Source organism: Strigops habroptila, chromosome 2 (assembly GCF_004027225.2).
Source record: "Strigops habroptila isolate Jane chromosome 2, bStrHab1.2.pri, whole genome shotgun sequence".
Taxonomy (NCBI): domain Eukaryota; kingdom Metazoa; phylum Chordata; class Aves; order Psittaciformes; family Psittacidae; genus Strigops; species Strigops habroptila.
Genome location: NC_044278.2, coordinates 15,952,600 through 16,096,778, shown reverse-complemented (window position 1 = coordinate 16,096,778; position 144,179 = coordinate 15,952,600). Strand labels below are relative to the sequence as shown.

At 42.0% G+C, this 144,179-nt stretch overlaps 2 protein-coding genes across 6 annotated transcripts; both read left to right on the top strand.

Moving 5' to 3' along the window:
• Positions 1–32,719: 32,719 nt before the first annotated feature.
• Positions 32,720–104,926, top strand: CD96 (CD96 molecule). Of its 5 annotated transcripts, XM_030471696.1 has the most exons (21): positions 32,720–32,809; positions 33,119–33,183; positions 33,422–33,530; positions 33,892–33,977; positions 39,669–39,746; positions 71,094–71,250; positions 73,034–73,234; positions 75,955–76,072; positions 78,959–79,384; positions 82,882–82,991; positions 84,430–84,652; positions 89,206–89,261; positions 90,985–91,075; positions 91,440–91,616; positions 92,858–92,911; positions 95,615–95,689; positions 98,406–98,483; positions 100,747–100,827; positions 101,559–101,648; positions 102,777–102,900; positions 103,963–104,926. In XM_030471696.1, exons 8-21 carry the CDS (start codon positions 76,015–76,017, stop codon positions 104,069–104,071), a joined length of 1,752 nt encoding a protein of 583 aa, XP_030327556.1. In that variant the 5' UTR covers positions 32,720–32,809; positions 33,119–33,183; positions 33,422–33,530; positions 33,892–33,977; positions 39,669–39,746; positions 71,094–71,250; positions 73,034–73,234; positions 75,955–76,014; the 3' UTR covers positions 104,072–104,926. The 5 variants fall into 5 exon arrangements, with proteins under 5 accessions (XP_030327556.1, XP_030327557.1, XP_030327558.1 ...); XM_030471697.1 differs by lacking the exons at positions 32,720–32,809; positions 33,119–33,183 and having other exon boundaries at positions 33,226–33,530; XM_030471698.1 differs by lacking the exons at positions 32,720–32,809; positions 33,119–33,183; positions 33,422–33,530; positions 33,892–33,977; positions 39,669–39,746 and adding an exon at positions 43,913–43,973.
• An 8,722-nt stretch (positions 104,927–113,648) lies between these two features.
• On the top strand, positions 113,649–136,853 carry PLCXD2 (phosphatidylinositol specific phospholipase C X domain containing 2). The gene is made up of 4 exons (XM_030471864.1): positions 113,649–113,924; positions 125,927–126,387; positions 128,168–128,409; positions 131,100–136,853. The coding sequence occupies exons 1-4, from the start codon at positions 113,780–113,782 to the stop codon at positions 131,260–131,262; spliced, it is 1,011 nt and encodes a 336-aa protein (XP_030327724.1). The 5' UTR covers positions 113,649–113,779; the 3' UTR covers positions 131,263–136,853.
• Positions 136,854–144,179: the final 7,326 nt, after the last annotated feature.

Here is a 144,179-nt window from a genome sequence, read left to right as displayed (position 1 = left end):
CAGCTGACGAGCAGTGTGTCGCCTCTAAAAGAAGATTGAGTTTCCGGGTAACCTGAGTTCAGAGTGTGCCCAAAGCTGGAGGCTGCTGCCTCTCCCCAGATGTCACAGCTTCCACCAGTGTAGTGTGTCGCTCCAGTCTTCTCACAGGCTGTGTTGGGCAGATGCGCCAGAGGCAGCAAAGTCCAGAGGTTGCTTTAATTGGTCTCTGTTGTGAAGCTGTATCAAGGACAAATTGCAGCTTAGGAGAACTTACCAAAATCGCAAGTCTTGGAGCTCATATATGTTGTTGCGTGTGTGGTTGCAAAGTCAAATAGATCTGGACACCTAAAGAAATCACTTAGAGAACTGTTGCCCAGGCTGGGATGAATTTTCCTGTTAAACTTTAAAATTACTTTGTGGGGGGAAAGGTAAGCTTTTCAGTTAGTGTAAATAATTATATTAGAAATCATAACAGGTTATTCCAGTGTCCAGGCAGGTGTTTATATAGAGATATAAAATATCAAGAAAATATAAAGGGATGAATCACTGTGTCTGGCTTCTTAAAAACTATTGTATTAATACTCAGTATGTATTGACATAATCTCCAGGAAGTTTTCCAGCAGTGTTTTATCTCTAGCATTTCTGGATCAATAACACAAAATTAGAAATGATAAAACTTTTTTCTCTAATGGCAACTGCTGACTGGCTCAAAAAGGATTCCAGTCAACTAATTTTATTTAGAAGCCTTTGTCTCTAACTGTCAGATGCTGATTAGTTATAATAACAAGCTGCCGACAATTGATGAGTCATGCCAATAGTTAGATCAAGAGGATTGAACAGCAAATCTAAATATAAAGGTACAAACATATTGGAGATCTGAAGTCTATTACCAAGGGCATTGCTAGCACAGCTGCTGGAATAGCTGGGGGAATATAATATGAATTGTTTTCAATATAAAAATCTCGGTAAACCCTTGTTGTTGCTTCTTGCAGTGATTGATCTGGCAAATAACTTGGAAACTTCTTATTCTAGCATGCTTTTACCTGTGCAATGCACACCAGTGCCAGGGTGCTTATTGCATGTGAAGCTTTATTTTTGCTGCAGAAGGTCAGATTGGATTCTTAAATATCTGCTGTCATCTCCCCCTTTTCATTTTTTCCATTAGTAGAATAGGGCATAAAGGCTCCTTCCTGAGATTTTTCAACCTCAGAGCATATATCATGATGTCTGGTGTAGAGCCATGAGCAGTTTGTAGGAGAACTTGCTGGCTTTGGTATAGTTTAGCTATTAAAAAGGGGCACTGCCTCTGGACAGCAGCTCTCTAAAGTGACAGAGGGACAAGGCCTAGGTATACAGATGTTTTACCTAGCTGTTGTCACAGTCAGATGGCAGAGGCTGCTGATGGATCTGTCGTACACTGCCTGATAGCCTCCAGCTATAAAGGAATAAAGAAGCACCAGCTGCAAAAGTTCAAGCAAGAAGCCTGGAAGAAACCGAATCCAAATATATGTTGGTTTAGAGAGGAGGAGCAGCTGAGCTGCTAGGCCATCTGGTAAATATGGGAGAAGGGTAAAGTCTGGAAGGACTGTGGTGGTAGTGGCATACTTGTGTGTGCAAGAGGCTGGAACATAAGGTGAATCAATATATGTAAAAGTGCTTTATCTTTCGTGATGATGCCTTTGGTGCCAATTCTTTCATATGTTTTGCAGAAAAGCTAAGGTCTTCATATGAAAATCTTTTTCTTGAAACTCGGAGTGAATAAACGGACCCTAAAGTTAATTGCACAGTTCCTTCGGATGTTATTATTGCCTCTCAACCTCCAGCATCATTGCAATAGATACAATGCTCTAGGTGGTATATGGAGAGTAAGAGAAATCTCGTTTTCAGGAGTTCTTATTTCTTTTCAAGAGAAAATCTGTTTCTGATTTGTTTGCTGATTTACCAACCTTCAATATGTGTGTTTTCTGTGATTTTTGTACCCTGCTTTTTGAAAATAATAATCAAAAAATCACAACTGCTCAAACAGTAATGTGTGCTTTATTGGATTCATCTGAGTGTGCACCTTCTACAAGTTATTCCATCTTGTTGTTTTGATTCACTAGGAATCCCCTTGAGATTCTTATCTACAAAGGATGTCAAATGGTTTACAGCTCTGTTCTGGAGTCATGCCTTCAGCTTTCAAGTTCTCTCCTTTCTCACTGTGCAAGCTATTCTGCTGATAGTTGTTTAAGTGTTATAGTGGGAGGAGGGGAAGAATCAGGTATGCCCTGAGTGCCCTGCAGCTGTAGCAAATTTCACAAGGTACACAGCCATGCAAAACTTCTGTTTCAAGTTCAGGAAGGAGTTGCATGTATCTAACAAACAGCTTTGTTAATGACAATAAAGAAAGAAGGTTAGTTTCCAAATAAATTTAGAGCTTTAAAAAGTATGTGAGAAGTGCAGGAGAGAATATATTAAAAACTTTGCAAAATATGATGATGTTCCTTGTAAAAATCGATATCTAAAACTGTCTTGGCAAGTAAAAATGTTGCCAAACAGTAGCTTCACACTTTTGCTTATATGGCTGCAAGAGAAATATGTGGCTGTGGAAAAACTTTGCTGTGAGCATGTGTTAGCTCAGGTTATCTAGCATGGGTTTATGCAGCCTGTCTCAGAGAGGGCTCAGAGAATCCCTTCTGCTTCAAGAAAATATGCCAAAATAAGTGTTTGAACAATGATTCTTTTAGCTGCAGAAAAAAGGGTTGCATCCCTCTAAGCTTTATTTAGAGAATGGGACTTGCCTGAATTTGTGCCTCCAATTTATTGCTCGAGGGTGATATTTCCATGCCTCTCCTCCCTCAGCTATTGTAGCTGACCAATTTGGGCAGGATCACAGATGAATCAGAAGCCTGAAGTGAGGCCATCTCCAGAAAGAGTGTGTTTCTGTGCCCTGACTGCTGCACAGGAGCCTGGCTCAGCAGTGTGCATGTGAGTGCTCTGGAGGATACCATGGAGTACAGTTAGCTGACTGGTGCTCAGAAGTTGCCCCTCTCCTGAAAGGCAGATTCGCTGAAGAACTTGTGGCTCCCAGTATAGATGGTGACTGATGTCCTGAAAAATGTTATTGAAGCAGGTCCCAGGCACTAAAGCAATGGAGGCTTCCTTGCTCAGCCCACTGGTTACATGCCAAGTGGTCCATGGCTCATTGTAGCTATTTCATGGCATGTTGTTCAAATGACTGGGTTATACAGGGGAGATGAGAAATGATGACAGCTTCTACCAAATTGTTTTTGATCATGAAGGAATTACTTCAGATGTCATATGAAGTTAAAGGTTCAAAGGACTTGTGAGTGGAAAGTGTGATAATTTCAACAGAGCTCTGCTGAAGGGAGAGAAAACATGTTTACTGGCTAGCCATGTGCCTCGGTAGGTCAGAAATATATTTGTTTGATGTAGATGATGTTTAGCTTTGTAGATAGAAGGAAAAAAAATAGTACTAAAATATTTTCTTTGATGTTACATTCAGTACACGTCGCCTTGTATAAAGAAAAAAGCAAGATGTTAAGGCAATAAGACACATGTTAATCATAATTTTCTTTCTTAGATCACTGTTAAGCAGCTGTCTTATTCATTGCTTCATTTCCACTAGGGGCCAATATATTGGAATTACAGTACTTTTATAGCTGCATCTGCCTGAGCCCACTTTGGAAATATTAGCTCATTAGCAGGAAGCCACTCTAAAATGCTCCACCTTGCTTCTCTCTGGCTCAGCACAATCAGTATGCAGAGAAAGTACAGCTTTTTCTCTCAGATAAACTGAAAAAAGGACTGCTGTTGAGTTTCGTGCACATGGGTCCTGCAGCGTGGACTTGGGACCTCGTGGCACGTGGTGGATTGCAGCTTGGCTGCATGATGTCCTGGAGGGTGAGTACTGTCTGTGTGTGGGAGGATCCATGTAGCTCAACTGGAAACTTAAGATCAAACTATTTCATAATGTGCCTGTTGTTTGTTTTTTCCAGCTGATCTGTTTACACTAAGATCTCTTTTGTAGTATTGCAACATGTGTGTTTCCCTCATCACTTTCCTCTCTTCTACCTCTGTGAATCAGCAAAGACTTGTACAAAAATGAAAAGAGAATTAACTTGGCAAGTACTCAAAGGCTCTGAAAGTTGAAGGAGGGATGGAAGCGTATGTTCAAATGTGAGTAATCCTGCTTTTTGTCCTTTGTCAGGAATGGGTGTTGTCAGCCTGGTATTGCCTCTGAGTCTGAAGCATGGGAAATAAGCATAGTGTAGGCATAAGGCCATACCAGCCAGGGAAGCTTTGGGTTGAAATGTAGCTCCTTGAGGGTTTCCAAGTCGAGGTTCAACGTGGTTTCAGTTGCTATTGGAAATTTCAAGACATGTTCTCAGCTTGTGAATCAAGAGGTTGAATTACTGCACGCAAACCGAGCATGCAGACAGGCAAGTGTTCTCAGACTCACTGGAAATAGCATTTTATACAGAAGACTGTGGGAACAGTATATCAGATCCAAGGGAGGCTTAGCCAGTTGGTTGTGCTGAAAAACTTTCCAACTGCTCCCTGCCATTCTTTGGAGGAAAATAAACAACACAAAATACCTTGAGGACAATCAATGACAGTCTACTTGCTATTCTAGCCATCTTGTGCTATTGACCCTACTTGAACAGGGGGTGGACTAGCTGATCTCTAGAGTCTCCTTCCCACCTTGACAACTCTGTGAAAACAGAGTTGATTTCTGTCTGACATGGAAGCTTGAATGAGAAGGACTTCAATCAAGTACAGTTTGGATTAAGGTGAATAGGTTTAGCTCAAAACAGAGCAACTGTTCTGGTTTTGTGAATTTGTGTAACAGTAGAGGATATACTTACAATTTTCAGTCTTCTACAAGATGCACTCTGTGTGGTGCTTGGTATAATGAGGATGTAGCATCGCAGACCCTGCTGAGTATAGAAGGGTATGTTCTTCAATGCCTTTTCTCCTTCTTTGGAGGTCTCAAAAGATAGCTGTAGGCAATTACTTGCTTTCACAAATTGGACTTTTCCGGATTGCATGAAATATTCCACTGTGCAGGCACTTCAATATGTATTAAGGGGCTGTTTTGCCTGAAAATGTGGTTTTTTTCTCTGCCAGAAGGTGGTAACATCTGCTTCTTCAAACTACATTATACTTAGAAAAAAGACGATTTCATTTGGTTTATGCTGTCAGGACTTGACTGACTTTTTCACAGCCTAGTAGATTAAGATCCACTATATTTAGTCTCTGTGAAAGCCAGTAAGTCTAGGCAAAAGAGAAAAATTTGCAAGTACTTTTCTGACATCAGATATTCTCTATGAAGCACTGTATTCAGGGGAAGAAAGTGGACCAGCAGCCTCCCCTCCCACTCACACTTGGAGACAGACATTGAGGAGATGCTTGAAAAGTGGCATAGGCTAGTTTTGTGCTCTGCTAAAGCTGCAATTCTTTCTTTTTTTTTTTTTTTTCCATTTTTTCATGGTGTGTTTCAGCAGAACCTGTGACAATGTTGACTGAAATTTGGCTGCAAACTTGTGTAAAGTGAGGCCACAACAAGGTGGTAAAACTTACATAGACAAAACCTTGTCAAAATGAGCACAAATGATAAATAACTTGATAAACTTTCAATATCTTGAATCCAGCCATCAGCAGAAAACAAGACAAACAAACCAAACCCTGTTATTGGCTGACTAACAAGCATCATGTGCGCAGCCGGAAACAGCATACATCTGACTGACTTGTACTTGGTGTTTCTAGAATACCTACTTTTGTGGAGTTTCACAATTTCCCCATTTCCAGTTGCTGAACTCACAATTTCCATCACTTTCAGTCTAACCTACATTTGTAGAAACAAAACCAAACCCAATGATTCTCTGGAGCAAAGGTTGTTAATTAAAGAATGTGGTACATCCTCATCCATTTATAGCTGGATCTGGAGTGGCTGTTTTGGGGATTTTTTTCCTAAATCATCCTTTAACTGTCTCCCAAGCATTTACTTGAGTTAGGAAGGGATGTAATTTGCCCTATGGGACTGGAAACAACCCTGAGAAGTGCACGCTACTTTTCAATGGCTGCAACTGTGCACAAAACTTGATGATGCTGAGACTTGAGTTTTGATGCTTACTTTGTAAGCTTAATCACTTTGTAAGGCCTTAGGACTGATTCTTATTAGACTTTGCCTGATTTTGTCTTAGCCACCCTTCAGTTCTGTTTAGCTGCAAAAACGTTTTTTTTTTTAATGGCAAGGAGTCTACTGCCTTATTTGTTTTGCTCTTGCTTCATTTGATATAATCATGTGGCATTTTATATATATAATATATAAATTATATATTTATATATAATTTTATATAGGCAATTGTAACAAGTAGCTATTAGAATGAAACCTTGATGGCCATAGCGTAACACAACATGGAGTAATGTAGGTGTGGCATGACAGTAGAGGCCACCAACAGAGTCACAGGATGTGGTGTAGAGTAGAGGCACAGCATGATAATGGAAGGGGCAAAGGATAATACTGGAGGCCTTAGGGCTATCAGCAACTCAGCCATGCTCAGTTAAAGAACTGCAGAGCTGGACAAAACCACTTTTAGTGGTAACGAAGAGAAAAGGAACAGGTATCTGACTTACAGAGAGAGAATTTCTTATGTATAGCAAATCTGGATGTAATATGAAGTTGCACATGAGTGAAGAAAGATTTAATTGTAGAATTGTGCTAGAAAATGTATAAAGACACTCAAATGTGGGTCCTGGAGAGAAAAGGAAGAAACTATTGAGAGCACACTCCTGTGCAAACAAGAGGAAGAAATCCCATCATGAACATGATGCTCTTTCTAGCAAAGGGTGCTCACCACTTGTTGCAACCTTCTCCTTCCTCTCCCAGCTGATTTTTGGGACAGACTTACTGTCACACTTGAGTGCCAGAGGGGCAGGGTAAAGGAGAGTGTAATACAAGAGAATGCTTTTGTATAGTAATCTTTGACTGTATTACTGAGCTGTGCATTGTATTGTTTAGATAATTGGGACTCCAAAGGTTAGTATCATTGTAACTGCACTGTAATAAGTTTATTGTGTTTTATTTAGGCTGTTAAGATTTTAATTAGTCTAACAATAAATTGGCTTCTCAAATGAAGTGTTTCCCCTTTTGCCTATAATAAGGCTTTGAGTGTTATAGCTTGTCACATAGGTACTACAAGGATTGAAGAATGACGAGTTTGTTCACAGAGAACAAACAAAGGACTGTACTGATGCACAAAAGAAATTACAGAGAGAAAGAGACAAAGCCAGAATGATCTTCATCCTGATGACTAATGATAGAATACTTGCACTGTATTACTTACGTTATTTTAGCAATCTCCCGAGAAACCCAGTGGGAAGTGTTCCTGGTGATGTATGAAAGAAGCGAAAAAAACCCAAACCAGCTGTCTGAAAGAATTTTCTTGCATTAGGTAAAGCAGGGGTATGATGAGGGGAAAAAAGTGTTCAGTTGAGATAACCTGCATAATTCATGCCAATTTCTACTCTTAGTTTAGTTCACAGTTGATTTGCTTCATAGCATTTGCAGTGAGGCGAAGCACTAAAGGCCTGATTCTTTAATGTTCCCAGTGTATTTTTGGTAAGTGCTGAGGTTTTTTATTGGAGGTTTTTTTGGTTGGAGGTTTTTTTGGTTTTTTTTTTCTTTCCAGCTGGATTATTTCAGCAATGTGATGGAATTGGGAAATTGCCATGAATTTGGCATCAACTAGAGCCAGCCACAGATTTAATCAAAACCAACTGTCAAATTAGGTACAGCACTGTAATAAGACAGTAAGGAGATGTGAAGGACACTCCATGCTGTTTCTGACCTCCTTGAGAAGTACTCCAACTCTAGACCATACATCTTTCTCATGAAAGCACTACTGTAAACAGCTTCCAGTAGCTGTGATATTTAAAGACTGTTTAGGTCATGCACATCTGTCTTTACCTGGTGCTGGCACCTGAAATTACTGAGTAAACAGTTATGTCAAACAATTTATAGCTACATATTGTGGCAATTCCTAAGGAACAATCAAAGCCTGTTGTATTACTTGGGCATAATACAATTCCTTAAACTTCTCAGAGAAGCTAGTTTTATGCTTTGAAGATTTACTCATTTTCACTTAACAGTTAACGGAAACTGAAGACTGTTACTTAAGGCTGAAAGATCACTTTGGAAATACTTGGAGACTAATTATTCCTTATATTCTCAATATCTGATCTTGAATTTGGGGTGTTTTATCCATAGGGGAAAAAAAAAAAAGAAACCCAGACCCAACCACCAACAACAAAAGCACACACACAAAAAAACCCCTAAACAAACAAAAAATAAAACCCCAACAAAACCAACAAAAAAACCCCAACAAACCAGCCAACCTGATAAACAAAAAAATCACAACAAAAAAAACCCAAACCAAACAAAAAAAAAAAAAAAAAACAAAAAAACCCAAACCTAAACAGAAACCCAAGTGCGGCAAAAGTAAATAACTGAATACTAATGAGAATGTATTTGCTGGTAAGTGAAAAAGATGAATTTGGGACTGTAAGTTGCACGAACAGTTGGACACTTTCTTGCTGCTTGTAATTAAATGAAATATTTCATATTGTTTCTAAAAGTCTTAACGTTTTAAAAAATATTAAACTACAATTAAGATATTTGTTTTTCTTCCTCATGGAGGAAAAAAGCTTTTTTTGTGTGTGCAATAATTTTAGTTTCTTTAGAAAAAAATTTTAGGGGAATAATTTGTTAAATTGATTTGCTCAAATCTTCATTTTCTCTGTTCCTCCAGGAAAATACTGTCCGTGTTACCAGCAGCAGAAACCACCCAGCAGTGCAGTAGTGTTCACAGCTTCAACCTTTCCATAAAGGTTAGCAACACTAGAGGCGTAACAGCAAGCTGTGACCTAGCTGCCAAGCAAGAAGAGAAATGAAGTTGGAAACACCACAGAAAACTCCCGTGGTTCTTCCTCAGCATGCCAGTACAGAGGGAACAAGTTTTGACCATGTTCTCCATGAGCATTGCTTCAGACCTTCCCTTGGTGCTGGTCTGGGAGGCTCATGCTTGGGACATCAGTGGTCAACTTCTCAAGCAGTACATGAAGTGCCCAGCTGCTGCTGTGGGACGAGCTAGAGTGTGTTTGGCAGGATGAGGTGGACATGCTGCAGGCAGTGTCCCTGGGCCTTTCCCATGGTATTGACCCAGGAGCCTTTAGCACAGGGGAAGGACAAGATGTGGAAGGAGGGCATCCTAATGTTCTGAATGCTGAGCATGCAAAAGGGAGTGACTCTGGATCAAATACAACATTTGCATTGCTGAGGCATATGGGAATAATGATGACAAGTACGAAAACCTGGTGAAGACCTTTGTGTTGCCATAGAGCTCTGTGTCATGCAGCACCCAGCACCCTGCATGCTGGAGTGACCTGAACTCCACAGACAATGGAGACAAGACTTCAGGCTCTGTTCTTGGAGCAGGAGGGCTGTTAGGAGGTAAAATTTTTCTCTTTGCCTACAAAGCAGGCATTTACCTGAGGCACGAAGGAATTGATCTGATCTAGCAGCAGGAGCTAGTAATTCCTTGTGCTGCACAGCAAAAATCTTTGTTCGGTGTGTGTGGAACAGATGCAGACAGACCTGCCTCACTGTCTGGAAACAAAACAGAAAATACCGATTTCCTTTTACCTTATACTGAGCTCCACAACACGAGTGGTTGTATTTTTTGCTTGTTTGTTTTTTTCCTCTAATGCAGGGATGGATTCAAGTTGAAGCTGAGAGGTAAGTGGATGCTGCTCTTCTATGAAATGAAGCGCAGACCTCAGAGTCTGGGGGGAGATGACCAGCAGAGTGACCTCCTCATGAATTTTCTTTAATCTAGAAAAGAACTTTTGCCTTCCAGTGATGCATCTCTGTTGCTTTCCAAAGTTGACAGCCACACTGATCGAGTGTGTTATTTGGTACTGCAGGAACGAAGTTTAAGAGAAAAGAGAGCTTATAAATGGTAATTAATCCCTTGGCATCCACAGGTGCAGGTAGGTGGTAATTCGGTCTCCTCTACTGCATGAATTATTCACAGATTTGTTAGAATTTATAGGTAGACATTGAATGATTGTTATGTACCCAAATGAGACGAATGATTGAAATAAACATAAAACCCAAGAAACAAAACCACATGCTTCTGCTCCAAAGCGAAAAGTCAGTACATTGTGTCATAAGAATTTGGGTCGTCATAATCTGTCTGGTGAATTTGAGAAAGGGAAAGGGGTTTAACACGATGGAGAAACTCTAATGAAAAATATACAAGAAAATTTAACAGCCATAAATGAGCTCAGTACTACTTGGAGGCTGGTCTGACAAAGGTATATATTCCTCTTGCAGACAGTTTCTTGGAGAGAGTCTCTTTTAGAGGGAGCTGGTTAGGCATAAAGTATAGCATTAAGACTTCATCTTTGGAAGTATTGATTTACTTGGCAATTATGACTGATTATGTTCTAATGATGTTTTGGAAGACATGAAATGAAGTGCATTTCACTACATGGATGACCCTTGGCTTTAAATTCCAGCAGATGACAGTTACTGGGCACTTGAGCAAAGGGAGAGAGGGAAACTGGCACACTGTGCCAGTGTGATCACTGTGAAGCTGTGTCATCTGTTTGAGTTCAGTAGCAGATTCTGCAAGAAGCCAGAGGAAGCTGTAACTAAGGGGTGGGTGGGAATAGATCAACCGAAATGCCTTCATCAGTCTTTTTAGAAGTAGCTTTGATATTTTTAAACCTCCTGGTCTTTTGCTGAGAACCTGGATCATGTGAGATATCTGTTCTGCTTTTATCCATTTTCTGTGATTCACTTCTTCTGGTCTGTGACACATGGGTAGTTTGGTTATCCACAGTTCAGTTGCTGTGCCTCCTGCTAAGACTGTTGTGTTCCTGTAAGAGAATTCGCTTTGCTTAGCAGCTCTGTGGCTGCTCCTCTTTCCCACCTTGGTTTCTGAAGATAAAGATGTCAAATAAGCAATAGTCATAGTTCTTGGAGACATCTGGACATTTATTACATAGGAGATATGCTTGAAGACATGGATTTCCTTTCAAAACAGTTGTAGAACACAGTATTAAAATATCAGACGTACATCTTATAACTTTTACTGTGAGATCTGATTTCAGGTTATGCAGATCTGTTGTGTCTTCACTTGCACTAATTGCAACAAAGGTGTAGTACTCCATAATGTAATCAGAAGTATTATCTATAAAGATGTTTGATGTTAGCTCATCTTTCCACTTACTCTGCAACAAGATTACTATATCCATATTTGAACAGCACACTTTCGGAAAGAGAAGGATCAGTCAGATCTTGGAGACTTGAGGAGGAAAATGAGAGGACAAGGTCTGGAAAACTTGTGGTCACCCACAAGCACCTCAAAGAAGAGACTGACAGGAAATGTAATAGCAGTCTTCAAATACGTAAAAGAATATCACAATATAAATAAATACATATCTTTTTTCTTCATGTCCTTGGTGGATAAGTGGGAACACATCCTGCAACACAGGATGGACTTCAGTAAAGCTTGCTAAGAGTAAAGACAGCAAAGCCTCATCACAAGTGGCATACAGTGGCACAGCTGTGGAGTCTACATTCATGAAAGTTAAAAAAAAAGCCAGGAAGGAGTCTGCCTGGAATAGCTGTAATTAATAGGTGAGGTTAAATCTGTCTTGCTGCCTTCAGTCCCTTCTTAATATTTGGTATGATATTTCTGTGGTTTATATAAAGTATTTTTCTGTTAGAACATTGTTAGTAGATTGTGTGTGTTCAATTACTGTCATTTGTCAGTAAATTACCCTTCCATGTTCTGTTAGTAATAGTATTATGCAGCTCTAATATGTGAAGTTCATAATGCATACAGGCTATAAAAGCCTGTAGGAAGTCCTCATGCTTACAAGCCTACAGCCTGAATAATAACCAGGTGAAAAGTGTGAGACGGAGTACAATAATTTTTGAAGAAGGCCATGTTTTCCTCACAATGATGTGACCTGAAAGATGTCTTTTGACTCCAGGTATCAATTTGTTGTTTATGAGCAGAAGGAACTTTCAGTAAGGCTGGAGATGGCAAATTTTACCGGGTTTCTTTCTGCTTAGTGACAGATTATAGATAAATGCCTTGGCAAATTTGAGCTCAGAAATTATCTGTTGAGAGAGATGAGAGAAAGGGGGGTTTGCTTCTATCCTGTGAGAAAGAGAACAATGCAGCTCAGCCATATGGGCTTTGTGCTTACACGTGGTTTGGCTCTTTGGGGACATCATTCTGCAGCATGTCAAAGCTCAGCATACAGCAAAAATTCTCTTGTAACTGATATTCTTTTTATGAGCAATCATTTGTCTGGTGCCCAAGCCTTTAAACCTGGCCAACAGGAGAATCCTCTATTAAGAGTTGACTGACAGACAAACAGAACTGGAGTTTTAAGTATTTCTGTTATATCTGAAGTATTTGGGTTTCCTTTAGAATACCTTAATTATAAAATCTATGCTTTTAGGACTGCTCTTAATTAAATAACTCGTTTAGCTTCTTCCTGGCATGTGTATTTCCCAATTCCAGCCAACACTGGCTAGCCAGACGAGTTCTCTACAGACTGAAAATCATTTAGATAGTTTATTTTACTGTGTGCTTAACTCTTTGCATATCAGTGCATGTAACAGCTCATTGGTTTCAATCTATCAAATGGAGATATCAAATGCAGTTAGACTTGGTGATCCTTATGAGTCCTTTCCAACTCAAGATATTATATGATTTTCTTTTATATAGATAGGTCAATTACAAAGATGACACTTAAAAGCTGGGCTCCCAGCTCCTCTTAAATGCTCTTTCACTGCTTGGGATTCCACTTTGGAAAGATGGGAAGAGGAATTAGGACAACCTTTTACAGGAAGTATCTGCCTAATTTGCAAGCCCTTACAGTGCTGCTGAAACAGGAGGGTAAAGAAATGCAGCCTGTGCTTGAGACAAACACTGCAGCTAGAATCAATTGCTTATGGTGTCTTCCCTTGGCACAGCTTCCCCTGTGCTGGCACAAGCATCTTATCAACAAGTGTCTCTAATCCCAGGGGCGAAATTTCCATCCCATCTGGTGCAGCTCCAAAACCTTAAGTGTGAAACAAGGGCGTAAAGGTTGCTGAGCAGGAGTGATTTGCCCATGGAGCTTTCTTGTTACTCAACTTATTCATCTTGTTACACCTTCAGCAAAGGCTAACCTCTAAAACACATTTTTACCAAGCCCTCTATGGAGGAATAAAAAAAATGTGGCTTTGAACAAATGTCTTGTCCTAAGATGGAGAGTCATGTCTGCTTCTTGTTTTGATCTCACCTTCTGACCAGTTTGAGGGTTGTGTGCAGTTCTGATGAATATGCTGCTTTAAGTCCATCTTAGCAGGGTAAATATAGCTTTGTCTACTCATCAATATATTGTCAGTGGAAGAAGCATTTGTCTTTCATGGTTGGGCGTGCATGCTGAAGCCTTGGCTGAAAGCCTTTTGTTCTTGTTTTAAACGTGGGAAAGGGAACAGAAGATGGGAAAAATAAAGTAGGTTTGATTGAAGCAGAGTTGTGTGTTTTTATTGCTTTGCTTTTTCCCACAAATTGATCAAAATGGAAATGAAAAATTACTGTTGTTTTCTAATGTAACCAGTAACCTAAAAGAAGTTTTCTGAAGTTTCAAATTTTGGGTAATGAATGCACATAGAAGCCTTGGAGTCAGTCATTCTCGTGTGATATTTTCTCTCTCCAATTTGCAATGAAAAATAGTAATAAAAAAAATAAAAATCTAGAATTCAGTGCTGCTTCAGAGGCTTTTCCTTTAGCTCTGAATAGGGTACTAATTGCAGAGATTTGACAGCTCTTAGACATTCATCACTTGTACTTGCTCTTACTTTAGATGTTTCATTTAGTTGCAAAATAATTCTTCTTGAACTTGTTATTGTAATAATTGCCATTAATAACCCAGCAAGGTAGTTGTCCGTTGGCATTACATTACAGAGCAAAAATGATAGAAAGATAGCTCTTGTCTGAAGATTTAGAAATCTAGTATAATGAGGTGGCTGAGGGCAGATGAGGGGGGATGGTGAGGAAGAGGAATACCAGAAACAAGATGTCATGACAGGCATCTTTGGATGTTTGCAGTTGAGATTTATGCAAAAGGCTTATGCAATATGGTTGTGCTTATTTATAAAGGAAGATGACAAGGAGTTGGATGCAAAAGAAATAATGAGGATAAGGAAGATGAAGGCAGAAGAGTGTGAAATTGCAGGTGGTTGGGAATATTTGGAAGCAGAAAAAAGCCATGTGCTGAGACTGGTATCGGTATCAGTGACTCATCTGACAACAGAGCAAAAAGTGTTTTTCCATTTGTAGTCTGCCCATTTCAGCTAGGTGAATAAGTTATCTCTGTTAAGGTGTGATGCTCCAGACACTGAAACATTCTTCCTGAAGCAGTAAATCTCAAAGCTGCTGTCTCCCTTTCCACCAATGGTCTGCTTCTGATGCAGTGACATGGTGGAAAGCACAGAAAGCAGCTGTGACCTTGCTTCAGTGGCCCCAAGGTGATGCTCAGGGAGCCTGGTCAGGGCAGCAGGGTCTGGGTCTAGGCTTTATCATCCATGTGGCAGGCCTTGGGGTCTGGCCAAGCCAAAACCATGTCCTGGGGCCTGAAAAGAGCACGGGACTGGAGAGATGAGGGGAGCCAAGGTAGGGAGAAAAGTAGGTAGTCACAGAAATCGATGCTTGTCAGTGCCTCTGGGACCTGACAGGATTTGACCCTACCTTATGTTAGGAATAGTTAAAAGAGGCTGAGACTTTTAGCAGTAAATCTGAACCATAGTTACCTAATATGTTGTCTTCCTCTTTTTCCTGAGGCTAGCTCTTCCTCTGCTTTTCCCCTGGTGCTGTCTAAATTGCAAGTGGTTCCATGAAGCCAAATGCAGGATGTGGCTATGAATAAAAGAATATAGGGAGAGCGTGTGTGCCAAAGACAGATGCTACTGTGCCAGACAACTGCTGCAGCAGGGCTGCCTATGCTGCAGCTGGATATGAATGTAGGTGAGCTGTAGAGATTGGAGCTGTAGGTCAGCACATCACTGGGCCAGTGAGCTCTCAGGAGTTTCTTGCTCATAGTTGTGTCTCTGCCAGTCTTACACCTTGCGGTTAAAGCACAGCCAGCAACTAAGCACCAGGCAGCTGCTTGCTCACTCCCCACAGTGGGATGGGGAGGAGAACTGCAAAAGAAGGTAAAAACCTGTGGATTGAGATAAGAACAGTTTAATAATTAAGATAAAAGTAAAATATAATACTACATCAATAATAATAATATGAAATAGAAAGGAATAAACCTCACCCCAAAAAAACCCCAAGTGATGCACAATACAACTGCACACCACCTGCTGATCGATACCCAGCCCTACCTGAGCAACGATCAATCTCCTCTGCATAACTCCCCCCAGTTTATACACTGTGCATGATGTGCTGTAGTATGGAATATCCCTTTGGCTAGTTTGGGCCAAAGGGATATTGGCCACCCCGGCTTCTTGTACCCCTCCTCACTGGCACAGCGTGGGAAACTGAAAAGTCCTTGATCAGTTTTTGCTACTTGGCAACAACTAAACCATCAGTGTGTTATCGGCATTATTCTCACACTAAATTCAAAACACAGCACTGCACCAGCTACTAGCAAGAAAATTAATGCTATTCCAGCTGAAACCAGGGCAGCCTTCTCAGGCACAGATTGACTGTCATGGCCTTTGAGTCAGCAGATACTCTTTCTGGTTTGGGACACCTGTGTGTTGTGGTTTTGTTTTAAACAAGGATCAAGATTGCTTTCCTCTCCTTCCCTTCTTGCTTGTCTTGTGTGCTGGTTAAAAAAGCAGACTGAATACAGAGATGAGGGGCACAAGGGTCCATTGCATACACTTATTTTGCTGGTTCTCACTACAAACTTAGGATGTGTGTTGTGTGAGAGGTGAATAGAGTACAGCCTTGGTAGACTGGCACTGCAAGTTAAACCTTACCCACAGCTAAGCCTTTCCCTGACCACCCCTGACAAGCGGTAGCTGGGGCTGCAGGTGGTGGAGGAGGGCTGCACAGCACCTTGGACATGCTGGTGGTGGAGGAGGGCTGCACAGCACCTTGGACATGCTGGCATCTCAGAGTAACTGCTATCTCTAAAGTAGAATGGGGAAGCGTCTTTACTCACTTCTCAGTGGAACTGGAAAAGTATCTAATATTTTATTCTTCCTGAGAGCAGACTTTAAACTCTATTCTATTATTTAAAACTAGAGTCTGCATCTCATTCATAGAAATTAAAACCTTCCTTATTCACTCAGTGAGGAAAAAATCAACTCTGCCTATCTAGAGCTGTCAAAGCATGCAAAAGCAGAATATAGAGATTATAGGTACCATTAGAAAGCATTGGTGTCTAACTGCTTCAACATGGACCACAAGGGAAGATGAAAGTTATCTGTTCCCGGTGCTGTTATTGATTCATTTGAGCTCTTGGCACTCATTTTGGCTGTGAAGAAGTAGGATTGATTAGTAAATGTGTGTTTCATTGTAGACAGTTGCAAAATTTTGGAGTATTTTTGCAGCAAATTCTTACTGGGGAGTCTCAACCCCCTTTTTTTCTTACTAATGCAAGTAGATCAAAAAACGTATTTCTATACTCCTTATTTTCAATACCTGGGCTGCTAAAGCCTCTGTATATCTTTATCATAACAGTCATTTGATTATGTGACTTCCAAGATCTGTACGTAAGTTGCAGCTTAAAAGGAACTATGGTGATCCAAGGGACTGGCAAGACTGGACTATGTATAGTACAAATGAGTGCAAATTATTCACTGGCTTTTAAATCCAAACTGATGGCCTCCATTTTGCTGTGTAGTTTGTGAACAATGGAAAGTCAATGGTTTTGATTCAAAAAGGATGCAACACCATGACAAAACACGGCAATGCACCATTCTTGACCTTGTGGAACACGGTAAGTGTTTAGCATGATTTTCTTCCACCTGAACATGGTCTTGGACACATGTAAATTGATTCTGTGTAATTTCTCTTTCTCTGCTTCTACCCTCTTCTCCTACATGTCAAGCATCCGTGGGTCAAAAGGGGTAGTTATTGAAACAAGAACCTGATCAGGAACATAATTCCTTAAAGAATAAGACTTTGTGTTATAGGAACACATCAAAGCAATGGCCTGTGTAAGCGCTAAGTCAATCAAGCCATGAATCAGAAAGCAAAGGCTTTGATTTCTACTGTTCCCATTTGCAAGTGTGCAATGGGCTGTCATTGCCCTACTGCTTCAGCTCCTATCCTTAAAACCTCTTGAGCTGCCTTTCTGCTGGCAATTCCTACTTTTAGAAATAAACTTGCAGTAAAAGCATTAATAATATGTATTTTGAAATAACACGCATTAAACCATTATTCAGATAAAGAAGCAAAGTTTTAAAGGAACAAAGCTTTCTTTCCTGGACATCTGACAAAAGACACCTTGTGTGTCTTTGTAGGCTTTGATATTTAATCATTAGAAGAGGTACATTTGTTTTCATTATTTTTCCCCCACCAAGACAGTCAATCTTATCAGTTGATTACTCTAGGTTATCAGGGACATATTTAGATAGAGGGCAGTTTTTGAAGGAAATCTACATATAAAATGTGTTGCTAGTGGCTGATCTTTGACATTCAGATAAAGATAGTTAACAGGATCTATCTTCACCTTCAGAGTGATCCCTTTCACACCATTTTTTATTTATTTATTTTCAGTTCTTGTGAAAGGAAAAGGTGACAAGTTTGTCAGTGATCCAAAACTAGCTCAAGCCAGCAGAAAAAGACAGAAATTACTGTTTGACTCCTGTGATCGGTCTTAGCCCCAGCTAAATTTTTAAGGAGTGATGTAAAAAGTCATTATCATCATCACTTTTTGTGATAGTAAGCCTACTCCTGAGCAATCTCACAGAGTAGACAAAGACTTCTTAGTGACTACTGAAGTAAACAGTCACATTGATGACTTGGCAGTTTATTGCCCCAAGACCTGGGAAGGGATAGCGTTACAGATCTATTTGATTCACTCTCTGAGAAGAAATTGAGGTTTTTGGCTGTCAGTCTCAGACCTTTCTAAACAAACTGGGAGGAAAAGGGTACTTTGATTTCCTGCTTTTTCAAGAGATGAGGAGGGACTCACCGCAGTTCGAATGACCTTTGGAAGCTGTAGATGTCCACTGTTTGGATCAGAGTCACTGGACTAAGGCAGGCAGCCTGCAACAGCGCTGCCACATGGATATGGTTTTGCCCATTTCACAAAATCACACAAGGAAAGGTTGATGTTGGAAGAGTCCTCTGGAGACCATTTAATCCACTCCACTGCTCAAGCATGGTCAGCTCAAGCAGGTTGTCCAGAACTGTGATTCCAAGGGTAGAAACTCCACAGCTTCTCCAGGCAACATGCTCTAGTGTTTGACCACCCTCACAGTAAGGCAATTTTATTTCTTCTGTTCGAGTGTAATCTCCTGTGTTTCAACTCATCTTCACTGGCTCTTGTTGACAAATCTTGACAAACTTCTTACATGTTTTGTTGTGTCTGCTGAGACTCATTCTAGGTCCAATTTTTTTTTTTCCCCCTACTTACACTCCTAATCTTTTATTTGATTGCTGAGTTTGCTCATGCCACTTGTTCTTTGAGGCTGCAGTCTTGTAGCTTTACATTTCCTTTGTTTTGCTGGGAATTTCTTGCCCTGTGAGGTGAAGGCCATAAGGCCATAGGGTAATGGAAACTGTAAACCATACTTTTTCCATTTACAAGCAGCAGAACTCGAAGGCCTGGGGGCTGCATAGAAGTTGGTACCATGTAGGAAATAGCCGTCCTGGTTAAATTCATCAAAGCTCATTCTTTGCCAACGTGTTGCTGCTTGCCCTGTATGTTTAACTTTTTTTTCCTTTAGTATTTGTCTCTCTGTCCCCGCTATGGTTTGATCTTTGTGTATGACTATTCAATTCTTTTCCTCAGACTAGAGTATATTTTTATTCTCACTAGCACTGTGGAGTACACCTTTAAATTTTCCATGTGTGGCTATATATGTTTTGAGAAGACTTTTAAGAATGCATAGATCACCTTGAAGACCGAGTATTCCAAGGAACTTACTCTTATGTTAAAATAAACAAACAAAACAACCCTCTCCCAAAAAAAATCCCCCACCCAACCCCCCCAAAAAACCCCTAAAACACCCCCAAAACAAACAAAAAAAACCCCTAACCAAACCAATAAACCTAAACCCCAAACCCCCCACACAGTTTAAAAAAGTACCTGGAAAAATCCTACTTTTGCTGTTGAGAACTTTTGGAAAACAGTTATCCATTTTTGGAATGGTGGGGAAAAAAAAAATCTTACTTAGATTTTTAGATTTCATCAGAGTGATTCTGCAATGTGCTAAATATTTCTAGCAAAGCAGGAACAGGTTCAGCCCTTATTCTAGGAATTACCTCATATTGAATAAATGTAAAAGTGTATATTGATTAAAAAAAAGAAAGTAATTATCCTTGCAGAAGGCAGATGGATTGCTGCCTTGACTTTACATCCTTTAAAATCCTAATTACGAATTTGATCCACCACTCCATGTAGATTTTAAAAAAAGTACTAACCAGTTAGCTTGGAACTACCTTTGTGTTTTCTAGAAATGCTGTTTCTTTTTGCAGAAAAAAGCAGTTTGTGTGTGTGTGTGTGGTTTAACTGATATTTCCCCATCTGTGCTTTGCTTATGCACTGCCTTTGTGGGAAAACTGAAGTCACAACCCATGCGCCTGGCAACAGAAGCAATGGGTTTGATATTTATATTAGAGCTGTAGCACACGGACATCTGTTCTCTCTACCCTTTAAAAGATATTGCTTCCAAAGACTAATATTTGGCTTGTTCAGCTGTGGGCTGTTGCTGTTAGATGAGGTTCATGGGAGCCTGGGAAAGGACTCTGCTGTAGCCCATGGTGTGGCCCCTGCCCAGCCAGATGCCCCAGGACAGATGAACAGGCAGAGGTGTGTCTGTCCAGCCCCAGGGCTGAGGCAGCGCTGGGTTGGCCTCCTGGTCAGTGCTAGGGTAGAGCCGAGTGACTCAGAGCCCTCTTTCAAGTTTGCTGCTGATTTGCTGAGAGATCTTGAGAGAATCATTCCTTCTGCCTCTGTTTCCTTATACATAAAATAAGAATATTGAAACCAATCAAATTTGATCACATATTTTGAGCTCTACTCAAGGAAATGTGCTGATGGAAGAGCTATCAACACACACGCATATAAAAACAGAGGACCAAAGTAATTTTGAGAGTACAGAACAATAACAATAGGGGGATGCATTAAACCAGAGACTAGTACTCACCCTTACTATGTGTGTTTGATCAAGATAATTATTTTCTTCCCAATTTAGGGTGAGATTTTTGAGGTAGTCAGTATTCTGTTCAAAACCAGTTTTGAATGAACAGGTCAGGTGGCATGCCTGCATTTTGCATTTTCCTTTGGGAGCTTACTGTCTGTTATCACAAAATGTCAGTACCCTGGTTAAAAGTCTTCACAGAAGTTAAGTCTCCCTGATGCTGGATTCAACTCCTAAACACACACATTCGTATTACAGAGAGTTGCAGATGTAGATGTTGTGCTATTTCTTTTCTTCTTCCTTCTTAAACCTACTTTAAAGGCTTGAACCCTGAGCCATGACGATCAAAATGCCTCACAGCTGATGGCAGGATGAGATGGAAATATCTGATGGCTACTACTGAAATTCTGTTTCCTGCCCTTACAGCAAATGCAGCAGAGATAAGCCTGTTCTCTTGCTAAAGAGGTGTTGGATGGTTTACATATACCTAGTCCTGCCTGCATTTTTATGCTGGGTAACAGGTTTAATTACCCAGATGCAAACCAAAAGTAGTTAGATGAACCTGTGCATAGACTGCTGATAAGTCATGAAAGCCAGGCTGAGCCCAAACAGTGGGCTTGGTTTCTGCCTTGCCACAGGCTGCAGATTGATTTTTGGCTTCCGGAAGCTGCTTTGTGGCATTTTGGCTTAGATAAGGGCAGCTTTCAAGGCATAAGCTGAGGGGTAAAAGGTAGCACAAGGAAAATGAGAATTTTTCACCCTGTTTTTTACCCACAATTATTTTATTTCACTTTTAAAAGCCATCTAAGACAGCATTAAGGATTGTGGTGCCAGAATATTTGTCTAGCAGGGCTTAGCTTGTACTGCCTGTATTCCTTCCCTCCTAACTACAGCAGTGTACACTTCCATCATCTCTGCAATATTTCCTGCCTAAAAATGGAAAACTGTCAGTCTTGAATGAGCTGTATTTTAATGCACTAAGCATGGGGATGAGAGGAGGCAGAATTATTTCTATGCACTGAGAGATGGGAAAGTTAAACTATTCCTGTATTGTAAGGCTTGCTTGCAATGTTCAGGCAACAACACAAACAACAGTAGGAAAGAAAAAATCTGCATGAAGTGAGACAAGGCATTTCACAATGACTATGGTTCAATTATAACCTTGAGCTGAAAGGTTTGGGAACTGACTCATGGATCTGTGACTCTTAAATCACTGGACAAATAAAAAAGTTAGAGATCCAGGGTGTTCTGTTCTTGAGAGCCTTGGTGTGCTGCTTTTTACATTGGAAAATCTTCCTCTTCTCCCCTGTACACACCTATGCCAGCTGGTAATAATTGCCTGAGCTGGAGACGTGCCATAGCCTGTCACCGCAGTACTTCCTCCAGTTCAGAGGTTATTCGTCCCTTAAATGAGTGTCCTGGAAATTAGAGCAAACAATGCAACAAAGCACTGGGGTAGCAAAGAGGAGGCAGTGCCAGTGAACCAGGGTGCTGTAATCGTCTGCTGAGATTGACAGCTCTAGCTAAGGCTCCTTGTCAAGGGGAGACCTCAATTCACATACTTTTCAGCATGCAGCAAAAGGACTGCCATGTTTCCCACTGAGTCCTCTATAACCTGACTGGAGAGGGGAGAAAGGGCATTAGGCATCCATCTCTTCCCTTTCCTTTCTTTGCTGAATTTGATTGCACCGTATGGGTTAAAATCATCAATATAGAAAAAGAACAGTTTATTTCAGTGCAAAAAAACCTGTTTGTCTTCTTTTTTTTAAAAAAAAAAAAAAAGACTAAACAATAATCGGGAAAAAAAATCTTTTTTCTTAAGTTAGCAACCAATCTGAAAAATCAAGTAGTTTTGTAGCCTATTTCATACCGTCACTACAGTTGGTGCCGAGCTATTTTAGCTCAATTTCATTAGTGCAGTGTATAATCTTAGCCACATTAGTCTTGAGCTTGCTGATTTTTCAGCCTCTTCTGTAACTGGCAAAAGTCAGAGGAAAAAGTCTACGATGGAAACTTGCCATAAATGTAATTGGTTGCAGACAGCTAAACAAATCTCTGTCTGCAACAGGTAAGGCTTGTGATAGTAAATAAATTTTACAATGGTGACTGGGAGCTGTACATTGGCTAGTTTGGCAGATGATCAATGTAATGAAACAGTTAATTTTAAACTCTGTCCACAAAGGCTTGGACTAAAACTATCATAGCAAATCTGCATGCACTGATGGTGTTGGTGAAATGAATTTTCTTGCTTTGTAGAATTGCTTATGTGATGAAGACAATAAATTCAAACGATACAGTTTACTTGGGTTTCTCTGGGACATTTGGCTGTACATGCCATATAGCATGATTTTTGTCTTTGAACAAAAACTCCAAAACAAAAATAACCTGCTTAGATCATATAAGGTGTTACCAGAAAATGGATAAAATCAGAACTGATCTGCTTACTGGCATACTTTAGCATACTTGTCAATGGGAGGAAGTTTGTGAGTTCGTAGTGATGAATATTTTCCTGATTCAGCATTGCTGAATATTTCTGACATTTTGCCAATGATTTGGAATCTGAGGCAATATATAACTTGCAAACAACAGGCCAAGTAGCAAACATTAAAGATGAGATTACTGATCATCACTGGAAGAAGATGAGAGGTCTGATGTTACAGTGCAACAAAAATCCAGTGGCTGAAGGTCCCTTCATTTCATGGCTCCAAGTGAAGCAGAATTTTATATATTTCCCTTGGGAATGATTTTACTTATTGAATCACTTCATTAAAGCGTAAGGGTCAGGTCTTCCAGGATCAGGGTTTCAAACGTTTACCTTCAGGAGCTAATTCCCCAATGTAAACCTTCTCCTGAAACACTGCATTGGCTGTGGCTGGAAATGGGATGCTGTAGAGAAAAATATTGGCTTTAAATGTCCGAGCATCCTTTCCCTTCAGTTCTGTGGCTGTATCTCTGCTCAGAGATGCCACGTCAGACCAAGTGACTGGAGCTATGACGGGATTTCCTGCTAGGATGCCCTGACAGTGAGCTTTGGGGTTATTGATTTCTTCTGCAGCGTGGCACGTATCCTGCTTTGGGATCAGGTGGGTGTATTTGGTTTACTCATCTTTCTGTCATCATTGGCCCTGTGCAGTGTCCTGCCTTGGCCTCCGACCTCCAACAGTTTAGGGACTGACTGAAGGCTTTGGTTTTCTATTCCCTTCCTCGTATGGAAAAATGTTCTGGAGCGCTTAACTGTGTTTGCTCATCAAAATGACTCTATTATATGGGTGTTTGTTGGAGGATGTAGAGAGCATATAAGGGTTGCAAATTTCCGTTCTAGGCAACCTTTTGGAGTATCTTGGCATTGTTCTTCCAGCACTCATTTGGTTTACAAATAACATGTCAGCTTTGTGGGAAGAATTCCTTCTGTACCTTGCTTGTGACATCCAAGATCTGAACTCTGCCATCTTCACTTCCAAAGCCCATGCATATGCCTAAGCTGAAGGAAAATTCTTACATTTCTGCAAGCAGCAGACTTTGTAGGCAGCCTAGAGGTAGAACTAAAAAAGATGCTGTAGCTTTGTCTAAAAAGCGTGATAATTTGGGGATTTTTCATTGCTGTCTTGTCTCCTTCCCTTCCAGTGATAAGAAACAAATGTTTCATAAAATAGGCTGATGACTGGTGATTGAAAGGACATCAGGCAAACCTAAGACTGTTTCTTTTAAGAAGCAGATTTCTAGCCACTAGAACACTTATCTGAAGTTGCAGCTGTACACCTTTCTACCTCTTTATTTCAGCAGCTTGTGTAGTTAGGTTATTTTAGTGAATCATTTGCTAATTTTCTACAGTACAATTGTGACTTGCTTGATAGAAAATATTTTTTAGAGGGATATGAACTCTTTGAAGCTGGCAACTGCAGCTTAGGACCAGTCTGTTGCTGTGATGCATGAAATACATCCTAGTCCATTAAGATCAAATGAATTGGGCACTTGCTCGCAGAGGCAGTGTCGGCAGCCAAAAGTATTTATACTGATTAACCACTTTTTTAGAACCCTTTACTTGAATTGCTAACCTTCGAATAAGTCACCCCTTGGGAGATCATTGATGACACAGCCACTTGTCTCAAAATTCAGCTGCTTGATCTTCATTGAACTTGATGAGCAAACATTTAAATGATAATTGAGACACTAATTAAATGCTGTGCCTGGACTCCTGGTTCAGGATTGAAAGGACAGACTAAATTATTTAATGACAATTTGGGGAATTACAGGTCCAAATCTTAAGCAGACTTGTAGGAAAGAAGGCTTTGTTCAGATGTTTGAACTCTGTCTGCTGCTGCCTTCTCTCAATATCTCAGTTGATCCCCTGGCTTTAAAAGGCATCAGTAAGATCGCACTCAACTGAGTTTCTTAATGAGTGTCAGGACATTATATTTGCTCTGGTTAGTGAAATGGAAGTGGGGGACATTGGTTTTAGACTGTGCTTTCTTGTCAATCTCTGTGCAATCTTGATACTCTTAATCCATGTCTGCATTTGTAGGTCCACCTACCTTTGAAAAACATGATCTGGCTCCTGACTATGATCTAGTTGTTTTAATTTTATATTTCAGATTCTTCCCTATCATTTCCTTCATTTCCATTCCTAATAAATTAGTCGCTTCTTCCTACATTTCCCACCCTACTCTTTATCCCTGTTCATGTATATCCCTATATTTCTGCTCTTTTTCTCTACAGACTGTACTTATGGCATCTGTTAAGGTAGTTAGGGTATTACATCTTATCAAACTTCTCAAGCTTTTTAGTAAGTCACGTATAACTCTATTCTCAAATGACAGTAGATGACAATTTCTCCCAACTTAGTCACATATCATTGCTACCCTGTCCAGGAACCGGAGAAGTGAGAATCATGCTTGGCACTTCTACACAGGGATCTCAGAGGTAGGCAAAAATTCCATCATTGCCGGTGATTTGTGCCCTGTGCAGAACAGATTTGTTCAACAGGGCCTACACAATACTTAGGAGCTTGGTAGAATGCCAGTTTTGCTTCCTCCTTTCCTATCCTTTCAGACAGCGTGCAGCAGATCAATTTCCTTCGCTGGGGGGAGTCAGGAACTGCTTCAGGAACAGATGCTAGGGAAGCAGATGGGGCAAGAGTTGATTTGGAGCAGTGACAACTCCATAACCTTTCAGCGTCAGCCTGAGATTGCAACTTTCCACGTATTCCCTAGCAGAAGGCAAGTCCAGGCACAGGCAAAAGTACAGGCCTAGCTCTGCACTCGAGCAGTGGCAGGTGGCAGCTGGGCTTCTCAAGTGCAGCATGTTGGCCCTGAAAAGGCAGTTCATGATGGAAAAGGGCTTTTTCTGTCTTATGTCGTATAGCAGCCTTTATTGCAGAGAGTACCTCAGGCGCTTTAAAGAGTTTATCCTGGCAGGGCTTAACAGCCCTGCAGCGATGTAAACTCTCATTTTACATATGCTGAAGCAGAGACTGAACTGATCAAAAGTTCCTTCTCTAGGAAGGGACACCAGCTCCTCCACTGTTCTGAAAGCTTGAGTGAGGTATGTGTGTCCCAGGCCACCCAGAATTTCAGGGGCAGAGCAAAGCGTGAAATGGAGATGCACAGCCTTCCAGCCACATCAGAGAGAGGCAGCTCCCCATGAGGAATATAACTGGGCTCTTCTCCATTTCCACAGGGGCAAAGGCAGCCAAGGGTTTCCTTACCATTTGTCTTTTGCTAGAGTGCAGGGGGGTGTTTGGTGTTTGTGTTTGTGCATTTTGGAGTAAAAAGAAAAGAATTATCTGTTTCTCCACTGAGGTTTATCTGGATGGTTCACAGTATAGTGAAGAAATTCAAAAGTCTTACCTGCCTGACAAAAAATTCAATCTCATGCAGCATTTTAAGTGCTCTTCTGAAACCTCCATTGCCACAACTTGCGAATGTGTACTGTACATGGTATAGAGGAGTCACAAAACTGGTCTAAGGAAGTAAGTCTTTAGTAGCTGATTTAAATTTACTCTTTCAGCTGGGTAAAGTTCCATTTAAATGTACTCAATTGAAAATGCAGGCTTAAAACATTTAATAAGGCTACAGGGATTTCCTTCTTTCACAGTATGTATCCCAAATTCCCTGAGTGGTTTCTTTAGGATGCTCTACAGAAGTATAATTATGGCAAACTACAGGGTTAAGGCTGAATAAATGCTCTCAGAATATCACAGATTTATTCTTTCTGGTGATTGATAAACAAGAAGATTGTGAAATTTGAGAGGTCCCCTGCCTTTTATTTAGAAATGTACTGCAGACCTGGCCAAGTGACCATCAAAATAATTGTTATTTTTCAACCCAAGCTTTACCTTGAAGTATGTTTTAGGTAATGGAATTTCCTATTCTGAAGTTAAATGACTATTAACATGGAATCTGACTCCAAAGCTGCCTTTCTATGCATGATTTATTTAGCTGGGAGCCAATAATAACGTATTAGCACGTACTTGAAGATGCTTGGTCCCATTGTGATGAGAAGCCTTGAGAACAATGGCACGGATGTGATGGGACTCGAAATAAAATGAAGCATAATTGTACATTTAGTGCTCTTGTTCACAGAGCTCCCAGATATTTTCTTTATTTAGCGACTGTCACTTGAGAAGCAGCAGAAAAGCAAAAACAGATTATTTTGTAAGGCAGATCTTGATTTGCTGTATTACTTTTCAGCATAAGATTTTTACCTTGTGTCTCAGAACCACATGAATGGTAGAGAAGGGAAGCTGACAGTTTCCTAATACTCTTCCTAATAGTCTTCTTACACTCTTCTTACATGTGCCTATCGCCTTTTCCCTCCATTCATCCAAAACCCAACATTAAACTAAAGAAAAACACAATCAGGTACTTTGATGAAATGCCTTTCTTTATAAGTATTTAGACCTAAACCAGAGACTTTTCCTAGGGTGCTGTGCATTGGGCAACTTGGAATAAAAATGCTATCCGGCTGATGGCTTGTGCTGGTGGCACCTGTAGTCTGTATCAAACTATAGGTTTTTCATGGTGCTAGGTGGAAGGTGAATGCAAAATGTGTCTGCATGTGTTACCAGCTGTCAAGCTGAATTTGAGAAGCATGATTAAGGTATCTCACTGCAGGAAGACGTTCTGTCAGCTGGGATACAGGTTGGGGATGCTGTGGTGACAGAGGCCAGGCTCCTCTGAGGAGATGTGGCCAGAGCAGAGCTTTGCAGCTCACTGCAGTGGTCAAGGTCCCTAACATGATACTTGTCACGAGCTGACTCAAACACAGTCTCCAAGATGGGAGAGCCATTTGGAGAATTATTACAATTTTACAATGTATAGGACTGTCACATGTGTACTGTTGATTTACATCTTACAAGAAAATTTTTATTGTTTGAGGAGATGGCTGATAGCAGCTGATAAAGATGATCTGTGTCGTTATGAGAAGTCCAGTTTCATCCAGAAAAAAATGGAGAGGAGCAGGGAGGTCAGCAGCTGGCTGTTCAGAGAAGAGATATCACAACCTGTGAATATGCTTTCTTATATCATGAGTACAGCGAGACAAAGATGAAAACCAGCTGATAGATTAAAGGCAATCTTTACAGAGGAAATGCTGGTTGTCAGAAGAGGGGAGGGAAGCAATGCCAAGGTCCAGAGACACCTTTGGGTGCTGCAACCACCTGAAACCTCCTGCAAGCACTCACCCCTGCTCAAACTGTTTTTAAGAAGCAGGTAACTAAAATTCAAGCACTTCCTTTATAATGCCTTTTGATTTCAGAAAACTAAATAGCTGTACAAAATTTACTGAGGGTGTATTCTTCGAGGATTTCTTCACTCCTTTGCGAAGATGCTTGGTGAGCAGCTCAGCATGCTGGCAGGCTGTATCAACCAGGCATTTACTCCTACAAGTGCCACCTGCTCTGTTACAATCCTTGCCTCGCTGAAGTCGCCAGCATCCGTCTGCTTTATTTGCGGGGTAGCTCCCTCGTGTTGAACTTGGCTGCTTCCTTACGAGAGCAGTGGTTTGACGAGCTAAGTAGCACTTGGCAACTTCAGGTTAGCAATGCATTCAGCTGGGCAGTGAGCACACATACGTTCGAGGGGTGCTGCTGTGTGCCCTATCATGCGGCATTACTTCATGCCCTGCATGTGCCTCCAGGGCCTTTGCTGTGCAGTTGACACAGCCCTTGGGCATTAAGCAGCTGGAGCAGTTGCCACAAAAGGTTTAGCAAGGAATCATGTAATAGCCAAAGTCACAGGCTGAATTGAGATATGGTGGGTGAGGCAACTATTATGTTCCCGCTCTTTTTAAAAGCCATTCTGAGGTTTGTAAGGTATTGTGTTGTGCATGTTGCTGAATTTAAGACTGACTGCCAGGCAGTGAAGGTCACTTTGTGCCTTCCTCTTTAAGGCAAGTTGCCGCTGTTAATATTAACAAGGGAGCAGCAGCGCTGGCTAACTCCTGGCTTGTTAACCCACATCTCTCCCGGGGAATAGGTCTCCGATGGACTCCCCTAGGACCTGTATGCAAGTTGGAGAGTTGAATATCATGTAGATGTCAAGCCCAATCAGAGTTTCCTTGTCAGGAAGCGTTAGGGCAGCTGTCTGCAATTTGTGTGGCAGTGTGCATCCCTGCCAATAAACTACTTTTGCTCTCCGTTGTGCTGTGTCTGCCGTCTGCAGCACTGCTGGGAAAGCTGCCAGCGACAGAGAGAGCAACTGCATGCACAAAGGTGGCTGGGTGGCACCTCTTGTAATCTGTGTTCTGCACGGTGTATTGATCGGCTTTGTGGGTGGATCCCAAGGGGTGAACACGAACATCGTGTACTGGAACATGACATTTTAATCAGAGACAGGTTTAACTATTGGGAGCAGCTGGCGTAATGTCTACTCAAAAAAAAAAAAAAAAAAAGAGAGAAAACTGCACCCAAGAAAACCCCGTATGCTGTTTATTGCTTAGGAACTGTATGTAGTTAAATGTAGGACATAAACGAGTAGCTTGTGACAGGACTGACATTGCTTTGAAGCAAAGCTCTTGTAAGCGCAGATCAGTGATACAAGTTAGACACTGAAATCAGCTTCTTGCACATGCATGTGCACACACCATTTCTAAGCAGTGGAGCCTGCTCAGTGCAGCACCATTCCTACCTGCCAGATCTTGGTTCACAGGATAGAAAGGTGTTCATGCTGCAGGAGATGGGGCTGGCAAGGAGCAAGAGATATCTAAAAGGAGAAGGTGGCTGGAGTTTTGTCTGTATTTGCAATGATACGGAGTCATGAGAATGATGGAGCTTTAAGATTAAGCTTGCCCCACCAACATCTTGAGTAAGGGTTGAAAAATGACCGTCCAGAAATACCAGGGAAGGTTATCCTTCTTCTCAGCCTGTAACGTGCTGTGTAGCAGAGGAGTTCAGCCTTCTAAGGTAAAAGCTCAAGAAGAGCTCTGTTAACCTTGAAAGTCTGCGTAGTAGGTTACTTTCTACCTGCAAAGTAGAAAGCACTACTTATTCGCAGGCATGAATGACACTGCGTCTGGTCCAGAGGTAGACTTGAAAGGACATTCATCTGCTGTTTGTGGGAATTTAACTGAGCAGAAGCTTCTGAAATGCCAAAGCAGAGAGAATAGCAAGATTATTCCCAAAGCACTGCCTGCCTTCTAATTGCTGGCCATCTTCTTTCATGAAAAGAGGTAAGAGAAGCAGTTCACACAAGCGCAAGTGCTTGCAGACTGCTCTTCTGGGGAAAACAGCCGTCTTTCTTCTCTTGCTTTCGGATACTTAAAATGAGGAAAGCAATATATAGAAGTTGAGAGTGAGGAAAACTGGTTGATGTTACCTTCGTATCTGATGATCAAAGGTATGCGCCTTCTGCTGTGCCCTGAGAGGGGCAGCAACTCTTTCCCCAGTGAACAGCGCTTAGTTCAGAGCTGGAAATGCCCCTTTTCTCCCCATGTGCCCACATAGACCAGGGGCTGCCTGCCTGCCTTTAGAGAGCGGGGTATTAAGCTTTTCTCAGTAGAAACAGGGCAGCTTAACCAGTTATCCTCTGCCAGTAAAAAGCAGCAAAGAGATAAGTCTTGGAGAATGATTATTCCCTGGGTAGTGGCATGGCTGACATGCATTTTCTTGTGAAAAGCCACAGCGGGCTACAGCTATTAAGTAGCACTAATTTATGAAATTCATGGCCAACTTTACCATTCAGCTTCCTTTCATCAATTTAAAAGTCTGTGATTTCTGTTCTGAGTGGTATTCTTTAAACACAGAAAATAAGAGAAGCTAAGAGAAAAACAGTTGGTTCTTTGTATTCAGTCACCGTTTTACTGTGTGCATGTTAACACTCAAAAGGTACTGGCTGTTGCTTGGCATTTCCATCATGTTGGAGTGCTGTATTCCTCTCATGTCTCTAATGTGGCACAAAGTATAGACACCATAAATGACACAAAAAAGGCTACAGTTTTTTTAATGACCAAAATCATATATATTTTAAAGCTCTAGCCTAAGGTTATTGCACAACAAAGCAGGTAAAGCTGTTTCATCTGCGCTTTACTTGGGAACTAGGACCAAATTTCTGTCTGCCAGGTGACAGAAAACAATGGTCCCCAGTACAAAAGCAAAGACCCACTCATGCACTATCCAGCACCACATAGCCAATGTGAATTATTTTGCAAGAATCCAGTGATACGTTCCTTTGAACGAGTAAAACAGGCAAGGGCAGGACAGTCAAAAAGCCAGTGAGACAAAAGAAAATGAAAATGAAGGAAAATTTAAAATGACCCAATACTACAAAGCTATTAGAGGAGGGTGTTACAATATCTGATGTGAGAGACCTTGATTGGAGGACACTTAAAATTTTCCTCTACCACACTAGACACAGGGTTGCACTGATGTTGCCATCAGAAATTATGAACAACAGCTCTTCTAAGTTCTTAATATACATCACACCTTTTGTATGAATTTTTGCTGGAACTCTAGGGCAATTTTCTGAGATGAGAATTATTTTTCACCACCTACAGATTGCACTTTTGTGAGATGTACTGAGGAAAAGACAGGCGAGATGCTGGATGCTGGCTCTCCGATACTGCATAGCTGAAAAATGAGATTTCTGAGGAGAGGTGTAGAGAAAAAAAAAGGAAAGAACAAAGTTCAATTCCTAGTGATTCTAACAGACCAGTGAAATTGCAGGCTGTCATTGGGAAAATCCTGTTTCTCAGATATAAATGGACAGGGGACACTGACATGAAAATGGCAGCAGAAGTCAGTCTCTGAATTATGTTGTTAGGTGTAAATGGTTTTACTCAGGTCTTGGCAAAGGGTTGGGAATAGGCTTTTTAGCAAGCTGAAGTTATTGCTTGCATTACAGTAGCATTCAGAGGCATGCTCAGGAACTGTTATACCAACTGCAGTTTTCACAAGCAGTATACATCAGAGGTATTGCATATGTATGCATATATACACGCATATGTGGTAAGATCCTCAGAGAACCATAAAACCCATTCAAAGAGATGAATGTTGAGAAAGGGAATAAAAAGAAATAGCTCATTTTCCATTTGGGGAGTTACACTTGAGAAAAATGAAACATTTAAGCTCCAGGGAAAGTGTGACAAAAGCCAGGAAAGGTTTCTCATCCCTTGCCCTCATGTCCTGCACTTTTTACCAGCAGGTGTTATTGGAAACTTTTAGTGGCAAACGGTCCGTGCAGTTTTCAGGCTTTCTCTTGTGCTTTCCTGTGCACAGCAGACTTTCTGTATGATGATGGAGTAAGAGCAGCCCAACGGCCTTTCGTTTTGTCTGGACATGCGGTGTTGGCACGTGAAATTATTCCTCTGGCTTGAACTTCTATTAAGTCAACTCACACTGGAGTAGTAAAAATGTAACAAAATTGAATTTGGGGAAAGTGAAACTGATAAGAGATTTGCTGCTACTGGGAGTGTGAATCAGACCTTTCTGAGGTAGTTAGAAATGTTGCCTGAATGTTGAGTGAACTGACAGCACTGATCACAGAGCCGGTGAACTTTCCTGCTTTGTTGCAGCTTTGATCTGATAGTGGGGAGTTCCTATTTGGTTTTGTACTTAAGCAATTGTCTGTGAAGTAGCAACAAAATGAACTATCCAAGATACTTTTTATAAGTTTCAAGCAGGACAACATAACCAGCAATGCAGCTATAGATATATGCTCTGGTATTAAGCAGTGCTTTATGAGATGGTGTGGTGAATTTCATTTATATTTAAGTAATGCTTTGGACTATCATTTCTGAGATATTTTCATGTCTGCCTTTGATCTGATATGTGTTAATCTAATGAGTGGGTAGAGGAAATTAGTTACTATGGGAACAACGTCTTCCTCTAACTTACTGCCCCGTTTGGCTGCTCTAGCAATCGAAGCACGTCGCAAAATGGAGCGAGGCCACTAGAGACAAACGTGCATTTCAATCTTAGAGGGAACTTTTGAGGTCAGGTTTGGGGTACAGAAGATAAAAGCAGACCTCTGGGAGCTGTACTGTGCTTAAATCAAAATAAGGGAGAAAAGGGGGGAGCTGCGGTATGACCATGATAAGGAAAAACTCCAACAAAGTGAAAGTCGTCTGGTGGGAAGGAGACAAAGGCTTTGCTGCTGTGTTTCTTGGGGTGTGTAATTGATAAATGATTAAGGACAGCTGTTAAAACTCGAAGCTTTTAAATCTGTTCTGGTGATCATTAATAAGGTACTTCATCATTAAACAGCATTTTGAGCTGCATCTGCTTCCTGTTTTCTGATGCAGACTCACAGAAGAAGCCATCGATACTGAAAACACGGGTGTGTCTTCCTCTGACCTGGAGAACAATGGTACCTGCCCTTGTGTCTAGTGACCTCTGGGGATGTGCTGCTGATTGGGAAGCAGCACCCTGTATTGGTATTGTTTCCTCTGTTTGAATCTTCCTAAAAACTGCTACAAAATGTAATGTGTGGAGAGGAGAAAGCCAAATTCTTTATTATTGCTCATATAATTACGGGGAGAACTTTTCTCTGAGTGGGGATTTTTTAGTCCTCTCTTATTTGATTCCTGTGTTTGGCCTATCGCCAGGGCTACACAAAGGGAAAAACACGTGGCCATCCTACCTCCCTTTGGCTCACCAGCTCTCAGAAGCATGTGAGCATCGGGTGGGTGCTCAGCCCAATTTCAACACCTACAGGTAAGCAGGAAATTTTTCCTCTGGGCAATTTGTTTCTCTCATTCCTCACTGTGTAATACTTGTCATTTATTTTGTCTACTATGTCAGGGAAAAAGCTGTACAATTTATGAGTTTAAATCAAATCAGGATCAAAATAGTTTGATTTACATTTTTTAAAAGTGAAAAGTAATTAAAGAACAATCAGTGCAATCCATGTTCAGGATCAATATAAGAAAAATAAACCACAATACTAGGCATTAACAAATGCCTGTGACTTTCTGAATTTCTAACTGGGTTTTGATTACCACTCTGCTACCACTCTCCTACTCCAATGTCTCTCAGCACAGTCACAAATTTTTGTACCTTTTCATTTCTTTTCAAGCTGACTCCTGCTCTCGAAGTCTCTTGGTAGTCCCTTGCTTGCTGCATAATCCAGCTGATGGTCAGCCTAAGGAAGCATCATCATTGGTAATTTCCTCCCAGCACTACCAGGTTTTGGACAGATGCCCTCTCAGACAGCTGCAGGTCTTATACTGACGCCTGGGTTACACCAAGGTTGCTCTCCTGTGGGCTGCTGTTGTCCAAGCAGCATCACTGGGGGGCTGTGTTGCTCCCACACAGCTGCCCTCAGAATGGTGCGGGCCCCATTTTCATCACCGAAATGAAAATACAATGTCTGCCTCCTGCAGCCCTGGCACCCAGATTTATTGCATTTCTGAGTTTTCACTCAGCACCCCTAGAACTTGAGCTTCATTTCTCTGATGCTGTTTCTGAAGTTTAATGTTCTGCATATTACTCGACTCGTTTATTTTCTAATTTTATGTGTGTGCCTTTCTATTGGAAACCTCAGGGATTTGCTTAGCTTTCATCTCACCTGCCCATGAGTGCCTAGTTGGGGTGGGCTAGACTGCTTTTTCACACGTATATGTGACAAGGGAGGCTTTTCTGACTGTCTTTTGTGCCAGAGTCACATCCCAAAGCTACGTAGGGTCACACTGTGCCTAAATGTTTGGAAGTAAGGATTTAAAACATCTGAGCCTGCCCTTCTTCATGTCTGAACCTCACTGATGAAAACAACAGCAATAACTAAAGCACCCTGAGCTTGGCATGTTGTGATACCTGTTTTCCCAGTCCCCACAAGTATGACAGCAGAGTGACTACCTGCCTTTGGCAACTCTGACTCTCCACCTCCAGCATGTTCCCAAGCTCTTCTCCAGAGAGCTTTCAATGGTGCAAAGATGGCAATAATACAAATAATTGATGTCAAGTGGCTGTCAATAACTTCTAGGTCTAAAAACATAACACATGTAAACCCATATTAATTAATTGCAACCCACTCTGAAATTTGAATAGCAAGCAAATTAGGAGGGATGGTATTGTGATAATGATCAGTGTTTTTTTTTTCCAGGAAATTGTTGAGAAACAGAGCAGCTTTGGCACAGAGAAGTCCTTATTGGAGATTATCTCTCACCTTCTTCTGAAAATTGGCTTTTAAAATATTTTATAGTTAAGTGTATAATACTTTACTGAAAATAGAGGTATGCAATCATGATATTAAAAAATCTTTTATTTTTTGAATATAAAAAGAGGAATTATTTAGAAAAGCAGTAAATGAGAAATTATATTTTATCTCAACACACAAACAAGTTTTTCATGTGACCTGATCCACATCCTTGCAATGTATTGTTCATACTTAGTCCAATCCAATCTTCTGCTCTCTGAAGCATTTCAGCATCTTCTGAATGAGGTGGAGGGGCAGGGACCTCATCCTGGCACACACAGACCTTGAAGGGTGTTATAGTAAACAAGGCATGTCAGACCGAATCTTCAGCACCGCCATGCCAAAAAGAGCCCATGTGAAAGGTCTCTTTCATGCAGACATATTGGCCAAGGTGGATGAGGTTCTGGGCAAGCTGATCTAGTGGAAGGTGTCCCTGCTCATTGCAGCGGGGTCGGTCTGGATGACCCTTGAAGGTCCCTTCCAGCCCAAACTATTCCATGATTCTGTGATTCTTTGATAAGTGGGGTAGGAGTTGGCGGGATTTTATTTCCTCTGATATTTGTAAGGCAAGTATCTGATAGCGTCAATTTGTTTTCTATGTTTCAATATTTTTTTCACAAATAGGAGGGTGCAGGAAAGACCTAGAGACATAAAACCAAAAGCTTTAGAAAGGTCTTGATTTTTAATACGTAATATAATCTTAGGTGCATGACCTGAAGCTCTTCCTTTATCTAACAGCAAACATAGAATCATAGAATAGTTAGGGTTGGAAAGGACCTTAAGATCATTTAGTTTCAACCCCCCTGCCCTGGGCAGGGACACCTCGCACTAACCATTGTCACCCAAGACTTCATCCTTGAACACTTCCAGGGATGGAGCATTCACAACTTCCTTGAGCAAATCATTCCAGCGCCTCACCACCCTCACAGTAAAGAACTTCTTCCTTATATCTAAGCTAAACTTCCCCTGTTTGAGTTTGAACCCGTTACCCCTTGTCCTACCACTACAGTCCCTGATGAAGAGTCCCTCCCCAGCATCCTTATAGGCCCCCTTCAGATACTGGAAGGCTGCTATGAGGTCTCCACCCAGCCTTCTCTTCTCCAGGCTGAACAGCCCCAACTTTCTCAGCCTGTCTTCATATGGGAGGTGCTCCAGCCCCCTTATCATCCTCGCAGCCCTCCTCTGGCCTCGCTCCAACAGCTCCATGTCCTTCTTATGTTGAGGACACCAGAACTGTACACAATACTCCAAATGAGGTCTCATCTTTTCTTAAGAGTGGGAAGAGCTGGCTGGGGAAGAGCTGGCTTTTCACCTCCAGGACCTCTCACAAGTGCCTCCCTGAAGGATCCACCCCAGGCAGAAGCTGTCTCGGTTCAGCAGTTACGGAGAGAGGAGGCAATTGGGGGTGGGATCCTGCCCAGCCATGAGCATGACACGGTGCATGAAACATCACGTTCCAGCACACAGATCCCATTGTAAGGAAATGGAGCTTTGTGAGAGGAAGGGCTGGGAATCACCTCAGATTTTCCCATGCATCTTCCTTATGCTCTTCCCTTGAACTCCCTGGCATCTACGGAGGAGGGGGGACATGGCAGATGTCCAAGAAGCTTTTCTTGGCTAGCGCCACTGTGAGAAGCTGATAGCTGAACACCTCTTATCTGGGAGAGGAAAAACATAAAGGAAGAGCAGGAAGAGGAAACGAAACAACATATCTATAAGTGGTTAAGAGTTAAGGAGCCTGTTAGGTGCCACTGAACTGAAATTAGCTCTGTTGCTATGAAAATAAGAAAAGTTCTCCAAAGCAAGCTTCTTAATTTTGATCGTGATGCATATTCTTCTAGCCAAGCAGCACAATTTGTTCGACACAACAATTTCTCACAGATTACTCCACAGAGTCCTTTTGGATGCTGAGAAATGGAGCAGTTCTTTAGTCTCTGGTGGAGTAGCCAGTGTTATCAAAACATGGTGAGCTGCAGTGATTCCTGCAATTACTCGTGACTGATTTATCACTTGATTGTAGGAATTCAGTTTAAATTATTTTTTCCCCCATCTCCCTTAGTCCCTAATTGATTTTTTTTTTAATGCTGAATCTTTGACTTCGTCTCATAAAATAGATGAGAGTCATTATAGCTGCATGCTTTTTAATCATTCTACTACATAATTACTGTTGCTGCTGTTGTCTTCTGGTGTACACTGTTTCTTTATTAGCAGCTCTTCTTGCCAGAAGCTTTAAACATTTAATAATCTGTCAAGGTGGTAATTTGGTTTTTTTTACTTGAAGACCTTTTAAATGGTATCTTTAAGCACCTGTCCTGGTCAGGTGCTTAAATATTCACTTGTCTCTGTCTGCTTGGCCTCATGTTATTTTTAATTACCTTTCTTCTGGATAACCAAAGTTACCGACTCATTATATAGAAAACGTAAGCAGGTCACATGCAACTGTATCAGGCAGTAGGAAAACAGGCTTTCCAAAAATGGTTATGAGGCTAATGGCCAAAGATGACACACAAGCAAGCTTTCATCTGTTGGTGCTAGCAAAAGAGCCTTAATGCAGCCTGATCGAGCATTCGGAGTAAATGCAGGCTGTAGTGGTTTCCATAACACAGAGGGATTATACCACCATTTCTTATTTTTAATGCTTTTTGGGGTTTCCATTTGGGGTCCCTGCAGAAATACAGCCATCCTTCTCCACAAGCTCCTGTAAGCATTTTCTGTACAGCATGCCAGCTCTGGAGCAGCTTGCCTTCCTCAAATGCCAGAAAAAGCCAGGCAGTTCAGGAGAGGTATTTTATCTCCATAAAAGGCTTTTAGATCTCAAGTCTCACTGAGTCGAGTGTAAGTCACAGGGCTGTGTCTCCTCAAGGAGTTCTGTGAAGCTGTTCCTCAGCAGCTGGTGTGTGCATCAGCCTTTGGTCATCACTAGTGGGGCAGGACTGCTGAATGATGTTATTTTAGAGCAGTGATAGACAGCAGCGTGCTCTGGGGTCAGAGCTGTGAGCTGCAGCACTGCCCAGATGGCATGGAGCGCACAGCCAGGACACCCTGTCTGCCATCAGGACAAGGTGCTGGTGGTCCTGCCTCAGTGGCTGCTGCTCACCCAAGGCACTCACTGGAGCCAGCAGCCTGGCTTCTGCATGTTCTCTGGGCCCCTGCCACGGGCATGGGTCTCAGAGGTGGGGCAGCACTCTGCCAGGCAGCTTGTCCTGTGACCACAAGGTGATCAGGGACTGGAGAGTGAAGGGAAGGGCTGGAAGAAGTGAATAGTTCAGCACAGATTAGTGAAACTGGGGACACAGTGGCCTGCTGGTAGGTAAGGGACGGCAGTGGTGAGAAGGTGCTCAGTTCTCCTCATCCTCAGGGGAGAGGACAAAATGGGTCTCCCTGGACGAGAAGAAGGATAAAAAACTTCTCAGTCCTGAAATATGGTGAAGCTTAGAAGCAGACCACCAGGGACATGGTGGCATTTCAGCTGCTGGTGGTTGCCAAAGAGTGCATGAGGCACAGCCTGTCAAATACGACACAGGTATGATGAAAGCCTCCCTTCTGGCAGGGCAGTGGGTCAGGCTGCCTCTTAATTCTCCTCCCCCTCCTGTTTCGGTGCATGGAAGTACAATCCAGAGGAAAGAGAAATGTTAGGATTTGCACATGCCAAGCTAAAAGCAAAAACACAGAGTAAAAGTTGGGTCATGGTTTTGATGTACACAGAAAATAATAAAATCCAAAGGAAGGTAGCAATCATTTTTGACGGAAAAGAACGAAAAGTCAGGAATTACTTCTGGAAAACAAGATATTTAATTGTATTTTAAATAACACCTTACAAATTTTGATCTTCTTTATATTTGTTGGAGAATTGGTTATTTCGTTTTAGCATTCCTTCAGCCATTTTGGGGTAAGCTTTTTCGTTAATGGAAATGACTGTCTTCATTTCTTTTAGCACCTTTTTTGTGCTTTATTTTACCTTGCCAGAGGAAACTGGTAGATATTCATTCTTGGGATTTTTCTTGTCTATATGATAATCCAGACAAGATTTTGACAATTTCAGTACAATAGCCTCCTCTCAGGAAAGCTTTGATTACACTAAAACATAGTCTGAAGTGCTAATCTCTTAACCTTCTAGAGTTCATTATTTGGACAGATAAAAATTGAGTTTAAAGTGACCTATAAGGTCTTCTTGCAAAGATATAATCTAGTTAAAATTTTCTCAAATTGAATTATGTGGACTTCATACCATGTATTGATTAAAAAAAAAAAAATCTTCTTAATGGAGTCACATAATAAGACTCCTGACACAATTTTGGTTTTTTTTTCTCCTTTGATGGAGTTGGCTTTGAACAGAAACTTCAGCACTATGTTTCATAAAGCTGTCACCAGCTTGATGGCTTCTCAGTCAGATAAAGCTTTGACCTCTGAGCCATTTCCTCATTTGAGAAAAACATAACTGCCAAATTGACTAGTCCTGTGCCACTTATGAATAAATTTCTCATCTTGCATCAATATGAAGAAGCTGAAGACTGCTTTGAATTATGTCCGGAAGAATTGATGCTGTGTCCTTAACTCAAGATGCATCCTCTGCCTTTCAAAATAGAAACTTTGTTAAGTGCTGCTTTCAAATGTCCTTTTTGCCAGAATTTATAATTCCTAAATCTTTTCCTTTTCAGACTGGAATAAAACCAAACAAAGGAGTGGTTAAATACATTGAAGAGACGCCTTCAGCTGGGATTCATGTTTGCTGGAAGGTAGGCAAGGAGTCAGGCAAGTTGAAGTCAAGAGCTGCTCTGTAGTGTTGGATAAGGAGGAGAGTCCCAACTTTATCGCTGCTTTGTCTGGTTCCATCTGTGGCTTTACTCTGCAAAATCTTTGGTTTGTGGACTTGGGACCCCTCAGCTATAGCCTCCTGTAGGCCTCTGTGTCCCTGGGCTATTCAGTGACTTCTATGGGAAAAGTAGGAAGAAGTCTGATGCCTGAGCATTGATTAGTTGCCAAAATATGTGGCAAAAGAGAAACAAAGGGGAATTGGAGTCTGGAGGCCTCTGCAGGGATGGTGGTTTAGGTCTTACTGTGGACCTTGTAGGAAATCTGAATGTGTCCAGGAATGATGAGTCTTTGAACTCTGTCTGACCTCCTCCAGTTGCTTTGCTTTTAAAGAAGGTAGTTTCAATAGTGATTATCAGTCTTATGATGCTCTACGGGTCATGTACAAAAACTGCTCAACTGAGTTGATTGAGGAGGAAAGGAATAAGCTGCTCTGTGTGAAAAAAAAGAAAAGAAAAAAGAAAAGGAAAAATTTGGTTTTCTTAAATCTATTTGGTTTTTTTTTTTTTTTTTTTTTTTTTGAAGTGCTGAAAATCCTATGGAAAAAGATTTTCTTTTTCTAGTCACTTAACTGAGACAATAACTTGTCAGTAAAAATAAAGAACTAAAAATTCAGTTTTCTTTTTTCTTGTGATATTTTGTGGCAAACCTGAAGCTGACAGTGTTTATTCGATTCATTGTAATTACTAGAAATGCTTCATCCATTCCAAAGCTTTCATGATACCCCTGGGGAGTGCTAAGCTCTAATATAAGCTGTTATTCTCTTTATCTTTGATTTTTCTCTCAAATGATTTCCCTTTTCCTCTAGGTGCCTAGTTTTTGTTACTAGAGTGTTATTTTTTTCATTTGAAAAGAAAACAGCAAAGAAACGGTGTTTCAAGTCTTTTATCTGAATTCTAGGGTGCAATTCTTACATAGAACTAAGCTATTTCTTGCTAAAATTATGTTGCAGGTTTGCTACTGAACAAGCTTAATCAATCAATAGTTCCTGTTTGATAGAGTAAATAAATGATGTTGTGGTATGTGATAATCTCTGAGTTTTCCCACCACCTAATAGAAGGCTCATACCGAGGTGGGAGTGTGAAAATGGAGGAATTGACAGGCCCAGACAAATGAACAATTAAGTTGGTGTACTGAGGTCTGTGGCAAGGCAATAGAATAAGGTAGAATACGTGTCTGGAATATAAAAATCTTACATGCTAGTTTAAAGTCTCCCAGGAGAGTCACTGGATGGATACTGCATGGAAAGCAAGAGAGACTCATAACAGCAGATTAACTTGCTTATCAGCGGTTTAGAACTTGGAAATATGGGAAAATGAGCTCAGAACTGTTAGAGAACAGAAACATAGGTATATATATTTCTAAAGCAAATTTCTATTATTTCAGGAAATATATTTTGAAGCAACTTCTGGTCAAAGAGGAAGAGGTCCAATATGTTGCAAGGAGCAAAGTGTAGGAGTTATCAGCAGGATGTCCTTTAATCCTCAGTTGCAGCCTGGCTGGTAATGCCATAAGTTGTACAAGTTGTACAAGTTACAGATTTCAGATTTCACTGTTATCCAGCCACATCTGCAGTGTCCTGAGTGGCACAATGGCAATGAGAAGTGGATATACTGGCAGTATCTCTTGCTTATGTTTTACAGCCATACTGTAAAAGAGCCATGAGCAAACTGGTCTAGAGGAGGGTGTCCCTGCCCATGGCAAGGGGTTTGGAACTGGACGATTTTAAGGTCCTTTCCAACCCAAACTATTCTGTGATTCTAAATAATTTCTCATCTCAGAAAAAGCAAACACATGTAGCCAACATAGTACACTGCCCTGCACCTCTGGTTTGGACAGAAGAGTTGCAACAGCAAATGCCTGAGTGGATGTAAAAGCGTTGCTAAAGAAATGGACTAAGGATCCAATTTCAATTTTAGGGTAAGTTAAGATGTTTGATTTGGGATTACTATTTTTTTTTCCTTCTGGGTTTGTTTCTTCCCTTAACACCAATAAACTGCAAACTGGATGATAGAAAAGAAACTCTATTGTGAGTCGTAAATAGGATTATTGACTAAATAGTTGTAGTATCTACACCGCCGACATGTGAGCCAGAAAACACATCTTGACTGTATGATTTCATTTCTATTTTCATAGAAGCAGCAGTTTAAAAAATCATTATCAGTTGCATCCGAGTTGATCATGTTTGATTTGGAAGTCACTGGGATGCAATAAACAGGAAACCCCAGGGTGCCATTTTACTAAGACAGCTTTTAGAGAGGAACCACAGTTTCTGCTGCAAAGCACTGTTGATTTACATGGATTTTCTTGTCACATGTTTTGGCAAAATGTATCAGCTTGTGCTTCTTAACATCAACAAATAATACTTGACTTGCAAACGAGCTACTTGGCAAGTACCCAGCCACAGGAGGCTTGGAAACTTGACTGAATGAAAAAGACTTCCATTTTCATTTCACCAATTTGTGAACTGGCACTATCCCTGCCAAGGTCATCTGCAGCCACTCTCTGATCTTTGCTCTTGATTCTTAGATACTGAAGCTGTTCAGCCTGTTAGCTTTCACCAAATTCCAAGCAATGAAAATGAAACGTTTATTTTTTCAATTTCCATGTAAATGCCTTAAAGGGATCTCAAGCTCATTTGTGCTCTCATATTTGAAATTCATCTTTTCTACCTTGTGACATTGGTATTTTTTCCCTCACTATGTAGGGCTTTCAAAATGTTCACCTTTTAAAGAAAAAAAAAAAAAGGAATTCACTTTGTATTTTTTCTGTGCAGCATTCTTGTTCGTAATGAGCTTAAATATAAGGAACATAAACCCATCTGGAAATAAAATTATGCGCTAGGTTCACTAAAAAAAGTAATTACATTATAATCAAACTGTCACTTTATGAGCTAGTGGGAGATGAAATACACCATAAGCTGACAAAAGAAGAGGATGGCTTGCTTGTTTAAATATCATTCATGGCACAAAGCAGTGAAGAAACTCTGAATTACATACAGCATAATCGAGAAAGCTCTTGGAGCTGGGAACCACAGCACTAGAACCAGTGAGACAGATACACTTTCTTCTTTCTAACCTTCAGTTATATGCAGCCCAGTGGGTGTGCAGGCTACTAATGTCAGCAGACTGACAGCCCAAGTATGTTTGGACACAGGGTGGGAAACACTTGCCTCATGATTAGCCAATACACTGAATTCATGCATCATGTTTTGCTCAGACTTCCAGTCTCTGCAGCTGTGGCAGTTCTTGAATTATTGTCCTTGTTTGTTTCATTCAAAGCATTTGTGCCACCAAGCTGTCAGCTCCTTTCAGCCAAGGCTGACTTGCATCTCAGGTTAAACACACAAGTGAATTGACAAAACCTGAATGTGTGAGGGGTTGTATTTGTTCATGTCTTGCCAATTCTTGTGGCCCTTTCCACCTGCATTGCCCTAATGTGAATGGAAATGCCTTAGTTTGAGGGGAAATACACATTCCTGCTTAGCCACTGAGTAGACCGGCAGCACTTGGACAGGAGGGGTTTCAGGCCCTTGTCATGTGAGCTCTCGTTGAGTAAAGTCCTTTTTCCATCCTGATCTAATTTCTTTGAGTCTGTTCCCTGCATTCCGTTCTCTGACAGCAATGGATCCTTTACATGGGCACTCTAGCAATGAATTCTGACGCTTGAGAGCAGGCTGGTAGCAAGTGGTGGGCATGGGTGTGGGGAGAGGGAGAGGAGCTGGTGATGTGATTTTTGGATGCCAGCCTTGCCTTTCCAGCAGGGCCCACAGACGAGGCAAACAGTCAGCTACAAGTTTATTCTCCTGTATGGACTAAAGCTGGTGGAAGTCTGGCACCAGGAGAACAGCTCTTGCTGCCAGTAATGCATCCAATGAAAGAGAAATTTGTTTTCATTTGGGGCTTTTCTTCTGGTAACTTAAAAAAGATTCAGGAACATGAATGGGTTGAACTTCGTGTCTCTGTAGTTTGATTTTGTTTCTATTCTAGACATACAACGGGTGACATGCTGGGAGGTCCATCCTGTGGAAGTGGCACAGCTGATACCTTTATTCAGTGTCTTGCTTTTCTCTTTTCATGCTATGAATACAGTGACAGAGCAGCACAGCAGGCTGTGGTGGTCGTGCACGTGTTATTTGCTATGGACAGTGGGTAAGACCCATTTTGTGTATTCGTGCCACATATCTATCTGGCAGGGTACTGTGAGCCTCAGGAAAACAGAAGTTGGGGGAGCCCACTGGAGACTTCCCAATACTACAGCTTGTTTTTTCAAATTTAAATCTCTAATTTGTTTAAGTACAATTAATGTTGTTTTTTCAAAGAAAACTGGAAAGATTTCTGTTCCAAGAATATGAACATGAAATGAAGCTTCATCAAAAAGAAGTAATAATAAAACCTTGTCCAAATGCCTATGTAACTGTAGTCTGTTTTGACAGAAATATCTTTTGTCAGAAACAGCTTTTGACAGCAGCTCTCTCCCCAGATAAAAGTAGCAGTTTGAAAGCTACTGTTTTTAACTTGTCACCGAATCTCATCACAAGCAACCCCACCCATGGACTGCCAGCAGTGGACTACCGCTGAGCTCTAAATTGTGTATTGAAGGCCTCATGAGCTTAAATTTATCATCATCCTCATTTCATGTTATGCTTCTGTTGCTGGCAACAGACTTGGTTAAAATACCACAATTTTCTTCTCATTAAATTCATGTTTCTAAAACCACTTTTATAATGAAAGATGTGTAAGATGTCTTGAATTACAAAAAAAATCCAAAGCAAACCTCAGATCAAAACAGACAAAAAAAAGTATTCTCATGACAGAAGATGCAAGTAAGGTTTTCTTGGCTTTAGTTGTGCAAACACTTTCATGAGGCCACTGTGCCCTGTTGGGCATAACAAGGCTATTTGAAATAGAAACTGCACTGTTCACAGTGTCTTGGGTAGTTTCACTTTCCACATTCTTGTTCTGCTACAAGGATGAAGGCAAGGGTGCTGATGCATCTCCATGCCCATCTCGCTGCACCGCAAGACTCACTGCTGAAGTCTCAAAGTCACAACAGGGCCGTGGGTGGAATTTGTGCTCCCTGGTGGGTTTGAATCCTAAAGAAAGATGATGGGATTAGTATGTGCAACTTGTATTCACTCCCTTTGGGACCAACTGCCTTTCTGGCTGCCCTCAAACTGACCTCGAGTTGCAACAGGTGATGCAAAAAAGGCTTCTAAACAGTTCAGATGGTGCTCTCTTGTTAAAAAAGTCTGTTTAAACAGCTGGGGCTTGAGTTGTGAGTCTGTTCGTGGTGTAGGTAAGCTCCATCGATTCCCCAGGGAAACCAGAGATGGAGAAGGGGTGTCATACTCTTCTTTTAGAAAACAAACCAACCCCTTGAATCTAGTATTGCTTAACCCTAGCATAGGAAGTTCTAAGACTTTTACTTCTGCTCCTAACAAAAGTGCATACACAGAAGGTAGTTTTTTACAAAACTAGCAAGCACCTTTGGAGATAGTGTCAAGAACTGGCAATGCACTGTACTCCCTGGCTTTTGACTTTGCCTAAACTAATCATTGTTAGGGTCCCATAAGCAACTAAATCTTTCTGCTATTGAATCCTCTTTGCCCTGTGAAGATCATAGCAATGCAATAATTTAGATCAGATAGATGTGACACCATAAGGCTAAATATTATATTTTACCTTCCTGCAGCAGCTGCTGCCTAGTGACCTAAACACTACACATGATGAAAATACAAAGTGTACCTTAAAAGTGATGAGTTTGGGATCTGTTTGTAAGTGGAGTCATGGAGGTGTATAAAGACAAAATGACCCAACAGGGCCTGGAGCAATGTTCTCGGGATGTATCACAGTTATGGATGACAGTAGGTAACATAGCTGACTCAGCCTGCAAATGAGGGTGGCAAAAATGACCCTAGTAGGTTCATGACATTGCAGTATCTAGGAAGTCTCTACACAAGTTACAAATTCTGGCCTGACTTTTTCAGTTTCTTTTTTTTTTGTCCATGTTCCCCTCTTATCCCCCTGCCATTTTGCTACTATGCTGAGTGGAAAACAGATACTTATCTATGAGCTGGTCTGAAGATCTATTCAGAGCCTGATGATTTTTCCTGATCCTGAAAGGAAGAGGGATGTTAGAGCTTTGTGTTGCTTCTCTGCAGGGGCCAGGACACAGTCTGTGGCGCAGCTTGACACTGAGGTATAAGGGCTAGACTGGCCCAAAATGTACTAACAGAGAGGGATTATTTTCAATTTGCTGGATGCGTTTGCTCCATACTTTTGCTGGAGGTGCTATAGGTCCTTCACTTGTCACCAAAGTCCTCCTTTCTGAAATGGCTGAGCATTTCTCTCTCTTTGGATTGTGCTGCTCTCCCTTTCTCTCTCCATCCCAACGCCAAGATGCATCGTACGGGCAGCATGACTCTGAAATTGTTCTACTGTCCATTCTCCTTACAAGGACCCATATGAAGAGTGGTGAAGCTGATTGATAACTCACATCATAGCTTCTTTCTGGTTTTTGTTTCTTCAAGCATGCTGAGACTGAGGAAAATTAATATCACACTTCTTATAAACCTGTCCTTGTTGCTGATGAAAACCCTCTTAAAAGCATGTCAAAACAACTTGCTTAAGTGTGGCAATTTGCTAAAAAGTAATGGTGTCGGAAAACAGGACCAACTCATATGAAAACTTGTAGGAAAAGAGCTTTGGCTAGTTGCAGTCTCAAGATTTTAAATAGAATATAAACTCAGCGGTGGGTGATGAGTTTTTATTGTGGAGAAACCAGAGATGGAGGTTTTAGGAATCAATCTCTGGTATATTAAAAAAAACCCAATCTGTACGTGCAAGAAGCAAGCCTTCTATGTGATCTCTGCTCTTCAAGCAAAGGCAGCAAGGCTTGTTGACCTGGATGAAATAAATCACTGGTCTTAATACAAGCAGCTTTCACATATATAAGTGAGAAGCTGCTGATCTGCTTGCTTATTTTTCTTCTCTAATTATTCTCGTATTTGTTAAAATGTATTATTCCATTTTTAAGTCTGTAGATTAAAGGTGGAGTTGCTAATAATTAGGATTTTTGCTGTTTCAAAGTGTGAAATGCTCATGGCTTCATTAGAAGCAACGTGAGCTCTTTACACTCCTGACCCAACATAAATGGATGTGTAATACAAAACAAGCACAATGAGAAGGGCCTTCCCATTCTCACTTTATGTGTTCGATGAAGAAGGAAAACACCTCCATTATTATAAATTCAGCTAAATAATAGGGGCTTAAAAAATGTTAACTTTTTTCTTTATGGTTCTAAACTTTCTTGGTCTTAATGGCCAGCATTGGCATTGAGTTCTCCTAATGTATATCCCATTACACAGCACATGAGGTTTGGCCTTTGTGGAGACCTGACCACAACATTTAATCTGTTTCCTTATTTTGTTAGAATTAAATCTATTTTCCCAGTGGAGTCATTGCACTGCATACGGGCACACCAATGCTGGACCCAAACTTCCTAGTAGAAACTGGCACTCCCTAGAGTTTAGTATGTGTCTTCAGCTATATTCAGAAGCCTGTGCTCACCCTGTCATTACTGCTATTCTGATGCAAACTTAAGTTCTTTGTCTCCATAGCCGTATATGACCAAGGTGTGAGCATTTGTGTTTAGCTGTCTGTATCAATACAAAGACAAGCAATAAGCTCAAAATCTGAGACATCTATGTAATTGCTATGTGGGTTTGGTTTGGACTTCTTTGTTTTGGTTTGTTTTTTTGTTTTTTTTTCATTTTCCCTCACTTCAATGCTATTAATTTATTTGATGAATCTCATCATGCAAGTCTTTCCAAACTGACTGTTTATCTCAGTGCATGATACCTGCTTGTTACAAGCATGATTTGCCCTTGCATACCCCAAAAGATCTTTACAAGCACAACCATTCCAAAAGGGGAGATGTGATAAATAGAAAGTTTGAGAAAATTCAGGAATCAAAAATAAAAAGGGGTTTACTCAGAGACACAGATTCCCAAGGGATCTTTTTATGTACAGAACATGTATCTAGTGAGTTGTAGACACTAAGATACATGGATGTCAAGGCTTGGGAGGAGTGACTTTCTAGACCATTAACAACATAAGCAAATTACACTCAGATATGAAACTGCAAATAGAGTCAGAGCTTTGCCCTTAGAAAGGTTTTGCACGTTAGCACCATAACCTCAAAATAATCTTTCCTCCTTTAGCATTTTCATATCTATTGCAAGTAAATTTGCTCTGATACCCATTGAACTATCTTTCATGCCAATGCTTTCTGGCAGCCATACTGTGAAGATGCTGATGAAAGAAGAGAGGTCATTTCATATGGAGCCGGCATATCAGATGAGTGTTGCTCTGATTGTGTCCAAAGGAGACACGTGTGGCTTGATTTTATGGAAGCTGCCAACAGACCTTGTTAAAAAAATACAGTATTCTGAAAGATAGCCTCATCTTTCTCATGGTCTGCCAAATTAAGAAGCTAATTAAAAATCAGCTCAGAATGAACCTTCTCCCTGCAGACATGATCTTTGCTCAGATTTCAAGTGATGCTTTTGAATCATCAAAATATGTAGGCAGTGGTCATGGACTGAGGCTGAGAGTACACAGCACCCATTTTAAGCCTGTCCAGGACACATTTAAGAATGAAATCATGGACTGATTCAGCCTTTATTTGTCCTACAGGGAAGTGGAAAACTTAGAGCAATTTATGGGCTTTCCATCACTAAGATCTGAGAATCATTGGCATGGAAATGAAATTTCAGGTTACAGTAATGAAGACATGATGAGCACCTAGTAAAATGCATGAGCATTTTAGTGTCCTTAAGACTCTGCACCAGTGAAGGTTCAGGTAGCAGCCAGAGAAAGGTAAGTGAGGGTGGGTGCTAGAGCATCCAAGTATTTTTATGAAAAGCAATGACAGAGAACAATCAATAACAGAAACACAGTGTTACTGCTGCTGCACGCATTCCCAAATGAATAACTGTAGTGGAAACCAATCAAAACCAACCAACCATGTCAGGCCCCTTCCTAAAAATCTCCCCAAGTTAGCAACCCCTAAGTAGCAGTCCTCAGTACCTTCAGGTTAGCAATGTTCCTCTTCATTCCCAGCTGCACCTATGCGCAAGTGAAAGCCTGTTTCAGAGCTGAAAAAGGGGTTGGGTAAGGGTCGGCTTGACCAAAACATTTTTCTCTGTTAAAATTTATTGCCTGTGCAGTAGGTCCATGTATTTTCTCCCCCTCACCTGTTAGTCTCACAAATTGCTTTATTTGTACCAGCCCCAGAATGATGTTCCCACCGGTTTTCAAACCAGTCTGTGTCCCCAGCAGTGGACACCAGACTCGCTCTGTGGATTCTCTCACCTCTTCCCAGTCTAGTCCCACACGTCCTCCTCCATGATGTGGTGATGCAGCAGCACTGCAGCCTCTTCCTCCCTTTCATTTACATTTTGAGCCCTCTGTAACTGACCCCGCTTCAGGCAGGAGGCTGGACTGGAGACCCCCAGGGTTCCCACCAGCCTGAATTATCCTGTGGCTCTGTGTCAGATCCCACAGGCACAAGGCTGGCTTGAAGTCAGGCTGGCTTTGAAATTTGCACTTTTGCTTGGCATAGCTTAAATGTGCCGACTTTCTGAGACATTGCTGGCTGGAATAACCAGCTCTGTCAGGGTCAACAGGTAAGTTGGAAGGATCCTGTCCTGAAGGAAAATAGAGGGGAAAGAGGAACTCAGATTTGTATGTAGAAAGCTGAAGGATGGAGAGGTGAAGTCAGTTCCCCAGGCTTACAAATCCTGCAGGAGCTGAAAATAGAGTTGGGGTATTTGGAGTCTGAAAAGTAACTCTGTGTGTCTTTTCATAGCTACATTTAAAAAAAAAAAAACAGAAAAACAGATTTTTTTTCAGGAATGCCAGCTGCCCTGGCTTGCCTGTGGCAGGACAAACTGTTTTCTGAAGCATGAAAAATAAGATCTTGATTTGCAGCTGAACTTGTTAATGACTGAGCTTGTTATTTGTTAGTTACCTTATTTAACATTTTTTAGAGGTACCGTCGCAATGTCTACAGCAAGGAGTTAAACGTGAGAGTCAATCTGATTTATGCAAATTGGAAGTGGGAAAATGGGCTCAGGTAATAGGGATGTCATAAATATCTCTGAGTTATGAAGTGGTGTGTTATCGGAAAGGTCAGGAGCAGAATGCAATGATTGTTCACAACCTTGTATTCATCATGAGTCCCTTCTCTAAGCCCTTTGCATTGGTCCTTTTGTACCTTTGAAAAATACACTGATACACAGATAGCTGGAAATGGCGTCTAGAGAGGAGCATACCATGAATTAAATTAATTCTACTAGAGGGGGATAACTCTGGTGGTAATTCATCCCTGAGTATTGGTGTTACAGACTCAGATACGGTATATTCAGATGCATTTCTCCAAGGAGAAATGAGGCCAATGAGTGATTGTTGCATCATATAATCAAATAATTGTTTTTCAGCCTGCTGTAGATTACTATTGATGGCAGGAATTGCCAAGGGGCATTCATATAGGGAAAGGATCAGTGTGTGCATGAGAGCCGCAGCAGCAAAGCAGAGATCTTACCCCGGAGCGGGGTATAAATAGAGCCAGCGCAAGGCTGTGCAAGCAGGCCAGCAACGACTCCAAGCTGTCTTAATGTTGTAGCTTTCTTTACTGGATTTTTGGGTTAGCTTTCCTGAGCTGCTGATCTGAGACCACACTCTGCCTCTCTCAAGAAAGCCTGCAATGATGGTTGTGTTCCTTCCACTTACAGGCTGTGTGTTCAGGTTTGCTATCATGAACTTGGCAAAGGTGATGGCTGTAAAGGACCATTTATTAAAGGAGTAGCTCTTACTTAAGGTGTCCCTGTAAGAAAGGAGTTCAGATGAGGGAGGCAAAGGGCAGAGGTTCTGGCTGCAATTCATGAAAAGAAGGCTCGGTCAGTAGAGTGCATCAGTATGTATGCTTACACACATTCGTGTCTTGGGAATGCATTCAGTATGTAAGACTTGGATGCCCATTATTCCTTACACAGATATCCAGGGCTGGATGATTATCATACAAGTATCTTAGGATAAGTATGCATTTCTAATGTCTATGCCACAGGCATAACGTGCAGGACTGAGGGAAAAATACAATGATTACACACATTTAGGAACAGAAAAGGTATATGGTGATTAATGGGCAGTTGCATTGTGTCTTTTGCTGCAGTGTGTGAATTGGTAGAATCTTTGTAAGCCTCTGGAAATCCTTAGATGTACCAATACCTGTTCATTTCAACTGAATTTCTATTCTTTGGCTTTTCCCAATTATTTAACAGTGGGGAGTACTCAGAATATCAAGTAAATCAAAAAAGTTAAAACAGCATGTGGATGGGCATGCATACAAATAGTTCTCATTTGAGAAATATTTTTTCAGATGAAAGTATTGAACTAATTAACCATGATTGCTGAATAACTTTGTGCATTTATGTTTTACAGTTTATCTTGCTCAGTTAAGCTTCATCATAATTGGTAAGTTGTCTCTCAGGTCTCACTGAGGGGTATACCATTGATAATTATTAACTTTGTCTCCATGGGAACAAAATCACTTTAGGAACCTTGACGTTTATTTTAGGGTTAAGAGAGGTAACAGTATTCAGCTCTACAGGGATCAGCTCGTTCCGTGTCAGTTATTAAACAATTAAGAAAGTGTGGACTGTCTTTGAAAGGAACTATTCAATGAGCTTCCAGACAAGGAGCCAATTACGAAGATCTGCGCCTAACATTTAGCACCCTATTCAATGTCAGAGTGATTGATTCAGGCTATGGAGATGTTATTTGTAAGTTTAAAATAATAGGAAAGGACGACATTCCAGGAAAGTTTCTATTTGTGTTTTTTGTCATTACCTTGTTGACGGTGGCTTGCTATTGAGTATGATTTATCATATGTAGATGTTGATGATATGGAGGATAAGAAATAGAGTACTCTTCAGTGAAGTTCTGGTTCAACAAACCTGTCACTTCACATTTTTCAGCTCTGTTTTTTTATAAAACTGTAATGCCGCTTTCATGATCAGTCCGACTTGTCTGACTAATAGAATACTCTGTTTAGCATAAGACTGGTAGCATATGCGCAATCTTTATTTGAACCAGTGGAAAAAACATCCAGATGAGTGTAGTATGTAGGATCCTATAGTACTCAATTGTTTCAGACACAGGAAGAGTGCTTAAAAAGCCAAATCAAACCAAAAATAAAATTAAAATCCTCTTATGGTATAAGAATCTTTGTGTAAGGGTAATGGTTGTGTTGGGACTCAAATTTCTTGAATAGGATGGTTGTTTGCAGACTGGATGGCAACAGGACTCTCCATTGCAAGGACCTTTGTATCAGCATTGTATCCACTATGTTGATTATCTTAAGCTATCAAAGCACCTAACTGTTCAAGAGATGGTGACAATTTCTGCATTGGCAGGAACCTTCCTACTATTTCCAAGTGTCCCACCTGTGCAGAACTTGGTCAATTCTGCAGCAGGAACTGGCCAGGGAGTCCCCGGGCCAGCCAGACCCCCACGTAGGGTGCTAATCAGCACACTGAAGCTTAGACATCGTTCTACCCATAGCAGGAATTTACCTGGGGGAATGTAGTATTTTCCAAAATTGTCTCCTGAATAGCTCCTGAGAAAGTTAGCCGTGTGTTTTGCTGTGACAGTGACTAAAAGTTCAGTCAACACCATGCCTCACATCCATCTTTTGTCTAATCAGTCTGCTGATTCTTCTGTGCAGAGACTAACCAGGGATCTGCTAATATCCTCAAATCCAAGAAATTAAGGACGTAAATGCACTGGATGTACAGGAAGTCACAGACTTGATTACACCATAATTATAATTGTAGAACAAACTTGAGCTTCTTCATCATATCTCACAAATTAAGTGCAATAGCTCTTGCCACACAATACACATAACAGTAATTTACAAGGTGTATTCCCATTCTTGCTGGTGCCCCAGGAAATGGCAGGTGCTTGCCTCTGAGCTCACAAATTAGGAACTTCTTCATTTCTGTCATCTCTAGCTAAAATAAGTCATTTACATCACCAAACTAAAGCTCAGTATATCATCACACAACATATTGTTGCCTGCTCAAAGCACTGCTCTTATACCCTCTGTAAATTGAAAAGACAACTCCCTCTTCAGCTGTGGGCTGAATTTCAATATGAACTAGATAAAAGCAGCAACTTTTTTCAGGATATTAGCTTAGAAACATAACACTAGCTACTTCACCTTTCATTTCTTGTTAGTTGTGACACTTCTACTTCTGTAACATCAGCAGTTGTTTACAATGGTTATGTTGGTGAGTAAAAACAGAATTAATAGAGCTTCTTCTGATAAGAAAATCTCCAAATAAATTATTGGAAGTGTCTCAACAGTTAAAACATTCAACTTAAGATGCTTCATAAAATATTAGTAATCGTTCAGCTTTTTGATCTGCAACTTCATGTGGCAGAGGAGAAAAAAGCCAAGCTAATGTTAAGCAGCCTTTGGCAAACATAAATGAATATGTAGAAGCCACACAATTCAAGTTGACATTTTCTCCAAACAAAGGAAACTCTACACTGTTCAATAATTGAAAAATCCCTGTGGCATGAACATACATAATGAGGGGCAGCGAAAATACTTCATCTTCCTTGCAGTGCTTGTTGTGGGTTTCATGACTGGAGCTTGCTGAATTATTCATTGGAAACAGTTCTTATTGTGGATGTGTCTCCTTCTTGCATTCAGAAGTCAAGAGATGCTGTGGTTCAGTTAGAAGAGGCTGTGATATGATACTCGCTGGGTCATCTCCAGTGCCCAGATATATAGAGTTGGGATGAGAGACTCAAAATGCCCCTGTAGAATCACAACTGTCACTTTTAAAAATTCAATTTTCTCCCTAATTGTATTTAGTCAGTAGTTTATCATGCAATTAGGTGACATACAACTTTCTTTTCATCCTATGTATTTCTCAGCTTGCTACGTGAACTTTTAGCTGTCTAGTCATACACCACATCTGGACATGCATCTCTGTTCATGGATCTTCATGCACATTTAGTTGTGTACAAAAAGAACTGAATGCAAGCTGTGAAGCTTTGCCATCATACTGTTTTCCCAGTCAGCCTCCTAATCAGCTGAAGGCTTTCTTTGGTAACGTGAAAGACAGACAAATATTTCTGGCAAGCGTATGTGAAACTTGGTTTCAAGTAACCAGCCACTGCCGTGCCCATTCAAACTGGTCGTTGAGAGTTTTGTTTTAGCAGGCCACAGCCAGTTTTCCTAGGTCACCAGCTTTGGAGCACATGTTCTTTGTGGCAAGGAAAAAGTAGAAACTTCTTTAAACAGTATTGGCAGTGTTTTACTGGGCATCAAGCAAGATATCCCAGTCAGTTACTGCACAGCTAGTCTCCAAAGTGTTGAATCATCAAAAAATTCAATTCTTTATGAGTGTCATCGTCATTGATGAAGTACAGCTATATTGTACATCTCGCACATGGGTAGCACATTCAGTCAGTCAGCATTTTTGCAGGGAATGGAAGTCTCATATCATTGGGCATGATGCCAGTAAAGGGCTTAAGTATGTTCATCTCTTCCATTTTAATTTGTAAATAAATGGGCTACAAATACCAGATTCTTGCTTTGGGTGGAGTATTGTAAATCATAAGCAAACCACTGACTTGAGAGAAAGAAGCTTACCCACTGGGTTTTAATAATTCTTGTGTGCAGCTATTTTTTTTTCCTCCAGAAAAACATTTCGAAAAGAGCACAAAAAAAACCTTAAAAAACATTAAATGTCACCAATCTTTCTCTGCAGCATGTCTTTTTTTAAATTAAAAATACTTATTTACTTTGGCACATTATTGAAAGCAGGATTTTTTTTATTTTTTTTTTAGTACATGCTAGAGTGTCTTGAGAGCTGCATGTGAAATTACTTCAATTTGCAATGTACCTGAATTTCCAGATGAGTTTTAATGTTATTCTCATGCAGAGTCAATGAAGGGGGGGGAGTGGGAGCAAAGGGGGTGTTTAATTCTTTGAAGGGAGAAATCTCAATTTTTCCCAATACTTTTTTTAAAATTTGGTAAGCCTTTTGAGGATTGTTTTGTATTATAAGCAACAAGGTTTGGGATAGTTAGGAAGGGGAAGGAAGGTAAATACTACTAAGCCTACATGCTATAAATTTGAATGACAACTAGAAAAAAATTTTTTGTATTCTTTAGGTGTGTATTACCCACTAGTTTTCCTATAATTTTCTGTGTTCAGTTTTACAGTGCACTAAGTATGTTATGTCATGTTATTTTCCTTGAGCCAGAAATCACAGATAGATGCTTATGTACACATTTGTCAGTGAAGTTGACATGTACAAGGTGGAAGGATTCAAAAGAGAAAATCAAATAAAGGATAGGAAATGGAAAGAAACTTCAGCACTTGGGAAGTATAAGAAGAATTTTTAAATACTTATATGCCATTAAATGTGTTAGCAAAAAATTCATGAGGAAAAAAAAAGTTTCAAATGAATGTTTGAAGAATCCAAGTAATTTAAAGATGACCAAAATAATTGAGAAATTCAGCTTTCAGTTTAATCTGACAAAGGAAAATATTTGTACAAGAGAATGTTACTTTTTAATATGTGAAAAAGGAAAATTATCATATACTCCTTCAAGCTCCAGCTTCTTCAAAATTTTAAAACCATCCTAAAGGTAGCTTTTACTTTATGTGAAGCAAAGTTATTTCCTTCCCCTCCCCCCCCCCCAAGGAACCTGGTACCTGAAAAAAGCGGTGTGGTACTCTGCTGTAACAATCAGTCCCCCATGTGCCTCCTAAATCTCTCGTTCAATGGCAAGAATTCAAAGGTAAATGAGCAAGTAGCACAGTCCATGTACACTTGTGAGCGTAGCAGCTGAAACTGCCTCATAGGGGACCATAAATCCAATAGCCAGCTACCTTTAAAAGAGCAAAAATAGTAAGGTCCATTTGAAATAGCACTGTGTGCTACCAATGATTCTATATATGTCAGGAATGTCTTTTGAACACTATAAATCAATCCTCTAGATTGCTAGAAGGAGACAAGGTTTGGTCAGAAGACGTCAAGAGATACCAGGCTGCAATAACTCATAAAGGCACCTGCCTCACATTCACAGGTGGAATATTTCTAGAGATAAGTATCAGGATAACAGAGTCATTATCTAGGCTTTTTTTGTTGAAGAGGAAATCTTAAAGAACTGGGGTTTTTATTTTCTTTTTCGTCCCCAAGAAGCAGTAAAAGAGAGATGCTGCCTGTATTGCTGCAGTCTGCTGTAAAGGCATGTGCTTTTGTTCAAGGCTTCACACAATGCTTTTGAAAAGTGAGTTTAGTTGCTATGGAGAGGAAAGTCTCCTCTCCCCTCACCACCACCTCTCTTTCCCCTAAGAAATGTGGCTAGGCAGTGAACAACATGACTTTCTTCACCCTACTCTTGCAGCATGTTTCAGTACTGTTTCTAGGCACCAAAGGTGTCTAGAAGCACCCATTTTTGTCATTTATCAAGAAACAGAATACGTTGGAAGCTGTGGTTGCAGATCCCAAGGTGAGGACACAGCACGGGAGATTGCCAAGTCTAAATACTGGCCTGACATATCTCCAAAAAGAGCTGCAGTTGAAACCATGGAACAAAATGCAATAAACTGGTTGGCTTTTCCACCATAGGGTAAAACCTACTGAAACCTTCATACGGTAAATCCAGGTTCTGGTGCAGTAAAATGCCATCTTTTTGAAAAGAGGACTTGAAATGCACTCTGTACAATCCAGGAGTAAATTAAAGCGATGACCTTTCAGTGACTTAGATCTGGCCAGTGTGAAATAAGTTTTTTGGAGATGGGCACATCCCGTATAGAAAGGGACACGTTCTTGAGTTCTCGTTGTACAGGAAATTCTATTGATCCTTGCAAGCACTCCCAGAGAGGTGTCATGAACTGGAGCAGGCCCTTGAGAATTTACTCTCTATTTACTCTGCCCAGTCTTCAGAAGGGGTTCATTCAGGGTTGGGATAAAGGTATGTTATTGCTTTTCTCCTGCTTTCTTGCAGGGTAAATGAAAATTTCTTTACTTCAAAGCTGTCAGTCTAATGACCCTTACCAGAATTAATGCAGCTTTTATGGAAAATGCGATTTTGTTTAATTGCACCATGAAGAAAAGAGGAAAACAAGAAAAGGAGAAAACAGGATTGAAAAATTATGCTTTCAGAGATATAAATATAGCACATAGCATTTCTTAAAAAGAGGGGAAATAAAAAAAAAAAACCTATGTGCAATTTTTCCTGACATCTGGTTAAATTTGTACAAGAGACAGTTACAAATTTTTTTGAGTGAGGCTCCACTCTTTTCTTTAAACAAATGTTATTAAAAAAAAAAAAATCTTTACAGGAGATGCCTCAGAAAATGACATTTTGATTGGTTTTCCCCTGATTAGGAGAAAATTGAACTTCAGGAAAATGGTTGGAGCTGCAGGTTTCCTGCTGCGGGAGAACACAGGGTATCTGAGATGTGTTTGGGTCGGCTGCTAAATCTACTCATTACTCAGGTTTTTACATATAGATGAGTGTTACTTCAACTCTAAAATCCGGACTTTTTGCCACAGCCTGTTTTTTCAACCAGTTGTGCTTTATGAGGAGGTATTAGTACACTTTAAGGCTTTGAAGCAGAAGGTGATAGGAATAAACAGGTTTTACACAGCTCTACAAGTTTCATACATATAAAGCATACATGGAATAAGAAAATGAAGGCTATGCTTTTCTTTTTTTCCAGCACTATTGCAAATAAAATGATTGTTTATCAATAAATACCTAATGCGCTTTACAACCATATTATAAACAGTGGGAGCTGAATGAATTTCAATTATGCAGACCAACGATATTGCGCCATCCATTATATAAATCAAACCTAGGCATAGGCCTGTAAGCTTTTGCTGCTTCACTGATTTTTATTGCCATACAAAATGATAACTGGAAGCCATATAGAACAAGGCAAATTAAGAATCTATTGCGGGGAAAATGCAATTGGAAATGAACATCCTCCTGGAAGCTACATTCACAAGCCAAATGCCTTGTAAGATTTCATCTTCCATGCACAATGTGATGATATTCCTCTGCATATATGGTTAAATTAATTTTCCCTTATCAGCATAAAAATGTAGCTGGCTAAAATAGATTAGAACTGCATAATATGTTGGATCACATTTTATTTAGGTGGAGAAGAGGAAAATACTTAATTTCAGCCTGGAATGGTATTGAGCAGAACAAATGATTGAGTTCAAACAAAGAGATCACACATCCCAGGGTTTTCTCTTTTGTTGTGTGAATGAAATGATCTGTAAATTCATGACAAGATGACGATTTTCTCAGTTGCAGAACAGTGAAAAGAAAATAAAATGATTTCTTTGTGCTCAGACAGAAACTTCTGATCCCACTGGAGTCCAGTCTCACTCTTTGAAGGATTATTCAGTTTCTCAGGGTTCAGTCAGTCAGTTTGTGCAGTTTGAGGCTAAGGAGGGATGAGGCAAGCTGTGTCCTGCAGGATTGTCCTGTAAATGAACTTATCTTCTAAGCAACTGAAAAATGCTCATGCCTGTTAATAAAACCCGGTTTGGTCCACAGAGGATAAGCAGTTGACTTTGAACCAGCCCCATCAAGTTATACTATTAACCTGCCATTTACTAGTTAGATTAGATTTGCCCTTTTCACCAGTGGTTTCAGTTTACCTGTAGCTATGCTGATCAAGGGGTGCCAGGGCCACTTACCCAAGGGTGCCAGGCTTGTCCCTCTGCTAAACACATGCAACAGCTCCTGGGGCCCTAAGGATGCTGTCCCTCACACACAGCCCCACTGAAACTCGTGAAATGGAAGACCATTTTGTTGTGAGTTATCAAAAACAGTAAAAGGGTGGTATTCTTATTTGTTTGTTTTCTAATTCTGTTGTTTTAATTCTCCTTGTCACGTAGGTGTTTCTGGAGGTTGGTTGGTTTTTACTTTTTTTTCTTCTTTCAGTCACAATGCTACGGGGAATTATTCAGCCTTCAGCTGTTTTTTCTGAATACTTTTGAGGAAGACATCTAGCGTGTGTCTTAGGTTCATGTTTCAATGACAAAAAGAAACAAGACAGGCAAATATCTGCAGTGGAAGGAGATTTTATTTTGATGGCTCCTTCTAGTTTCAGCCACGTAGACATCCAAAATTGAAATGTTACTGAATTGAAATGGCGATCATTTCACTTTAAGGTGAGATTTAATTGCTTGTTTTATTTAATTCCTCATTTTGAATGTTAGGTATTTCACTGTACTTCAATATACCAGATTTAATTCGTACCTGTTTCTACTTGATCTTTAAGTAGACAGTATTTTGTGTACTGAACTAAACTTTTTGGCCAGTGTGCCATTCTAGCGGCCAGGACTCGCTTCTCTATATACCATCTGTGGTGTAAGCCTCCCAATGTCTGGCTGCAATGCATAATTCCCTAAGAGGCTGATGGCACTGCTCTCTGTGCCTGAGCTTCCCACGGACCTGAATGGAAATCTCAGCTGTTTGGGAGCTTGGGAGCTAATCTCTGTTTACAGCACCTCATTAGGACAGAAAATAGCTTCTTCAAACTGCATTTAATAAGTCAGGTTTATCCTGAAAATGCCTTGAATATCTCCTATGTTACTGCTCATTACACAGCAGTTCAAGGAGTACTGTGGGCGAGTGGAGCCTCCTGAAGAAATACACATCCTGCTATATACATTTTCTCTAAATGTTGCAATGCCATCTCAGTGCAAGACCATGAAAACAGTGGTAAGATGTCTTTGCTGACATGAAAGGGCTGACCTTGTTGATATTTGGGGAGGTGGGCATTAAATGACTTAATGGAGGGAAATGATTCCTTCAGAATATGGGATTTTGTTGAAACCATAGATGGACAAGATACCACTGCTTTACAAATTGTGAATAGACTATGTTTGTTAAACAGCAGAAGAATTTGTTTTAACAAGATCTATGAACTAAGAATAACTGTATTTTTTTAGAAGTTTTGCATATCAGAATTTAAACTGTTCATAGCTCCTTTACTGCATACCAGAAGCCTCTTATGCCCAACAACGTGCCTCGCTCTTGGTTTTTTACAGTTGTATCAACTGGTTTTGTGAAAGACATTCCCTTTCCTTGCAGATCTCACTTATATCTATAGACCACCATGTTTCTAAGAAACGGTTGCTCCTTCCTAATTGAGGAACATCCTATTTGGGAACCAGATGAAACAAGAGATATTGAAATAAACAGTAAATAATGATAATTCACTAGGTATCTATCACTTGATTTTACCAGTAATGGCAATGTCATTGGGTAAATTTAGTAAACTAAATCTGGTTGAAATAATTGTCAAAATAAATTATTCTGTTTGAGTTCTTTGTGATACAAATCAGATGTTTTAAACCATCAGCACTTATGTTAGCAGAATTTTAAATGTCAGTTTCAGTGCAAAATTCCTATATTCTAGAGAGGAGAAATAAAGAAGACTCTCGAAGGCACCAAAGATCTAGTATATAAAAGTAGAGTTCATTTTAAAAATTAATTCATGGAAAAAAATTGGAAAAATCCTCACTCTTCCCCTTCCACCCTCCAGCCTACCCCCAAGTGGAGAATGGAAGTGGCAGCTATTGTGGTAAAACATTCCTTGGTCTGTCTATGTTGGAGGAAATGAAAAACCATTCAATGGGTAATAGAATAAAAGTGCAATGAGATGTTCAGAGAATCCATCAATAAAAGGATGGCAAGCAATTGTTAAAGACAGCCCTTTCTAAATGTAGGTTTATTGCCAGAGGATGGAAAATTGAGAGAGAATTTGCAAACAATTGAATTTATAGTAGTGACATATAAGTGTATTGTACCACCAAAGGAAAGCACAGAGCAAATACAAAAGACAAAATACACCAATGTCCCATGGAAACCCTTGTGTTTCGCCTATTATCTTTTGGTACTAGAAACTGTAATATTCTGATATTAAAATCATGTACATTGCAAAATGCATTAGAAGGCAGTGACTGGGTGATATTCTGCTCTGTGTCAGCTTTAAGGTGAATTGTTGGACAAAAACCAATTCAAGACGTGAGCAACGAGGAGCTTGCTCCTGCGTACTCGAGGTAGTTTTGTTTCTTAGCTTCAGTGATACCTGAAGAGTCTGATGCCCTTACCTTGGCAGTTTATGGGTAAATTACCTAGGGATAAATTGCATCAATTTGAATTTTAAACCTGTTTGAAAATGCATTGTCACTAGGTCTATTGAACTAGCAGCGGTGACTGCTAAATGACTGGCAGGAAGAAAATAATTACCTGATGGGCTCAGAGATGGAGCCTCCCAATAACCAAATAAACTGGAAAGGGGAAAAAAACTTCTGCCAGAGGTCAAAGATACCTCTTCTGGACAAAGCCCCAGACAAAGCCTGATGGTACTAAAACCCTGTGGCTGAAAAACCACAGGCACCAGGAAACCAAGGCTTCAAGACAGCCTGTGCTTGGTGGGCAGGCCAGCATTGAGGGAGGCATGGGGAACGCTTTCCTGTAAGGCGTGTTTTGATTTTGGAGTGCAGAGAAATTGCTGGCATGTTTTCAAAGGGGTTATTTATGTGTGGTTTGGTTTTTTTCTTTTTTATTCCATGTCCCCACCTCGTGGTGCCAGCAGCCTGCTTCCGCAGCTATGCCTCCCTTGGTGACAAACAGGGCTCAGGTCCTGCCTGAGCTCTTGCCCCATCACTGCTGCCCTATATAACCAACCCCACTGCAGTACTGCTGGCTGGGCTGGGGAAATGCCCCCTCTTTAAAGGCAGCCTGGGATTTTTTATTCTTTTGGATTCTAATGTGTAGCCCCTGCTACTGCCAAGCAGAGTTGGCAAGAGGGTGCTGATGGGATTTAACAGGATGGGAGCTGGTGCTTGGTTCAACTTTTTTTTCTCCCTTTGACACACCTTATTGGCTAGGGCAGCAGGCACTGATGGGGTTACCTTCTCTGTTGCTACCCCTGGCTGCTAAGTTGAGAGTCTGGAGATAATTCTCTGCAAAGCACTGAGGGGATGGAGGGTTTGCTAGATTCATCTTCTGTAGATTTTGGGTTGAGAATAGTGATTGAAAACAGAAAAAATGGGAATAAAATAATCCATGTCAGTACATGTTATTCAGGAGCATCTGCTCTCCCTGAGATGGGCATAGACAGAGCTGAGTCTAAGTTTAGCTAAGCTGATTTTTCTCTAAGTGTTCTGCAAAGACTGAATCTGCATACAAGCTTCCCATACTAAAATGTCCTAGCTTGGAGGAACGGAAGAGCAAAAACAGTTTTGGAGAGAACCAAAAATAATAACAAAAAATCCAATTTCTAGGAATTAGGCCACTGAACCTAATAGCAAACACAAAGGATGGGAAATGGAGAGTTTTGAAAACAGTAGAAGGTTGCTCTAAGGTAACCAGCAGTGAGATACTTGCTGGCTTTCAAAGTAGTATGGGACAAGGAGAGAGCCCAAAGCAATTAACTGGAGAAATGAAACTGAGCCCATGTCAGCCTGCCCCTGCTGAGACCAGAGCTCAGAGGATGCCACTAAGTATGAACAAAAATGTAGAATGGTCAGCTGATGACCCTGCTGAGGTGGTGGGACAAGCTACTGTCAGGCAAAATATCCCTAAGACAAGACTTTGTTTTAAAGATAAAGCCTTGAATGTTAATGGCTTGGGCTGTGGCACAGCCTTGTGTCTCTTCCCCTGAAAATGTTTCCTAAAATTATAATTGTCATGTATTACGGTGTTGCTGTTATTAATGACTCTACCTTTCCTGAAGAAAAACATTTCTGATTTATGGGAGAGGTTTTGTTTTACATTGTTTCACCTGAAGCATAACAATTGCTGTATCTGTGGAAAGCCCATAAATAACAGAAGCACAGCAATGCAAGTTCTATTGAAAGATTTAAGCCTGTTGTTCCAAGAAGCGTAGTTGTCTTGGCAGCAAACAAGCATTTAAGTACCTTTGAGACATTTGCCTTTAATTGTGGAGGAATGGCATCACTAGCTGCAAAACAGTTTAACCCTCAGAAATGCTTGTCTTACTCATTAGCATCTTGTTGAGGCACTGATTACAACGATGAGGGGTGGAAGGGTGCCTGTAGCATAGCTACCATGGCTGAGGGGCAAGCAGAGCCATGTGCGTTCAGCTGACCCTGGTCTCAGGAGGTCTCTGGCACCTCCAAATAGTTTATTTCTTTGAGTAGCTGAAGGTCTGCAGTGTGGTAACATAATGTGGCAGGCAGCAGCTCTCTGTACCTTAGCTGAGAGGGAAAAAGTTCAAGGGTAGTCACTCACCTGATAAAGTTGGGAAGCAACCATGGGAATGTTGAGGGCTGGGATGGAAGCTGGCCCTTCATAAAGCACAATGACTGGGGTCATGTTGTTCCCCCTGTCTTCATCTCAGGCACCCAGGAGTTTGCTGTGTGCTCTGCTGGTGCTTCAGCAGCAGACCTATAGGTACAACAGAGTGCTTGGGGTGTGGGGAAGATTATTTTGGTTTAAGCCAGAGCACCTCAGGGTGTGAACGCTGTTTTTCTGTACCACCAGAGCTCTTGTGATAAAAGGTGTATACCTGAAAACAAACAAACAAAAAACCCCAAGCAAACAAAAAAAAAGAAACCCTTTTTGTTTTAATTCTATTTTCCCAGGTTACTTCAATATTAGGAAAATAATTGGGTCTCTCTGTCTGCCTTTTTTGAAAAGCCACAGTAGAATTCAACATGGATAAAATCTTTACGACTGTGCCGTCTCTCTAACTATGAATGCTTCAAACCCTGTTTGTCAGAAAGCTGTGCTGGACTTTCCAAGCACTGATGTGCAGCCATGGCTGCTGCTTTCTCCCCAGGAGCCACCTCTCCCACCAGTCACTACCAGCATGGTGGTGGGAGGCTGCTTGAAATCACCAGCTAGTCCTAACTAGTGCTCAGGAGGCTGTCCTCGACCCTTCTGCCTTCTCCTACTCCCCAGCTAGGAATCCTAATTTACTCATCTGTCTTTAAGCATGGGTCTGGTTTCACATCTCCAACTTTCCTGATTCAATAGAATGGCTGAAAAGTAGCAAACACAACACTGCACCTGGTGGAGTCCAGCACCACAAAAATGCTTGTCTAAAGGCTGGATTTGGGCTCTTCTTTTGTGTAAATTAAATAAGTTCTTTACAGAGGGAACTGTGCATTTCCTTGTCAATTGCTTCCTTCTGCCAAGTGCTCAGCTTTCATTCTGGGTCTGCTCACTATCAGCTCTGTCTTCAATTTATTCCATATAAATTGAGATGCTGTAATTGGACTTCTCCAAGTCTGCACAGCCTTGTCTTAAAGTACCCTAAGTGTCTTATGCAGGCTTCGATTTCTCCTCTGATGGACAACAGGCATCCTGCTTGTTTGTTTATTAGGCAGCTTCTTATCTCGGTTGTAGTCTGTAAGAAACTCCATCATTTTAGTTGCACAGCTCCAGTAATTAGGCTTCCTGCTTTTCTGGTCTGGCTGGTGCTTCCTTAGCCTATATGAAGAGAGCAGAATCAAAAAGTGTAAGAAGAAAAATGTTACCACTGTTAGCAGTCAACAGTATAAGGTAAGAACCCTGGTCATACACATCAGATGCTGAATCCTGTAAAGCTGGGGTGTTGCAGAGACCGAAAGGGTGCTAACACAAAACCAGGGAGGAAAAGATTAATAAGATAGGATAGATCACCTTTTCACAAAAAACGTTATTGCCTTTTTCCACTGTGAACCTGTACCAATTACATATTCACTAGGAAGATGAGCTTGACTTGAGGTTGCAGGTATACATCTGAATCTTCTTCAAATGGCAACAGGCACCTAACAGGCTGCTAAAGTACAAATACTCTGATTTTTCACCTGCAGTAATACCTGAAGTTTGAAAAAGATTGAGGATTTATAAATGTCATTTATCCCCTGGAGAAGGGAGCCTGACTAGAATGCATTTGAAGGCGCTGCAAATTAGAAATGTTTTTACCATGTATTCCCACTGGTGAGCACACATAACAGCAACAAATATTTATCCAGATGGATGAATGCAAGAATCAGTTTTGGCCTTAAGCTGTCACCGCTCTTATCCAGTCACATATTTCATGGGTGGGTCTTGCTGACATGCCATCTTCCTTGCTGAGAGCATCGGGGTGTCTCCAGCTGCTTGCCAGCACTTCCCTCTCTTCATTGGGTTGCTCTCAGTCACTCATCGGGCTGTGCCAAGTACATCAGCCACCAGAGCTAGTCCATCTGCTAGCCTTTCACAGGGGAGCAATGTGGGGCTTTTTCTGGGGGTCAGCAGTACTGCCAGGATCTTGTGCGACGTGAGGCACTACAGGCACTACAGAAGCCTGACAAAAGGTTAAATCAGACACTTGCCTGGCACCATGTTAATTACTCAATAGGACAGTGCAGGGTACTGCCTGCCAGTGCTGTTGCTCATTTAGCCACGCTTATGTGTTGTTCAGGCAGGAAGGAGTCTTAATAAATTATTGCCGGCGGAGGAGCATGGGTATAGTGCTGTCTCGTAGAACAGGACATTTTTAAACTAATTTCAGTTTTTCTGGTCACAGTTTAGCTTCTTTCCTTTGAACTCTTGAAGGGGAATTCAATCTATACTCAGCGTTAAGGGTTTTTCTTCCCTCCCCGCCTTTGGCAGAGACATGAATGCCTTCATTTTTCAAATAGAGAGGCCGATCCCATAATTCAGATGAAGAAGCTGCCTCATAGGCATGACACTGATCAGCAGGGAAAAACTGATCCTTATGTGCAGGGTCTGAGACCCCAAAAGTGTGACTTGCATACTTCGGTTCTGTCCTCTTGATAAGTAACTGGTTTCTGCAGTAAGATTAACTTTAGCTGATATCATTTTAAGGCTAAATCCTGAAAAAGTCTGGAAGAAGACAGATGAACTTGAGTTGTTAAAAATGCAATGGCATATTACGGAACGGCTTTCTGGGGATGATGATAATACTGGCAGCAAAATCAGGGCTATTTCAGCGTAAGTTTTTGGTGCCAGCTTTCCACCTGCAATTATGTGTGTGGGCTAGCAAGCTTTTTCAGGCCCAGAAAACCGGCCACTTAAAATTGGCTGAGAGTTACATAGCTACGGATTAAAGTGTACAGGTATAAAATGTTTCCTTCAACTGATTCTTCATGCAAAGAGTAAGGACCATGGGTGCCTGTTGAGCTTTCTCACTTGAGAATCACAGGAGACTTTGTGACAGGCAATGCTAGAGTGCCCTACTCAGCCTGTCTCCCTGCTCCAAAGCAAGAGCACTAGCCTTGGCATGCAAACTAGTAGCTTTAAAAAACCCCAACAATCCACATCAGCTGCATAATTCAGAGCCCTCTCCATCACCGACATCTCTATAATGTATCTCAGGAAGGACTGACAGGGTGTGGGGTCTCAAATGCTGAAAGCCAAGGGGTCCGGGAAAAGCCCTGGCCGGAGGCAATGGCTGTATGCATGCGGCAGCAGCCAAACATGCTCCATGCACCTTGTGCCCAGGAGCCTGGCAGGCAGGGAAGCAGCTTTGCTTCTTAGCCTTTCTCTGGGTTTACTGCTTTGTACATGAAATTAATACGATTTGTCATAAAAAATATGCACATTGACCATCTGTGTTAATAATTGACTTAACAAGGATCTAACCACCTGTAGCTCATCCTAGAGAAGTTAATTGAGGGGATTGTGTTTATAATCTGCCTTGAGAGTCCTAATCTTCTGTTCCGGTGCTGCCAAGCCACAGATTGATTGATTGATTTTGGTGTCTTGGAGGAAAATAACAACCTCCTGAGACAGACTTTGGCAGTTTCCCAAAGAGAAAGTACGCAGCATGGGGGACCAGGCAAACAAAATATAGACTTCTTCATGGTGTTTAAATGTTAGTTGTTAAATTCTGCTTCCTAGAAAATGTGAACCAATCTCAAGCTTTTATGTATGCTTCAGGTCCTATGAAAAAGCTGTTGTTAACATGGGAACTTGTGTCTTTTTGTATAGGTGATGGATGATGAAGTTTTTTTCCTGAGAACTAGTGTGAGGGGTTTAAATAACAAAACAAACCGGCAAGTTTTCACACTGCCTTTGAGAGGTGGCAGGTGAGGTCTTACTGAGGTAACTCTCCTAGACCTTGGGACCTCCTCTCCAGAGGAACTTCCCAACTACTTGAGCTACTGCATGATGAGCGAGTCAGGGGGGTAACAAATCATGGTTCTGGTGAGAGAAGAAAAGGTCACCCATAGTGAAAGACTGCTAAAAAATGCAGGAAAACATGCTGGAGAGCCTGTCAGGAGATCTAATTCTTCATTTCGTGTTAAAGCCAGACTAACTGCACCTAAGCTATTTTTTGGTTAATATTTTTTATAGATAATAATTCTAAGCATAAGATAGCTAATATACTTGTTCTGTTCAATATCTTGTCCACTTTGAAACAGCAGATTACTTCCCTGAAAAAATCCTAGTTCTTTCCTATGGGCAGCTAGTGTATGATGTAGGTGCTAATCCCTTAAAGCTGGGCATGTAATTTTTCTGTACAGGAAAAGTAGGCAATCCTCCTAGGATTCAAAGGAATACATTTACCGCACCCAGTGTTTTCAGATGGGCAGAATCCACGTTAGTATAATAAAACATTTCTTCTGGGTGAATGAACCACAGCCATAGACTGCTTCTTTCCCTTTTTGTTTCGTATAAGGGTTGTTAAGCATTTCTACTGTTCAAACCATTGAACTATATATGAATTTTCTTTGAACTTACATTTCTTTCATTATACACCTTGTGCTCTTCAGCTTCCTGGGAAATAGAGCCAGTGCAAAGCAGAAAGCCTGCCAGGGAAGTCCAATATCTGAGGGTGATATGAGATTACAGCCCAAATCTAATAAGGATAGATTAGTTTTATTTCCCGTTTAGCCACGAGCATTGCTGGTAGAACAAGATATTAAATCAGACTTCTAAAATTGTACCTGTACTCTGAACAGCTGGTCAGCTATACTCATCCCCAGGCCTTGTACTTTCTCTAGCATCCTGAAAGACTCGGCCAAGACTTTCCAGAAGCACCGCAAGCCAAATACATCTCTGGTGTATTCAGGTAAATCACTGAAATGAGCCTGAAATGATTTTGATCCAGCTTCTTGCAAACAGATCTACGGCACTTCTAAATTTGTTTTTTCATGCAACTCTGGTGGGCTTTATTTTCCTTCTTGACAAGCTCTTTGCTGTACTGTAGCATCTGTTAGAGAAATACACCATGTGAGTCAGTGCAATTTTAAAAGGAGAAAGAATGACTGGTAATGGCTGTGGCTGCCTTAGTTTGCATGATGTTTGTTGCTTTGGCTGCTGTGCAGCAGAGCAGGGGGTAGGGGAGGGAAGTGTCCTCTGGAGAGTCTGATTCACAGCAAGCCAACTTGGTTGAGTTCTGTAATGAGAATTTTTTCCTTATTTGCAATTAAAATGTCAAATACCGTTAGAAGTATTTGATTTGTGCTCAGTCACAGTGCAATTCTCCAGTTTACTGACTTTAAGGAAAGTCTTGCAAGATGCTTCTTCATTTTTTCTTTTAAATCCAATTACGGTAACAGAGTGAAATTAATTTACTGAATCATTGATTTTCCAAGGGGCAGAAGGTGGCTTTATCCTTTTGGGAAACGAGACTTGGGGAACACAGGCAGTTTTCCTTGTCTATACAGTGGTGCTCTTTTGGGGACACACAGTCTGGAAACACCCAGGTGCCACCCATCGATTTGGACAGTGCTCCGGTTAGGCTCTTAAACCCACTGAACCACTGCATATTCATTTTGAAAATGGAGGCAATCATGCAAAATAGAAGTTAACTGCTCTGGTAGAGGTCTCAAATGATTTTGTTGCCATTAGCAGCATTGCTAAGCTTAATCAGCTGTGGGGAAGTTAAAGCATAACCTCGTTTCAGGCAGGAGGAGGAGCAATGTTCAGTCAAGTGGTGCCCATGTGTCAGTAGGTCACAAGTGGGCTCCTGGGAGCGAGTACGTCATACTTCAGTGACCAGGATGGAAATAGTGTCGAGGACAAGGGGTCGAACTGGGAGGAGGGCTGGATGAGGTGACTACCAGCTTACTTTTGGTTCACAACCAGAGCTCCAGTCCAAGTGACACTGGGGTGCGATTTTCATGAAGTGATTGTCCTTCCTCTGCTTTGGACAACAAACATGTCATCAGTGACTCTTTTAAATCTCCACTAGTACAGATACAATGCTTCACTGAGACAAGGACCAGTGCAGGCCCTTCTTGCTTCAGGAGGTGACAGTCTCAGCTAGAAACTGAACATTATTTTACATGGGTGGTGACCCTTAGAAACCAAATAAAAGCTAGAAATCTTACTTAATTTTAGTGGTGGTTAAAAGTTTAGGAGCTCGTACAGAATGCTGAAAGAGGTGTTATCTGTTGAAAACTATCTTAATTCCCCATCCTTTTTTTCAGTTGCTTGGCTAAGAGTGCTCTGGAAGGAGATCGGTGTTCAGCGCATGTTACTGCACTAATAAGGCCTTGCATTCTCCTTAGGGCAGGTTCATATTATGCCTTTGAGCACAAAATGAACCAAAAGGAACCACATCTGAAGTAGCTTAGTACTCCGCTTATGGCCTGGAAAATAATATTATGTAAAAATATCCCAGAAGTTTCCTATTCTCCATTTTATATTCTAGCTACTCCTGTCCAATATTTATCCTATCTAACTACAGGCTGTTAAACTCCATTGAGATACCCAGGTTTAAGAAAGCGCTTGCCTGATGCAGCACCCACATAAAGTGTACTTAGTTCTGTGTTGCCTTTTGTAGGTGAACCCCAACTTTCCAGGATCTGGGTGAGGTGTCCTGCTCTGCAAGACTCCAAGCTAAACCGCTTTGGGAGTCCAAACTTGAGCTCCACTGAGTTACGGTTTCTTCTCTGCAGAGTTGGGCTCAACATGAAAAACAACCTCTGCTTTGCTTTTCCCATTTGTACTTCACCACCTTTTCTAAAGAGACATAGAATTAGGGTGTAGTGGGCAATTTTATAAATGATGAATGTGATGGGGAAGAAATATCTCGCTTTTCTGTGGCTGCTTCTGACATGCTGATAGCATGAAAGGTATTTATAAGGCTACAAAGATACTGCATACAAACAAACTCAACATCTGATGCTTTCAAGGTATTCTGACAAAAAAAAAAAAAATCCAAGTTATGGTTCTCAATGTCACTGTAACTTGGCCTTTTATTGCTGTAAATTGTTTTATTTTTTAATAATGGAAGGACAGCTGCTGCCCTCAAATTGCCACTGCTTCTGTATCTGAAGTTAACTTTTACACCCTTAGTCTTTTCTATTTGCTGTATTTCTTCAGCGGTGGATTCTAACCAGTCTGCCGTGTTGAGCTCTCGCCAGGCGGCTGTGTGTCTGCAGGAAGGTATTTGCATACAATAACAGGGAAGAATTTAAATTAAGCAGGGAAAGATATCCATTAGAGCTAGACTGCACAGTAAAACCCATCTAGATTTACAGCACTCTGAATGTGAACCTAAGCTTTCTGTTTCTGATAGAGTGGTCTGTTGCTCATCTTGATAACCCTCTTTCATGCAAACTGCAAGATAAAGCTCCCCAAGCTGTGTTTATGAAAAGGGCTTTCTCAAGCAGGCTGCTCTTCTCTCTTGCTAGCATGATTCATGAAAGCTGCTTCAAGCATTGTCTCTGAAGCTCCTGCCAAAGTGACCAGGGGATGACATGGCCCTTCTGGGAGGCTTCATTGGAAACCTCAACCTGGTAGCCTAGCATCAGCAAATGATTCCCTGCACTGGCAGTGGGTCAGCCTTTCCTAACAAATGCCTTTTTTAAAGCTATGGCTGCCAATACATTTTTTTGCACAGTTATTAACCTACTTAGAAACATTTTCTTAGAAAAAGTGGAAGATGAGATGTACAAGTGAAAAACCTTTAGCTGATGCTGTGAAAAACAGTAGGAAAGCACAGTTTGTGCTATAGCTGGAAAAGAGAAGGCAACAAAAGCAAGGAGGGCTGGTCTCACATGTGCCTTCCATTTAATCTTGAAAGCAGTAACTGTGTAGAGTCTTTATTTATTTATTTTAATTTTTTTGGCTTTCATGCAGTGTTTTTTCATTGGTGTGTAGTTGTTGGGTTGACGTTCTTTATATTTGTTTTGTTTTGTTCATTGTTGAGCTTTTTGTACTCTGCTTTTTCAGTGACTTGCGCTTTGCACAACGTGATGTTCAAATGCTTACCCTGATGGACCATCACCGATCAGAAGTGGCATTAAATGGGAGCAGAGGACCACAAAGATCTGTGGCTGGAATGACAGAGAAGATGAGGGAGCTGATTCCCTTGCATTTATCCCCAAATGTACGCTCTCTTTCTCTGAAACATAAACTGTAAGTTAAGCCTTCTAATTAGAAAAACTACCGCCAGCTTTTGCAATTCCTTTCTTATATCACAGTAATGGAAAGACAGAGATGTGCACACATAGGAATTCAGCACTAGGTCACTCCCTGTGATCCTCCTGCGTCCTGTAGCCTTATCTGAAAGGCTTTTTAAACACGATGCAGTCACAAAGAGATTTTTCCCACAGACACCAAGAAGAGAGGATTTAGGGCTGTAGTCCTTGCCTATCCACTCGTTCTGACTTGCTGTCTCTGAGTGCTTTAAAGTCACTCAAAAGCAAGTTTCCTGCTTACAAAGTAAAGAAAGCAATTATTTACCAGTGGAATGAGGTAAAGGCATAATTAAAGAGCCATCACCCAGTTGGATTTGGCCCTGGAATGTCTGTAGGATGTAATGGCAAATAAAACATTTGTAGATAGAACCATCTTGAATTTTGCTAGTGTTGGCACTGGGAGCAGTGGCAGCGGAGCTGGGTAGGTGATGGAGGAGCCCCAGTGCCAGTGCAGGCCAGGCTGGAGCAGGGAGGTGACTGGGAGTGAGCTGTTGTTGGTTTTCTCCCTTACTCCAAGCTGTCAGTGAGAGAGGAGGGATAAAAAGTCCTTTCAGATCTTTAAACATCTTTCAGCTGGAAAAAATGCTGTAGAAAGGGAAGCACGTATGCCTTGTTGTGCTGCTTAAACACCCTGGCAGAAAATGGGGCTGCATTGTGTCAAACACAGTGTGCAGATGTGTTCATGTAGCCATGAGGGAGGAGGAGGAAGCAGCAGAGTGAGAAACCCCCTTCTCTCTCGTCCCCCACATAGAAATGGCAGTGCTGCAAGCAGGAGAGAGGCACAGGAGCTAAGGGTGGGAAGGGGAGACAGAGGAAGCAGGAGGTTACTGAGAAAGCCCAGTGGGGATCCCACTGCCACCTCAATGTACTGTCCCCTGCCACGGTGACCCCCAGCCCATGCCACCCCATCAGCCATCCCTCCATGAGGTGCCGTGGCCAAAGTTGCCTGCCAGCTATAGTGTTATTAGGATGGTTTTCAAAGAAGTTCAAAACCGAACCACAATGACAAAGTGGGAGTTTCTGTGCCAAGCGCCAAGCGAACCTGAAAGGTTAGTTTACTCTTTAATGAAATTCCTGCTTCAAAGTCTCCATCTTTCTTTCACTGGGGAGCAGCATTTTCTGTAAGCAATGTTTAGAGGACACCAGTCTGCAAGCGTAATCATCCTCGCCTCTGGCAGGAAGAGCTCGCACACTAGCATTTCTGAAAAGGCACTCTTTGTGAATAATTGAATTTGCCTCTGGAGATCAAGATTTCTTTTTCTGTAGGACTGACTGCAGCTCTGCTTCTTAGGTGCAGCTTGCTGTAATTGAGGCAGAAGAATTGTATTGTAGTTGGAATCGAGGGTTTTGTGAATATGACACATAATAGGGGTGATTGCCATAGAAAGAGCCATTTGTAGTGTTCAAAAAAATGTTTCATGAGGCAGCAGAGGCATCCTTGAGCAGTGGGCAGAGCCCCACTCTGCACTGTCAGGGCCCCTTCCTGAGCAATGCTCATAGCCCATCAGTTCCTACCAGTGCTGCCACGACCCAGGATGCAGGGGAGGACCACCTGGGCCAATTGCTTGCCCAGCCCAAAAGAAAGCACTGTGGTTCACATACATCCTAACTACATGTCACTTGTCTGAGTATAGTCTGTTCTCCTTTAAAACCTCCTAGCCTTACAGTGGTTTCTGGGTCTCTCTGGAACAGCACATGTACTGTGATGGAAAAAGCCGTGCATCCCACCTCTTGAGACAAACATCCCTGCAGCTGCCCCATCAAGGAAAAGCCAGTTACAGATGTGTCCTCCCTCCAGCTACCAATAAGGTCAACTGTCCCTGGGCATGTGCCAGCACCTCTTCTCATCCCTTCGGTGTGTAACAGCCCACCGTGGCACCTACCAAGCTGCCTGTGAGTAACTTCTCAGAAAAGGGGTGGTGGGGAGGAGCCTCTCACAATAATTGGCACTGCTGTGAGTGGAACCTCATGTCTGGCTCCAGAGAAGAGACAGGTCCCTGCCAGTAGACTAAGTGATGTGTCTCAGAAGTATTTTTTTATGTATTCAGAGACAGGGCTTAGCTGTTCATTGACATTAATGTCAGCAGAGAGGTGAATGACTGTTTCAGACTCTGGGATTAAGGTAGGAATTGGGGCAAAACACATTTCTGAAGTGAATAAAAATCCATTGAGCCAGGAGATTTCTTTCCTGTCTTTCATCATTAAGCAGAGCAACAACGCTGGGTGGCTGTGTTCAGCCAACACAATGCAATGTGGCAGCAGTGTATTTTTAGGATAGTATTTGGGGGGGGAGGGTAATTCTAAGGGCAAGACATAGCTATCTTCTAACTCAAACAAGCTGCTCAGGAATTTCTGTGGCTATTGAATATACCACATGGTACTCGGGCTGTCTTGTTGAATTGTGATACATGTTTCAGACCAATAAAAAGGCTCATCTGAGACTTTTTTCTTCCACGTTACACAAAATACATTCTTTCATGGTACAAAGCTTACATGAACTGATCAGCAGGAGAAGCTAAGGTAACTGCACTCACTAATGAAAGCCCAAATTCTAAACTGAAGTCCAATTTTCTTGGACTGTAGTATCTGCAGGTAATCTCTGGGTTCTTTGTGTTCTCTGCTCTGAATTGGAAACCAGACCTTACATCTTTAATAATTTTTACTCCCTTCTGTGGCTGTCAATTACAATGGCTTGAATATTCCGTTCATCTTCAACTTCAGGACTTCTTGATCCTCTGAGGCAGTTCTTTCTCTGTCAGGCTTCTGAGTGACAAGCAGAGATTTCATCCTCAGAGACAATTCTTTTAGCAGTAACCCGGGTATCCAGTACCACGACTGCTTTTAGCACATTTCCTCAGGTAGGGGAGCAATGCAAACAAAAAAAGAACTGGGCAGCAGCATTTATCCTCAAAAGATATGTCTGGAGGCCTGACCATAGCCTGGCCAGCACTATTAGCTGTTCCAGCTGAAAACCTTAGCCTGCTTAAACACACTAAGAAAAGGTTGCATATGGACAAATTAGGGAAGTGGTATAGATGTTGTTTGTATCTGTGGTAGAGCATAAAATAAGGAAATGACCAGTGAGGTTTTTCTGTTTTACCTTGAACTCTGTGTCTTGCATACTGGAGTTATCGAGAGCTCCATGGTCAGTGAAAGTAGACAGTGGGGAAGGAAATGGAAAACAGTTCGAAAGAAATTTGCAGGTGGCAGCTGGCACTTTCCATAGGCCTTGCCTGAACAACAGAGAGGATTATCATTAAAGAAAGCAGCCAACAAAGGCACACAGGTCTCCTATAAGTTGTTTCAGAAAAGACATGTCAAGACCCAGATCATCCAGGGATGGATCAGCCACTCAAGGGAGGGCACTGGTAGTGGATACAGGTGCCTGTTTGAGGCACTGTGAGGTTGGTTGGGGCTTTGAGCAACCTGGTCTGGTGGAGGGTGTCCCTGACCATGGCAGGGGTGTTGGAACTAGGTGATTTTTAAGGTCCTTTGCAACCCAAACCATTCTATTATTCCATGATCCATGACACTCGCTTTCTCTGCCCTGATGGATGGGCTGTGATTGGCTTTCTCCCGGAGTCCAAAGAGTGGGGTGTCCTCAGGCCTTCAGGGAGGGAGCTACTGGGGGCAACCAGCCTCCTGCCCAGCTGCGTTTCCAAATACCCATCCCACACTGTGAAGAGCCAGCAGATAATGTACACCCACGCTATATGAATGAGGCGTCCTGCCCTGCAATTTAGGTTTTGGGGAAACAAGTGTGATAAGCAAGAACTCAAAACTCTTTCTTCAGAAAGCCACAACACCAGGTCCAATTTGGATAACACTTGCCTGCAATGAGATGCATCGCTGACAGATGTATGCCTACTTCGTGGAAAAGTAATGTGCTTCAAGGACAGTTTGGAAGGATTTACACGTGACCTGCAATAAAGACAGGTCACAGGACTGGCAGGAACTAGTCCATCCCTGAGGGTGCTGCCATATACCTAAGCTACCAGCTGAATGGAGTAGGCACAGGGGTTAACCGTGCCAAGTGATGTTGTGTGGTGTTGTAATTTTCATACTTCAGAAAATAATTAATGGTCTCCTTCTCCAGAAAAAAAAAGAGAATAAATAAGGTGAAGCTGGAAAGCTCTAAATTTAGGGGCATTGGTTTTGTTGTTTTGTTGGAGTTTTTAAACTCAGCATAACTTTAAACCTGAGTGCAGAGAATGTGGAAATAGTATATTTGAACTATTTTGGACTAACACAGTAGAAGAAATGAAGGAGGCAAAGAAAAGTCAGCTTTTTTGTACACTACGTACCATACATTCAACCTTAGTCACCTGACAAGTGTTTGAGAGAGTGCAAACCAGTAAACTGCTTACTCTGAGTTTGTCTGAAAAGACAAAGAAAAGTAAAAAAAATGTAGGTCTTCAATATGGGCTTAGATTATAGGTAGTGTTTTCAACACCAAGGTTTCACAAGACATTCTAATTCTATCGCTCCGGCAGGAAACTGAGGTTTTCACATTTAATGAAGCATTTCTTTGAAGTCACACTAAAATGATGAGCGTGACTGTGATGCACATCTGCCTGTCTGCACAGGGCAGACCATTTTGACTTCCTTTTCAGAGACACTGCCAGGAGCTGGCCAAGAGAGCTACATATTTACCAAAACTTCATTGGGTGAAGATGGAAAAAAGATGGCTCTTCTCCTTCCTTTGTTTGCTGTCAGTGCCGAGCATTGCAGGTAAGCATGTCAGCGGGCCCTCTTGACTCAGCTTATGACAGAGGGTGGCGAGGGGCAGGGTGGCATGTGCAGGCTGGGCTTAGCATGGCTAACTAGGGCAAGCTGTAGCTGCTAGTAACGATTTTCTGTTTCCCGACAACTTTCTAGTAACCCTAGTTATAATGTGCAGCTAGTAAGGACTAAATGGCTTGCACTGACTAGCAGATTAGTTTATTCAAAATAACATGTTTTCACCAGAATGAGATGAGCTCACTTGTATTTAGAGCAATATGTGCTCATGTCCAATGGGCAAACAGGAAAACTGCTTTCAAAGAGCAAATAAAAAATACCTCTCTCATACACACGCATACCTGTGTATGCAGAGAGAGGAAGAGTTTAAACACTTAAAGGCAAGGATAAATTGTAGAGCTGCAACCCCTTAAATAGATCCTTCCCTTCCTCTTCCCCACCCAGCCCTACATGCTGTGTTAAAAGCTTGAGAAACAAGAGAAACAAGTTTGTCAGTGGGAGTAAAGCTTTCAGAAAAGTTGAGTGAGGAGAACTGCATCCCCATCCAAGGAAGTTTAAACCAAAATGATCAGAGGAAAAACAAGAAAAAGCCTCATGCTCACAACTCCCTCCACACACGCCCCTCACAACAGACTGGCCATGCTGAATGCAGCAGTACTTATTACCAGCTAGGAAGAAGAATTTTGTAGGATACACATTTTTCCAATTAAGAAAGGAAAAAGTTCATGCGTTTGACTGCTATGGTAAGATGCATCTCAAAATCTGGCATAGGCTCTTCCTATTTTCTACATCACTGTGGCAAACTGGATTTTAAAAGAAAGTATTTAATATGTGTATTCATAGGAAATGAAAGAAAATACGAAAAAAAAAAAGAACTAGATTCCTCAAGACGTGCACTTGCAGGAAAGCAATACTATTTAGGGAAAAGCAGAACTGTTGGGTTTTTCCTCTGAGGATGAAATCCTCACTGAAGTCACTCAAAGATGAAAATGGACCCCATCATGCCCTTTGTGGAGATCAGACATATAACTGTTTGGGAGTTACTGTATTAAAATAATTTCAAATGGATCACAAGTATGGGCAACTGCATTTGGAGAAATAAAGTTGGCATAAAATGAGACTAATTATATTGAGATGCTAACAAAAAGCTAAAAACACTTTTGCATTAATGGGTTTCAGTTAAAATAATCTGAAGTGCTAGGCTACTAACAAACAACACAAACTAAAATGTTGTTTCTACCTGTGTAATTTTTTCATCTTCATATAAATTATTCAAGTAATTCTTGGTAGGCATTCTTCACGTGGCCTTTTAACCTGTTACAGCATCAGTATGAATACAAGAGCTAACTTGTAGGTGTCCCTTGCCGACTAGTCTGATTGCAAGAGTGTTAATGGCTTTTCCTTAACTTTTCCTGATGCAAAACTTGCAGTGAAATCAATGAGCATTTTCTATAATAAGCTCCTTGGACTGACAGAAATAGTTTTCAGTAATTTTTCTCACAGCACTTGTCACTCAAGCTTATTTTTATTTACTGTTTTACGTCATCCCATCTCTTGGGAGTCAATTAAAAGATGAACCAAGCATGCACAGCAACAAAAAAAATGAGATTAATGTTGGACATGGCCATTCAGTAGCTTTGTTCTCGATGCGCCTAGTCTCTACGTGTTCATGTCACCCTTCAGTGCTTAGGTACCAAATCTCAGCCAGCTCTGCAGGCATGTGGGACTCTGCCCTTGTTCTTCTTTCCTGTCAAACCAGAGCTGCGGGTGCGCCGGTCCCCTGTCTCACTCCTGGCGGAGCATGGGGTGCACCAGGCCACCTGCAGGCAAAAAAATTGGTACCCACTTTTTTCATGTAAGGAAGATGAGCAGTGTGTACTTGCTGCCACAGGGAGTCAGAAACATAGCTGGTGGGACTGTGGGGCATGTGCCCAAAGCAAATTTTTGGTGTTTTGATACACGGGGAGGATAAAATCCAATGGATACAGGGGGTAACAAGTCTGTACCTAAGAACATCTACACAAGGACATTTTTTCTGGGGGGACACACATGCCCTTTTGAAAAAAGCACTGTGGCTATGGTTGGTTGTCTGATTACTACAACTCCCCCATCCATAAATTCTTCGTCTCCTAGAGTTTGTCAGTGCTCTCCATACAGGGATCTGGGGACTGTGAGCCTCTTGTTCATAGGAGGGAGAAAGGGAGAGAAATCAATTTTACTACAGCAGCAGCAGCAAAACTGAGTAGTATAGGCTTCTGTTGAAAGCCCCTTCTTTTCACCCATTCTTTACTCCTTTATATGGCACACTAAGGACTGCCAACATGTTTTATGAAATTAATTGAGGAAGAAACCATACATATGAGGGTAGCTCACTCTGACACTGAAACAGACACTTGTTTAGGCCATGCTGGAGCTATTTAATAACATAGAGGTAGAAGAACAGGTTTCTCTGTCAAAGCAGTGAAGGCAATGGCAATGGACAGGAGGAATGGTGCAGGGCAGAATTAGCCAGCAGGGACAACTCATTTGTCCTTGCAAAAATTGCTGGGGCATAACTGGGCCCAGCTTCTGCTTTATTTATATCACATGAAAGATTTCCATTTTCACAGAGGGACTCAGAGCTCCCATTTCTCTCCTGTGAGCGTGACAGGAGCTCCCTGCCCTCTTCCAGACAAGTGCATGTTTACTTTCCCGGTTCTCTCTCTGAAGTCTGTACTGGTGGAGATCTGCTGTAAAACAAGTGGAAAGCCTGCTGCTACAGCTGCAGGGTCTGCATGGTTGGCTGTGGCTAAGGCACCAAATCATGTCGAAGATGGCTTAGGAAAAAGCTTTGTTTAAACATTACTTGCATTGAAAATTGTCCCATTTTCTTTTAAGGCCAGCCTGAAGATGTCGTTACAGAAACTGAAGTGGTCCATGCTTTGCCAGGTACTGATGTGACCCTGGTATGCAGCTTCCCAAAACCACACACCACCTTCATCATACAGACGCAGTGGTCCAAGACTGATGACATGCAGCTTACCAGAATAGCTGTCTATCACCCAGTTTATGGCACCCATTACTTCACCTTTCCTGAGGCTTCTTACAACTTTTCGGTGTCCTTCAGCATGAGGAAGTGCTGCAGCTGGGATAAGACAGAGGTTTTGTGTTCCCGTGATCTAAATGCCAAGTCTGAATGCAGTCAGTGGGCTCTGCATCTGAAAAACGTTACCATTTCTCTTAGCGGGCAGTACGAGTGCAGTTTTGCTACTTACCCTTATGGAACAAAGGCTGCAAGAATCCAACTTATTGTCAAGGCAGAAGGTAAGTGATTACGAATGAGATGTTGGGTTTTTTGTAACATAGGGTGGGAGTAAGGGATTAAGGGATTATCAGGATAGATTAACATTTCTTAGTCTTTGATGGTGACTTCTTTGAAGTTTGCACTGATGCCACTGAATGCCACTGCCTACAGAGTTTCCTATATATCAGGCACTCTAACTATGGTTATACAGCTCATTATTAGGAAACCTGATTTATATGGAGGAATAAAAATTTAAATAGGAAGGCAAAAAAGGTGGTGAGATGGACAGTTTCCATATTTTCATTTGGAGAAACATGTTGCAGAGACAGCTGGATGAGTGGCTCAGGATATGGCAGGATCGAGGATGCTGGATCTCCAAACTATGCTGTGCTGCTGCTATGAGCATACAGCACTGAGCACCAGAAAGAGAAAACAGCCTTGTCTGGTTGAGGCTGAGAGCTGGCATCTGCTGGGTGTGCTAGGTGTTAGCTCAATGGAGGGATGTGTCCCACAGTGAAAACCAAACTGGAGCAAAGTGGGGAATTGCTTAGGACAATCACAGGAACAGAGACGTGGCTGCTTCTGTCAGCCAAAAGGAAGCTGGAAGGCAGCATGACTGCTCTTGGTAAGTGAGCCTCAGGGGAGAGTGTGAACTCCAGGAAGGATATTTAAATTATCCTGGCAAAGGAACAAATGGGTTTAAATAGGATGTGAGTGGATTTGACTACAAATTAAACAAGAGTGGCAACCATTAGTGCAGCAATTTGGGAACAGCTGTTTAATGCCAGCAGTGAGGGCAAAAGTCCAAACTGCTGTGAAGATGGAGCTGGGCAGGGATGTTGGGCAAGCTTGCTGTTGTGCACATGGGGGACTGGATTTGATGACCCCCAGAAACCTCTTCCTGACCCAGGTTTCTGTTAACAAGCCGAGAAGGATTAAACTAAATCCTGGCATGGTTTCAGGTAAGATCTGCAAGGCCAACATGCTCACTCTGCTTGTGCCCAGGGCTGTAGATACAGCACACATTCAAAGGTTAGGAGCAGGGCGGGTGCAGGTGATGTTGCGGGTAGCAGAGAGCAGCAGTGCTCCCACCACCTCTTCGGCCTGTATCATGAGGCCAGACTGGTGGCAGGAGGGACATTGGTCCCCATGCTGGGTCGCATTCATACTGCAGCAGGAGGAGGTCCTGTGCAAGCCAGCCTCATACACGGAGACATTCGGCCCAAGCCCTTGCTCCCTGATGGCACCTGCATGGCAGTGGCTCAAAGCGCTTTGGTGCTGTTATCCTGGAGGCAAACCTCAGGGGCAACCCAGCAGCACCCTTCAGCTCCGATATACTTATAAAGGCAAAAGTAGTGCCAGCATGTCTGTGCCACCCATAGAGATACAATACATGCCGGATAACTGCGTCAGGGATGAAGCTGCCACTTTACCTGACATACAGGGGTATGCTACGGTTGGCTCCCCTTTGGGAATTTTCTTGAGCTTCACAGGGCAAAGAAGCTGGATTGAGCAGAAAGTGATGAGGTATAAATAGTGCTGGTAACCACATGAAACTTCTCCTCTTCATGCAATTTTTCTCTGTCTCTTCCTTAATACAGGAATAGTGCTAATTAGGCATTGCTCCTTTTGTCTTGCTGGTGCTCTTGGTTGATACTGGCACGTTCAATGTTGTTGTTGTCGTCTACATGTTAAATGTGGGCAGTTCTTGTTCATATAGACATCATTGTGGCTTTTTTCAGTAACTACATGATGTAGAAAGCTGTGCTACTAGTAACTGCTTGCTTAGAGAGAACTAAGAGACATCAGTTTGCAACATATATCTTGCAGATTTGTATTTTAAGGTAACCAGATCTTTTGCAATAAACCACTTCAACTCAAAAAAAGGCGAATGATCTTAATCCAGCCTACAAGTTGGGTGGAGAAGGGTACTACTCATTAATGAAGTACAGCTCCCGACTACATCAAAGCGAAGTGAAACCAGATGGATTCAACTTGTAGATACTGCAAGGCTCACAGAGCAGCAGGCCTACATGACTGACAAAGAAGGAGGACCTTAGCCAACAGGCTGTTAATGGAGATGGGAATCAAAGATGGGAAACAGCAGTTGGGACTGTGAGAACAGGCTGAGGCTGTTTGCAGGCTGAACTCTTGGAACGACTACCCATCTTCATGCTTGCATGCTGCGTGGCACATTTGCACAGTAGCTTGTCCCAGCAAAGTCTCCTGTGCTGTTTTCTTCCTGGGAAGCTATAGATTTGCTTCCTTTGCCCTTTCACTTTCCTTTCTGCACTATCCAGCCCCTTTAGTGCTTGTGCATGCTGTGTCCCGCTGTGCTAGCTCCTCAGCTGCTTGGCTCTGGTGGGAAGCGGAGAGAAGCTGCTTCTGAGCCTGGGTCTCCTGGGCACCACTCTGGGTGCTGTCTTTCTTTGTGTCCCTGTGGCACAGGCTGTGTGCTGACAGTGTCACTCTCTGCTTGGGTGCCAGGTATACAGGAAGTTACAGTCACCAGAAAGTCCCCACTGCCAAACAACAGCCCGGACCTGTTAGATATTCTCCCTCCCCTCAAGATAAAAAAGATAGATAAAATACATATCTATTTTATCTCAACATACAACTAGAGCTGCCAGGGGAGCAAAGTTCAGGAGTTTCCCAGTAGTGTGTGCTGGTGCCTGCCTAGAGGGAGAGGGAAGGCAGGTCTGGGCAGCCCAGTGATGGCAGCATGGCAGGCTGCACCGTGTGACCATCTTCGGCCAGGCTAATGGTCAGAGGGATCAGTGTTAACAAGGCACTCATAGCATCTCCTGGCCATCACCGCTGCTCTTCCTGTTTAAATGCACACACACATGCAGACCCGATGCTTGGACCACAGCTGTGCTCTGTTTGGTGCATCACTCTGACTCTTCCAAAGGCAGACTTGAGCCCTGGACTGGGAGTGGGTAGGGTAGGAGATATTGAAATGCTTTTTAGAACTGATGACAAAGGAAAGAGTGGCAAGTTCTCTGCTCCTGATAATGGGCAGGTTGGAGAATAACAAAAGCAGCACTTACCCTGAAAAAACAGGGATAATCTCAACCTGCCTGACATGCTGAACACCTTGCTTTGTGAAAGAAGGTTTTCAGAGAAAAGGAAATACAGGTGCACAAAATTGATGTGAAGGTTTATCGCCACAGGAAAAAAAAAAAAATGTAAGAGAAAAATTGAAGCTTCAAATTGTTCTCAGCTCCAAAATGAGACATCTTGATCATGCATTTAAGCACAGGTTTTCATGAATTGCCCAAAAATTCAGGTAAAGTCATGAATTAGAGTCATGAAACTGCATCTAGAATCAGATGCAGAGCTTTCACTCAGCAAATGTGTCTGTGGGTAATGGTTGGAAATTACAATTCTCTTCTAATCAAAAAAGTGTCTGTTCCTTGAACAGTAGACAAGTCAATATTGTTTTTTAATGCACAATGAATATCACATTTCTGATTTTCCTTCTTGGGCTTTTTTGTTGTTGTTGCAATGATAAAAGAGGAACAGCATTACGTGAAGGAAGTGTGGTTAAACCAGACTTTAGAAATTCCATGCCTCAAGGAAACAGCCTCAGAAAATTTGTCCAATTATCCTTTGAAATGGCTAGTGGTAAGTATTCTTCCTTTCAGGTATAAACTTCAGAAAGAACTACAGGGTATTTTTGCAGATTGAAACAGAAATGTTAGACTTTACTGTGTCCTGCAGAATCCGCCAGACAAAAGGTATTGGTCATGTTAGACTGAGATAATAAAGGGGAAAAGTATAAACATGGGTTTGCAACATAGACACCACAAACAATAGCTGCTAAAGAAACAAAGAGGCAAAATTCCATCTTGATTGATTGCTTTTAGTTTTTCAGTAATGCGTGTAGAACAGGTCCATGAAAAGTGCCAAAGGACTTAGCAAATGTAACAGAACTAAAATATTCCTTATGTTGGATTTCTCAGGGATTTTTGCTGTAGTGAAGCTTTGGTATCTCCAAAAAATACCCAGTTACTGTGTAGAGTAGTGAGATATCAAGCAGCTTTGAAATAGAAAGGGAAAAAAAAAAGATGTCGACTGTAATGTTTTGGTTAACCTCTGCATCACAGATGCACGCCAACACATGCGAACCCGGTTATCTAGCTAACCACATAAAAACTATTTTAAACAGTTTGCTGTGAGGTATAAAGCTCGTTATATTTTTGTACTGCATCCCACTTTCCAGATAAATAGTTGCATGCATGTTTTAATGTAACATTTTAGCATTAATGTCAGTATATAGAGACAAGTATCAGCCACCAGTGCCCTTGAGCTTGACCCTGTTAATTTCTATTTATTGTCACTGAGGTGCTGTAACTGTTGAGGGTTTTCTTAAAGGTGACTTTCAAATGTTTTAGGTTTTTCAGTCTTTTGTCCTGGCTCATTATCTATTCATCCTTGCCCTTGCTACTTTTTAGTGTTACTAGTTCACTCTACAAAGTAGCAGAGGAAGGGGAAAAAAAACCAAAGGTAAGCACAATGATATATGTGGGTCACCATGAGTCATTCAGAGTACAGCTTGCAAATATGTACTGAGGCACAGATGTCCAGGATGTGTAGGCTGCACCTATATCTAAGGGTGGCTGCCACATAGGCATTAAGAGGAGACAACTTTTAGCTATTGTTATCAGGTTGTCACTATTTAAAATCTAAAAAACCAAGTATTTTCTTGGAATTTCAGTCATATTTACTATGTATGGGATGTTCAGCATACCTTCGATTGCTGCAGCAAGAAAGCAGCTCTGATGCCCTCTCTGCAGGCTACAGAGATCAGGACTCACAAGACACAGCTATTTACTCCATAGTTATTGGTAAGATGATGACCACTATTGATTTGGAACTTCTGGGAGAGAACGTATTTGGAAAAAAATAGATGTTGCAAATGTCCACTTACTACTATGCAATGCTAGGGGTGTGAGGGAAGATTTTCATAGTGGGAATAGAGCTGATCTACAAAAATATTTCCCAGGTAGGGAAGGGGGGGGGGTCTGGTCTTCACATGTTGTGTGGGTTGCTTGTTTTCCAGGAGGAAAATGGCAGGAAAGAGGAACTTGTAACCAAGGAGCCCTCCTGTCCTGCAGTGTACAGGAACAGCAGCATGCTCTACGGGCAAAGAGTCCACCTGGGCTTGAATAATGCTCTGAAGATTTTCCCCACCAAAATAACAGATGATGGCAGGGTGTTTTCCTGCCACGTGGTGTCCCATCCAGAGAGAGTCCAGAAGAGCAGCACCACCGTGAGAGTATTTGGTAAGGGGTTGTCGCGGTTTAAGCCCAGCCGGTAACTCAGAACCATGCAGCTGCTCATTCACTCCCCTCACCTTCTTCCCCTCCCTGCTCCCAGAGAGGTCTGGAGGGGAATCGAAAGAATGTAACTCCCACGGATTGAGATAAGAACAGTCCAGTAACTAAGGTACAATACAAAACCACTACTGCCACCACCAATGATAATAATGATAAGGGAAATAACAAGGGGAGAGAATACAGTTGTTCACCACCCATCGACCTATACCCATCCTGACCCGAGCAGCAGTCTCGGCCTTCCAGGTGACTCCCCCCAGTTTATATGGGCATGATGTGCTGTGGTATGGAATACTCCTTTGGCTAGTTTGGGTCAGGTGTTCTGTCTCTGCTTCCTCCCAACTACCCCTCCTCCCTGGCAGAGCATGAGACTGAGAAAGTCCTTGGTTGGAGTAAATATTACTTAGCAACAACTAAAAACATCGGGGTGTTATCAGAGTTGTTCTCAGACTAAAGTCAAAAACACAGCACTGCACCAGCTACTAAGAAGGAGAAAAATGACTGTTACAGCCGAACCCAGGACAGGGGTTTATGCCAGCTGCTCATTTACTTGCACTTGGACAGGTAACGCTCCTGTCTGGTTCTGAAAGCAGTAGCTTCTGAAATATGCTGGGTGGTTTGGTTTGGGGTTTTTTTATGTATAAATATTTACATTAATTTTTTTCAGCTGCAATGAGTTAAAATGTTAAGAAATAGCCCCATGATTCTTAGGAAGAATTTGAGGTCATTCCTCTAAATTCTGGCATCAGAAATAGTAGATCCATTGCATATATATCAACACCACTGGCATGCACACTGCCACGATCTCACCCCAATGTGTAAGCTTATGTTGGCACTTTGTGGGTTACAGGTAAGCACCTTGGTCATCAAGACCTCAATGCACCAGCGACAAAATGACCATGCTGCATGTGTTAGGAAATCATGGCCAAAATTTAGTAAACAGGTAAAGTGTTTTGGAACTACTGTTGTTGCAGTGCCACATCCTTGAAGGCATGTGGTATTCAGCTGCTGCCAAAGGCTCTGGTTCTGAAAGTGAGGTCCTGCCTGGGGGTCTCAAACTGCTCAGGAATGGCAGGCCACATGTACCACAAAAAGTGTGGGCTGGCATTTCATGATGGAAGATTTCCCCATCTTTAGTTTCTTGCTCTAATCCCTTTCTAGTGCCTTAGGAACTACTCTACAATTGCTGAGGTACAACTGAATCAGAAAAATGCTGCCCACTGAAAAAAAAAATGTATTTACTGCTTTTTGAGCAGCGGGTCTGGAAAAAATATATCCAATGCCCCAAAAATGAATGGGTGTTAAACAGGGGGCCTGTCAACAGTCAGTGGGGAGCAGCAAGAGAAAAAAAACCCAGCAAAACCTGTGTCTGGGAGCTGTTGGTCACTGACGCAAGAGAAATAAAAATAGAAGTTAATGATCTGAAATTTCCTCTTGCGTTTGCATGATTCAGAGGTGGGTCTTACTTTTGAAAATCAGCATTTGTCCAATAGATACAGTATTACCTGGGTAATTGTTCAAGAATACGAGCATACTTGAACTCTCTCTCCCCTCTGTCTCTACTGATGTTTTTGCCTTGGGTTGCTGTTATCTTGGTATCTGTTACTCTAAGAGGTTGCTTTATTTGGCTTATTCTCTGAATTACTGTGTCACATATGGTTGTCTATGCATGCACTCAGATCAGGATAGTAGTACGACAGTGGAGAGAGGCAAACAGGAGAAAGAGACTGTTGCCCTTGGTGGTGAATAGCCTCCGATGCTCCCAGTAAGTGCTGGCTGGCTTTGGACTGGGGTGCTGTGCCTCAGCCTTTTTCACAAGTGTCCCAAAAGCAGGGTTATATGGAGGCTCAAATGGCCAAGGCAGGATCCTAAGCACAATAGTAAGCATATACAATGTCAACAGCACATTATATTGGTTACATCTGTCATCCTTGCCATTAGCAAGGATGCAGCTAGAGAACAAAGGCCAACTGAAATCTGGGGAGATTTTCTCATCTCAGCAAGCCAACAACCCCATCACCCAGACTCGTGCAATTGAACCACATGGGGTGGGTGGCATGAAAGCAGGGCAGGGAGGGCAGGCAGCTAGTGCACCAGGGTGCTGCAATAGGCGGGAGGAGGACAGGGAAGGTCTGTCACCTGGGGAAAGCTCCTTGTGAAGGATTCCTCTGACTGGAAAAGCTGAAGGGCTAAACACAGCCCAAGTCTGAGAAGTGGAAGTGGTGCTTCCCCACAGATGCTTGAGGTGGCCTGAGTATGTCTGAGAGCTGGGCAGTAGAGGATGGGGAAGGCATGAACAAGTCTCTCAATGAAGTTGAGAGACTTGATAGGTTGATTGAAAACAGACATTCAATCAAGAAAGCTTTTTTTAAGAGGGCACTTCTGGACTGAAATGCTTTAAAATATTTCTTTCCTAGAACAGAGTTCTTTTAAATATAAGTTTTTGAGAAAATGTGTGCTCTTTTCACATCTAACTTTGCCAAATATTGATTTCTCCTTTTTGTAAGAGCTCAGCAGCAGAAACTGCTGCACTAAATATTGAATTTCTGCTAGACCCAAAACGTTGGTAAATATCCCAGCAAGACAAATGAATGTCAAACTGTTAACAGGGGCTGAGATGTTAAACGGAAAAGATCTATTAGATCATTCAGAGCTGCGCTTGAGAGCTGCCTGCCAGAACAGTTACCCAGCAAACGTCTTCCAAGAAAGCAGAGAGCAGCATCCAGTAGAGATGTGGAAAAGCATACCACTCAGAGCTTGTCAGGCAACACCTGGAATACTATGTTCAGTTTTGGTCCCGGCTATACAAAAAAGATGTGGACAGGCTGGAGAGGGTCCAGAGAAGGGCACAAAGATGATCAGAGGACTAGGAAGCCTGGTGTGTGAGGAAAGGCTGAGAGAACTGGGTTTGTTCAGCCTAGAGGAAAGAAGGCTCAGAGAAGACCTTATCACCATGTTCTGGTATTTAAATGGTGACTACAGCAAAGATGGAGACTCCCTTTTTACAAGGAGTCACATGGAAAAGACAAGGGATAATGGGCACAAGTTACTCCTCAGGAGATTTTGACTGGACACAAGAAGAAAATTCTTCACAGTGAGAACAATCAGCCATTGGAATAATCTCCCCAGGGAAGTGGTGGTGTACCCTGCGTTTGGATACTTTTAAGATTCAGCTGGACAGGGTGCTGGGACATCTAGTCTAGGTCATGTTTTGCCTAGAAAGGTTGGACCAGATGATTCTTGAAGTCCCTTCCAACCTAGTATTCTATGATTCAGTGATGCCTGTTCTCACCAAAAAACCAAAAGAAACAGCAGGCACTAGACTAGATTTTATTTAGTCTCCCAGCCAACTTTTAGCTGAGACTAGAAGATCCAGTGTACCAGACATTTTCTTACAGCTGAAAAAGTATCGTTGTTTTTTACCAGCCCCACTACCATCTGTACAGTTTTGGCAAGGCAGAAACAAGGATATAATCTTAAAACATTTATTTTCTGATAAGAAGAAACCACCAAAATAAAGCAACCAAACGAAAGAAAACAAACCAGAAGGGGAAGGGGGAAAAAAAAAAAAAAAAAAAAAAAGGTAATTTCAGGGTTAGGGGAAAAAAAAAGGAAAAAAATTACCTTAATGATAAAGATTAAAGTGAGGTTTAGCCTGGATCTCCTAAGTAATCCAGGGGCTGCACTTGTTTCAAGTCCAGTTTTAAGGCTCAGAAAGTGCCAGAAGTGCAATTTATCCAAGACTTTTGAGATTTACTATATATTAGCACAGTTTCAACAGTCCTTACTTAACAAGTCAGTTAATATCACTGCAAACCAGCGATTGCAATAGCTAATTTAGAAATGCCAACTTAGAGAGGCTTAATGTACCTGATAACTTTTATCTGGACAGTCAGCTGTGCCTAGAACCAAATGCTGTGAAAACAAAAGAAAACACCTTTTCCATTTGTAGTGGATGTGGTCATCAGAGACCTGCTGCTCTGATGTGAAGGTGAGCTCTGGGCTTCCCAGCAAGGCAAGAAGCATCTGTAGTCTGACACTGCCACACGTCTGCCCAGCCAATGGCATGTGGATAGCCATTGGTATACCAATCAATATTTTTGGGGATGGCTAAAACCTTCACAGATGACTCTGGCAAACACCCAGAGGAATGAACAATTTGGAAGTGTTTTATTTCAGCTGGCCCTTGAAAGGTGGCTCTGCTGCCAAAGCCATGACTACAGGACGGTTTCAGCTCGTTTCTCCAGCCAAGCCACCCAAGAGTAGTTTAGGTAGACAGAGAAATACATCAAAGATCTTGTGGTAGTAGCTGCTGTTATGTGCTTGTAAACCATTTCCTCAACCTCAAATCGGAGCTGTGCAAGCTTTTATCTTGCTAGATGTGTGGGTGGATGTAGGATTTAATTTCCACTCTTTTTATGAAACAAGGCTGTTAAGCCTTATTAGAAGCTCTTACTGTGACCTGTTATCCACTTTACTAATACAATTTTGTTTGCTTTCAGCCTACCCCGAGATCTCTGTTGGCCTGCAGGAGGGCACAGCTGGCACTTCAGAGAAGGTGAGTGATTTTGGTGGGAAGAGTAATGCCTGTGACCATCACTGTGCCACCCCAGCAGGGCCAGGCAAGCCAAGCTGAATCAGGGACCTCCAAACAAACCAAGCTCACAGGGCGATGAGCGAGTCAATGAGCTAATATGAGCCATTCATGCCCTTTCTTCTGGGCGACTCCCATCCCCACAGCAGTGAGCTGCTTCAGTGAGGACAAACTGGAACTAGCTAAGGGCTTCCCTAGTGTGTGGGCAAAATGTGGGTTTGTGTTACTTGTGTGAAGGCTCCAGGGCAGGATCGAGAGGCTATGAGGAGCTGATGATATTGCAGGAGGATGTGATGCTCCTTTTCCCTTCCCATCTGACAGCAACCACCTGGCAGCCTCGAGCTGCCCTCTCCACACTGCTTAAAATCCCTCCTGGAAAAAGGTCACCCTCTACCTGGGATACTGCTCCAAGTGTCCAGGCAGCGGCAACCCCTATCTAACACACAGCCCTGCTGGGACAGGGAGAAGCAGGTGCTGTGGGAGTGGTGCTCGTGTGTACGTAAAGGTGATGATCATGTCAGGTGTAATGTGTTGTGCTGCAAGCAGAACACAGCTGGAGCAAGCAGATGCTGATGGAATGACTGGCTCTGGGGCCTCTATTTAGAGCTAAGCAGTTACACATGTGGTTTGGGCGCTCTGTTTTACCACATGCTTGATAATGGCAAAACCTGAAGGTCTGCTGTACCGCACTGGCCACACTTGGTATAAAATGTGTTTGTGGCCCATATGATTGACTAGCAAGCCACTCTGGCTAGTAGGTATGGCACTTTGCTTCCTCTTGCATCCATCCAGGTTAAAGCCTTTGATCTGTGAGGATCCCAATTAATTTGGAAAGTTTTCCTTGGAAAATGCTTGTGGGTAGGCAGAACCTTTTATCAGCCATATCCACCTGCTTCAGACAAGCCATGAGGCAGTTGGTTATACAAAATTTTCCTGGTGACCTATTTCCAGGTGTAGTGTTGGACACTGCAGACTTTTGTCTACACTGTCCTATCGAGCAAGCAAGCAGTGCTGCAATAACAGGACCAGGCAATGGAAACTCTTCCAAGAGCCTCTGTCCATTCTTCACCTCCAAACACACACCAACTCCTTTCCTTCTCTTTTCCGCCCTTTCTTGCAGGGCTTAAGGTGGAATGTCAGACTTGTATTTCTTCATAGGAAGCATTTGTAAAAATATTATCAATGTAAAGTGCCTGAAAAATAAGGGAATAAAGAAAATAAGAGAGAAAAGCAATTGCATTACACATTCAGAGGTTATTTACCATGGCAAGGAAACAGTTTCAGCCAGGTAGTTTCAGTCTTCATACTGAATGATTGACTTCTGCTGGCTTGCTGTGTTTCTCCATGTGGGTGTTTGTCACTGAGATGCTGGGCGAGGAACAGGAGGGTCTGGGGTTACCCTGCATCTCTCCAGCCACAGCACAGGACTGAAGGGTGTTGGAAGCCCCATCACCCCACACCTGGCCCAGGGTGATGGGGTTGCCTCTGGGCTCTCATTCAGTGGTGTCTGAAACCAGAAAAACAGGGGGTGGGAGGGAGAGAAGGAAGTAGAACAATAGAGAGGAAGCAAGTGCTTCTTTCCCGAGTGGGATGGTGGGTAAATACGCTCTGTCTGTGAGGGAGTTTGGAAGCTGGCAGCCAGGTGAAAAGTGACTGAGGCTAACAACTGGCTTTTACTGCTCCATAGCCTAACGTGAGCTGCATCGTGAGGAAGGCATTTCCAAAGCCAAGCCTCGTGTGGTACATGGACAGAGAGAGCTTGACGGAGCAGCCTGGAGGTAATGCAACCTGTCAGTAGGACAATGGGGCAGCTGCAGAAGAGATTCCCAAGAAAACCGATGGATGCTCACCTGCTCCTGCCATGGGGAACCTGTAGGTGTCTATCTGGGTTAAGGGAAGGGTATCAGGCCTCCTCAAAAGGAACAGCTGTGGCCACATCCCCCTGGAATTGCCAGTCATGGCAATGATGGCTTGGTGTAACCACACTGTTCTTGCTAAATCTTTGACAGTGTCTCAGCAAAGAAACCTGCAGCCATATGAGCTTGCTTTTCAGTACCAATATTTTGCACAGCTCTGATTTATAGTTTGGAGTGTAATTAGAGGCTTTTGCAGCTTTTCATTTTCTTTTTTTCTTTCCCCAAGGAATTTCTGTTGAACAAGAAGACTCGCAAGACAGTGAAGGTTTCTATCAGCTGAGATCAACGCTGGTGTTTCAAGGGACCCACCAAATATCTAAGATGTTCTTGTGTGCATGTCTGTTTTCCTTCCTTGGGAATGAAACGTGGAATATTTCATCAAAAGAAATATTTGTTTCTTTCGGTAGGTTTTTCATAGGACACATCTGAAATGTAAAACATTAAGAACACCAAATGTATGTATTCTCTGTTATTTAAAATACTGAAGAAATACCAAGACTCTGGAAGTTTTACTGGGCAAGTTCATCACACAGCTTAAACTTTCTGACATTTTTTTTAGTTCAAGTCTTTGCACAAGCCTTTTAATGAGCTAAGAAAATCCTGCACAAACATAAGGTGCTTGCTGTTTGTATCTTACTGCATTTCCCATACCCCAAAATACACTAGCTTAACCACATGGCACTACTGAGACATTATAATCATGTGTTTCTCACTAAGCACTCATGGCAGAAAATCTGCATGTAGTGCAGAAAATCTGCATCCAGTGTAGCTCTCTGGAGTATCAAACCCTCAGTCAGAGCTATGTTGTACATCTTCAGTGAAACCTGAAAATAGTTGAACCAAAACCAGTTGAATAATTTTGGACAATGGAGAAACTCCCTTATAACATGTACTATAAGAGTTAGCTACATGAATAGGGAAGTGTGGAAAATACTGTCTCAAGTATTTTGAGACAGTATTCCGGCCGTGCAGAGGTTTATGGCATTTCTGAGGATGCAGGGTGGCTAGTGAGAAGGACAGACTGATTTCCTTTAGCACCTACTTGTGTATGCCTCCACTTCAGGTGCAAATGCATAGTTACAGCTTTTTCTTTTTTACTATGTATGCTCCTTGCTGCACAGATAATACAGCTGAACTGCTGACCCCTTAGCAGCTTCCATGGGTACATCACATACTATGGTGACCACCTGAAGCTCAGCTGTGTTCACTTGTGGCTGCGGATACGCTCATTGCTGGTTTTTTCCACAGAGACTGCATTAAAAGCCAGAGCTTACTCCTCTGGAAATACAGCTTCGGAGGGAAAGGAGATAAATGATCATTTTTCTCCAAAATGACTCATTTCACCCATTTTACAGTGTTGTAGAAATATATTCAAATTGGAGAGCTGTCAATTAAAACAGTCTACATTCTTGCCTGCAGGCTATGCTAATGTTAAGATAGATGCACTCTGTATAAAAATGTTAATGCACTTAGATGTGACAGAAAGGAAAGAATTACATTAATTCTCAGCTATGTTCTAGGAAGCTACCATCCTAATGCGCAATATGACACAAACCCCAAACTAAATTTTGAGCCTTCATGACAAAAGCCGAGATACTTTAAAGAACTGCTTTCATCTTCCTTTTTTCTTTTTTTTCTTCACAGACAATAAGCCTAATGAAGCCTCATTCGAAGCTTTTACCACCATAGCTTCAGAAGGTAGGATAAATTAGAGAACAAAATAACTTGGGTTATGTTAGAGGTGTGTCTATGAATTCCTACAGCTGTTGGAGAAATGGCTTTGCAAACTTGTTTCTGGATGGGTAGTAATGTACTCCTCTCTGCAACTATGATTCCAGAGCAAACACAATAAACAGGTATTTTGGTGACATCATCTATCATAATTAAGCTCAAGCATAATTAAACTCCAGCCTTGAGGGGCACTTACTGTTATTTCTGATGCATCAGCTGGCATTTGAATATAGCTCTTTCAGCACTGAACTGATAATTAAAAATAACAGCTCTACTAATGATTCTACCTTCTGCTTAAGTACACAGCCAAGATCTCAACATTTTTTCCTAATTAAAGAACTGATGGGATGTTTCTTAATTTGTGTAAATTTGGCAAATCCGTGGTCTGCCCCTGCAAGTTTGTCTTATTATCAGCTTATTGCAGAGAGATAAATCGTTCCCTCCACACTTCAGCTGAAGCCCTTTGGAGACACCTCTCCTGGAGCAGCTCGCTCTGCTCCGCATAGGAGGCCACTGAATTTCAGCAGTGGGTTACATGAGGTGTGTCAGAGAAACACTGCAGACAAGCAGCATGGGAAGAAGTGTGGGTTTCTATGTAAGCTTGTTTCTGCAAGTGCAGGTTGTGTGTGGCAGGCCCTGAGGGTTCGGACAATACCCTGCTGGGTACCAGAAAGCCATCCCAGTAGTGGGGGTCCCTGAGAGAGACTTTGTCCTCTGCTGGCCTCTGCAAGGTGATCTCTCAAAGCAGCCCTTGCAGCTTTGACTTGCACACTCTGCAGAAGCATACTGGGAGCTGGGCATATCTTGACATGCCCCTCTACCCCGGTTTTTAGACCTGCTGCATCTTTGGTAAGAAATCTTTCTATGTCAGCCAGCTACTATGGAAACCCTGTTAGCACAGATGAGGCTAAGACGAAATGAGAATGGAAGAGCAGCACTCAGAACAGCTGAAGGAGGTACAAATGCTTGCAAAGGGAAGCAGCTGGAGAGTTGATAGTTATCTCCTTAGGCTGCAGAGGGTCAGTCCCTGCCCAATGCCCTCCCAACAACCCTGATCAGACAGAGGTACTTTCTGGCTGCCTTCCCAGGTATGTTTTCCTAATGGGCTGTATGAACTTTCATGGATAACCTCCTTTGTGGAACCGTTTGGGAAGATTTAATCCTTCTTCCTAAACCCTCTCAGGGGGTACTCTGCTCACCTTCTGGGGGAAAAAAAAGTGAGACTTATCTCACCCAGGATGTAAATGCTGCTTGGGCAGGATAGTGCCTCTGCTGTGGTGGGCTAGCCTATTAGCAGTTCTTTAATTACAAGGAATTAGCTCCCTCTCATTTCCTTTAAGAACTCAGTGAGCACTTTTCAGTGCATATTGTCCTTGAAATTTCCTGTCACAGTTACAATCTCTGAAATGCCTTATGGATGGAGCTATGGAGGTGCCACCACCAGTCATATATGTTGTTTCAACATGCATGCTAATAAGGTGCATCCGTTTGTATGGGATAAAACCATTTAACTCACTTCTACTTTTTGAGTTGAGGTCCCAAGGGCTCCAAAACTTTGTTTCCCTAGGAATTTCCCACACAGTTAGTTCAGATACTTCTTATTACTTACTGGACCACTTGGCTGAGTTGTACATTGAAAGATTATTTGAATATTCAGTGTGATGCACTTTCACTCTTGAATCTTTGAATCACCCACTTCTTTAAAGCAGAATAAACACCTTTCTCACCCTGAGTAAAAGTGTTTGCCTTGATTTGTTACAGACCTCAGAAATTCAGCACTTCCATCAGCTGTTCTGACCACCTCAGGGAAGGGTTAAAAAAAAAAAGCCTTCTTTATTACTCGGTCAATATATGCAGGATCTCTGCTTGACCATTACTTAAATGTCAGGTACACAGAGCCAGGGAAAGGTCAGTGCGCTCTGGCAGTGACAGTGCCTATGTGCTGCTGGACAGGAATTTGTGAGCTATGAAGTTAACCAAGAAGTGATCTGACACAAATCCTGTTAAAACTGTCATTTCAGGACAGCATGTAAGATAGCATGCTGAATATCACATATTATTCTTATGCCTTTTTATAAAATGGAATAAAACCCCCTATGCGACTATGAATAAATTTGTCCCTTTATGACAGAGAGGTGCATGTGACAGCAAAGTTAAACCCACCACTGTTCATTGACCCAATAGTAGCACATTATTCCCATTCATTAATGATATAAATAACATTGCTTTACCAGAGCATGCATGTGGATAACTATATAGAACTATCTTCAGCAACTGAGAGGAGAACTTGCAAGAGCAGGTGATCTCCTGCCGCGTGTTGTCAGGAACATTTCTGGCAAGGCCCTGGCCAGGGAGGGGAGCACCATCATCAAGTGCTTAATCCACCCCACGCAGTTAAACTGAACCCTGTGTATAAAAACGTAAATGAATAACGCACACAGCTAGCCCACATGAAATGGTCAGCATTAATAACATCAGCCATCGCCGAGTGCCGCTTGAATCTGTGGGATGTGTTTTGAGCATTTAACCCTAACTCTAACAGCAGGATTCCTGCTGCAGTCTGCACTTGCCCAACAGCTACTGCAAGCTCTTTGATCCTGGTTGTTTTATGATTTATTAATATATTTTTTTAAATACCCTATTGACTAAATGTGATCTGTTTGTCTTTAGAGCACCAGTTGACATCTTTGGCCTCTCTGGATTTCAGAAGTCAAGCAAGCTTGCCTCCTGCTTCCATGACACAAGGTAATCAATGCAGCCAAAATGCTTTCTCTATTGCTTCAAGAATGCAGGAGAAAGATGCATAAACACAATAACCACCTTGCATTTTTTGTAGGAAACAACATAATGTCCACTGAAGTCTTTTTTTAGTACATCGTACACTAGGAAGTCCACAGTTCAAAAACATGAGAAAATGCTGTCTGATTTTATCTTTTTTTAATGCTCCATTCAGGATATATGCATTAATTTCAGCAAGCTGAACAGACATTGAGTATACATTTTTAAAATATTTATTATTTGTACCTCTTTAATTTAATACCTATAAACATAAATTGACATTAGAGCTAGAAAAAGTGCAACCCAAATATTGGAGCACAGGAATACAAATAAAAAGCACCAATAAATAAAATGTTTACAGCAGATGACTCGACTCAGTGATTTCTTCTCCAGGCTGGTGACACCAAGGCCAGTGAAGGGCATGGTAACGCACTTGGAAGGGTTAAACCTCGCTTCCCCAGGGAGAAGTATGGGCACCAGCAGCTGGCACATGCTCAACGATGTGGCAGCAGTCTGAGTCGAGAGCAGGTGAAGCTGCAAACCTCCTGCCTTCTGATCCTGAAATAAAGGATTGATGCCTACCAATCCCAGCCCACTGACTGCAGCACAGCCTGTCTGTGAACACTTTTTTCTTTAAAGTCTCTTTCCATTTTGAAGCCCAGCTGTTGATCCCTGTAGGACTGGCTGGTTTTAAGCAGCAGTTAGAATGGCATTGGGGCTGCCCCAAATAGCAGCAAGGTGCATGCTCACTGCTACATGGCCTGAATGAATGCAGGCATGGCACACGTTCCCATTCTGGATGCAAAACAGCACGTGTGAAATGGCAGCACAGGCAGCACGCGGAAGATGCAACTTGGCAAGTCGTTGTCAAACTCCATCTTCCCCTCCATAGCAGCATCAAAGCTTCGGCTCAGAAACGATTCACCACTGAGGCAGCAGCTGGCAGGAGTGGATTTGGCCCTTGGTATTTGCAGCAGCCTTGTTCTGTAAACAGACTAACTTTCACTAACCCGTGGGGCATCAAACATCCTCCTTAAGCTGTATAATTCAACCCTGCAACCTTCACTTAAAGTAACCTACGTCACATCACTCTATAGCAGTATTTATCCAGGGATGAGTGAGCAATGCGAGGGGCAATGTGTGGGGTAACACTGGAGGAAGCTGCTGAACACAAGTCTTCACCCTGCCCCAGCACAGTGCTGTTTGGGAGCTGAATCACACATTGTAAAACTCTGGGGCATGAAGAGGCTAGATCTAGATTGAGATATGCCAGGGCAGGAACACAGATTGCAGAGGCACTGAAATTAAGGCTTATTGATTCTCATGCTGTCTTCCTCATCCTCAAAATAGAGACACTTTCCCAGCCTGGCAACAAAGTGCTTGTCCAAGTAGACTGAAAGCCCTTCTGTCTCTGCAAACAGTTTCATGAGAGAGGCTATAAATATGCAATATGAGCAGAGAGGATTCTCCTCACTCGATTATATATCTTCACTATTTGAGAAGGCACGAGGTCAAAGTTATAGTGTGAATTGGCACTGAACTATTTGTCTTCTATTAATAGACCAGGAAATAACTGCCTTTTAACCAATGCCCCTGACATGTGGCAGTTGTGGTGTGCTGACTGAGGGTTAATGCTTCTCCTCTCTGGCATGCTGCTGGTTACCACACTGGTGCCACCATCAGCTTCTTGAGCAGACTGTTAGGGCTGCAGCTGAGTCAGGAACTCAAGTCTAAGTCTTCCATTGTAAAAAGGGGGTTGGTTCAGTTCTCGTTATTTTGCAAGTTTTTAGTGAACATCCAAGAGACAGCTGGGAATTGATACAAGGGAAGAGTGCACAGATACAGGCAGGAGAAGGAGGAAGGGAGACAAAACCAAGGCTGTTGAAACTGCAGCCCAGTCTTTGCTTAGCTTCCACGATAGCTCCATCTCTGAGCCCAGAAATGCTCAGGCTTTGAGTGCTGGGTTACAGCTGCATTTCACCTTCTCAGATTTGTTCAGATGGCTTAATGATACTTCTCTAAAAATGAGACAGGTGTTAGGAAAGATGGACTCTTTTTAGTAAGTGTGAAATAGTTCTCTTGGGAAAATAGAGGTCTAGTTGCTAACCACCATCTGTCTGTGTTTGAATATCAGATAAATAGGTAGTTGAGCTCTAGAATACTTAGCACTTCAGAGAAAGATTAATGGAATATGTTAAATAGTCATTTGGCACCAGGTATTGAAGGTGTGCTCCTACATACTAACTTCTTCAAAACTTCTCTCTACTAGTTGTGAAAACAGTTTTGGCTCCCTGGAAGTTGTGAAACCCTGTCTAAATTCTGATTTACGTATGTTTGTTCATCACTCTACTGGCTTCAGGTTGAAACAAGCCACTGCACTTGGAACTATTGAGTTTCAACTGAAACTCAGCTGAAATCCTAAAATGCATGCTTAAATGCCCCATATGTTTTTTCAAAGTTTATTTACCCATCACGCCAAACTCCTCTCGAGTTTTTAGCTTGTGCTAGACTTTCAAATCAGACACAGAGTTGTATAGTGCTTGTCTGAGGGAAGCCAATATATCAAGTAGTAGGTTTCAACCATTTGACCTCATTAGTCAGGAAACAGGGAAGGAAGAGGAAAAAATGAAAAACAAGTGATAAGGTCCTCTACAGCAATGTTTACAAGCTTGTGTGTTTTCAGCAGGAGCACTGATTTCTACAGCAGAAACAAAAACCTATACCAGCACCGCAGCATTTAATGAGAGTTTGACAACAGCATGTGAGTAGATGATGCATTTCCTTTGCTTTGTAGGACTGTACCAGGGGAGTTATGAAGCCAATTATGGGTGCTGCAAAGTTCAAATGTGGCACCAACTTAGCAGGTGTTGGGTTGCAAATCTAAAGTCATCTGGAGTATCTCACTGAAAGTGCAGCAGCAGGTACTTGGCTCTATGTGCTCCTGTTTGTGATGCCTTTGCCACGAACATTCACTCTGTGGTGCTTATTTTCAGCTGCTAGTTGATAGTTGTCACATCACCATGCATAAACTAGTACTAAACACAGAAAAGTTGTGTCTGAGCAGAGGTCAAATTTGGGTGGTGTAATCTGTACCAGCTTTTCAATACTTCACAGAAGCAATTCTCCTGTAGAGTTGCAGTGAGGTAGAAGATGAAGCCTTGAGTCTTCCAAGCTGTCAAGGATTTGCAGCAGCAGAAGAGGAACAAAGAATCATTTGAGAATCCTGGTTTTATTAGACATATTTAATTTGATAATATTAAAATCGAGAGAGTTGCTAGGCAAATGTAGTGAGTGCCGAGGGTAGTTTATAGATGAAATAAATTACTGGAGCAGCTAAATAAAATCACAGAGCAGCAATGAGATAATGTGGGGCAATAAAGCCTGGCTAATAGAACATTGAAAGGCGGCCTCATTAAAGATCAATAAATCAATAAAGGAAACCCCAGAGGTGGGCATTTTTTCATAAATCTTTCCCTTTAGAAAATCTCTGCTCAGCAGCAGAAAGATGGAAGTTACTCTCTTCTTTAACATCTTTGGTTTTGTGCTTTTGGAACAGGCAGGGCTTGTCAATGCACTTTTGCATTTGTATGTCAGTCTTCTTTTGGCTGAAGTGCAAATGTAGCAGCCACTTTCCATTTTCTGAATATGTTTTTGGCAGCACTCCAGTGCTTATTTACCTGCATATAACCCACAACCATGCATTTAGACTGAAACCTTGTGACAACTTCTAATGCTTCATGATCCTGCCCTGGCACAGCTTGTTGGTTGCAATTTTTGCTGAAAGCATGCTGAATTACACTACCATTTACAGGAGGAACTGTGCTCTGCACCACTCATAGCTACATCCCTACCATTGCTTCTCCATAGCCTGATTACCAGCTGAGGCATGGCCTTGAAGGGTCCTCAGTCTGGCAGCTGTAATTGAGGGTAATTTCAGAGCACACTGGCACCAGTGTTCCTGCTGAGGCATACCAGCATGAGTCCCTGTGCTTTCCCAGGGCCACTGGGCTCGTACAACAGGGATTGCCATTATCGGTTCAATCCTCAAAGGCTCTAACACTAGCCATTATGTAAATTATAATAAGTAGTGCTCATCAGCATGCTATATAGAGCACTGTGCTGTGGAATCTCTTCAGTCTATATCCTTTTTTTATATATATAACTTTATATATATATATTTATATATATATTTTTTTATATATAACTTTTTTTTATATATAACTTTAACATAACAGATCTAGCATGCTTGTGCCCATAAAAATAAACACCTAATAAACAAGGAGAAAAGAAGAACTGAATTGAATTAATGTCCAATTTTTAGAATGCCCTAAAATTGGACTCATTTTGGTAGGGCTTTTTAATACATACATACAAACATAGAATCATAAAATGGTTTGGGTTGGAAGGTACCTTAAAGATCATCTACTTCTAAGCCCCCTGCCACAGACAGAGACACCTTCCACTAGACCAGGTTGCTCAAAGCACCACCCAACCTGGCCTTGAACACTTAGAGGTATGGGGCATCCACAGCTTCTCTGAGCAACCTGTGCGAGTTTCTCACCACCCTCATAGTGAATCTAAATCTAGCCTCTTTCAGTTTAAAGCCATTCCCCTCTGTCCTGTCACTACACATCCTTGTAAAAAGTCCCTCTCCCACTTTCCTGTAGGCCCTTTTTAGGTACTGGAAGGCTGCTATAAGGTCTCCCTGGAGCCTTCTCTTCATACATACATACATATATACATATAAAACTTGAGTGCTCAATTTCAATCAGAACCAACATCTCATAAGAAAGAGATTTTCCTGGCTCTAGTTACTCATTTACATTGTTTAAACGGTGGATTTTTTTTTTCTTGGATTTATAAATCAGCAATTATACTAGAGACTTTCAGGTGTCTTTTGTTATTTCATTTGTTGTTTGCATCAGACAAAAGCGAAAGGTATAAAATAGCCACAGTTGAGCCTAGTGATGCAATCACGTACAGGCTTGTAAGATAATTGAAGGGCATTATTTCTTTTTGTACAGATTTGAATGATTCTACCACCGAATCCCCTCAAAGCCTCAGGAATGCCACGCGCTCCTCCAAAAACACAACCCTGATGTATCGTAAGTGCCGTGGCAGCTCTGGAAATGCTGTGCCATTGTTTAATCGCATATTTTAGCTATTATTTCGGAAGATGCAAACACGGAGATGGCTAGAAAAAACAGGAATGTATCCTTAGGCAGCACTGATCTTAAACATAGGTAGCTTAGCTGTATTAAGAACGGCTAAATATCTGTCTACAAACAGATGAAAGATTATTTTTGTGGTTCAGACACAGTACTTGACAGAGGAGACTGAGGTTTCACTCAGTCATGGCAGAGGCATACTCTTTGTGTTGCTACTAAGCCACTTAATATCTTTAGCTCTTCATTACCATCAAAGAGGTAAAAAGCTTATCATTCTCCCAGACTGCTGTGCAGCTCAATGTTGTGTTGCTGGAACATCTTAAGGGGTGTTTTCTAACACTTTCTTTCTTTCTTTCTTACTCTTTCTCTCTTTCTCTCTTTCTCTCTTTCTTTCTCTCTCTCTTTTCTTTTCTCCTTTCCTTTCTTTCTATTCTTTAATTTGATAAAAACACATTTTTTGTCTAACACAGGGTCGTAGGCCAAAAATGTAGGAGTCTTGCCAAAAGAATTTTGACACCCTGTTTCTGGAGTTCGATTTCCAGCCTTCAGCAGGGTGAACAACAATGGGTTTGAAACACAACCTTCATTTAAAAAAAAAAAAAAAAAAGGCAAACAACAAAAACCCCCAAATAAGTTCCTAAAAGTGTTCTGTGCCCATATCTTTCTAGGTAACCTGTCCTTCAGCATCACAGACCAGCTGATTTCAGTTACCAGAGGGGAAGATTTCTTTACTACCAGCAGTCTGCTCAATACTACTGGTGAGACATTATCCTACAAAACCTCTGCTTTCAGCATGCCGTTGCAGTAAGCCAGAAAAGCAGAGGAGCACGAGATCTGAAGCATCATGTACAGTTGACCAAGGGAGTTCAAAAAAGGGAGAAGAGATGAAAAGAGGCGTCACAGCTGCAGGTTCTTGCAGCCTTCTGGCATTCCTGCTCTCTCCCTGCATCTGCAAGCAGTGCCCCAGTGCATAGTTTCTTCCAGCAGCAAAATTTGGCCAGTCACACTCCTTGTGCCCCAGGGGCCACTCATGGCTCGTGCAGTGTGGTGGACTTGGTGCCCAGCCACAGCACTGGCTACCAGTGCGGCTGAGACCCATGCTGAGTGACATCCCAGTATGATCAGCATTGCGAAGGGTCATGACACGAGCACAACGGGAGGTGACACTGAGGTGGTATCACCCAGTGATCTTTGTGCTTCAGGCCTCTCTGGCACCCAGCCCACTACTGCACACTCAGTGGCAGCTGGAGGAGGTCCATACTCCTCCTCTCCTTTTTCCCCGTAGCTGGGACCCTGAGGGCACCTCTTCCAGCCACCAGCACCCCTCAAGTGTGGCTGTGCAGAAGTGGGGGGATCCCAGCACTACAAGCAGGAGAGGCAGCAAGGGAGAGGCAGGGTTGCTATGCCATCAAAATGAGCCCACCCCAAAAAGTGTCTGTGTCTTTGGCCAGATGTTTCAGCAGGGTTTCTTGTCAGTGGCATGAAAAATGAGCCAGTGAGGAGGAGGACTGGGGTGAGCACCTGTGCCTGGCTGCACCGCAATGTGCTTCCCCTTAAAGAAGCCCAGAGAGAAACAGACAAAACCACTGGTTTTCAGATTAAACACTAGCCAGCCTGTGCCTGAATAACATCATCATGTGAATGGATGGGTGGCTGAAATCAGATCACAAACTCAGTCAGAACAAAAGTGAGTGAAGTCCATAAATTAGAGCTGCAATGCTCAGAGTTTGGGATTCTCAGCCTGGGAACCTGGCAGTCCAGTGTTGATTTTGGGCTGCATCGTCACCAGCTCTGTGCCTGGGGGCTGCGAGCCACAGGCAGCAAGACCAGATTTGTCTCCTCTCTGAGGATGTTCAGCTGAGCTCTGTTTCCTGTGTCCCTTCTAGGTGGTGTGAGGAACACAATAACCAGTCACTTCCCCTGGCCAACAGCGGTGGCTGTCCTGCTCCTCTCCTGCAGTTTTCTAGTAGCTGTGGGCATCAGGAAATGGTGTCAGTACCAGAAAGAGATGTAAGTACTAGGAAGGGGAACCGCAGGGGTGGGAGGGGTGGCGCAGAGGACAGCATAAACTCTAACCCAGCTGTTTGGATTTACGCATTTTCACTTGAGATTACCCATCCTGCACAAGGCCTTTAAGTACATGGATTGCTGCTGCTATTTTTTGTCATACAGCAGTAGGAAACGTGGAGTGTTCTCAGTCCTTTCATCTGTACTGTGGGTTATCTATAAAATAAACTTTAAAAAAAGAGCTGCGATGCAGCTTCAGGGCGCGAGGGAAGAATACAAGTCAATTTTTTTTCCCCAGAGCCCCCCACTTCTATTAGCCTCCCTGCCAGCTGCTTTTGCTCTCTCATTTTGCATGGTTACTTGAGGACATGTTTTAATGAAACTGTACTTCTAGGGTAACTCTATTTCAGTTGTGAATAATATATGTGAAAGTAGGCTACCTAAAACTTAATCCCAGTCAAAGAAGCATTGAGTTTGTAATTATTACCAAAGTTTAATTCCCTACTAAAGCACTCGGAGATCTACTGATGAAAGCAGTATCTAACAGCCAATTATTTTTAATCTTACTAACATTACTAAAATGTTTGAAAAAGCATGGTGTTAATGAATCATTTGCGGTTCTAAAAAACCCTTTTGAAACACGACTGCAAATCCTGTATATCAAAGGTAAAAATGGGATTAATTTTTTTCACTGATTTGGGATGGGACCTTTCTTTAACTTGGCCTATAAATTAACAAAAGAAAAGTTGACTCTTTAAATATACCTTCAGAGAGCAGTGTGAACAAAAAAACTCTGCAAGGGTTTTGAATGCTTCACCAGGACCACGATCCATTCTTTTAAAGCATGAATAAAGTAAAATTGTGAGGCGGGAGCTGAGAAAGCCAAATGAATACCCGGAGGTGCACTGAGGCTATAGAACAGAAACAGGGAAGTCATGCTATGTAAAAGCATATGTCAGGTGCTCTTATAATGACTTAGTGCCCATCTACCTCCTCCTGAGAACGTTTGCATCAGTCCTTTATACAGCTTTTGTGTAATAGTGCGTTTTTTCTCTTCAATTTCAGAATGGACAGACCTCCATCTTTCAAGCCACCGCCACCTCCGATAAAGTATGCCTCCATGGTGGAATCTGATGGGACCACCCCATCCTGCCACGAGCTGGAAAACCTGTAACATTGCCTACACCGCCTGTGCGCAGAAGACTGACACAGTTAAAAGGCTTTGTCTTTAAAACAGCAATTACAGAAGTTTGGTGTTAATGACCCATATTAAAATTCAGAGCGCCTAAATGACATCAATGCTGGAAGCTGAGCACTCCTGAGGACACTTACTTCATCCCGTCTATCTCTATGTATGCATTACATTAACACTGTTGTGAGTGTCACCATGAGATTACATGTGCTTAATTTGAATTGCGTGATCAAGTGGGAATTTGCTGCCTTGTTAATGGGAACAGATTAACACATCACTCCACCAGCCTTTTGTTTTACTAAGTGTATAGAGATGACAGCTCTGCCTTATGGGCACCACGATTACATAGGAAACGTTGGTTTAACACAAGCTTTTTGATACCTACACGAGCCATTCTTACAATTATTATTTTTTTACTATACAAATATTGACTAATATGAACCAATATGTAATTTTGTATTGCTGTGAAACCAAACATAAAATAGTCAGCACCTTACATGGAAAGAAAGAGGCTGCGTCTGTCGTCATGGGGTTGCAGCACAGGATGGTGGGGAGAAAAAAGGGCTCAGTGCAAGCCTGGTGGGACTGTTTGTGAAGAAGAACCAGTTGCCGTTGTTGGTGTCACAAGAAAGAATCAACTTTGGGCTCATGTACAAGCCACCCATGGACCAGAGACTTGAGGACTGAAATGAATAAGAACCCTAAAGATAATGGAAAATGCTGGTCCTTTTGGAAGTGCTGTGCCTTTGAAACCATAATCACTCTTGAGTCTGCTTTTCTGAAATTATACCTACGATTCATGTGAAGAAAAAAAAGGAATATAATAATTTTATTCTCCTTTGGTCTTAATGAGCTTCTGTCATTCACTATCTTCACATTTTTCAAGAACTCAGGGATAGTTTCACAGGTGGCTTAAGCCCGTGGAAGAGACGGTCCAGTCTTACCCAAAGCCACAAAGAGGTGCTGGAGCACCTCTCCTATGGAGACAGGCTGAGAGAGTTGGCATTGTTCAGCCTGGAGAAGGCTCTGGGGAGACCCTATAGCAGCTTCCAATGACTACAAGAAAGCTGGAGAGGGACTTTTTACAATGGCATGTAGTGCTAGGACAAGGAGGAACGGCTTTAAATTGAAAGAGGATAGTTTTAGATTAGATGTTAGGAAGAAAGTCTTCCTTATGAGGGTGGTGAGGCGTTGGCACAGGGTGCCCAGAGAAGCTGTGGCTGCCCTATCCCTGGAATTGTTCAAGGCCAGGTTGGACACAGGGGCTTGGAGCAACCTGCTCTAGTGGAAGGTGTCCCTGCCCGTGGTAGGAGGGCTGGAACTACGTTATCTTTAAGGTACCTTCCAACCCAAACCATTTTACAATTCTGTTCTGCCAGGGCTGTGTACTTCCTTGCATTTTCACTCATGATTAAATGTCCATAGTGAGGGTGGGATCAGCTCAGCCCACTGCAGAGCTCCCAACCAGGTCAGCAGCTGTGTGGTCAACAATGCAAGGCACACGAACTGCAGCAGGAGCACTGTTCTTGGCAGCAGTGTGGTCTTATGTTACCTTCAGCAAGCCAAGAAACTGTCCCTCCAAGCTTGTTGGAAAATATATTGTTAACACAATGGTATTTCTGTAATTAATGCAAATCAACTAAAACTCAATCATATCAAGCTTAAAACTGGTATTCTGGTTTAGAGATTTGCTTTATTTACTGCTAAACACTGGTCAATGAGTATCAGGGTTCAAAGCACTGTACTTCATGGGACTTCAGATGAATGAATGACTTACTGGAAAGAATGATTTGACAGACCTTTTTAAAAGTATTTTGTTGTATTGTTTACCTTATAGCACAAGCAGTTCTAAATGTATCACTAAGGCAATATCTGTGCTTAACAGAAAACTCTTTCCTACAAAACTGTACGGACTTTGCATGCAGGGAAGGCTCAATATTAATTTGAGTGTTTCTTGTCTGTATGGGTTTGTAGAAGCAAAGTAGTTCAACTTTTCATGCTATCAGTCACTGCAAAAGAAGGCAGCTTTTTGCTTCTAAACAAAGAAGTCAGGGAAAAAAGCAAGCTGGATAGCCATATTCCAAGGGACGCAGCCAGCCACGGCTTGCTTCCTTGTCATTAGAGGTGGATAGCAGACTCCACAGCACAGTGTCAAAGAGGGGTTATTTTATCATCTAGGACATTTTAATCCCCACGTCTGATTCAGGTCGGAGATGTTCCCTCTGGCACTGAGGTTTTGCTTTTGGGAAAACACCACGACCTGCTAACAGAGCCAGGCTGCAGGGAGAGCCACCAGGAGCTTCGTCCGCCTCCCTGCCCCACCCGTCCCAAAGGACGCTGCTCCCGCAAAACTGGCTCAGCCACGCAGAGACCTCCAGGCCACTCCCGCCTGGCTGAGGAGCGCTTCCAGCCTCTCCAGGGGAGCTTTCCTCGGAGCTCCCCTCCGAGCCGAGGAAACAGCGCCGGGCGCCGCAGCCGCGCTCCCGCAGCCGACCAGCAGGTGGCACCGCAGCACCGCAGCCGGCGGCGAGCGGAGCCCGTCCCCTCCATCCCGCCCCGCCGGGGCCCGGGCCGGAGCAGCGGGATGGGGGGGATGCTGCGGGGTGGAGGCGTCTCCCTCCTGCCCGTGGCACACCGGCTGACTGATAGACGGGGACAAGGAGGATGCCTGCCCTCTCCTGCCAGCTGCAGAGGGGCGAACATGTGGGACTGGGGGGAAAGAGGGAGAGAGAACCCCACCTGCCAGCCCCCATCCCCGTCCTTCCAGTTTTCTGCAGCTAAATTGAGTGCAGGATAATTTCTATTTATGTTTGACTTCATCTGCCCCTCACTGGGATAAGCATGTAACATACAGTTACTAAAGAATTGCGATCAGGTTCAAAATTTACCCCTGCTTTAATTTAAACAGAAAAAAAAAACCCAACTCTGAAGCCATTATTTTTGGCATCAGCTGCACCAGTGCATAGGCTCAAATCCTTCAGCTTGGACTTGGGTTCTTATTCCAATCCTGGAATAATTTGGACCAGATAAAGTTACCAGATGCTTGAAGTGCCACCTGGGAAACTACCCCTGAGGTCTTGAAAAATGTGAAGACAGCAAATGGCTGAAGTGACACTACAGGAGTGTCAGAGACAAGCTTTTCTATAAGAGTAACGTGTTTAAAGCTTGCTGCATGGGTATAAATAAGATTTTTGTTACAGAGTCTTGGCTTTGAGCTGAGCAGCTCAGCTCAGCCCCCTCAGCTGCTCACTTGCTCCCCCCGTCATGGGATGGGGGAGAGAATCGGAAAGGTAAAAGTGAGAAAATTCCTGGGTTAAGATCAAGACAGTCTAACAGGTAAAGCAAAAGCTTCGCATGTAAGCAAAGAAAACAAGGAATCCATTCTTCACTTCCCATCGGCAGGCGCAGGTTCAGCTATCTCCAGGAAAGCAGGGATTCGTCACAGCTTAGCAGTGACTTCGGAAGACAAACACCATCACTTTCAACATTCCACTCTTCCTTCTTCTTCCACCAGCTTTATATACTGAGCACGATATGGGGTGGAATATCCCTGTGATCAGTTGGGGTCAGCTGTCCTGGCTGTGGCCCCTCCCAACCTCATGTGCACCCCCAGCCACTCGCTGGTGGGGTGAGAGGCACAAAAGGCCTTGGCTCTGTGTAAGCACTGCTCAGCAGTAACTAAAACATCCCTGTGTTACCAGCACTCTTTCCAGCACAAACCCAAAACACAGCTCCATACAAGCTACTATGAAGAAAATGAACTCTACCCCAGCCAAAACCAGCACAGTGTTATATTGCTAAATGCAAATCTGTAACACAGTAAAACCTGTAAAGCAGACCTGAGTCAGAATCTGAGGTCACATATAACATAAATGTAATACTGTGAAATAAGGTGTTTCTGCTGCATATGGTCTTTAATATTTGCACTACACAGCTGTAAAAGCAACACCTTGGAAAGCTAAGCAGCAAGGTGGTTGTATGTGCAGGTGGCTTTCCTCTGCGCCTGGGGAAACAGCACGTTGCAAGGGCTAGGGGGAGGATAAAAGAAAGAAGTTTGTTTCCTGTATTTGTTTTCAGTTACTCATGCGCCTTGCGAAGTCAGTGGCAGGGCCGGGACTCAGTGAAGTGAATGACTTTCCCCAGCACTCTCCAATTCGTATTCCTGATGGTTGTGTCCAGGTGGCGCGGACCTTGTTCACTGCAGGCAGGGAATGGCTGCCAGCCCCAGGCCTGTGGTGCATGGGGCAGGCGGGTGTCCTCTACCTCCGCCTGGCTTCCGCGTCTCAGCAGCGGAGGGGACAGCTGCGAGCTTAGAGGATGCCCTGGTCCTGGCATGCCAGACAGCCACCCCACCAAGCCTTAATCCTCCTGAATGACCTTCTGCCCCTGAATCATGCCTCCTTTTAAAACTGCATTGCAGTGGCTTTTCTTACAAGGCACCTTTTGGTCCTGTAAATTAATTAAGCTTGGCTTGCTTATTTAAGAAGCACCCCTATAGTTTGCAAGGTGTGCTCCAGTCACTGCAGCGCGGGCGGTAGCGTGGCGGTGCCTGGGAGCAGGCTGTGGGAGAGCTCACGCTGCCTGGCCATCCCAAAGCCCAACTCATATGTTAAGAGTCCCTGATAATAGTCCTGGGGAAAAAGCCCATCTTAATACGGACCTACAGAGCCTTCTCTTTCAGAGAGATATTTTCCTCATTGCAACTGTGTTGGAAGCCTTGTGAGGTGCTCTGGGTTCATTTTTATGAATGTGTTTGTTTTAAAAAGCTGTGTACAGAAATGACACCTGCTAACCACAACAGGGTATTAGTGACCTTATGCAGTCTTTGCTGGATTTAAAGCCATCGCTTATCAGAGCAGGCAAACATTAGAAAGATCTGTGTATGCTTAAACTCCAGAAGAAGCAGTACATAAAGGGGAAATTTTGTTGTATTTATTGTTTATGTTAGTAGCTAATTCTTCCTGACTCTGCAATTAACTTTGAGCAATAAGCCAATGGAAAGCTTTTAAAAAGCTCTGCAGGGGGATAATGATTACTTAATCCTGTCTAAGGAGATTTTACTGGAAATAATATGAAATCATATTATATTTTAAATGATTCCTTAAGGACAAGACAAAGCTTGGGGAAGTCCTGAGCAAAGATTATTTGATTTCAGGGAGCATGGGATTATGTCTTTAAAACTTCTTTTCCATCTGTTTAAAACAACCTCTTTAAAAACATCTTTCAAACATCCTCTTCCAGTCTGGTGCGGGATGTTTCATCTTCTTCCTTTCCAAGTCTCTTGTATCAGGTTGCCCCAGTAAGATTTTTAATCAGTAGAAAAATAATGCATCTGTTTGCCCCTTGGTTCCCTTCCAGACAGGAGGACTTCCAAATTAACTCTGGCATCCTGCACAGCTTGAAACACCCTCATGCGGTGTAAATGAAGTATTGAATAGCTTGCTATTGTCAAACAGACTAGCAGATGCCAAGGGCTTGCTTTAAAGAAGCAAGCAAGCAAACAAAGGCGGGAGAGCAAAGCGGGTAATATATTGATATGAACTGACACTGAGGCTATGAGTGGTGGACAGAAAAAGGAGGGAAGTCAATATTATAAAGGGTATATTATCTGATAGTCATCTAAGTATTTGCAATGTACTTAGGAAGTGCAAAAAGTGCTGTGATAGTCACAGTGGTTTTTTGATTTGCTGTAAAATGGGAAATGAACACTGCTATTTGGTCTGCTGCACTTGAAGAGGCGATGCTTTAAATTCAGCAGTGTCTACAGAGGTTTGTGATTAAGTGTGTCTGATGGTTTTAAATGTTAAATAATTCCATTACAGTCAGGGCAAAAATGGTAATGAACAGCTTGGAAGAGTCTGGATATACTTACATGAAATGTTGAGCAATTAGCTTCTCTCTGTGAGAGTGAATCCTGCAGTTTTCCTCTCATCAGTAGCAAAGTGACCTTTAAAATACGCAGATGACACATAAGCCATTTCAAAAACCTCTTTGATCTATTGTCTGCTGATAAATTGCAGTAAGGATTTGGAATTTACATGGCACAGTAGATTTTGGACTCGGAAGATTTTGAAAACACTAACCGAAAGCTTTTTAACAGTAGCAATGCCCCCTGTTGAATAATGGGACACATGTTATCAGGGTATTCAACATGGTAAGGAGAAGGAGGCTAAGCTCCCTGTAGCACTTGATGTTATCAATTTGTTTTCCATTGCTTTGAAGCACTTTTAAAAGTTCATTGTTCTGGCTTTATATTCTGTGTACGGCAGCCCAAAAGCCATGTGTTAAAATTCAAGTAAAGCACGTTTGTGTGTTTGGAATTGACTAACAGCAAAAACCATATGCCTCTAAGTGCTTAAATAGCATCAGCATGATCCGCACAGCTAACCTTTTTACTACGTATTTGAAAATAGGAGGGTTAGGGCTGCGGGAATGGGATCTCAGCTGCTAGGCTGTCTGGGCTGCCCATGGAGTGTGCTTGTACTCTGCGCTGCGGCACAAGGGAATAGCTGAACTCTTTCAGTAAACCCATAAAAGGCATAAATATGGCTACATAAGCCATGGGGGAAAATAGATAGTAAAGTCAGGCCATCCTCACTGCTGAAGGTGATTCATATGTGAATGCTTCACAGCAACATGGAAAAATCCAACAACCTACTGACCTTGATGTAGAATATAAAAAAAAAAAAAAAGTCAATAGAATGATATTTTTCCTCCCTGCTTAGGTATTCATTTTTGCAGCCACTTAAAAATATGCTTGAAGTGGAGCAGTTGAATGATCTCAAGAGGCAAGACCCCAGATAATTTGTGGGTTTAGTCTGCAGAAAATAAAATTGTATTATTAATGCACATTTGCTCCCTCTGGCCATTGCAATTAATGTTCATCATTGCAGGGTTTGGTACTGACTAGAGAATAAAATTACAGAGTTTTGTGGAGATGGAAAGAGGTTGAGGTTTTGGGGAAAAGAACACACAATTTAATGTTGTTCTTTTCTAGAAAAGCACAGGAAGGATTTTTGGACCCTAAGAAAGTTCTGCTACTGGTTACTGGTTATCTGTGCATTGCATCTGATTCTCACAGCTGAAGTCTCCTTCTTCCCTTCTCATTCTGATTTCGAGCTGTTGGTGTCCCACACAGTCTAAATGTCCTTTGAAGCCTGGAGGTTTAGAAACCATCTTAACCACAAGAGCCTGGGTGCACTCACTCTGCATGTCACAGGTTGGGGATGCTGAATGTAACTGTGAACAAGTGAGACAGTCACTGCGCTGTGGTAGCCCTGAAGTACCCCAAAGCTGTAACATGCTCCAGTACCATTAAAAAGTGATGGGAAAGGGTCAGAGACTTTTGGGAGGCTGTGAAGAGGGCAGGTTTGAGATTCTTTTTCTCCTGCAGTTTAGCCCCTCTCTTTTCTAGCTGACCTGATGGCAGAGGACTGCCAAGACCTGCTTTTGTGGTAAAGTCGGTTAGACTCCTTTTTCTATACCAGAGCACACCCCTGCCTGTTCCCCTTCAGACACCGCCGTCTGTCATACACGATCCATCTTCCTCATGTCATTTGAAAGATGGCAAATGTGGGGTGAGGCCTGGCAAGGACACCAAGGGTACCACGTCAGCACTCAGCTTTAATTGTTTTGGCTCTAGAATACAGCTTCAGTGTTTACAGTTTCACTGACCACAATAAAGTACTGCCCCAAAGGCACAAAGATGTCCTCAAGAATATATCAATCTCTGTGAAATGGCTACCCCTGTACTGCAAAGCTTTCCCATCCTGGAAAGCTACACTGTGAAACAGCTGTGGCTGCCAACCGTGTTTAAGGAATTCACACATGCTGGTTTGCTGGGTGGTCTCAAGCTGCGATGGTGGGAACATGAGAAAGACGGTAAAGCAATGTAGTCGTTTAAAGGAGATAAACTTGCAGGAATAGGGACTGGAGCTCTCACATAACAATCTGTCTTTCAGTTGAAGATACAAATTTGACTACAAGAGAAAAAGTTTATGATCCCATATGTATGGCTTTGAGTAGCATAGCCTGCTCTCTCCTGCACCCAAGGCAAGTGTACTACGTGGCCCTAATGGGAAGGGGGAGCAAGGCTGCAGGACAGCTGAACGCATGCCAAACCTACCCTCCATGATCCTCCTTGAGCGCGAGGAGCCCTAGGTCAGGAGAGCTTTGTGAAAACCTATCTAAAAACCCATAGAAAATTGCACCGTTTTGAAGATTGTTCAGTATCAAAGCTCTAAACACAAAATATCTTTGTTTGCTTCCTCGAAAAGGAAAATGCAGATTTATGGAAGATAGATTATGTTATATTAGATGAATATATATAGTCAACATATATGAATTTACAGATACATTAAATTTATGTATACTTTAAATATATAGCTCAATTAGCAGTTTTACTATATATTAATGAAAGCATTCTGTGAATAATGTGCCAACATTCATATGCCAAATGAAAAATACCTGTTTATTTAAAAACCAAAATAGTTCCTTGCAGGCAAAACAGAGGACTTTTTAAACATAAAAAAATATATTTAGTTTTCAGCCTTTATTAATTTGACAGTGAAAAATTATCTTTCAGAGCAGTGTTTGTTGGGTTTTTTCACTACCATATGATGGAGTAGACCAGTTGTCTCCAAGTCCTGTGTGAAGTGTATGCAAAGAATATGTTCGTACATATTTATAAGAAGCAGTCAATAGAATTTGCTCACAAAGCATTATCCTTCAAATATATCTAACAATTTAAGGGAGAAAAAGTGTCTTAGAGGATCCATTTTGTGTATCAGAACAAAACCAGAAACTGCTTTGGACAAAATGCTTTACCAGACAGCTAAATGCAGTGTAAGGCAGAGTGTGAGACTGACAGGGAAAGGAACTGCTGAAAGAGCAGGTGGAAGGGATTGAAGCTGCCCTGCCTTGCTCCTTAGATCTTCAGCTGCAGTCATGACTCTTGACAGGTGCAGTGTGTAAATTGCTCCAGCTAATACTAATTGGTCAACACTGTAAAAACCATAGCATTGGCCCTCTATATCGGGGGTAGCTTCTCTGGTACTACGGTAGTATCAAATCCAAGCTCACGGAATTCTCCTGGTACACATGGGGCAGCCACTCACATACGGGTGCCTGCACACATGCTGAAGAGGCGAGCACACCGCAACAGCGTCTCACTGCCCACTGCAGGAGTAGAAAGCAAGGGGTATGCCCAAAGCTTCACAGCTGGTGCCACCAACAGCGAAAGTAGCGCCAGCGGGCTCAGGGGACGCTGGATCTGAAGGGATGAGCCTGCAGGAGTCCTGCATGCGGCCGCCTGTGGCCAGACAGGTCGGTTAGACCCTGCAGCCGCAGCCCTCGCTCCCCCTCCTCCGGCTCGGACAGGTTGTGCCGGTGTCGCCGGTCAGGGGGTGCACAAAGGGAAGCCGGGCGGCGGCTGGCGCTGCAGGGGCGGCACGGCGGGCACGGGCACTGCGCATCCCGCACGCTCAGGCCAAGGCACCTGCCCCAGGACGCGGTATCGGCGGGGCGGGGCCAGCAGCCGGCAGCCAGTGGCTGCTCGTCCTGCCGGTGTGACGGCGCCGCGCCCGGCGGGGCCGCGCCTGTTACATAAGGGAGGCGGGCTGCCGGTACCGGCTCCGACCCCGCCGGACCTGCTGTTGACGGCCGGGCCCGGCCCGGCTCCTCGGGCCCGGGATGAGGTCGCCGGCCGGGAAGGAGGGCGGCCGGCGGCGCCGGCGGCGGGGATGCGCGGGGGCCTTGGCGGACAACAACGCGGACTGGATGGGCTCGCTGCCGGCGGCGCTGCGCTCCTACCCGCTCTCCAACCTGGCCATCCCCGGTAGGGCGGCGCGGCGGGAAGGGATGCGGTTGTCTGGGTGCCGGACACGCCTGGTCCTGCGCCCGCCGGGGTGGCCCCTGGGGTGGCGGTGCTGGGGGGAGTCGTGTACCCGCGCAGGGAAGTGCTCGCAGGTGCTCGGGCCGGCGCTGCCCGCGGGTGTTTACCTGCTCTTGGGAGCTGTGGTTGGGCTCAAGCTGGGTCTGGGACTCCCTGTGTGAGTAAGGGCTGACGTGAATCCTATCTGTTGTGAGAGAGGAAGGAGAGCTTAATCTTCTGTAAATACTGCTGTGAGTCTAACCCGTTGGCCTGCTTGTTTTCACTGGCTTTAAAAGAAGGTAGTTGTGTCCTCTGGAGGTCCTCTTTGAGGTTTTCCAGGTTGTTTAAGCAAGGCTAAAAGCAGTTAGGGAAAAAGGTTCGTTTATGTTGACCCTGATGACTGGAGGTTCATCAAACAGAAATGCCTTTTTGTAACAGAACTTACATGTAGCTTGTCCAGAGGGGAGAAGAGTACTGTGTGGTTCTGGAATCATAAAGTCTTAGAGTATTTTAGGTTAGAAGGGACTTCTATAGGTCATCCAGTTCTAACCCCCAGTGCAGTGAGCAGGGACATCAGTTAATCAGGTTGCTCAGAGCCCTGTCCAGCCTGACCTTGAATGTTTTAAGGGATGGGACATCTACTGCCTCTCTGGGCAAGCTGCGTTAAGTGTTTCACCATCCTTACTTTAAAAAATTTCTTCCTTACATCTAGCCTCAATCGACCCTCTTTTAATTTAAAACCATTGCCCCATGTCATATGGCTGCAGACCATGCTAAAAAGTGTGTCTCCATCTTTCTTATAAGCCCCCTTTAGGTACTGAGGCTGCTATAAGGTTTCCCCAGTGCCTTCTCCAGGCTGAACAACCCTAGTTCTCTCAGCGTTTCCTTATAGGATATCCTTCCTTGGGATATTGTTGGCCAGTTTAAGAAATTGACCAGGGTAAGTCTCATCGCTTCTTGTCTATGAATAGATAAGCTGATAAATAAGGAAGAAAACAGATGGCCTTAAACTTACTCAGGAGTAGGACGGCTTTCTGTCTGCAAATGATGAAAAAATAACCTAATATTGCTTGTAGATGTCAATAGGGAAGACTTTAGGGGCAGCTACTGTAGCAGCTCATTCTAATACTGAAGGTTAGACTGATCGCTAGCAGTACAGGATTGATTTTCATGGCAGTGCCTTAGCTTTCCAAAATCCTTTGGGTATCTGTTATATAGAGGACATGCTTTGGGTACATGTTATATGGAGATAGTTCCCTAGAAATGAGTAACTTCCTTTTTTGTGCCAGCAGAGATAACCAAAAGACATTTGAAGCATGTCGAGAAGAGGCTATGGGCCTCCTGTGGGGTACCACAGCACTCACTGCTGTTTCACCTGAAGTAGTAGTAGTAGCTATCCTCAAAAGAGAGACAAAAGGCTTCAGCTCAAATGAGAAGTGTTTTTGTCTGTGCTTAATGGCTGTTTGTCCATCTTTCGGTGTATTTACTTTCTGTGCTGGAGTGATAGGCTCAACTGGTTTGGTTTTGTTTGGGATTTTTGTTTTGCCCTCCTGACTCCCAGTCACTTTTTGTAAATAAGAGCAGACATTTAACTTTAGGACCTGAAACCCTGAAACTTGTTTTAACTTGAAATAAAGTCAGCATTCAAACCCCTGAAACTGTTGTTTAGGTTTTGCTTGTTTGTTTGGGTTTTTTTTTTTACCTTGCACTTTGGAAAAATGCAGCATTTGAAAAATAAAACATGATACTACTTTTTTTCTTTAAAAGAACAAAACGTTGGTGTAATGGGGCTATTTAAAGTGATAAAAATTGATAGTATACAGAGAAAAGAAACTGGTTAGATCTAATTTATTGTATGATATTATAAGTGGGAAAGTCCTAACTCTCTTGTACGATGCTAAGGATGTCTGGTTCTTTGTTGCAACCAGTTCTGCTTTTGGAGCTGCTTGTTTTCACTGCCTTTAGAAAAGGTAGCTGTGACCTCTGGGGTCCTTTTTAACCTACATGATTCTATGATTCCCCGAGCTATTTAATGTGGCATAAGTCATGCTACCTGAGGGCAGAGAAAGTCATTCTTTGCTCAGTCCTTAGAACCAGCTGGTAGCAAATGATGTTTAAGGTGGGTATTTCATGAAGTATGCCTGTTTGGTGTTTCTGTGATGATTTAACTTTGTCCTCAAAATGGAGAGAGACTTAGAAACATTCAGGGTCATCTTCCAAAGCTTGGGTGAGTTTGGGCTTTTCTGCTGATTCTAGTGTGGGGGGGTGGGGGAAACACTGTAGACAAAATGTTAAACCAGTGTGGTTTGTCCAAGGAAAAGAGATGAGGTTTTCTGTGCAGTCTCATGAGAGAAGGAATCTTTCGCAATGAGAAATTGTCAAATATCAAGTAACTATAATGTGATCAATTTACATGCATGCAATATAGTCAACAAAATTAAACCACCTCCAACAACTGGTGACCTTGTGTGAAACTCTAGAGGGTTTTCTCTTAATTACACTCCAGTCTAATCCTCTTTGAATGTGGGTTTAAAAATGAACTCTTAAATGTTTTGATTGCAAACGTGACTCTTGGCAGGGCTTTGTAGAGTATTTGTTTAATCTCAAGCTGGTTTACTCCAAATGATTTTATGAAATTGTGCAGCTGTGACACTTGTTACTTTCCTTGGTCATATCTTGATCTGTGTCCTGTTAGTTTTCTTATTTCTCTTTTGAGAAATGGAACACAAGAGAAAGCTGCAGTGCTCTTGCTGATCTACTTTTGAAATAAATCAGCTATTTAAAGAATTTGCTGGAGAAGCCTAGCCTGTTTCTTGCTTGTACTTGCATGCTGATAATTCATAGCACCATGGCATATCCAATTTGTACTGTTTCACTTTAACTACTTGTCTAATTTTTGCAATATCGTAAGTAACTAGGTGCTAGGATCTGAGAAATCTTTCTACTTCTGAAGATATAACACCATTTTCCGGTTTCATCAATCTTTTACATGAATACTTGTATTAGGACAGGTGAAACACTTGTTCTGTCTCCAGATCCTTTCCTTCTGAGATCATGAGTTTGTGCCTGTTATTTTGAGACAGCAAAGCAATCTAGCAGATGTTCACTGCCAAATATCAGTGTTTGCTTATCAAGTGTTTTGTTAGTCCAGCCTCCAAGCTCCTGGATGAATGTGATGAGCAGAAGAGTAAGCAGTTCTGTTTTCCTTTGGGTGTTGGTAATAATGCATTTCCTTAATTCTATCTGGCTTATTCCATCCTTGAATAATTAAGAGCCATAATGTAAGAGGTAGGTATACTCTGCAATTTTTGACCAAACTGTATCCCTAGATTGGTTCCCTATTCTGGTGAGGATGGTTAGCTGTGAAGTTTTTTCACCCAGTACTGATTTTCTTTCCTTGTCTTCCAGAGGAAAGTTATGATCATTTAGGTAGGGATCCAGTGCTGCTTGCAGGATCACTCAGAATAGTTAGGCACGGAGCTCCGTTGGTGTGGAATGTGCGGGCAGGGCAGCCTGTCTCTGAGAGAGGTAGGGCAGCTCTTCAGTCATGGTTTCTGAAGGTGCTCAGATGATGGAACCTTTTCTGTCGTCTTCTAGTGATGCCAGCTGGTGTGTTCAGTCTTCTTCCAAAAGCATGTGGAAGGATGGCTGGGATCTCATTTCTAAGTAATGCGGAGCAATTGGAATGTGGAGCTGTTCCTGCCTGCATCAGGCTGGATGACTGGTGGACAGTTCTGTGGGATGCTGGGTTATAGGTAGCTAGAGCTGATTGAAAAGATGAGCTTTGCAGTTTTGAAAGCATTTTTTTACCAGAGAAAATCATATTCGCTCAAGTATGGTTAAAATAAGACCATACGAGAGAATTTAAGTACTTGTTAGGATGTATTTAATGTGACTGTTCACTGATCTCTGGGGAGAAATGTGTCCCTGCCCTTCTAAAATAGTAAATCTTTGTCTTCTGCTCCAAACTACAGCACTAGTCAAGCTGCTTGATTTTTTTCCCCTATGACACATGCACTCTTTTCATTTACTTACTGACCGACTTTTAATTGAATAACTTTCTAGAGTTTGTTTATGGTAGTGTCAGTATGACTGTGGCCAAAACTTTCAGTACTATAACATGCTGCTGTTTCTGTCCTTCTCTGGGAAGATCTCCCCAAAAGCCTGAGGCAGAAGCCTAATGTTTTTGATCTAAATGATCAAAGACCTACAAAATGATCAGCCCTAGAAAACAAAGCTGTACAAATACAGCTGCTATTTGCAGTCTTAATGAGGAGCAGCCCTACAAGCCAAGCCCATAGTTAAGCCTAAAGGGGTTATGCTGAGTGTGGAGGCGTGTTTGCTGTGATGACAAGCTACTGTGGGTGACTGCATGGTGCCTTGGTGTGACTGCTGGCTGCTTGCTGTGCTCATGTCTCAGGCATGTGGGGAATACCTGGTGCTGGTGGGGCCTTAGGCATCTCCTGTACATCTGCCTACACACCAGCTATGCTGCTCACCAAAAGCCCTATGGTCTGCTTGCCTTTTAGGTGGCCAAGCAGAACTGAAATGGTTCTTAAAAAAAGCAGCCACCCTGTCCAGTTAAGAACTGGCCACTAGTATCTTACTAGACTTGTTTGGGTTTTTTCCTCTTTACCTCTATGACCCTGAGGCGAGCTGCTGAACTTTTGCTAATGCTGTGGTTTTCTTGTTTCTTTGTTCATGGGCTGGTGTGCGCTCTGGACGTGCCTCCTGAGAGGAGAAGCGGTGGTGAACTTGAGACCGCATCCTCCTTCCAAAAAGTACTGCTTTGGAGTCCCAATTAAAAGGATCATTGAATCAGCTGAACTGGCTGGCTGTTGGGTTAAAGCTCAAAAGGATGAAATATATAATGTTCATATTCTGATTCACCAAGCTTTATTTTCCTTCCCAATTTAACTGGCCTCTACCCATCAGTGAGGTAGTAACCATCAGAAGAAAGCATCTGTGTAAGAACAGTGATGTTGGATATGATTTGTAAATACAGAATTTTCAGGTTGAACTTCTGCTGAAAGGTAAAGGTATTTTATCACCATGGTAGTCTACTTGATTGTAGACTCTCTATAACTCTTGTTATAGAGAGGCTTTTCAACTATCTGGACTGCTGTACTGATGAGAATACTAATGGAAGCTTTTCCACTATTCCCAAGCATCAAAGTATTTCCTTTGTACATCCCTATGTGAGTGGTGTGGCAGACACTGGGTCTATGCAGAAGCTCCCCTGGAAAGCCAGCCTCAGATCTTATGGTTTCCCTTTCTAAAGGGCTACTGTCATCTATTTTGCCAAAACCCAATTGTTCTCAAAATGTCACAAAATTTTCTTCAGACAGTATATGAAGATCCTGATTATTTTTTTTAATCAGGAAAAACTTTTTTCCTTTTTTATTAAAATCTGTGTCCTAGAGAGTTAAAGTTGTAGTTCAGAGAAAAACAATGTTTGTATAAATGGTTGTTGCTCTCCTTTTGTGTGGCATGAAAGTTCCAGTTTGCCTGCTTTTCCAGGAAAGATGTAAAAAGAAGGAAGAATACTATGTAATGAAAACAAGAAAATAATTCCCTAGAGCTTTCTTGGAAGAGAATGAGCCCTTTGTCCACACATTTCTGAGTGGTCACAGAAGAGGAATGTAGGACCTCAAACTGCAGGCTGGTTATTTTTTTTTTCCTCATAAGCGCAGGTAGATCCATGCAGGCTTTGAAGTGGTAGAACTGTATTGCCACTTTTTGCTTTCCCAGTGCAGATAGCTGAGGTTGCTGATAAATGGGAAGTCATTGCTAAATCACAAAAACACCTTAATGGCATTAACTCCATCCAGTGCCAAATGGATTTCTTCTGGCTGGAAAGAAAAGCAAACTACCATTTGATACTGTCTGAGGCTGTTTTAAAGAGTCTTTTTTCTCCTGTTCACTTTGCACCCCTTTAGTTGCCCCCCGTTCTACCTCCAACCCCGAAAGGGGCAGTGGGGGAAATCAGGGTAATTCTTTGTGAGGGAGAAGAAGTTTTCCTAAGAGGATTTGGTCTGTACTAGGCTTTTGTCCTCCTTACTGTGGCTGCATTAAGAATACCTAAAGGATTATTTTAGGGTTCTATTAAAATATAAACATCTCAATAGTTTTAGATACTTAATTATCAATAGGAATTTTGTTATTTCTGACTCTCTTCCTTTTGCTGGGCAAAATAATATGAACTATTTGATTTGCTCTTCACCAGTGAAGAGCTTTTAAGATGTTAATCTTTTGATTAGAAAATCTGGATTGTTAATGACGTGAATCCTGAGGACTTCTGGGCTTTGAGAGACGCTTTTGTTTATCCTGGTTTCCCCCTCAGTTCTGGCATACACAGACATTTGGTTTAGAAGAGCACTTGTGGGATAGCCTTAACTTGCTAGTACTTGCATCCTGTGTTTTTGGAACTTGGTTACTGTATTTCTAGATGTCTTGGCTATGTAATGTTTGCTATGCTATGTCATGTGCGGTGTTTTGTAATATATGGGGAATGTGCTTCGTCCAGTGAGTAAAGCTTGCTCTAGGAAGTTTGGCATCGCTTCAGCAAGGGTGATTGTCCATAAATGACGTGTCAGTGCTTTTGGGGAGGTGGTACAGTATGTGACCCTTGCTTCTTATGAATGTTTAACATAACAGAAGAGGTTTTCTTGCATTTTTTCATTCCATTAATATTCCATTAATGTAAAGATCAGATTATTCTGATCTAGTTAAACTTATGGATGGTGCAGTCTCCTGGCCTTTTGGTTTCATTTATTGTTTCTTGGTTAGCCAGACCTTTTGCAGGCTAAGCAGTATGCTAGTAGACATGTTTGTATCGGGGGGGGGGGGGGCGGAAGGCAGGTTTTGCCTTATTTTCAAGTAACTGGCAGTGTAAAAGTATGTTCTACGTTGGAAGATTTCTGCACTTTACATGCCATGTGGTCATATTTTTAACATCCCTTGAAGGTAAACTTAACAAGCTTGCAAAAGGACATAGGAGTTAGTGAGAAGATGCTCATTCCCATTTCTCCACTGCAACTGTATATGCAGAAACTACTGATGTGAAAACAAGATAATACAAAGTGATACAACTAGTAATTGTTGAAATTCAAGGCTTACTAACATTCTGTTGATGAGTGTCATTTGTTTGAGCTACACCATGGGTTAATTTGACTTATCTGTGACTAAGTAGCATGATGAATAGACACACTGGAAAGTTAGACTCTGCTGCAGATGGGATGATAAAAGGCTGCTTTCTAACAATTGGCACAAAGGCTTCAACAAAAAAAAAAAAGTCATCCTGAACAGTGAAATACAATCTATTTAACATACAAATTGAATTAAGAAGAGATCTGTTTAACACACAATTAACTTGAGAAATTAGTGTAAGGAGAATAAAAAGAGGCTTAAAGATACAAATAAAAATTAATCCACAGTTGCACTCACTGGGATAAATTTAAGAGGACTAGCCATAATTTTAACAATCTGGCATCTGGAAGATGCCTCTTTAATACTACTCTAACCATATCATAGCCTTTGATAGTTAAGTGTCTGGGCATTTGATGGAATATGACTGATTTCATTGAAGCCTTCCGATCTTTGTCAGATGGAAGAAGAGAAACCAAAATAGAGCAGTGATTGTCTGTTACTCTGTAAGAGCTGCCAGCTGCTTAGCGGTCCCTGAACTTTTCTTTGTGCAGACTCTTTCATGCTTAAATCTAGTGCTTGCTGCTTTATGCTATGCATCTTCAGCCTGTTGGAAGCAATTGGCAAATTGTCATCACTTGGTTTTATTTCCTGTCTTTAGCCTGGTTTTGTGGGAAGAGTTGAGGATCAAACTGATGGCATGTCACTGGAGCAGCTCAGTAAAGCTTGCAGTCTGAATGCTAATCCATTCTTATGTACAGTGACTCTCAAAGTGTGCTCCATGTGCAAGAACATGCCCTTGAGGTTGTTCAGACTGGAGTTGTGGCCTCTGTTTGCCTAAGGGACAAAAAAAGACAAAGTTTCTTGGCTTTTCTTTGCCTTTTGATTTCTCGGTCTGTAAGATAGAGGTTGTAAATACCTAGGTTCATTAGTTGCATTGTTCACAATTAAAAGGTTTAAGGAATGGACTTAGTGAGTCAATATAGGGTCTTATTTATATTTAAAATGTCAGGTATCATCTAAAACGTCTTGCTGACATCTTCTCGAGCCTTTTGTTTTTTGCTTCATGAGAAAAGTGGTCAGTGAAGTTTAGGGAGGTGCATGCCATTTGGGTGGTGGGGAATACAGGCTGCAGATGATTTCTTACACATGGAAAAGACTTTTCTGTTCGTGTTATGAGAGTTTTAGGATGCTTGCTCTGTTCAGGAGCTGCCAGCCCTGTTGCTGTTACTGTACAATAATGGTACAGCATCTGATTATCTTCACACATCCTTGTGTTTGACTGAATTGAGAATGTGATTAGCAGCTCTAACACTGAGCTGCAAACAAAATGGGGCTGGTCTGTGCTGTGCTTCTGGTGTAGGCTCTGCATTTTAAATTGTACAGAGTTGGGTTGGTTTAGGTTATGCTTTTTCAAAAAGCAGTCACGCTGTATCAGCAACCAGTCTGGCTCCTGCCATAGCTATGGTATGGCTGGGCCTTTGATGTAGTTTAGCGGGTAGAGTGAAGGAGAGCAGGGTTTATTTTGACATCATGGTGCAATCAGCTTAGCATGTAGCTTAATATCACAGCTAAGCTATATTGAAAGCTGGTGACTGAGCTTGTAACATAGTGATCTTAAAGAAGGGTCTGGTAGATCCTCACCTAACTCTCACCCCTCAGGCCAACAAGTATCGGGTGCTATTGCTTCAGGTTTTCAGTTTACCTTTTTTTCTCTTGCCAGGATAAAAATGTTCTGGGTCCAGGTTTGGCCTAGGTGCTTCCACAGTTGGTGGCTGGCCTTCCCTAAATGACCACTGAAAATCTAATTGAACTTCTGCTGTTCCTTCCAGCCTCAGTATAGATGATGCTCCCTTGTCTTTAGGAGGTGGCCTTCTACTAACCATGAAAAAGAGAGCTTGTTTTTTAGATGCTCCTGTTTGTGTTCCGCTTAATTATATCTAGATATATGTATTGACTTCATTGTAAATGAGAAGTTCAATTTCCAAGGCTTTTAAGCAGGGCCATGGGACAGGAGTTTTAAGGATCATCTTGAACTATAGAAACATAGCACATCTAGTTCAGTTACTCAAATAGCAGCTGCCTTGTTAAGGAGTGTGGCGAAAAAGTTGCAATATGCTTGTGGCTTTTTTCTTTATTGCTGCTTTCTAGAGCTAGAAGTAGAATTTGGTTTGTGAGTGCAAGGAGAAATTGGTTCTTTATATCCTTAAATGTGTCTTGTATGTGGCAATCGGCAAAGGAGGGCTTTTGCAGCTGTAATGTACGTGATCGGGCTTAGGAAAAAACGCTGTTTCTTGGCTTGGATTTGCTTAAACTCTGAGCTGACAACAATATATTTGATGCCAGAAAAAATTGTCATTCATAAACCAAAGTTATCAGTGACACTGTCTGAGGGAGCATAATGGTGTGAGTGACTTCTGTAGGCGGCTCTCTAGAGGCTGCTGCACAGTCTTAGTTAAAATGAAAATAATGCTGCTTATAGCCTTATTCTAGCATCTTAAATTTTCTACACTGACCTAAACAGAGGAAGAAATTAAAATGAATACAACTCGGAACCTGGAAAAAAATGCAATGCATACACACAGAGAGAAACAAAACGCCTTGTGAATTCTTGATGCAAAGAGACTCATTCAGAGGCTGAAGACAAGCCCCTTGTGATTGAAGTCAACTTTCCAAACATTGGAGGAGCTTGAAAGGCTCATTCTGCTGCACGGAGGAGTGCGTGAAACTCAAATATCTGAGCTGCAGCTTGCAGTATGAGCCAGGCCTTATATGGCTTCTTCTGAAATGTCTGCTGGGTGTTTGATCCTGTATTTTGTTTGGGATTACACACTTGGAAGTGGGGGAAAAAAATCTAGGTGTCACTCTAAAACTGACAGCTACTTTTTGATGTAGTTTACTGTGACAGGTACTAAATAGCTTCTTAAGCTGACATCTTTTTAAAATAGCTTGTTACTTGCCACTTGTTTTTAGAAGACTGAATGGAAAGCCCTGTAAGAGGCATGTTTTCAAAGACTGAAGAATTCATGAAGAGTTTATTGAATGAGTTTTAGTGTTCACTTGTAAAGCCTGAAAACTAACCTTCATGGTTCGTTTTCAGTAGTTTTGAACTAGTTGAGATTGAGCTAGAGTGCATTTTAGGTTGTTGTAAACTGACGTTTGTTTGTGCAGACTGTTCTTCCATTGGGATTAATAAATCCTGACAAGATAATCGAGTCGAGATCAATAATCTTGTTTATAGCTCTGACCTTGCATCACAGGAGATGCATCAGTCTTCTAGTGAGCACTGGTACACAGATAAAAGGTTTGAGTAAAGGTGGCTGTGGACACCTCAAATGTTGTCTCAAAACTGGAAATTACAAATGAGGATTTGGGGTTTTTAGCAGAGTTGCAGTCTGAGGTAGAGGAGGGAATTCTAGGCAAGTACAGTCCCAGAAGCACGGATAAGTAAACCTGGGGCATGAGGAAAGGGAATGTAGAACTTGGCAGCATAGTGCAAGCTCTCTGTACCCCCAGGGCAGCTACAAAAGTGTGTGGTGTCTGGAGATGAAGATGCTTTCCCTGCGCTTCCAGTGGGTGTGCAGCTATCACGTGGGGTTTGGCTCACTGCAGAAACTCATCTATTGCCCTGAAGAAAAAAGGGAGGCAGAGCTGTTAGAGCTCCTGTAATGTTTTTCCTGGCTAGGGCTTCACAGTGAAATGTGTCTGGAGTGGTTGCAGCTTCTTGGCCAGAATGCTGATGCCTGATGTTAGATGCTTAGAAATCCCTGGTAAACCTCAGACTGTGGTAGATCAGCTTCTGCCCATCTTTGCTTTATGCTGCTCTGGTACAGGGATAAACTGAGATACACTGCCCTATTATTACTCTTTGTTCTGTTATTGACTTGGATAACCTAGGGATATGGGCTATTTCATTGACTCTAAAGGTGTTACTATGAATGAGTTTTGTTTCCATTCACTACTGCATTTCAGTTGGAGGGGTTTTTAGGAAGTACAAATTTTGTACTGAAGATGTAGTTTCTCTGCCATGGTGCAGGCTGTGTTAGAGGAGCCTTCTCAGACACTCATTGTTTTGTCAGGGACTAGTGATTTTGATGGTTGGTCGTCTTTATAGGTGAATTTTATATTCACTGTACTTAGTCATTCAAAGGCACTGCCAGGAAAACTGTTTAATGTGAGCCCGGTATCTAAACACACAGTAACAGTGTTTCCCCTCTAAGTTCATCCACTTGTTGCTTGCTATTCAAACTAATGATCCTTTATTTACCATTTTGGGGCTTTAATGAGATGTACTGGTAAGACATGTGCATGTACAGATAGATCACTCTGTCTATCACATGAATAAAGGTATCTGTTGCAAGAGCTTTGGTGTGTTAGGTCATGATTAGATTTAGCAGGTAAAATGAAAATAAAGCCTCAGATTCTGACAATGAAGCTGGAGTCTTATCTCAAACTAGTGATATACCAGGCTCTGGGAATGCTTTGAAGGTAGATTGATAATTTGTAAATTAAGGTAGGTTAAAAGGAAATTTGCCTTTGCCACTGATGTTTGTCTTATGATCATGATTTTCAGAGTGCATTGAAATTGGGAGCTCATGCAAGAAAACAGTCCAAGCTGAGAACCTTAAGCGTAGCTCTTGTTGTGCAGTGAGGGAAATTTAAGGTGTATAGGACAGTCTGAAAGACTCACACTTGAGCATAACTCTTCTGTGATCCTGCCGTGCAGGTGGGACTTCTCAGTTTACTGTGAACATGGACATGTGTGTGTTGGGGGAGTCAGTTTTCTAAAATTAAATATTCTTGGCTTTTTTTTCCTCTAGGGTCACATGATTCTTTCAGCTACTGGGTTGATGAGAAATCTCCTGTGGGACCCGACCAAGCCACAGCTATCAAACGTCTGGCCAGAATTTCTTTGGTTAAGAAGATCATGAAGAAATGGTCAGTGACTCAAAATCTGACTTTCAAAGAGCAGCTGGAAAGTGGGATCCGCTACTTTGATCTTCGTGTATCTTCCAAACCTGGGGAAATAGGACAAGAGATTTATTTCATACATGGCTTGTTTGGCATCAAAGTATGGGATGGGCTGAAGGAAATTAACACCTTTCTTGAGCAGCACCCCAAGGAAGTAATCTTCTTAGATTTCAATCACTTCTACGCCATGGATGACAGCCATCACTTCTTCTTGATCAACAGGATCCGCTCAGCGTTTGGATCCAAACTTTGTTCTGTTGAATGTGTAGAATACGTGACTTTACAATACATGTGGGAGAAGAAACACCAGGTAGGGACAGGCTGTGTGATGTTTTTTCAAACCCAAAAGGTTAAGATTTAAATAGAGAAGCTGGGTGTCATTCTCAGAGGTATTGGACCAAGGATGCTGCTGACAGTCATATTTGAAGCCTGCTAGGGCCTCCTTTATGTAGTATGCATGTTTCCCTTCACTTAGCGTGGCTGTGGAGCCCCTTCATCCAGGCTCTGTCTTCCAAGCATGCTAATTAAATGATAGCATCCTTGAGTCTTATGCTTCTTACAAATGGCTTTCTCTTCTGGAAGAGCATCTAGTGCTGACTTGTGTTGGTGAGGATTTGATAAACTGTCACTTTTTAGGCCAATGTGAAGCATATAAGTTTTGATGTGTCTAAGGTATGGTACAGAATTTCTTAGCTCCTTTGCAGCCATCCAGATATGTAGCAGCAAGGTTAAGCGCCTCTTCTCTGTGGTAACAGCTCCCATGCATACATACAAATTGAGAACAGGATTTCAGCAATGGCACATAGTTCTTAGACTGTTAAAATACATGAAGCTTTGAGGAATTTTTCTCAACTGATGCTGTCAGTGCTAGGCTCCAAAATCAATCATCTAAGTTTGGATGTGTTGTGGTTTAGACCCAGGCAGTAACTTGGCACCACACAACCATTTGCTCACCATGCCCCTCCCCTGTCTCCTCCTGGGTGGGATGGGCAGGAGAATCAAGAGAATGTAAACCCCATGGGTTGAGATAAGAACAGTTTAAAAACTAAAATACAGTGATAATGGAAAGAATACCAACAATAGCAATAATGATGATAATAGGAAACAACAAGAGAAGAAATGAAAGCTCAGAAAACCCAAGTGATGCACAATACAATTGCTCATCACCCACTGGCTGATACCCAGCTTGACCTGAGCAGTGATCAGTCCTTTCTGGGTAACTTCCCCTAGTTTATGTACTGGGCATGATGTGCAGTGGTATGGAATACCCCTTTGGCTAGTTTGGGTCAGGTGTCCTGTCTCTGCTCCCTCTCAGCTTCTTGTGCCCCTCCTCACTGGCAGAGCATGAGAGACTGAAAAGTCCTTGATCAGGGTGCTACTGAGGAACAACTAAAACATCAGTGTGTTATCAGCATTGTTCTCAGACTGAAGCCAAAACACCACACTGCACCAGCTACTGGGAAGAAAAATAACTTGTAGCTGAAACCAGGACAGGGTGTTAATAAAAGGTGTTGCATCTTGAAGCTATCTTCTTAAAGGGAACCACCTTACAAAGCATAAAATACTGACATTTCATTTGGAGAAGAATTTGCTGACAGCAAGACTGACTTTGGCATCTCATGCGGTAAGTGTGAGTGGAATGCTGTTAGGCCAGTCAGCCTGGTACTTTTAAGCCACTTAATAGCAGTTACGCAGAAAAATGGCAAGACTGCTAAAAATCCTCAACTTCCAGTATAGATGTAATAGTCTTTGACAGTGCTCTGAAATGCTTTTAAGCTGAATTCTTTGAATGGCATTTCAGTATATTCTTGGCAACTATTTCGTGTTAAACTGATGACCCATAAAGTCTGAAGCAATCTTGTCTTCATAGCTAACCAAACTGATCCCCATTTTCTTTGTTGGCAATAGTGCAACAAAGCTACTGACACTTGTGATTCAGGAGCAGCTTCTTATTTTGCTTGGTCCTTTTTTCACTGCTATGCTAGCTCCTGCAGTACTTCATAAGCATAAACCAATGCAACATCCTGGTTTAATATAAATAATGTAGTTGTGACATTTTGTTTATTTCTCCTTTTTCTTTGTTCTGTTAGGTTCTTATATTCTACCACTACCGTCTGTGTCAGGAATACCCCTTCCTGTGGCCAGGGAATAAAATGCCAGCACCATGGGCTAATACAACCAATGTGCGCAAACTGTTACAGTTCCTGGAGACCACTCTTGAGGAACGAAGTCGTTATGGGACTTTTCATGTTTCTCAAGCAATTCTCACACCTCGAGTGAGAACTATTGCACGGAACCTAATTCGTGGTCTGAAGAACACACTTGTTCACAGGTAAGGACTTGTCTTGCTTTCTCAGTTCTTTACTTACCCTATTTCCTGTTGAAAGAGGCACTGAATAAGAAAAAAACTATGAAATGTTTGTACAGAAGTAAGACTTGATGAAAGCATGCAGTTTTGCTTTGTTATTGCTAGAGAGATATGTTTGCAGTAATCAAAAATAATTATTGAAAACAATAATTTAACAGTGTATATATGTAACTGTGTGTTTCCTGGTAATTGGAGCTCTTTCTGAATGTGATATGATTTCATAACACAGGGGCTGGACCTGTTGTTTCAAACCAGTAACTCATTCCAAATTCCATGAACTTGAATTTAGGGGGGAAAACCTTGTACCATAGAGGAAGAATGCCTATCTGTGAGCTCAGTTTTGCATTTGTCTGTACTAGTTTATGTCAGTAATTGCAGTAATGGCCAAAGATGTATGACCTGGGGCTATTTTATCTTGGCTTTTTTTACCAAAAATTAACAATTTGACTTTTTTGTAATGCTGACTGTTGTACAATTAATTTGCCTGTGAGTAAGATCATTAGAAGAGGGTTTTGTTCTGAGTAGCACAGAGTGCCAGCGATTTTTAATAGTGTTACCAGCATGACCAGTACAGGTTCCATGTGACCTTATTTTATGTGTTATCAACATGTAGCCTGTTTGCTAAAAATTGCCAGAACTGATAAGTCCTGCTGGGATCTGGTCTCCTGGCTCACTGTGTGATATTGGCTGGTTTGATGTCACTAACAGTTAATTGTTCTATAATGATACTAAGTTCTAAATTACACTTGTATAGGTCTAATTTGATCATCAACTTAGCTTAATATTAATCAGTGAGATAAACGCACATCCAGTTCATGTTCCATTTGGGAGAATCGTTGGACACTTTAGAAGTAATTAAGTATTATTGTTTCGATGCCAAAGTCAATACAAGTTAGTTTCTTAAAAATCCTTTCTAAAAATAGCAAGTATTGTGCTTTTACAGTCACAAAAGCTATTCAGGGAAGTAAGGAAATTCCAGGTGAAGTATAAATCATGGAGTTTTCAGTTTCTTTCCTGTTTACAGACATTAATCTAGCAAAAGATAGTTAAATCCAAATGATGTTTGGCACAATGTATTGAGGTCTCCAGGCTGGCTTGCGCTTTGCCTGTGCGGTCAGCACTGGACGCTAGATGGTGCTCAGCTGCTTTGAGACTGGTTTTTGCTGTCGCAAGTTGCACAAATGTAAATCTGCTTGGTGGGGATACTGAACAGAAAGCAGGGATGTAACTTATGACTGCGTACTGTACACTAAATGTACTTGTCTCGTGGTTAAAGGAAAGATGGTACCGAATTTCTATTTTTAAACTAGTGAAGGATCATCCAATTTCATGGAATGGGTGAGCAGTGACTCCTAGCACAGATCTGGGCTGCAAGCCACTGATAAGCTGGAAGGCTGCCTTTACTCTATCCCTTCCCCTCAGCTCCATCGCTACCACTTATTTGAAAGTAAACTGTGAAGATTTAAAATAGATGCTGCAGTTTGCTAAACCATGATTGCTCGTATACATTTACCCATGTTAGCTGATTTGTATGTGTAAATCTGTCTTTGCAGTTCTCTGTAGATGTCTGCCTTCTCATATGGAAATCTTGCCTGGAATATGAATATTTAGGTGTTCTTGAGCTCTTCCTGTAGGAGAAATGTGGAACATTCACACTTAACTGGCTAAAGTCTGGTGTGTCCCTTGACAGGGACAGTAATTATCCCTTCACTCAAGTTCTCTCTTCCTTTTTTTTTTCCCTGGAAAAGAGTTGTGGGGTGGTTTTAGGGTTATTTTGTTTGGGGTTCTTTTTCTTCCCCATCCTTTTAGCTAATTCACTTGCCTACTGCCTTATTGTAAAATTTTGTATGCGATTATGGCACTAATTTAAATCTAATATATATAGTCACTTGTCTCTATGCTGAAAACCCTGGTGTCTGCCTGCTAAAGTGCAAAAAAAGAAAGCTTGTACAGACTCCTGACTTGCACTCTGTCCAAGAAATTACTTAGAAATTCTGCTGTGGGGAGAAATTTCAACTCCATTTAATCCGATTTCAGATACACCTCACCTTTCTCTGGTTAGTTATGTATGGTGGGATGCTCAACCCCTATAGAGCCAAAGGCTTGATTCTTGTTTGGTTTCTCTGACCCAGTTGCCCTGTGTGGGTCTGGAGGTTGAAAGGAGTTTGGTAGAAATGCAGGATGCTGCCTCCAGTGACTTCTTTCCTGCCCACCTTAAGGTAGGAATCCTTTCCTGCCCACATCTAGGGCAGGTATAGCTTTGCTTTGTGCTATGCTGAAGTCTGATGTGAAATTAAGCTTTTGGTTCAACATATACTTGGGTAGAAACAAACCAGGATGGTGGGAATTGTGGTGCAGCATTAAATCCTGAAGCACAGTCTGCTCAGTGCCTATCAAGTTCACAAATATTATTTGATTGCATGGTAGTTTGGATTGATGACTGACCAATATTTCTATTTAGTAGCTAACGATTGCATGCTATGTTAAGAACTCTTCTTGTCAGCCAGTTGTATTTTGGGTGGCAGTCCAGGATCTGATCACAAATATGAGATGATAAGACAATTTGTAAACAACATGTATTTGAAGGCAGTAGAGTATGTATACGGAAGAGTCTCTTTTAAAATGTTTAATTTTCTCTATTTCAATTTTTTTAGGAACCTGCCCATGATTTTGAATTGGGTGAAAGCACAGAAGCCAGGTGTTAAGGGTGTTAACATAATTACATCAGACTTTGTGGAGCTGGTTGACTTTGCTGCTACAGTTATTGCATTAAACGACCTCCTTTTAGAAGAGGATGAATCTGCAACTAAATCCTGATTGCTCCGTCCCACTTGTGCTCCTCAGTGGACATCTTCAAACTACGCTAATTTTTATCTATTAAATGACACCTGTTGCAATATCTATTTATTTAAAAGAAGTTTTCTAGAGGAAACATGGATAAGCGTCACATACAGCAGGCTCCCTTCTCCCAGCAACGTGTGGGTCTGAGCGGAACAGAAATTACTGAGTGCTGCTGCATGTGTGTCTGTGGCTACGTGTTTGACTAAGTTGTGCACACGTCTGCTGCGGTATCTGTCTGACAACAAGAGGCTGGCCTCTGGGGCAGATGTAACTGATGTTGTGTGTATCCTGGGTGACTGGACTCAGCATGCTCTGGTGTGTGCATCCTCCTTATTTCTCCAGAGCAGGGCTCAACCAAGGATTGCCGCTGATCCTTTAGCAGTGGTGTGACCAGCCTGGCCGACACAGTATTGTTCTTGGGCCACTTCAGGCATAGCTGGGCTCAGCTGGAGTTGCTGCTGTATTTGTTATGCTGGTTTAGACACTACCTCTGACTTGAAGAAACAGTATTGCCATTGTTCAGGGAGAAGCTGTTGTACTGTGTTGAATATCCAGACTGTCCTTTGGGCCTGAGAGGCAAAGGCTTGGCATGCTCTGCCTCTTCAGACTCTAAATTCTTCATCTGGACCTCTTTATTTTACTTTAATACTTTAATGTATTTATTGCAACTATGTTGAAGTGTGTTTCTTTTGGCATTAATGTGAAGAATATTTCAGTTTTCACATTGTGAGGATTATAACTCGCAAGTCTGAATTCCTGTTGAGACATTTAAGAAACCACAGCTCAGTCTTTCTTGTTTGCTTGCTGGTTGTTTGATTATTCTTTTGTTTTTTCCATCCATCGAGTTTTCTTTGGGGGAAGTCTCTCACCCAGACAGCCTTCCTCTAGAAGGAGGTGGGCTAAGTGGGAGTTTGCTTAGTATGTGGAGAATTGGTGCTGACAGGGACTGCTCAAAACCCCAAATACTAATCTCTGCAACTTGCAATGTGACCGTGAATTCTGAAATCAGACCCAAAAGTTGTGCTTATAGTCAGAGAGCTACAGCTATGGCGGAGAAATCTCCCCAGCCTGCAGCCACTTGTGGCAAAGTGATAGTTACACAAGCACAGGCAGGCATCAGTGCTGCTTCTTTCTGTAGTCATAATCATTTTATGATGAGTCACAACAAAACATGACCATGTGTGCTTGAGCCAATGCAGTCATGTGTTGTACTTATCAGCACTTAATTGACTAGCTAATAGCAGTCCTACAGTCTGATTTATCTTTGGTTAAAAAAAACCCGACATACAAATGACTGATTGGCAAATACTTCTCTGCTCAGTCATCTTCCTAAAGTAATTGTTGGTGCACTAATTATTGAGTGATTATGAATTAGTATTAATTTGTAATGGGATGGATTGTCTTTATAGATATTTTCTAAAAAAAGAAGAGTGGATCTCCAGACTTATTATTTATTGTTATTGTATCCTGTATCTGCCATCGTGGTCTGACAGCCCAGAAAAATCCAATACCTCTCTGCTTGTCACAAACCCTGATCTCAGGACAAGATTATCTAAAAGTTCTCAAACCTTCCATGTGAACCTTGGCCAAGCCTGAGCAGATTGTAATCTGATTTATCTGTTTGTTGCATGGTTCTCATTAGAGTTCCTTGAATTTTTTAAACTGAATCCTTTTACTAAAGGACTTGGGAGGGAGTGTCTGTCTCTCAAGCTGTCTTTCTCCTTTCCTCTTGTGTTTCAGTGACAGAGGGCAAGTAATGAAAATGAGGTTTTGGGAACTAAAGCTCAAACTTCCAGTTTAAAACTTCCTTTGAAAACCCCAGCAGAAGGTTTGGGTTTGTTGTTTTTTCTCATGGATGAAAGTGCTGGAACCTGTTTTGAACGGCACTATTTTGTTTGCAAAGTTATTTAAAATACCTGGATTTTCCTTAGGTGAATTTTGTGTTAACCTACTTTTCTCATGGTCCCAACTGAAACTCCATGATGGTGTTAAATATAGGGGTTTGGTTTCAGTGGTCTTTTAGCTGCAAATTGTCTTAGTGCTCAGAACTTGGAAGAACGTGGCTTGAATGCTGATGAGGCAGAAATAATACATTTGCAAGGTTTCCTGCAGAACTGAAGGTCAAGGCAAGAAGGTGAAGTGTGATGTTTGCATTCAACATTTAATGTATTTTATACTGTATATATCTACCTCAAAAGAGATTTATCAGGCTTAACCAATATTTATATTGTGCGTGCAATGGTAATGACTTTGGTGTTAGATCTTCTGTTGTATTTACTTGAATAGAGATGTGATGATTGTAACTCAGGGCTTTGGTTAGGTATTTTTAAGTGCAAACTCAGAAGTTTCTTTAACATGTTTGCTGTTAGCTCTTGCCCCTTGAAATAGGACAAAGGCATGCTAGGTGTTAAAGAGTGTTAACAGAGGGAGAAGAAATGGAAAATAGCTTTAGTATTAATTGAGGGGAAAAAAACCCCAAACCTAACACACTCCTGTAAGTTTGTCCTGTCTGAAGAAGCTTGTGTGTCATTTCAGAGCAGTGCATGGTGTTAGGTCTGTGAGCAACTTGACAGCTTCAGTAGTGAGTTGAGCAATTGGCAAATACAATTAACATCCACAGGCTATATCCTGTTGCAACTCTGGGCAACCTTAATGCTTATGTTTAAAATTGGTTTTGGGGTAGTCCTAAACCATCCTAAGCAACATGAACTACCTTTCTTCTATTATGCATTATAGCCCATAACAAAGCTACCTGTATAATAAGCTTCTCTCTGACACAGGGAATCTGGATATGTTGGGGTGCTCACACTTGGCAAAACGGAGCTCGTCTGGACTTGGACTTTGGGCTGTGGACTCTGTTTTCTAGCATTATAAAAATAAAAGGTGAGCTGGGCAGGAAGGGAGGATCAAGGAAGTAGGGCAGTAGTTTGCATCCAGTGCCCACATTGAAGGTGTGGCAGTGTTTAGCTAGGTTTTGGGCAGCAGAGTGGAGCAGGTCTGGCAGGTGAGTGGAAGTGGCTGCAGTTTGCACTGAGATACTGCCTGGAAGTCTGGCCTTGGAGCAGGCTGTAGCTGAGTAGAGTATGGAGCAACTAACAACCTGCAACGTCGCGCACGTGTGAGCTTGAGGAAAATAAAGATTGGCATGAATGCAGGAGAAGGCTGGGGGTTCCTTGTTGTTGATGTAGACTTGCATCTGTTGAATACAGTGTTTTAGTCTTGCTTGTATATTCCTAAAGCAGTACAGTTCACTTTTAACCACTCTAGGTGCAAAAATTCCCCAGAAGAATTGTTCTGAGGACTTGACCATCCCGTAGGTGCTGGAAGAGGAAAAAACCAGGAAACTAGTAGCTGCTTGAGACTAAGTACTTACTTGAATTGCATGTTCTTGAATAATTACTTGTATGGTTTGTTATTACAGGTTCAGGTTCTTTATACATTGTTTTATGACTGTTGTTTCTTTGTAATGTGCAATCACTGAATATGGATTTATATTCAGCATACACTGGTGGTATGCCTGTTCTGGTACTGATTTCTGACATGTGCAATTCAAGGGCATACTTGAGGTGCAGTAGACCTCTGTATATATCGCTTATGGGAAGCAGTACAGAGAAGGTTGTTAGGAAGCATATAGGAGTTTTTAGTATCTTACTGTGTGCTTGTAAACACAAGCACTTTGTGAAAGTTTGATACTTTGTGAAAACAAAGAGGAATTGTTACTAGATTTTTGTAGACTCTCAATCTCTCAGCTCCTTATTTGGGAACTACTGTCCTAACAGATCTAACAAGTGTGGAGCTTGGAGTTGTAATATTTTGGGTTTTGAGAACAAAAGACTGTTCCTGCTGTTCAGTTCTAGCTCAAGAACTGAAGGGAAGCCAACTTGTGTGTGCTTTGCTGTAAGAGGGAGGATCCCACTGGAGACAAGACAAGTGCTGGCAAGGTAAGTTTCCAGGTCGGTGAGAGGTGTTGGGCTTGGAGTCTTCAGAGCAGGAATGCTGACTGCAAAAAGACTCTTTGGAGAGGAAAGGAATAATGAGAAAATGGTGTCTTTGCTCCTAACACATGCTGTTTTCTGCTGTGTTGGTACTGAGTTAATACATTGGAGTTTGGAAAGCACCTGTGCTGTAAAGCTGAAGAAGCGCTTTTGAGCAGGGATTTTGACTCAAACAGATGTAGGGCATCTGCCAAGATGCTTATCCGTTGTTCTCATCTGGCTTAGCCTTTGGAAGTATTTTCTTTGTGTACCTGTCCCAGGTATTGGAGTTCATTGCTGTTTCACCTAGCAGGGTTTAGCACTTCTGTAGATAGAGGATTGTGGCCATTTTGATTTAAAGTTGGGTTACCCTTAGAAGTCTGACAGAGCATGTGTGACTTGAGGCTTACTTGAATATGTAATATTAAATACAAAGTCCTCATGCAGTTTTACTAAAACTTTCATCTAGAGTTCAGCATGTTGTTACCAATCCCTAATACACAAATTCTTTGGTCAGAAGACCACTGTTTGGGGCAAAACTTCAGGTAGGTTTTCAGTGGTTGCTTAAGTACAGGGAAATTGTCTAATGCGAGGAGCAGAACTGACCCAAAACTTCATTCAAAAATCAAATCAGTCAAGATTTAGTCCTTTCAAGCAGTGAAAATGAGACTTTTTTTTTTTCTTTTGTCTGACAAATTCTTATTCCAGGGTTGGTTTTTGACTCAACAGATGGGTAGAACAGCCAGAACATATGCTGAAAAGCAAATAAATTTAATGCTGAGGACATGTATGCTAGGCTGACTGTGGTGAGAGTAGAATGATTTACTTAGTCACACCTTTCAATGAAAAACCCATTAGCTGTTTGGTTTACGTTGTTAAATCAGTATTTAATAAAATCAAAATCAGTCCTGTTAATTCAGTATGTCTGTCTTGTTAAAGTGTGTGTACTTCTGTAAGCATATTTATTTCTCCACAAGTCTTATCACGTAAACAAGCTTTAACTTTTAATTGTAAGGTCTGGAATGTCAGCTTTAAAAGTGTTTGCTTGAATCTGATTATATTTTATATTCCTGAATATGTATTATGTTCTCTTCACTGAAACCATACTTCCCTTACTCTTTGTTAGAACTGTGATAACTTCTTCTGTATCTCACTTAAATTGAACTGCAGCATATTCTTAATTCTGAAAAAAGTATTGATCAGTACATCCTATATAAAAATAATTGATGGTTCTTTGACTTTTTTCAATGTCCTGTATTTTGCAGATGGATTTTATTTTTTTTTACTTGTGTTATTTATACTGTGTAAGGAGGTAGATGGAGCTAAGTGGAGGAGAGCTACCAATTATCAATTTATATTTTGTGGTGTTTTTGTGCTTTACCCATCTGTCCAATTCAGTCATGTGAAATGAGGATGCCTCATCTGAACTGCAGACAAACTTGGGGTTGACATGTGTTTCTTTCTGCTTTACTCTGCATCTGTATCATTAGAGTTTTTAATTCTGAAAAGTACAACTTGACTTAGTCATCTTTACTGCATGTTCTGTACTACTGACTGTTTTGATACATGATGATTACATTGCGAGTCAATTAACATCAGTTGAGCTCAGTTACTTTCCTGATGCATAATAGTGTCATTGAAAGTTGTTTTTTAAGGTGCCACATCTTGCTGCACTTACGGACAACATGTTTATTTTTAGGATGTGCTGAGAACTTCTCTGTGAAAGTAGTAGTACAAAGTCAGAAAACTGATTGTGTTCACGTGCATGCCCAGTTGCATCTCTGCCTGAGCACGCTAGGATAAAAGCATGCCAATACAAGGATCTGGTTGTGTCTTGAAAGGCAAGTCCACTTTTCGTGCTGCCTCTACTGCTATAATACTGGTGTGAAGCTCTACGTTAACACCTAATCAGGAAACAAAATATTGATAGTGATTCCCAGAGCCTGGGCTAATGTTGGATGCTTGTAACCTGGGAGACCTTCCTTTTTGGTTACTTTCAGCTTGCCTGTCTTGAGAATGTGGGAGTACTGGGTGTTTTCAGACACTGGTAACTGATGGATTTTATTTTACTGTTGACTTTTTTTTTTTTTTTTTTTTTTACTTTTTAAAATCCTAAAGGTAGAGCTGGTTGTTCAGAGCCTAATCACTGCTGTCCCTATGTGTTGTCTCAGAGCTTGAAGTGTTTACAAGCCAGACTAGACTAACAGTGACTCATGTACATAGCTAGCCAATGGTTCCAGTAATGGGTCTGAAATGTGCTGTGGGCAGGGAGAGTGCCACTAACTTTTACAGAATACATACCTGTGCAGCATAAGTCAAATGTGAACAGCATAAGCTGCTAGTGTGTAAAAATGTTCATGGTTAAATAGTTTACAGTAGCAGTGTTATTTCCTTCACCCCCCCCCCCCCAGATACTGTTCCCCCAGACCAGGAATCATATACCTTAGAGGGGACACAGGGTGCGAGAATGAGAGTGATTTCATCATGCTGCTTCTCTAGGGAGTTATTTAATAGATGTTGTTCTTCTAAGGCTCTGTGCCCTTTAGCAGTGCTGGACAAGGGCACACGTGTATAAATGTGCATATATATGCACAAGGTAGATAACCTCTATGAAGCGTATGAGACTGCAAAAACTAGACACATGTACTGCAACAAATTTATGCACGCCCTTTATACCGAGTTTCGCTGTTGCCACAAACCTGTGATTAGCTATTCAAACAGAATCATTCCTCAATTGCACATGGCTTGGTATTTGCCTCTTAGCAGATACTGCTGAACCTGCGTGCAGATGTTTAGCTGTGGAGGATAACCTCTTCCATGCTGTCTGAAGGAAAACCAGTTTGAAACCTGGTGTATGCTGCCAACTGCTCTTGTTCCACGTGTATGGGGAAGCTGAGCAAAAAGCTGGCAGGCTCTGGAGCTGAGTAATGGTAATGTCACCAGTTCTTCTGATCTGATCGGTTAGGTGACACAATGGTTGCTTGCATGAGACTAGAAAACTATCTGACCAAAAAGCCTGTCTCCAATTTAAATCAGTAAGCAGGATCAGTTTGTCAAGTTCTCAGGTGAGCAAATACTGGAAAAAGAAACCAAGTGGATTTTAACTACTGCTAGTTAGTGGGTCCAGCTGCTCTTCTCAGGGATCTGGAGTTTGATGCTTGCTTCTGCTCTGCTCAGCTGATAGCAGTGTCACTGCCTGAACTGGAGACAAAGTGGAATCTTCTGGACAAGACTCAGAGTGACCAGGATCATTAACAGGTAACTTGCTGTATGGATAAGCTGTTCAAATAATCACACTTAAAATCAACTTCCCCTCAGGTTAGAGATTTGCTTGAAATTAGAAGCAAAGGTTACTTAGAGTAGAAAGTGGTTGGTTGTTTTCATGTCCTTTCTCATATATCTCTTATCTTCAGTGGAAATAAATATACCTTGGGGGAAGAACTGCAGGATGATGGAGGGTCTGCTTGAGGAAGAAGCTGCTGTCAGACTGAAAGTTTATATCTGCAAGTTTAACAAAAATTTGGCCTCTGAGTAGGTACCTTTCCTTTCAGGAACCAGTGAACACATGCCTCTGGCAGAACTGTTTACATGGCCAAATTTGTGAATTAAAAGGTTTTCAGTATAATTACCTATGGGCTGAACTTGCGTACAGTTGTGAATTAGGTAGTACTTCAGAGAGGTGAATGCTGCTTCTGCCTGCTTTCGATTATTTTTTTGCTTTTCAGTAGTTTAAGAATACAACAACCTTGTTTGCAAGATACAATTGCTTAGGTTGGCTTCTATTTAGAAGCAGAATTGGTACAGGGATGCTTTTGTGTTGCAGTAGCTGTAGTGAGCAGTTTCTTGGTGGAAGAAAGGAAGTGGTGGCAGCACCTTAGGCACTAGTGTGTTAAGGTAGCTAGCCGGTAGTTGCACACAGTGTCAGTGCAGATTGTCCCTTTATAATTCAGGCAGGCTCCTTAGCTGCTGAATGGACCTTTGAAAGAGTTCTGGTGGCTTGGGAGCTGCCCAACAATGAGTGGTCTTCACATGGAGACTTGCAGGTTTCACTGAAATGGCCTAAAAACTTGACTGATGTGTGCAAAGCCCGGATGGTATCTCATGCTTGGGTTTGAAAGGGCGATTTTTGTGTTTGATCAGAGTTGTAGATGCCTTTAGCATTTCACCTCTGTTATAATCACAAGGAAGTTTTGATACTGTTTTGGTTGCTCAGCAGAGGGGCAGGGAAACAGCAGGCCTAGCCACATCCTCCAGCCCCTCACTTTGTACTGCAAACAGCACCTTGGCACTTCAGATGTTTTCATGACTCTGAGACCAATTCCTCTTCAGTTGAAAACTTGGGAATGCTACATACAGAAGAAACCGAGAGCTGAGTTGCTTTCTATCGTGTTGCTTCTTGCAAATACGCTTTAAGAAAAGGGAAATAAAAGACTGCCTGAGGGGATGTTCCTCCCTGCATCAAAGTCATCATCTGGCAGACTGGGTGGAGAAAAACATATGCTGTTTGGTGAGGTCTGCGTAAATGAGAATTAAAGATGGTAAAAATATTTTTCTTTAACTTTCTGTGACTGAGTGTTCACTTCACTTTTTGTTCATACCAGCTGACCAAAGGGTTCAGTTTTGGTATTCCAGGTTTTCTCCCAACTTGATATTGCAAAACTTAAAATCACTAGTGCAAGGAAGAAACAAAAAACATCCTCAAAGAGGGGCTGGAGCAGTGCAAAGGGAGGAGGAAAGGTATGCAGTAGAGATGGTGCTGCAACTTGCCCTTTGGAACAGAAAATAGAGCTCTTCTGGTTTGGGGCTTTTTTTTGAGACAGAACAAATTATTACACGAAGTTCACTCTTTGAATCACGTCCAGTACAAAGTTCATCTGATCTGTTAAATGCAGTACCATGTTTACAAAAGTGCTGAATTTGAGTTGATTGCATCCTTTGAAAGACTACACTGGCAGCAAATAAAATACAGCATGCCAGGCATTTCTTCTGGAAAAATAACAATCACTAGTATTTCAGCTGAAGTATCTCAAATTACAACAATTTTTTTCTCTATTTTTGCATTTTTTTGGAGGAATTATGATTGGAACTCTGAAGCATTAGAAGCAGCCAATTCATCCCCTGTGATAGCTGTTATTGCTGGAAAAATGTGCTTTGGCCATTGCCAAAACAAAAGTGTATCACGAAGATAATCCCCTTCTGGCCCTCCATAAATCTGTCTTGAAGACTACCCTTAGTGAGAGGATTGTTTGAGGATGAATGACACAAGCTGTCTCACCAGGTTGTCTCCTTTGCACTCCACGAACATGTTTATAGAGTGATGAACTGGTATTTCTCAAGACTGTTTTACCCCTGGATGCTGGATGTGTTCATTGCGCAGCCACGCACAATGCTGACAATAACACTTGAAACCAGGCATATCCTTCCAGGCTTTAAGATTCACAATGAATCCAAAACTCAGTGTATGTTTCCTGAAATATGTACACAAAGGAAGAGCAAGGCTGCTGCAAGGACAGTTTACACTAGCAAATTGGTGATATGGGGGAATCCTAGTAACTCCTACCAGATAATTGTTTGTTTTCTTAATACTACATTTGGAAGGAGATTTGACAGTACCATCTTTGTGCCACCTGGATTTTGTGCACAAGGGGAATTGCATTTTCAGATGGCTATTTGATTGTTATCTCCTGGAAATAATTACTGAAAACTAGACTACTAAAAAATTGCTTGTTTATGGCAGTAAACTAGATAATTACAATCTTTCCTTCATGTATTTATTGCCAAGAACAAGAGCATTTGAGCAGCTTAATTTCCCTTCTGCATTTAGTTCCTTCCTCCTGTCTTGGGGCTAGGATTGTTCCTTCTCCAAGGCTAAAGGATAATGCAGGCACTGTTAATAACATGCACCAGGGAACCAGCTTCTCAAGATCATGATTATAGTGAAACTGTTTACCCCAGCGTGAAATAGTTGGCCAGTGAATTTGTTCTCTGCTTTGTTATCTGCTGCGACTCTTGGAGCAGAAGAGGCTGTAGAAACTGTTAGAGCAAGGCTTTTAGCAGAGAATGAGCTAAACGAGATGAAAATCAAGCCTCTGGAGGACGCTGGAGCTCCCACTAGGTGCCTGTGCTTCTGTGCATGGCTAATGAGCAGATAGCTTGAAATCCTTGTTTTCCTGCCCCACTGGCTGAAAGTTGTTGGTTAGGGTGGCTTTAGAAAAACTGAGGAAAATCCATTTTACTGTCCTTACGCCCACTGAAATGTAATGTTCAAGACATGTATGTACTGCTATTCCCCCTGCCTCTCAAGGGGCACAGGCTGGTAGATCCAGAGGCTTACCAGTGTGGTGTCCCAGATTTCTACCATGTGTTCTGTTATTGTTAAAGATGTGCAGTTGTCCTTTCCTGGCATCTTACTTTGCTTGGGCCTGTATGGCTTTAATGGTCTTCCTGCATCCTTTGTGCCTGTGGAACTGATAGGTGAGATTTTCTTTGTGCGTCTTAAGCCTTGCCAAAACTACAAGAAGTTTTGAAAATATCAGGCTGAAAAAACCCTGTGCTATGTTTGTGTAGAAGAAAACTGTGGCTACCTTCTAATATGGTGAAAATTACACTGGTGATCACTATACCTGCCCAGATCACAGAGGTGTAGCACTGCATTCATTAAAGCTTGAGGAATGCTTCAGCTACAGTACTGAGGACTCCAAATATGTAGACTGACATGGGCTCTAGGCTAAGCAGACCGAAACCAAACTCCCACGTAGGGACTGAAGAATGCCTTCTGCAAAGTGCTGGGGTGCATCTCCAACCTGGTTCTTCCTGCAGGCAGCAGCGTTACGCACCTCCCTGGGGAATGTGGAACCTCGGGGTCAAAGTTAGGCTCGGCCGTATACTTTGAGATACCATCTCTAGCATTTCAGGGCACTGCACCTTCTCGAAGATTCCAGTATGTGGTAGGACAGGAGAAGAAAGGCAAGCAGGCAGTGTCCTCTCTGAGCAATCTCAAGCCTGTGCTCAGACCTCTCTCATCTGTCTGACTGGATTCCCATCGGTCAGGACACATCTGCTCTGCCCAGAGAGTCTCATAATTAATGTTGGTGGTGGCATTTCCCTAACTCACAGATAGCTGGCATGTGTAGTTGTGTTCCCCAAGAGGGTTTCATTAGATTAGGTATGGCTTTCTGGCTCCAGGTTGAGACAGTATTCAGACTGACTGTTTTTTTCCCAGAGCTGATTGTTCTAGGACAAGTGTTGAAAGCTGCCTTTTAGTTTCAAAAGCACTTAACTATCCTACTAAACTATTAGCATTGGCAAGATGCCACCAAGTGGGATGGAGTCCAGGTCCAGTGAGGTGGTAGAGCTGCTCTTTGTTTTAAGACTAGCTAACACTCATCAAAGTTTCCCCTCCTGATCTGATGGGAGCAGGATATGTTAGCATTGAGTCTGAGGGAAATGTGGGCTCTTGTCTCCTGTGCTTTTCTCTTTTGTGTGCATCAAAAGAAGAGGAGAATTCAGAAAATGCGAGGAATTCTGTCACTTTTCTCCCTGCTTGTTTTTAAGTGCCTGAGAGGGAGAAGCTGGTACCTTAGCAGACTTTCCTGCAAATTTCTGTTCAGATTATAATTACTCCATGACACATTTCACCCTGGTTTTGATACATGAGGGGGAGGCATCTTTCCCCAGGGGTATTTTGGACTCCTGTTATCCTGCTGGATTTGCTGGTGTTTGTAAAACTCCATTTGCTGTCCTGTCTGCTAGCTGTTATGTTTCAACACACCTTTAGGTGACCTGTGCTCTAGAGCACTGTTAAACATTGCAGGCAATGCTAAAGGAAGGAGAATAATCTCCCATTTAACCTGGAGTGCAGCACTTAAGCTCACTGGTGTGGCAGAAGGAGCAGTAGATATGCTGTGGCTGGTGCTAAACTGATTTGGAGATAATTGGGAATGGCATCAAGTGTGGAACTGCAAACTTCATACCACAGTGGGATGAATAAGTTAGAATCTATGTGCTGGCAGACCTTTTTTTGTGGGGGTGTTAGAGCTTTAAAAGTATTGTGGGTTACAAAAGGAGCACTTGAAAATGGTTTGAGATTGAGCCCAAGTGTTGCCTTTGCCTTGCTCAAGCAGAAGGTCACCAGAGATGGTTAATAAAGCTTTAGCTGCTGAGCTCACTAAACATTCTTCCAGTTCAATGGCCTATGCAGAATGATGTGTTTAGTCAATGTTTAATTCCTAAGCAACAAATGGTGATTATCATACTAGAAGGCACTTGTGGTGTTGACTGAAGCAATGGAGGCCAAGGATTAAAAAGGTCATGTGGGGAGATCTCTTCTGCAGCCTCAAAGCTCTCTGCTCCAGGTCAGGTCTCTTCACAGCAGGAGAGAACAGGGAGAGAAGTCCAGGCTGCCTTAAGGCCAAAAGAAGTTTTCCAATAAGAAAACAAACCAGCCCTTGGTTTTTTTGGGGTTTTTTTTTTTTTTTTTTTTTTTTTTCTTTTTTTTTTTTTTTTAAAAAAAAAGGCTGTAAAGGAAAAAGACTAAAGGAGATGTTGACTGTGGGATGGTTGAGGTAAGGCAGGGGAAAGCCAAAATTTGGGAGACATCTAGGCTTGTCCTGGTGATAGGAGAGCAGGAGCGGAGCATGTAGCTGCTGCTCTGGTCAGCAGGAGAGGCAGGCTGTGATTGACAGCAGGAGGGAAAAGGTGCAGCAATTGCTGAGGGTGCTGAGGACTGCCCGTACTGTTCAATCTGAAGAGGGGGTGCAGAGGGAACTGCAGACAGTGCCCTGTCCTCACAGAGCAGAGACCTGAGTGAGATATCAAGTAGCAAAATGAAGAAGCTTTCTTGTTGGATGAGTCAGAAATGAGATGAGCCTTCTCTCATGTGAGAGCCTCTACCCCCTCTTTCTCTGTTCTCCAAGATCT

What these genes read in the sequence shown, in the direction of transcription:
- PLCXD2 (XM_030471864.1), top strand. Translation starts at nt 113,780, where the DNA reads ATGAGGTCGCCGGCCGGGAAGGAGGGCGGCCGGCGGCGCCGGCGGCGG. An exon ending in CTCCAACCTGGCCATCCCCG is followed by an intron (nt 113,925 to 125,926) that starts GTAGGGCGGCGC and finishes TTTTTCCTCTAG; the next exon opens with GGTCACATGATTCTTTCAGC. An exon ending in TGTGGGAGAAGAAACACCAG is followed by an intron (nt 126,388 to 128,167) that starts GTAGGGACAGGC and finishes TTGTTCTGTTAG; the next exon opens with GTTCTTATATTCTACCACTA.
- CD96 (XM_030471696.1), top strand. Translation starts at nt 76,015, where the DNA reads ATGGAAAAAAGATGGCTCTTCTCCTTCCTTTGTTTGCTGTCAGTGCCG. An exon ending in ATCCTTTGAAATGGCTAGTG is followed by an intron (nt 82,992 to 84,429) that starts GTAAGTATTCTT and finishes CTTGTTTTCCAG; the next exon opens with GAGGAAAATGGCAGGAAAGA. An exon ending in TCCTGCTTCCATGACACAAG is followed by an intron (nt 95,690 to 98,405) that starts GTAATCAATGCA and finishes GTGTGTTTTCAG; the next exon opens with CAGGAGCACTGATTTCTACA.